Source organism: Mustela lutreola, chromosome 8 (genome assembly GCF_030435805.1).
Source record: "Mustela lutreola isolate mMusLut2 chromosome 8, mMusLut2.pri, whole genome shotgun sequence".
In the NCBI taxonomy this organism is placed as follows: domain Eukaryota; kingdom Metazoa; phylum Chordata; class Mammalia; order Carnivora; family Mustelidae; genus Mustela; species Mustela lutreola.
Window position 1 is genome coordinate 99,885,600 of NC_081297.1, and position 144,179 is coordinate 100,029,778.

The 144,179-nt window shown below is 38.8% G+C and overlaps 1 protein-coding gene and 1 pseudogene across 1 annotated transcript; one reads left to right on the plus strand and one right to left on the minus strand.

The window, feature by feature from the left end:
* Positions 1-27,631: 27,631 nt before the first annotated feature.
* WIF1 (WNT inhibitory factor 1) lies at positions 27,632-96,782 on the minus strand. The gene is made up of 10 exons (XM_059186235.1): positions 96,158-96,782; positions 95,506-95,645; positions 52,692-52,800; positions 44,264-44,404; positions 43,267-43,362; positions 42,187-42,282; positions 38,215-38,310; positions 32,119-32,214; positions 31,511-31,606; positions 27,632-28,512 (listed from the first exon to the last, which is right to left on the minus strand). The coding sequence occupies exons 1-10, from the start codon at positions 96,303-96,305 to the stop codon at positions 28,391-28,393; spliced, it is 1,140 nt and encodes a 379-aa protein (XP_059042218.1). The 5' UTR covers positions 96,306-96,782; the 3' UTR covers positions 27,632-28,390.
* LOC131839107 (prefoldin subunit 4-like) lies at positions 75,836-76,309 on the plus strand (annotated as a pseudogene).
* Positions 96,783-144,179: the final 47,397 nt, after the last annotated feature.

Here is a 144,179-nt window from a genome sequence, read left to right on the forward strand (position 1 = left end):
ACTGAGCCACCCAGGCATACGATTTTGTCCTTTCTAATAGATATGTAGTGGTATCTCATTGTGGTTTTAATTTTCATTTCCTTGATGGTATGTGATGTGGAACATGCTTATTTGCTTGCTATCTGTTTTTCTTTTTTAGTGAAGTGTCTGTTTCGTCCCATTTTTAAACTGGCTTGTTTGTTTTCTTACTGTTCAGTTTTAAGAGTTCTTTGTGTATTTTGGATAATAGTCCTTTATCAGGTGTGTCTTTTGCAAATATTTTCTCTTGTTCTATGGTTCATTTTCTCATCTTAACGTTATGTTTCACAGGGCACAAGTTTTTAATTTTATCCAGTTTACCAATTATTCCTTTCATGGATTATGTTTTGGGTGTTGTATCTAAAAAGTCAGCCACATACTCGAAATCATTTAGGTTTTCTCCTATGTTATCTTCTAGGAGTTTTATGGCTTACATTTAGGTCTATGATCCATTTTGAGATCATATTTTGTGAAGGGTATAGGATCCATGTCTAGATTCTTTTGTTTGTTTGGGTTTTTTTGGAATGTAGATATCTAGTTGTTTCAATGCCACTGTTGAAAAGATCATTTAAAAAAAAAAAAAAAAAGACTGCTCCATTGTATTGCCTTTGCTCATTTGTCTAAGACCATTTGTCCATATTTATATGCGTCTAGTTCTAGGCTTTCTATTGTGTTCCATTGACCTATGTGTTTATTTTCCCAGCAATACTACACTGTCTTGATTACTATAGCTTTACAGTAAGTCTTGATGTCAGGTAGTGTCAGTCCTTCAACTTCGTTCTCCTTCAATATTGTGTTGGCTATTCTGGATCTTTAGAATCAGTTTGTCAATATCCATAAGAATCATTTGCTGTGATTTTTATCGAAGTTGAATTGAATCTATAGCTCAAGTTAGGAAGAATTGACATTTGACAATATTGAGTCTTTCTATCCATGAACATGAAGTATCTCTTCCTTTATTTAGTTCTCTGACTTTGTTCATCAGGGTTTTGTAGTTTTCCTTATATAGATAAGTACATATTTTGTTAGATTTATACTTAAATATTTCATTTTGGGGGTGTGCTAATGTAAATGAAATTTTTAATTTCAATTACACTTGTTCATTTCTGGTATTTAGGAAAACAATTGACTTTTGTATGTTTACCTTTTTCCTGCAAACCTGCTATAATACTTACTAGTTCCAGTAGGATTTTTTGTTGATCCTTTTATAATTTCTACATAGATGGTCATATCATCTGTGAACGAAGGCAGCTTTATTTCTTCCTTCTCAGTCAGTATTTCTTTCATGTCCGTTTCTGATCTAATCGCAGTAGCTAGAACTCCCAGTACAATGTTGAGAAGATTGGTGGGAGGAGGACAGGAAGTATCTTTTCAAAGACCGATCAGACTCTAGTAATTATTAATGGAAGGGAAAAGAGACATATTTTTGAAGTTTCCTCTTAGCATAAGTATAAAGCACTTATTAAATTAAAGAAATTCTGCATGCCCATTTGAGCCCTGGGAAGAGGGAAAATTCATTTCTACGTAGAGAATAACGTTTTAAAAAACTTAATGCAATTTTCAGTTAAACTTGAAACCTTAGCTTTATGGGGCCATCATTATAGGATTCAGGCTTAAAGTCTGAAAAACAAATAAATATGAAAGAAACTGTAAAGATTGGAAAATGTCTTCCCAAGCTCTTTGGAGAACAGAACTATTTGAGAAGCATTCATGTTACCAACCAGAGTCTCCACCCCAGGAACCCAAGCCACAGCCCATCAAGCTCCTAAACACTGACCAGAGGGGCCTGGAGGAGCACTCCCAACACTGAGTTCTGGGCAGATTTCTCCCAGGAGTATGTTGTGATGACTTTAGAAAGAGGTCAAGTTGAATTCAGTGCCTCTTTTATCCAACTTCCAACAGACATTTAGAGTTTTTCATGGAAAAGTTTCTTGGAGGAATTTTGGGGTCACTGTGTTTCTAGAATTGTTTAAGTATTAAAAGTAATAGTGTAATGATGTGAACACTTCTCCATAAATGTGAATATGAAAAGAAGTCACTTGTCTATGTTTTATTTTTCTTTTCTTTTCTTTTTCTTTGAAGATTTTTTTTGTTTATTTGACAGAGAGAGACAGCAAGGGAGGGAATACAAGCAGGGGGAGTGGGAGAGGGAGAAGCAGACTCCCCACCAAGCAGCGAGCCTGACACAGGACTCAGTCCCAGGATCCTGGGATCATGACCTGAGCCAAAGGCAGATGCCTACTGACTGATCCACCCAGAAGGCCCCACTTGTCTAGGTTTTCTTTGTGTCAAATCAAATCTAACTCAGAGGTAATCCCCACACCCATGCTGTGACAGCAAGAAATTTATGCTCAGTGAAGAGGGCCCACATATCTTACCCAGGGTTGTAGAAAATTCTCATGTGGTTCTTAGAAAATAGAAAATGTGCTCCTAATATTCAGCCTGTCACTGCTACTGATAACCTTCACCATCCAGATCCTCCTGGTCCCTTGAGAAATGGGTGGTTCCTCGGCCACATAGTCCATTCTTTCTGGACTTGCTATTTCCTTGAAATCACCAAGGTGGGAGATCATTCTTATCACTAGTCAGGCCGGCTGGCTTACCTTTTAACTTTTCTTTCAACATAAACTTCCCTTGTGGCTCAGAGTTGTAAAGATCTGTCCATGTGCTTCGAATGGGTAGGAAAAATATGAAGACAATAAAATACAAATTAGAATCTCAGTAAATGATTCTGCCACAACAGGATGAAGATATGATCATTTCACTGTCTACATTATTACTGGCAAAGCAAGGGCTTTGAACTCAGACAGTTTGACCCCAGAACACATACGGAATGAATTTATCGCTTCATTCTTAAGAAAACCACTGATCCAGTCAACCAATGGTATTTATCATCTATCACACTGAAGGCACTATGCTGGAATACAGCTTTGAACAAAATAGATATGGGCCTTTCTTCATGACGCTTCATGAGAGACATAAGCAAATGCAGCAGGGTTGGGTTTATGCCTTACAACTCAGATGTGCCAAAAATTAAAGTAGTTTTCTTTATTCTTTTATGATGGGCCTCATTCCCATTGGTGGTGGGGGAAAATATTTAAAATTATCAATTCATAAAAGTAATTCATTAAAAAAAGTTCAAAATAGCCAATTTTGGTCTAATTCAGTGTCTTTTGTTGATTCTTTTGGAATTTCTACATAGATAATCATATCATCTGTGAAAAAAGGCAGTTTTATTTCTTTCTTCTCAATCAGTATTTCTTTTATATTCTTTTCTGATCTTATTGCAATAGCTAGAATTTCCAGTACAATGTTTTAAAAGATTGGGAGGAGACAGGAACTATCTTTTCTTTCTTTCTTTTTTTTTTTTTTAAAGAGATTTACAATTTTTTTTAAAAGATTTTATTTATTTACTTGACAGACAGAGATCACAAGTAGGCAGAGAGGCAGGCAGAGAGAGAGGAGAAAGCAGGCTCCCTGCTGAGCAGAGAGCCCGATGTGGGGCTCGATCCCAGGACCCTGGGATTATGACCCAAGCCGAAGGCAGAGGCTTTAACCCACTGAGCCACCCAGGCGCCACCAGGAACTATCTTTTCAAAGACTGATCAGACTCCAGTACTTTTGGGTACTTGTATTTTTTTTCCCCAAAGGTTTTCACACCTTCTTTTTCTCTTTCCTTGGGCACTCTCCTGACCTATACATGGAGAGCTGTACTAGAATCTCTTTGCCAGTGCCTCAAGGGAGTTCCTACAGCCACACAGTTTCAGCTCCAAGAAAGAGCTGGGGCCCTATAGCCTGACCTCTTTCTGTTATTCCCTTTCTTTCCCTCAAAATGTTCCCAGTAAAGGAGGAGCCTCTACTTCTTGTTGGATGCCTCTATGATTGTTTTTGATATGGTCTTCTTCTTCCTTGAGCCATTTACTTATACATTCATGACATATTTATGGGACACCTCTAAAACACCAGGTACTGATGTATATATTCAGGATATGTCCATGATTAAAACAAAGGCTCCTGTCTTTATGAAGTTTATATTCTCCCCATACATAGTGTGAGGAGGGGGGGGGGGAGAACTAATAGACATAGAAAAAACAATTATATAGTATATTAGAAGATCATAAATGTTACTGAAAAAGAGAAAGAAGGGCAAGTAGGATGGAGAGTGTAGGGCCGGAGGGCAGGGTGCAATCTTAAATAGAATGAATGGTCAGGGTTGACCCCAGTCAAAAAGAAGTATTGAGCCAAGGTTTGACAGAAATGTCTGAGTTGGCCCTTTGAACATCTGGGGTATGAGGGCTCTAAGCAGAGCCAAGAGCAACTGTCCTAAGGTGGGGGGTTTGTCTGCACATAGTGTGGAGATCTAGAGCCAATTGAGACAGGGCAAGGAATAATAGTGACTACATTAGGGAAGCTCATGAAAGTGGGGCAGGATCATGCAATTATCTGTAATTATTTATATAGCTCATTTTGCCATTATATTCTTAACTACTTTTGCAAAGAGATGTTTAATGCTTTTTTTTTTTTTTTTTTTTTTTTTTTTTTGCTGGCATTGGAGGCACTCAGTAACTACTGATTCATTTTTAAAAATTTAGAAAACTTTTGGGGATTATTTGAGTAAGGGTCTATGGTGACAAAGGTGATGAGCTAAATTCCATTCTATAGTTCTACATAGCTCTAAATTCTGGACAAGGGTTGTACTTTGTCTGAATTATGGTGAAATGTTTCTAGTTGGCATTCAGATTTATGCTTGTTCTGTCGGCAGAGCCTCAATGAGTTAGGTTGGAGCGAGAAGTTACTCATTTAACATTGAGCCCTGATTCAACAAGACACTGAGAAATCACATTCCAGGAGAGAAGAAGGTTAAAGGTGACAGCAGGTTAACAGTGGCACTCAGCTCAAAAGCACAAGGGCTTATGGGCAGCAGATGCTTCTTCCTGGAAAAGAGGGGCATTCTTACTTTATATTTACATATAGGAGACAGCTGTAAATGGTCATTCGAGGAAATTCATTGAGGGATTTGCATGGCCTACCTTGCTGAGATGGTTCAACTCAGTGATATGTATATTTACACACACACACACACACATACACACACGTTTCACGTCTTTGAAATTAAAGTTTGTAGAGCAAATCTAATAAAGGGAAATTAACAAGCACTATTCCTGCCCAGTCAGTTAATTTAATATGATGTCTGGCTCCTAAGCCTATTTTTTGTGAACTTCATGCAAACAAAATTTACTTGTTTTCTGAAGGGGATCTGCATAGGAAGCTGGTAGCTTAGCATCCAACAAGCTACTGTTCTGCATTTGAACAGCTCAGCTGAAGAAATGCAAGGAGCATGTTGGAAAAAGAGAGACTGCCCTTCAGTGTAGGTTAAGAAGTTACTGTCTGTCTTTGTACTGTATGTATACAAGTACAGTCTGTAAAATATCACATTCCTAGATTGTGGATTAATGAAATTCTGAAACCACTTACATATGACACACCTCTTGGGTAATCTCACATATGTTAAAATTATTACAGACATTTTCCTCTCACCACTATTACGATTTTTTTCTGCCGAGGGAGGAGGTGAAGAAAGGGAAAGAATTCATAAAATAAAGGTTAGTCTTCGACATGTGGCAAGTCCATCAGATACGTGATAAATCTTTTTCAAAGCTGCATTCTGTAAGGTGAGAGAGCCTGCTCTCCTTCACCATGGTCTGGCCTTCAGTAACTCAGTACTTCAGTATATAATTGAACTTCGTGCATCAGAAGGAAGTCCCAGAGGCCCCCAATAGGCAGTTTGTTTCTTGCTGAGCACATTTTAAGGTTGTGTTTTGAGTTGTTTGTCTCTTCCCTCCTTGAATGCCATGAAGTTCACTAAAGTAGAGTTGCTTTTATGTTTCCTTTCTCTTTCACATCCATTTCTGGCTGACTCTTCAATATTGTGGCCATTAGCATAAGCGTGCTTGGGTAACTGGGCAAGCAATTAGTCGAATCGGACAGATCTTCCTTCTTCAGCAAGTCTTTCCTGGTTTCTTTAAACACAGCTGGCCAGAAAAGACCATAAGAAGAAACCAGACAGTAAGTCACTTCTTTCTTTAAAAGAAATAAACTCAAAATCTTATTAGTAGTTGTCATTTTGTAGTTGAAGACAAGAAGCTTCGGGCACCAATGCTATAAGGATAATGTTGGCGTGTGTTAGTCTTCTGTCGCTCCCTGCCTCCACTGTAGCACATAACTAGGGGAAAAACATGTAGATTTCAAATCAACACATGGTTAGTGCAAGAAGCTTCTGGAAATCTCCATTGACATTCTGAGAAGCCAGCCCGAAGGGGAAGAACTCAGTGAGACACCTCTTTAAACATCTTGGAAACAAATGATAGATTAGTGCTGGGGCTGTAATTAGAGCCTGAGATGAGAATTCTTCTATCCTGGAAACTAAACAAACTGGAGGAAAGGAAAAAAAAATCCAAATATAATTTATAGACACAAAAGGAACAATTGAATTAGTAAGAATAGGCAAGAGCTCAAAGGTAAATTGGAGCATGAATTCTGTAGGCACAAGATCACATGAAATGTATTTTTAAAAGCTTTTCAAACTTCTGAATCCCATTGCTCTTGAAACGCAGTTGAAGAAATGGAAAAAGCATGGCTGGAAGCTCTAATGAAGCCAGGGGAGTAAAAATTCTTGGTTCTAGCAGGCTGAGCTCATCTCAGGGGTTGGGAATGAAGACAAAAGGGGTTGTGTTCCCACATCATCCCTGTGGAGTTCCTAAGCACCGTGGCCTCACCCCTCAGCTTTGTAGACACCATATGGGATCAATCTTGATGATGATGGTAAGTCCTTAGTGACTGTGATATTCTCCTAGCAGATCCTTCAGATTTGACCTGGGCTGGGTGAGGTGGGAGAGCAAAGAAAGAGGAGGGTAAGAAAAGGATCACGGGGGATGAAAGAGGGTAATGAATTTCAAACAAGCCACATGAAGACCAAAAGATAGAAGACTCCTCAGAAAAACTTCAACACTTCCTAAACAAGTTAGGGAAAGATCACTAAATGTGCTGCCCATAGTTTAAGGTAGTAAGCAAGAGGATTCCTTTATATGGTGCTTTTGAAGGCTGGAATAAGTTTCATTTTTGTTAAATGATACTATAATTTTTAACTTTTTAACTTGGAGCTTGCCACTTAAGCAGGACACCTAGGAGGAAGTTGGTTTGTGTGTTTTTCCAATTTACAAGAACAATCTCAACGGAAAGATCACTGTACTGGAACATTTCACATGTGGGTTCCTACTTTCCTGCCACTGGCTACCTGTGCAACCTTAAGCAGATCAACATCTCTGGGACTGCCTTCTATTCCCCCCCCCCTTTTTTTTATTATGTTATATTAGTCACCATATAGTACACCTTTAGTTTGATGTAGTGTTCCATGACTCATTGTTTGCGTGCATAACACCCAGTGCTCCATGCAATCCTGGCCCTCCTTCATACCCATCACCAGGCTCACCCATCCCCCCAACCCCTGGGGCTGCCTTCTAATCTATAAAATGAAGGCTTTGAGTTGGGTGAATTTTTAGGGCACTCTAAGTTCTGGAAACACCCTCAAATTGAATATTCTATAGATTTAAGTTTATCTTACTTCTCCCTGTGGACAGGATTCTTCACCATCCCTTCTGGCAACTTCCTCAAAATTCCCTTTAGAAGGAAAACTTCATGTAAAACATTTCCTATATAGTGAGAGTATAGAAGACACAACCCCAAAATATGTTGTTCCGGCATATTGATTATTTTGAGTTAAAGACACTTGAGAAAGAACAGATGCATGGAGGACATTCTTTCTTTTCTCTCTTGAAAGCAGGAGATGAGGTGCCCATATGGAAGCTGTCTCACCTACATAAGAAGAAAAGAAACATTCTTATCATCAGGGGTGAGGAGTCGAGGCCAAGAGAAATTTGTGCGCACAAACCTATTAAACTAATCTTTCCTTCCTAGTTCCCTCTCCATAATTAACTACCCAAGCCTAAGCCCCTTTGCCTAGTCATGTGCTCACAATTTAGTACTCCTTATCCAGCTTCATGTGGAAGTGTTTGACTCCAGCTGCTTCTTTGCTCCTTATTTTTGTGTGTGTGAGAACTCCAATGAACAAGTATTAAAAAAAATAATAATAATAACCAGAACTTGTATGCTTTTCCTCCTGTTAATCTCTCTCATGTCAGTTTAATTCTTAGGGCCAGCTGGAGACCCAAATGTAGAGGAGAAATTTTTCTTTCCCTACAACGGAAGTAGTTTCTCTAGTTTTTACTTGCTAAGTGCATGTGACGAACACTGCCACCTATAGGAGCGTTCTCCTCCTTCTTACCACTCTTCTGGGGGAAGAGTTGTCTTCCTTTCTCTCTGTTCTTCATATGATTGCAAATGATGAGACCAGATAGAAGCCTTAAAACAATAATGGGGTGAGGAAAAGACAGGAAGGAAAGGAAGAGAAAAGTGAAAAGAAAGAACAGGTCAGAGTGAGAGGAAAAAGAAAAGGATGTGAGGAAGCGATTGATGAGGAAGGAAAATTTGGCCTCCATGAGGAATGGTCACTGTCTCTGGGAGGCCCTCAGAATGAGAGGGGTTTAACAGCCCTGTAATTGCTTAAGATTTCTTTAAAAACTAGAGATACTTTAATTGGCTTAGCTGAGAATATACATCTCCTTCCTCTTGAGCTCTATGGGGTTTTCTGTTAAACCAGTAAAAGAGCACTTGAATTTAACAGCCCCTGGGAAGAGATGGGATCTTCTGACATAGAAGTGAGCAGCCCCAAGGGGGCAGCACCACCAAGGGAAATTAGGGAGGTATTCTTTAAGGCCTCCTATTAAAGAAGCAAGAGCTGGGTTCTTTTGGGGATGCCTGAGCATAGTGCAAGCCCATGAATCGAATTGCCATGGATAAAGCTCACTGTGTTTCTCCACTTATTTTGCCAATCCAAACTACTCATACATTCAGGATTGCATGAGATGGATGCTTGATATATCCTGCCATGTTGCATCTGGTCTAAGAAAAGGGACCCCCTGCTGGCAACCAAATTCAGCAGTTCTGCTCAACCTCTTTCATATGGGAACTATCATCCAGGTCCATACCAGGCAAGACTCAAGTTGTCACCATTAATCAGCAACTCCCAGCACTATGGAGAAGCAGAATCAAGTTGCTGTGCAAGGGGATAATGTTAGCACTGGATCATCCTGGTCCCCAGGAGGAGAAATTCATTCTGGAAGAACCAGGACTTAGGTGTCCTCCTTGAAATCTCCTTTAAAAGTGAGGATCTGACAACAAAACTGGCTTGCTAAAAGTCAGGAGGTCAGGGAGGAGTGGTAGTGTTTGGAAAGAGCAACAAGGCTTTTAGGTGCTGGAAATGTTCTCTTTCTTGATTTGGGTGCTCATTACGCAGATGTGTTTGGTTCATGAAAATTCATGGAGCAGTACAATTATTATTTGCGTGCTTTGTGTGTATATGTTATTGTTCAATTTAGAAAATGTGGTCTTTAGAAAGTCCCCTAAGTTGTACTCTCCTTGAAGAGAAAGATTGGGTTTTTATTCTCAGCTCTGCCCCCTTCTTTGAGCACAATGTCTGGCTCAAATGAACTACTTGATATATATTTGTTCAATGAAAAAAAAAAAAAAAAGAATGGCTTTCTCCTGGTGTCCCAGCACCAACCATTGACCGTTCTTCAGAAGTTCTGACTTCTGACCAGTGAGCCACTGTATACACACAGCTTACAGATGGCAGGTCATGTGCTCAGATGGCAGCAACAGTTCTGTGCTACTGGGCAAGGGAACTCAACGAAAAGGTGCCTGGCCTTTTGTATTTTAAGTTCTTTTCAGCATAGGATGGATTTTTAAGCCTGGAAAAGCCATGCTTATCATAAATGTGAATCATCTGGGACAAGAATTCCACGGTGGAGTGAAAGCCAGACTTCACAGGTCTAGATCCAGTTGCTCTTGGAAGAACCCGCAGAACTGCCCCAGAAGGTTCTGTCTTACCCACTGTGGGCAGAAGAGCCAGGAACCCTGATATTTGCTGGAGAGCCTTGCTGTCAGGTATCTCGTTGTCATCACAGGACATATTTATCCTGATATTTAAAAAATGCTTAAAATTTCTTTAAAGCAATCACAAACTTACAGAAAGTTTGCAACAATGGTATAAAAACGTGTTTTCTGAACTGGTTGAGAGTAAGCTTCCAACCAGATACACATGCTCTCTAAATGTTTGAATGCATATTACACATAACCAACAAGAACTTCGCCCTCTGTGGCCACCGTACAATCATGTCGCCAGGAAATGAACAGATATGTCACTACTGTCTCCATTTCAGTCTCCCCTACAGTTTCACCAACTGCCTCAATAAATAATCTTCATGGCAAAGAGATCCGGTTCAGAAGGATGCACACCATTTCGTTATCATGCCTCTTTGGTTTCCTTATCCAGCAGCAAATTTTCAGTCTTTACGTTGATTTTCATGACTTTCATGACTTTCACACATTAGAAGATTATAGGTTGGTTGTTTAGTTGACTGTCCCTGTTGGCTATTTTGTTATGGTTAGATTTTGGTTATTTCTTTTTGGCAGAGAAATCGTAGAAGTGAGGCTGTGTCCTCTCATGGCATCCTCTCAGATGCACGGGACTTTAATGTGCCCGATGACTGGTAATGTTCACTTTGATGACGTGATTCAGGTGATGTGCGCTTGGTTTCCCCACCACGTAGTTACTCATAGATTTTCTGGGGGCGGTTATCTGAAACTATGTAAATACCCCTTTCATCATCAAACTTTCAATTTATTCATTTATGAAGACTGTAAGGACTCATGGTTTCCTTCCTAAGTATTTAGCCAGCAATGCTGCATTAGATGCTCTAATTTAATTGTTCCTCAATTTGGTCAGCAGACGCCCTTCAAGTTGGGAATCTGTGTCCTTTCCCATGTCTCCATCATTCTTCGAGTGCTGTGTTTCCCAGTGTAAGATGCTCCAGGCTTGTGTTATTCTTTCCTGCTCCAGCTGGGGGATGAACCATTTTTCCAAGGAGTAACACACATACATACACACATGCCCACCGCACTCACATGTGCAATCTTTATCTCCACAGTTAGCTTTCATGTGGAAAACCAGGAGTTCACCTCCATGCCTCTGATTCTCATTCAACACCAGCATCATGGGGTTTGCATTTGTAGATTCCTTCTCTGACGATGAGAGACTTGGCTCCCATTATCCTTAATATGGTTGCTTGTTTGATCTTGCTCCCTGAACATAACTGATATCTCTTCTCTGCCTCTATGTCCTCTGTGTGGCCTCACACTTGGCTGGGGCTCTGCACCCTCTGCTGGGTCACTTGTCTGTGTGGCTTCCCCTCACCCAGCTTGGGTTCTGATATCCTCACCAAACACCTTGCATTGGGCACCCTCCTCATCTGCTTTGTCTCTAACCATCAATGCTGCCCCCCACTTCCTGTGGGCTCAGACACTCGGAGCTGGCCTGCCCCCACATGTGAATACCCTCCTTACCTGACACCCCCATGTGGCCGCGCGCGAGAGCATGTGTGTGTGGGGGGGGGTGGCTCCCTTCTCCTCCCACCTGAACCCTGACACTCTGCTTCTGGCCCTGCAGCTTCTGACCTTCTCCCACCGCCAGTGTGGAAAGCCCATGTGGTCTGCCCCACCTAATGGCTTGTGAGTGAATTCTTCAGGAAAGAAAGTAAAGAGAAAGGAGGGGGAGGGGCGAAGGCAGAAGAGCTTTCCCCCACCTTTTGGCCCAGAAAAATGCATTTGGCATAGTTGTTTTAAACACTTATCATATTCTACTATTTAGATGGTTCACTTCCATCTTTTGACTTCTGAGAAAGAGATATCCTTTCAGACCAGTAAGAAGAAATAGCGGATTCTTTTTATCATAGCTTTCAGGAAAGTATTTACCCTAAGTCTTATTACTGATTCCAGTAACCGTAGCCAATCCATCTTGGTTGAGGAGGATCGAAGATGCTGGTAACGGCTTTAGTAAGGAAAGGACTCTACCTTTAATTTGTAGTTCTCAGTTAGTTCTTCAGAAGGACCCTGGTCATACCCAAGAACTGGGCTACACTGTTGCTGTGGAGAGGGTTGGGATGAGGAAGGGGCGGGATTCATTCAATTTCATCCAACCCCAGAGGGGTTGGCCTGGCAGGCCTTCCAGTGGCACTGCCTTCCCATCACACTCCCACAGCACTCCTGCTTTTTCCAGAGTCCTTCATTTTTTCCTACCTCAGAAAGATCCTACCCACCTGAAGGCAGTCCTCAGGAGTTTGGGGGCCAGGTTTGGGGCCTCTTTTCTTATTTGAGTTGCTTCATCAGGGATTCTAGCACAAATCATCAGTTGCAATGCTCTTATCAACATTTCTTCCACAAGTGGCCCTGCTCGAAGCTACTCATTCTTTTGCTAGAACAACTTCCTCGCCTTGCCTCCTTCTGCCTAGAAAAGTCTTCCATTTTGTAGAGCTCCTGGGACCTCTTTTCTGCTTGCTAGATGGGATGCTGCCAATTCATGAATCATTGGGTAAAGCCAATTTGATCTTCAAATTTACTCAGTTGAGTTTTCTTTCTCTCTTCTTTTTTTTTAAACACAACCTTGGGAGTGTAAGACCTGTTATCTCAAACCAGTGAAATACAAGAACTTCATGCTGAGCGTGGATTGTAACTAGAGGGAAAGGCTGGTTTCATAAAAACAAAACAATGACAGTAAAACCCACAACACTGGGTTGATTTTCAGAGTGTGTTGTGGCAGTACCATAAGAACGATCCCATTGTCATCTTGTCCACCTAACTTGTTTGGAATTAACTTGAGGCCATTTCTTGTCCAAGGAAGCATAACCACCTCTCCCCTCCCTGGCTCCGGTCTCTTCGTTGTATTTTCATAGCACTCTCTGTTCCGTAGAAGGGTAACAAATGACCCACTTTTCTTCTGCAATACTTCTTCTTCTTCTTTTCTTTTTAAGATTATTTATTTGAGAGACAGAGCAGGAGCAGGGGGAGAGGGAGAAGCAGACTCCCCACTGAGCAGGGAGCCTGTCCTGGGGCTTGATTGCAGGATCATGACCTGAGCCAAAAGGCTGACACTTAACAGACTGAGCCACCCAGGTGCCCTCGATTCACTTGTTAATACAGGGAACTGACTCACCTTTGAACTTAGCACCTGATTAATTAATGAGCAACAGCTTAGCTCTGCAGCTGCCTTTGCTCGGTAAGACTGTTTGGATTTGAAAATGCCCTTGTATAAGGATGTGCTCCAGATTTGCAGGAAAGGGTGACCATGGACTCTTCCTTTTCGGAAGGGAAAGCCTGTTTTGTGGGAATCCCACTTCGAGTTCTCTTAAGGATTCTTTTCTTGTTCATCACTCCATATGCCTCATAGACCAAATTACCACATTTCTTCTGATGGCTCAACATGTTCTTGGCTACAGAAGGATGAAATCCTGCTACAAATTGAGCCTTGTAGGAACTTAAAAGGAGATGCATCTCAGGAGAAACCTGTCCTCCAGCATACCTTAAGTGAGACACAGGCATTTGAAAACAGCAGACCCAGACTCCAAAATGAAATTAACAAGAAGGAGCTAGAGGGAGGGGGTGGGAAAAACGGGTGCTGCCTCAGATTCAAAAGAGCAGTCAATTGAGTCCAATAAGGGTGCTAATGAGCTGTTTTACATGATTCTGGGGAACTCACCCCGCACCCATAATTTTCTTTCAAGGTATCATTAAAATCAAATGATCCCTTATTTTGGGTATCCATTTACACTGTAATTATTTTGGTCTTTTGTAGTGACTTTAGTGGTTAAATTAGGCAATTCTTCCTGCCTGGTAGATAGTGTAATGACTTTTTAATCATGTGTTTTTTTACCAGCCAAATTGTTTCCATAATCCCATTAGAAATTCTTCTGTAGTGATTCCAGTGGATTTATTGAACTACTGGTGACAGCCACACTGATGAACTACAGGCTGCCTGCTGCTGCTAAAGTCGACCGACATCACTTCTTTTGGGGATCACCTGATCACATTTCTTATTGATTTTTCTGTTGTGAATATTAGGATTTATTTTTATTAGGAATAATCTGTGCATAGCAAGATAATATACTTAGAAAAATAAAATAAACAGTCTTGAACCTACCACCCAGCTCAAGAAATAATGCATCCTGGATTCTTTTGAAACCCTAATGAGCACCTCCCTGATCCCCTTGCTCGCCACCTTCACAAAGAAACCAGTGTTTTTTATGTGTCCCCAAATGGCATATTATTTAATTTTGTCTCTTTTGAAAATGGAGTCATACTGTATGTTGTCTTCTGTACTTTCACATTGTGTTTTAAATTTACTGATGTTTGATTTCTGCAGCTATGGTTCATTTGTTTTTATTGCTGAATAGTATTCCCTTTTGTGTATATACCATTTATTTATCCAGTGTCCTGTCAATCGGCAGTGGGATTGTTTCTAAATCTTTGGTATTATAAGCAACATTGCTACATTCTTTTTTTTTTTTCTTAAGTTTAAAAAAATTTTTTTATAATTTTTTATTTTTTTTAAATTAACATATAATGTATTATTAGTCCCAGGGATACAGGTCTGTGAATCGCCGGGCTTACACACTTCACAGCACTCACCATAGCACATACCTTCCCCAAAGTCCATCACCCAATGATCCTCTCCCTACCCCTCCATTCCCCCAGCAACCCTCAATTTGTTTTGTGATATTAAGAGTCTTTTATGGTTTGTCTCCCTCCCAATCCCATCTTGTTTCAATTATTCCTTTCCTACCCTCCAAGCCCCCCACATTGCCTCTCAGCTTCCTCATATCAGGGAGATCATATGATAATTGTCTTTCTCTGATTGACTTATTTCACTCAGCATAATACCCTCTAGTTCCATCCATGTCATTGCAAATGGCAAGATTTCATTTCTTTTGATGACTGTGTAGTATTCCATTGTGTATATATACCACATCTTTATCCAGTCATCTGTCGATGGACATCTAGGTTCTTTCCATAGTTTGGTTATTGTGGACATTGCTGCTATAAACATTCAGGTGCACGTGCCCCTTCCAATCACTACATTTGTATCTTTAGGGTAAATACCCAGTAGTGCGATTGCTGGGGTCATAGGGTAGCTCTATTTTCAACTTTTTGAGGAACCTCCATGCTGTTTTCCAGAGTGGTTGCACCAGTTTGCATTCCCACCAACAGTGTAGGAGGGTTCCACTTTCTCTGAATCCTCGCCAGCATCTGTCATTTCCTGACTTGTTAATTTTAGCCATTCTTACTGGTGTGTGGTGGTATCTTATTATGGTTTTGATTTGTATTTCCCTGATGCTGAGTGATGTGGAGCACTTTTTCATGTGTCTGTTGGCCATCTGGATGTCTTCTTTGCAGATATGTCTGTTCATGTCCTCTGCCCATTTCTTGATTGGATTATGTGTTCTTTGGGTATTGAGCTTGAAAGTTCTTTATAGATTTTGGATACTAGCCCTTTATCTGATATGTCATTTGTGAATATCTTCTCCCATTCTGTCAGCTGTCTTTAGGTTTTGTTGACTGTTTCCTTTGCTGTGCAAAAGCTTTTTATCTTGATGAAATACCAATAGTTTATTTTTGTCCTTGCTTCCCTTGCCTTTGGTGATGTTCCTAGGAAGAAGTTGTTGCGGCTGAGGTTGAAGAGGTTGTTGCCTGTGTTCTCCTCAAGGATTTTGATGGATTCCTTTCTCACATTGAGGTCCTTCATCCGATTGGAGTCTATTTTTGTGTGTGGTGTAAGGAAATGGTCCAGTGTCATTTTTCTGCATGTGGATGTCCAATTTTCCCAACACCATTTATTGAAGAGACTATCTTTTTTCCACTGGACATTCTTTCCTGCTTTGTCAAAGATTAGTTGACCATAGAGTTGAGGGTCTATTTCTGGGCTCTCTATTCTGTTCCACTGATCTTGTCTTTTTTTTGTGCCAGTACCATACTGTCTTGATGATGACAGCTTTATAATAGAGCTTGAAGTCTGGATTTGTGTTGCCACCCACTTTGGCTTTCTTTTTCAACATTCCTCTGGCTATTTGAGGTCTTTTCTGGTTCCATATAAATTTTAGGATTATTTGTTCCATTTCTTTGAAAAAAATGGATGAGATTTTGAAAGGGATTGCACAAAACGTGTAGATTGCTTTAGGTAGCATAGACATTTTCACAATATTTATTCTTCCAATCCAGGAGCATGGAACATTTTTCCATTTCTTTGTGTCTTCCTCAATTTCTTTCATGAGTACTTTATAGTTTTCTGAGTACAGGTTCTTTGTCTCTTTGGTTAGGTTTATTCCTAGGTATCTTCTGGTTTTGGGTGCAATTGTAAATGGGATTGAATCCTTAATTTCTCTTTCTTCTGTCTTGTTGTTGGTGTATAGAAATGCAACTGATTTCTGTGCATTGGTTTGCTATCCTGACACTTTACTGAATTCCTGTACAAATTCTAGCAGATCTGGAGTGGAGTCTTTTGGGTTTTCCACATAAAGTATCATACCATCTGCAAAGAGTGATAATTTGACTTCTTCTCTGCTGATTTGGATGCCTTTAATTTCTTTTCGTTGCTACAAACATTCTTGCTCATGATTCCTGAAGAATTATACAAAGTCTCCCTAGGGAATGGAATTGCTGCGTCTTAGAGGCTGGGTAGGTTCAACTTTTCAAGATAATGTGAAATCCCTTTCCAACTTGGTAGTGTCAGTGTATATTCCCACCAACAGTGGATGGTCATTCCTGTGGATTTTGTGGCTTCACATTTTTTCCAACACTTCCATTGTATTGGATTGATTGAATGATGATATTTTGGGTAAAATTTCATTTACCTTTCAAATGATTATTGCATATGTCCTTTTCCTCTTTTTTTTTCTTTTTATTTAAAGAGTGATAATACCCATGATCATCATTTCTTGGGTTCTATCTTGTTTATGTGGGTCCTTGGACACTGGATGCTATCCCCTCATCCACCTGATGAAGTAGTTAACTGTCATCTTTGGGGTCCTGGAGATATTATCATCAGAGTATATGTTACAAACTGTATTTCCCCAAGTGATAGCCATCACACATTTATAACATGGGACTTGAGAACCAAGATTAATCTGTAAAATCCTGTCATACTGCAGTTTGACAGTAGATATCTAATTTCTGAAGTCTGTCCTAAGGTCTTTCAGATATAGATATAGATATAGATATAGATATAGATATAATATAGATAGAGATATAGATATAAAATCACCAATAATCACCAATCACCAGTTTTGTGAAAGAAAAATTTCTTTCTCAGTTAAGTGCCTGGTTGATTTCCAAATATATGGAAAATCACCATTTTTAAGGAATGTTTGCAACAATGTGAATGGTTCATCAGAAGCCTGGAGCTTCCTGTCAACCTTTTTGAGAGAAAGCCCATAGGAAATATTATGGGATGGACCCAAAGGGACATGGATCATCATTCTGTTTTGGGAGGTTCCAGTGTGATTGTCTCCCAGAACACCTTTCTTCTGAGGGAGGAGGTCCCAGCAAGCTTAGCTCAGAGCTATGTGTGTGGAAGGAGTGGGGGGGGGGGGTTGACATGTTTTGAGGCTACCCATCTTGGGCCAAACTAAGGCTCAGGAAGTCCATTGGGCCACAAGACCCTGGTGCCTTTAGGCACCAGGCCAAGGCAGGGTGAGCAGGAGGTCCATGAAAGAGGTAGAGAAGAGGATGGCACTGTGGACTTCAGAGGCTGGACTCAAACCCAACCTTTCCCATGGCAATCCTGGGCAGGTCTTCTCCATGATCTGCGAGCCCGAGATCATGCTTTGTCTGATGATTTGCTCTATCAGTAGAATTCTCAACCTTTCCATCATTCACTTTACCTTTAGCATATGTAGTCTTGTGCTATTATTTACTTAAAAAATAATTTTACTATATGCATAGTTTGAAAGTCACTGATTTTAAGCATATAATTCAATGATTTTTAGTGAGTTTGCTGAGTTGTGCAACCATCACCAAAATCTGGTTTTGAAACAGTTGCATTATCCAGTGATGTTTATCCTCAGGGAATCTTTGCTTCCCCCACCCCACCGCCAGGCTCAGACAACTACTAGTCTGCTTTCTACCTCTATAGATTTTCCTTTCCTGGATATTTTGTGTAAATGGAGTCATATAAAATGTGATCTTTTGAATCTGGCTTCTTTCACTTAGCATGAACTTCCTCTGTGTTGTAGTGTGTATCAGTATTTCATTCCTTTTTATGGTTGGATAGTTTTCCATTCTTTGGTTATACCATCCTGTATTTGTCATTCACTAGTTGGTGGACTTTGGCTGTTTCCACTTTTTGGCTAATAAGAATAGTGCTGCTCTGAAATTCATGTGTAAGTCTTTGTGTGGACATAGGCTTTCTCTTGGGTATATACAGAGGAACGGAATTGCTGCATCCTATGGTAAGAATACCTAGCTATTTAAGAAACTGCCAAAGTGTTTCTGCATTAGTGCCTGATTTTACATTCCATGCGATTGACTTCTTTGTATGAGTTCTTTCTCTGTAAACTGTAGACTTTTTGCAGACAGCAATCCTGCTTGTAGCCCCTTGTAACTCCAACTGTCAGCATAGAATAGGGTTGTGGTCATTAATGATAATGGTGGTAGTGGGCTGAGTGGTGGCTCTGAAGATATTATCCATGTCATAATCTCTGGAACCTGTGAATATGGCCTTATATGGCAAAAGAGGTTAGGAGGAGCTCCTCTTGAGAGGAGGAGCTCATCCTGGAATAAGCAGGTGGGTCCTAAATGGTGTCACAAGTACCATTAAAAGTAGAGAGGAAGATTGCATGCAGATACCCAGAGGAGAAGACTATGTGAATGCACAGAAGAGAGAGAAGTGGCCACAAGCCAAGGAATGCTGACAGCTACCAAAATCTGGAAGAGGCAAAAAAAGAAACTCTTCCCGAGAGCTTCCATAAAGTGTCTGACAACAGACCTGGCCTGACAACACCTCATTTCCACTTGGTGACACTGAGTTTGGACTTCTGGCCTCTGGAGCTATGAGAATAAATTTCTATTAAGCCGTGAAATTTATGATAATTTGTTACAGCAGCCACAGGAAACTAATACGATTGCTTAAAATGGTGGCTAAATAGAGCAAGAGTAGAAGCCCAAACACGGCATATTGGGGGGGGGGGGGTCATAAACATACGCCTGGATCCAGAAGGTAGAGAGGTTTCCAATTCCTTTTGAGTAAACCTTTTTATGAATAAAGTGCATTCACAGACTCATTCAGTCGTTCATTTTCAACCACTGACGTTTTAGGAGCTCTACTTGACCGCCCTTATTCTATGTGACCATGTTTTTCTTTCCATCTGGGAAGGAATTACATATCAGCCATTTTTGGATGTATTTTATTTTCTCTTGTACCCAAACCAATGTTACTGCCCATAATCACAGAGTAGATTTTGGAACCAGATTGCCTGTGTTCAAGTACTGGCTTGGCCGCTAGTCAGTTGTGTGGCTCTGGGCATGTCCCTTAGCCTTTTTTGTGCATGGGATCCCTTATTCAAATAATGGAAATAATAATTGTACAAACCTTGTAACCTTTTTGTAAGGATTAAACAGTAAAGGTTTAACAACATTTCTCTCTTTGTTAAGATTTTATTTATTTATTTGACACAGAGAGATAGAGAAAATGAGAGAGCGAACACAAGGAGGGGGAGTAGGAGAGGGGGAAGCAGACTTCTCAGTGAGTAGGGAGCGCCATGCGGGTCTTGATCCCAGCACTCTGGGATCATGACCTGAGCCCAAGGCAGACACTTAATGACTGAGCCACCCAGGTGCCCTGACAACCACCTCTCTTGATGTGTAACATTTGCTAATCTCTGTTGTAAATGCTCCTTCCAGGGACAACTTGAAGCCATCAAAGTAGCATCACTGAATATGGGGTTGGAAAGAGATGCACAGTAACGTACCAGGACATAATATTTCCTCTAACACAGTTACGATGGCTTGAAATAACCTCAAAAATGTATATAATAGTAAAATGTAGTAAAATAATCAGGAAGAGATTAATTTTGAACATTTGTTAACCTTGTTTTTAAAAATAATTTATTTAATTATTTCATCATGACTGTGTTTAACACCTGGCTCATAAATTTCCAAAAATTTAACAACCAACACCTTCTCATGAGCTGGTATAAACTGACTACAGCTTATTTAAATTAATGTATATAAGGAACTTGGGACACAGCCCAGCACACAGCAGATAGTATATAAGTGTTAGCCGATTTCTACTGCTCCCACTATTATTTTGACTACTTGAGCTCTATACATGCTGAAATTAGGCATTTTTCTTCATTACCCTACAAAAGCCCTAGCACTGACCCAGGATCCTCTCCTATCCCCAGGGATGACTAATTATTGTTAGAAGAGACCCAAATTTAAGAGCCTGGGCACCCAAGAACAGCACTGAATTGGTAGCAAAACGGAGGACATGATGGTTTCTCCATCTCTTTATCAGAATGTCTGATGCATTCAAAGCAGTTTGGGCTCGGGAGCCAAGTGGTAGGAGTAAAGGAAAGGCCCAGAAGGGGATGAGGAGGGCAACATCTAGCTTTCGCATCATTTTAGGGATCTTGGGTAGGAGATACCAGTCAGCCAGTGGCAGAGTTGAAGCTTGGGTCTCTCCGTTCCAGCCTGCTATTCTTCCTGGTGCGCCTTGCTCCCTGTTAGTCTTTAGACAGTGACCTTTTGTTCTCTGCCTGACATCTCTACCTCTGATTTAAAGTTGAGTAATATTTAAGAAGACATGGAGATCAAGAATTTATGAATCACCATAAACACAGCCCAAAAGCATGTGACTTGAAGAAGTGCTTTAGCTAGGTAGTTCACACGGGCTCCCCTTGTGTGGGATGTTGCTCAAGTAACTAGAAAATTAATTTATTATAATGATCCCTTTATCCTTTGTTGGTGAAACTAATCCCATGAAGTTGTATACTTTTTCTTAAATTTATTTTTATTTTTTAATTTTTTAAAAGATTTTATTTATTTATTTGACAGACAGAAATCACAAGTAGGCAGAAGGCAGGCACAGAGAAAGGGGGAGGCAGGCTTCTTGCCGAGCAGAGAGCCCGATGCGTGGCTTGATCCCAAGACCGTGGGATCATGACCTAAGCCGAAGGCAGAGGCTTTAACCCACTGAGCCACCCAGGTGCCCCAGAGTTGTAAACTTTTATCTGAAGTTTTAAAGGACTTTTAACCATAACCGAAATATTTTTCTAATACTCCTTTAAATGAGTGAAGCTGCAATCTAACAGATCAATTTATTCTGGAATACACAGGGTAAAAATACACAAATTACATAAAACCAGCTGATTTACAAGTTAACCTGGAAGTTCTTTGCATTGTAAGTTTTAAGTTTTAGTTTTCCTTGAATTAGCTCCAAATAGAATAACATTAAAAATTCTGAAGAAAATAAAAGAACATAGTAAGTGCTCAACTTCAGACTCAATACTATCTATTCTGGGACTGTGCACCACAAAGTGTGCTGTGTAAAATTTTATTCCCTAGGAAATGCTTTAGGGAAGAAAGCTCTCTCTGATCAAGTAAGTTTGGGGAAGGCTACATATTCATCCGCTCTTGGAAATGCACGAGGCAGGCTAATGTGGTAAAGGCTCTGAGCAGTGATACTAGAAAGACAACTCCCTGATTTCCTGGAACTCCCCCATCTCAGAGACTTACCTGGCCTCAGAATCTTGTTTTCACATATGTCACGTTAACTTCTTGAACAACTGAGAACAATTTTGGAACCCCCACACTGGGTTATTGTTAGCATTAATAAATTGGTTTGTGATCTTCAGGAAACCCTGGCCTCAGTTTCTCCTTTGAACTCATAACCCACTGACAGAGACGCCGTGAACCAAAATTTCCCCAGAAAGCTTCTCTAAAAACTTTGGAATGCTGCTTCTGTGTTTGGCCAAGGTTCATCACCAGAAAGCCACCTTCTTGGTTCTTCTGTGAGAACTCCATTCTGTAACAACTCTCAGTAAAGCACTTCCACAGGATGCCCACATAGACGCGGACGCTGGGTGAGAGGCCAGGGAAGCTAGAACTTGCTTCAATTTCAACCTGATGCTTTGTTTCAAAGGTCCTGCTTTTTTCTTCTTCTGAAGGCACAACTGCTAGTAATTTCCTTTAGCTCATTTGTAGCCACTTACACGGAGACAAGTTGTCATGGAATTACCTATGTCCACATTATCATTTCAAGGCTGACTTAAATGTGAAGCCAGGATGACTGGAGCCTTAAGGCTCATCTCGGTTTATTCCTCTGCTGCCTTTCCAGTCTGGGTTCAGTTTAGAAACCAGGTAGTACGTAATCTAAAACAAGCCAGGGCAGAATGTCCACATGACTGAAGAGCAGAGTAGCTTTAAAACTCCAGTAGGTTACTTGGGAGTTTAGCTCTTGTGACACAAGCCGAGGATTCATTAATCAACATGACACCCAATGGACTAGGGGCCCAGAACTTCGCTTCGGCTCCTTCCCAGAGTGTTTTAGGCTTAAAGAGGAGCAAATACCCATCTTTACAAAGTAGAAAATCATCACAAATTAGTTTTGGGTGTTTCCTTGAAGTGAGGGCTTTTCGGGATATTTGTCTTTGGGGTTTCTGGAGAGTGTCAGAAGGCTCTTCACCAAATCAAGCCTCCCTGGGAGGAGATGAACTTCATTTCTAAAACAAAGCTTTCGATCCCAATTCCAGCCAGATTTCTGCCTTCGGTCTTCTAATAAAGAACAGCAGTTATAACTTGGAAAAACCCAAGATTATCGTTTTGGTTAAAGGAGATGGTTCACAAAATTCTGAAAAATATCTTTCCCTTGTGAGCTCTAACTGCAAGCTACAAATCTTTCCTAACTGGGAAATGAGGTTCAAAGAACTTGACTAGACTGAAGTATAATTTGCCCCATATTTTCTTCCCTATTTTTGTGTTTGTGGTATGAATGCAGTAGTGAGGCAGTAAATGGTTACTGACTTAACTGGTCTGATGGTGAATGAGTCTTCCACTCTCAAGGCTTGGGTTTTGAAGTTGAGAGAGGAACAGGCACGGAAGAGCTTATCTGGCCAGTGCCTTAGGAGAGGAAGATGTTTTGCATTTTAGCTAGACTTCCTTGTCCACGGACCTAAGAACTTGCACCTGGTCAGGGCCAGCTTCATGGATGTGTGAACTGTGCTGTTGCACAGGGCCCTTGCTTGGAGAAAGATCCCAGGCTTAATGCCCTGTGGTCATCATGGTGATATTCTTAATGCTTTTTGAACAAGGGGCCCCATATTTTCATCTTGCATTGGGCCCCTCTAATGAGACAGCTAGTCTCTGTGTGGATTATTGATGACAAAGGCTCTCCACTTTCCTCTTGCTCTTCTCTCTCCCGCCTATAGCCCCTGACTCAGCCTCAAGACCATGCTCAGTGTCATGGTCAATGGAGTGGGAAGCTGATACTCACTCTGTTGTGAGTCAACTTTCAGTGGTCCTCCTGTGCATCATATGGATTATTTGTCATCTCAGAGTGGCATTCTCTTTGTCTGGACTTTGGAGAAATGCCAGGTAATTCCAACAGCTGTGCCAGCCAAACATGATCAGAAAGGGAATTGTGTTACCTAGGAAAAGCTTTGTAATACCAAAGCTTAATAAAAACTATTTTTCATGTGTAATTTCTAGATTCTTATTAACAATAAACCAGTAAATAGGTGCAAAATCAATTTCCACTGGAGTTTATATTAGAATTTTTAAAAAAGTCTTACTGAACACCTGAATACTGTTTTATGATATCCGTTTCCTGTAGATTGTTTCTATTTTTTTTATGTTGAGCCATCTGGAGGACATTTATTCAATAGGCTTATGAAACTGTTATATTTGCACCACTTGCATAAACTGCCTAAAAATTATGATGATGAAACCCCTGTCTTTGGATAGCCCTTTGTTTTCTCTCCTTTTCTTTCCTTTTTATTGCCTCAGGAAATTCTTCTGAAATGGCCATGTTTCTCATTTAACTAATTTAAAAATTGCTCACCTCACTGTGTTCTCTCTTCTTCCCTTACTTTGGTAGAAATGCTGTTATGAAACTGCACTTTACTGTGATGATTTGTGCCTTCTTGAAGAGCATGGAAAGAAATAGTTCTACCTGTGGCTACTCAGTCTATATGACTGAGTCATGTGTCATGCGTGACCCTCTGACCTCCTTGTGAGAACCCACAGGAGACATTGCTCCCCACTTTCGGTTTTGGTGGAAGGGCTAGCTCTTCTGGGGGCGTTGCCAAGCCCAGCAAGCTAGAATTGTATTCTAAGGGTCACTGGACAGGGAATGAGATGGGAAAAAAAATCTTGTTACCAAAGTTTCTTTTAGGAGGGGTACTATATATGGTTGCAGGGAATACTCTGAGAAGCCACTTGGGGAGGAGCTAAGAATTTCCAGGAGCATGATCAAGTAAACAGTACACTCTGTAAACTTCCCTCTGAGCATCTTGGCTGGATTGAACTGGAGAGTTTTGTTTGCTGGGTGGGGCATGGAATTTTAGGACCGGAGACAAACTGCCTGGGATACTGGATGAGAAGCTGAACCCTGTCAGGAACCCTTTTTTTTTTTTTTTTAAAACCTCTTTAAGCAGCTCCTTGTAAATAAATGTGGTAAAGGTTTTTCTTTTAAAAGATATTTTCTTTTTTTATTTTTAATTTTATTTTTATATTTGACAGAGAGAGAGACAATGAGAGAGGGAATACAAACAGGGCAGTGGAAGAGGGAGAAGCAGTTTCCCCACTGAGCAGGGCTTGATCTCAGGACTCTGGGATCATGACCGGAGCTGAAGGCAGCTGCTTAACCAACTGAGCCACCCAGGCACCCCACATATGGAAGAGATATTTTAAAGACCATTGGCTTTAAAGCAGTTTTCCTACAGACCTTCCTATCCTAATTCAGCCCTAATATAAGTGTCTTATGTAGCTTAACTTATCCTGAGCAACTAGTTAGTTTTTGTGTTTACGGTTTTGGGACTCATAACCAGCCCCAATTTCCTCCTGGAGGCGGCTGGAGCAGGGCCCAATTTTATCTTGCCAGACTGTGTACATCTTCTCAGACCACCTTAACTCCTCACTCTTTTAACTTTTAAAGTATTGTTTAGAGGTATTTTATATAAATAATCTCCTGTCTTTCAGAGGAGGTGGGGGGAGGAGCGAGGGAGAGGGAGAGAAAATCCCAAGCAGGCTCCAGGCTCAGCCCAGAGTCCAATGCAGGGCTCAGTCTCATGACCCTGAGATCATGACCTGAGCTGAAATCACCCCTCCTCCTCTTTCTCTTCCTTCTCTTCTTCTTCCTCTCCCTTCTTCTCTTTTGTGGTTACTTCAGAAGAGTAACAGCAATTATTTCATATCCCATATCATTGGTATTTGTTGTGATTCTACACAACCTGACAAAGTAACCAGAGGGCGTATTTTGGATGAAGATTCATAATGCACACAGGGGAAGGAGATCAATTTGCCAAATAAATAAGTAAATAAATAAACTAAAGGCTATACCCTGTTATAACAAATAAACATAGACACAGAAAAGCAGCAAATGGGTGCTCAGTCATTAAGTGTATACATTCAGCTTAGGTCATGATGTCAGGGTCCTGGGATCAGGCCCTGCTTGGAGCCACTGCATCAGGCTCTCTACTCTGGAGGGAGACTCCTTCTCCCTCTCCCTCTGCCCTCCCAACCCTTGCTCATGCATTCTCTCTCTCTCTCTCTTTCAAATAAGTCAATAAAATCTTTAAAACAAAATAAAGACACAATAAAACACAAGTGAATTGTATTGCACTTCACCAGATAAAGCCATTATGTATATTTATATTAAAAGCAATTCAATATAGAATTAGTACTATTCACTTATAGTAAAACTGATAATCAACAAATTATCAGACTAACATCCTAATAACAGTACTTCTAGTGCCTATCAGACATTTCCACCAAGATGTCCCAAAGGCACATTAAGCTCAATATATTCAGTACCAAACTCAGCATCTCTGGAAACCCTCACCACTGCCCATACTTCTTCCTCCTTAGTCACTTACATCACCATTTGGATTCCTCTCTAGAACCCTGCATTCACCCAGTGACCCAGTCCCTTGCTTATGATTGAAATCCTTCTTGACTGCAGACTCTGATTCTAAAGCCATTTCAGCTTCCTCTCACTCCTCTTAGCCTGAGTTCTCCTATGCGTGTGTACCCCCGGGTGTGCATAAAACTATCTTCTGGATAAATGGAGAAAATGCTAGAGCTTCTACTTATATTTTTATCTCTTCAACATATCTGGTTTTTTAAAAGCATACCGGTTAAATATGTAAATAAATAATAGTCACATGTAGGAGTATGTGCTCAGAAATTTCTAATGAAATACGATTGGTTTGGAGTCAGAATGGTTTGGAGATGACCCATGTAGACTATCGTGGTTTGTCACACTGCCTTCAGTCTAACTTCCCCGCCATTTTATTACTCATCCACGAGGTAAAAAGTGCTTGGAATAAACTAAGTACTGTGTAAGTATTAGCTATTAGTAGTAGCATCCTAGCCCCAAACTTAACTTTCTGTCACCGTCTTAAACCCTCATTATCAAGCATCTGGATTTTTACTTCAAAGTCTTAAATCAGTTGTTTTTCATACTGGGATTCCCATTGTGAGCTTCTTGGCTCTTGGCCTGCTCCTCCAAGTCTGTGTGAACAGAAGCTGGCACTCTAGGCTCTGGCTAGTTAGAGGAGGAAGACTGCCGTGGCCCTGCACCATGAAAAGACATGTTCACTCTGCGTCCAGCTTTTCCCTTGATCACTTCCCATGACACGTCACATTCCTGGACCACACAAGTCGTTAGGCCACTGCCCAGCAAAAGAAGAACATATAGGCTTTGGATTGTCTATAACATAAAGTCCACATTTCCTTGGCAGGATGAGGAGACTAAAATATATTGGACAGTACCTGCTTGGGATTTGTAGAGTTTTGTGTTCTACTGCATTTGCTGAGAAAAAAGGAGGGGGAACCACCTTGTGCCAATTCTCCAGAATCAGGTGACATGAATTCAAACCCATCCCACTTGAGTGTGATCTTGGATAAATTGCTATGTATCTTCCTACCTCAGTTTTCTTATATGTAAAAGGACAAAATGATACCTGCCTCAACTGATTGTAAGATAACACACTATCATGTTCTTGGGAACCAATAGGTTTTTCATAAATGGTAGCTCTTGTCATTTGCAACATTCTGACACTTTAAGAAAGTCTTAGAAAGTCTCCCTCTGAAGGGTTATTTAACACATTCTAGTGAAGAGACAACGTCTAAAAACCAATGCCAACTAAATGAGAGCTGACAAACATGGGAAGGTCTCGGGCAGGGCTCAGAGTGTAGCTGGAGGAGAGGGCTGGGAGGGACAGGTGGGCCTGGGGAGCCCGACTGGGTCAGAGAATAGAATCTCTTCTGTTTTTTATGATTCTGCAGAGTTTCCTTCGTAACCAACTTTATTTCCACTCACTGCAACTCATTGACACGGACTTTATTTCCATAAGATTGCACATGCACAGACCACTCCATACAACCCTCAGAAAACTAAAGCAGCACCTTTATTTTATACAAACAGTATAAAATATTCGTTATGTAAGAGCTGTGTTTTTACAATATATTATATTGCTTCAAGCCAATGCCAAAAGTCCATACGTTATAGTCCCTATTTTATTTTGTTTACAATATATTATATTGTTAAATGCCACTGCCACCATGTTCTCTCTCTCTCTCTCTCTCTTTCTTTCTTTCTTTCTTTCTCTTTCTTTCAATACTGAATTCTCTGGAATCATGGTAAGGTCAAAATTTGGTCAAAATATGGTGTATTGAGAGTTTAAGAACAAGAGGAACTTTAAAAATGTGACAAATGTCTAAACCCATGACAGTAAAATTAGAAATGTTGTAACTTCAACACGGTTAACTGCTCCATCCAAACCCTTGATTTATGCATTTCTGTTCCATGTCCAGTGTTCCCCAGGCCCTCGACACCATGAGTACATTGTAATTTTGGAAATTATTCGCCAGCTACACAACTGAAAAGACACAATTTTAACCTGATCAACTGACATAACATCTAATCTGTCCCAAAGCACTGAAACAAGAAATCTATACCATCCCGCTACAGACATACTTAGAAAACTTAAAAGGAAGAGTAAATATCAGCTCAGTGATTTATAATGAAGCTAATAAAATTCAGGCCAGTATTCTTAACTGTAATGAACATTATTTGAACATTCAACACATGAAAGGTTAACAAAGGCTATGAACTTAGTGTAACTTAAAACGTTTCAGATGTCGGAGTTCACCAGATGTAATTGGATTCAGGTGGATCCTGCCGCTCCTCAGCCTTTTTAAGTGAAGGCGTGTGCTGCCCCAGCCGGGTGCCTGCTGGCCTCAGGGCATGCATGAGGCGGGCTCCGTACCCTGTAAAATTATTCACAGCTTAAAAGAAAAGAAACTACAAAAACAGGCTCTTCAGATTCATTACTAACCATTCAAATGAAATCCATTTTCCCTTTTCAACCCAGAGTAGACCACAGCCACCACAAAAAGCCACCTGAATGAAGAGATGTTACAGGTTCAAGGTCTCTGCTAAAAAAGGAACCTATTTTAGGAATGCCATCAAATCTGGCTTCCATCAAAGCTCTGACTCCCTATAGATTTTGGCTATGCAGAAACTCTTGATGCAAAGTTTGGATGGATGGGGTCGAATGAAGGATTTTCTCCACCCAAGGTCTGGTAAGGATCTGGCACTGAGGTCCCCAAAGCAGGGATGTTCCTGCAGAGGATCTGATCATTTTCACTGCATTGCAAATCCAGCCTCGATTATATTGCTCTGGAACACTCCCCACTCTTCATCTCTTCATAGTGATCGCACAATCAAGTGTGGCGACTGCACTTACACAAAATGGGAATTTTGCAAGAACTAAGGACCTCCACCCTGCATTTTAGAGAAGGGTTATGATTTGAACAGACTCCTTATCCATGGGGATTTGTCAGTTTCAGTCATGGTGGGCATCTATCCATTTCCAGCTTAGTTGTAAGTGGACCGTAATACTAAGTTCCATAGCTTCAGACCTCCCTTTCTCCTACTTGCCAACTTCTAGAGGTGCTTGAGGCACTGACTCCTTTCTCCTGATTTCCTAAAAGGGATCCAAGGGGACAATCACATTTTTAAAAATCTGCCTCCATCTTCCTGTGCATTAAAGTAGAGTTTGGCATTCCATTTGTTCCCTGTGGTTTTTAAATGCAAGCATGCCACTAAGTAACTACTGAGAACAGAATACTTTGTTCCCGAATGTGTTTCTCTGAATTGTCAGTATGTAGGCTGGTAGCTCAAGGAACAGCCAGAACATGAGCCAACAATGCACTGGAGTAAATCCTTACCCTGCTGTTCTCCCCGCCACCCACGAAGCCCGAACCTCCCTGCTGGCGAGGGTGAGCCTCAGCCAGGAAGTCTGTCTCCAATGTCCTCCTCCCCACTAACACGTCTGGGTGCCTGAGACCTCCCAAAGTGTCACCTCTCTGGGAGTCTGCTCTCTCCAGCACTCCATGCCTCCGACCTTCCTTGTCACCTCCCAATGGTCAAAATAAATCTCTTTCTTTCTGCCTGATTCTCTAAGCTCATGTACAAAATGGCTGGGTGGCCTCTCCTGGACACCACATTTGCATTTTAATCAGGCGCTGGGGCATCATCTTGAGGCAATGCCGTGAGTTGAGGGTACATCGATGACAAAACTCTCAGCAGCAGGTCGAGGAGTGGGGGGTGCATGGGGGCTGGCAGTCCTGTCCGAATTGCTCATCGATGCTACTCGAGGGCCCCTGACTTGCCTTCTTTTTGGTGATGTGACTAGTTTATCAGCAGGAACTACTCTCTTGCCATCACTCTTGGTCACCAGGTCCCAAATGTGGGTCCTAGAGGAGCTTTGCAACTGATTGATGCCTGGGATGTATAGTGTGACCTCAGCCCATCCCTAGGCTGGAGGATGTCTCAAAAGTTACTTGCATCCCGAGTTAAAGGTGGCATAAAAGATTTGGTTTACTCTTTCCCCAAGTATCTCTTGAAATGGTTAGTTTTCTGCAGTTCTTTTAGTCCAAAAAAAGCTTCCCCTAAGTGTGTCCCTGTAGGGATACATTTAGCCATTACTACCTGTGGAAAGAACCCTTTTCCAGAAGAGCCGAACTTCTGGTTAAGCTACACCCACCTGAAGCCAATTCAATCTACCATCCAGTCAATGTAGCACGTGACAAGACTCAAGTCAATGGCTTGGTGTAGCACAGACCAGACACCAACTTGCCTTAAAACCAACAAACAAAAAAGCATGTATACCTACATGTAAATGTATTAGATATACACCATAATAATATAATGTGAACATTATAAAATACACACAAAAATTAGAGATTTGAGATTGAGATATATATTTATATATAAACTTATATATAAATATAATAAAATAACAAAAAATATAAAACTATTGTCAAACCCGTCTTTTCCATCCACCTAGCTGATAACTTCCATACTCCCTGGGCTGCATAGACCACCCTTTGGAAACTGTGGCTCTAGAAAAATATCTGCTGTGAAGGTGATCTGTGCAATTTGTGTCCATTATTTTGGAAACTGACTGTGATAGGCACAAGCTGAACTTCTGCGCTTGAAGGTTATTGGATGACTGAAGCCTGCCTTCCTTCAAAGGCAAGGTGGACTGTGGGCCCAAGCTTAGGAGACGGAACGCTAGCCCCACCAGGTGGGGCATTTTCTGTCGTCTCACTGACAGGTCTCCAGTGCCTGGATTCTTGCTTGGAACAGAGAAGATCTCAATCAAAATGAAATGGTTGAATTGAATCAGTGTTGTTTTGTGCCGAAAACAGACCAGTGGTTTATCATCTCTACAGATAGCTCATTTTTGGTAGTCAGTAAATTTTAAAATATACAACTCCATACTCCCTAGACCTTTCCTTTCTTTCCTTCTTTTTTCTTTCTTTTGTTTTTCTGCCTCAAAAGAACTTATTTGAAACATATCACAACCAATAACATTTAGTAATCTTCAAGAGCAAAATTCTTCATGTTTTATATGCTCATGGGTAGATCTTAAAGATAAAATCAGAGCCAAATAGATGTATATATTTGGTTTAGACTCTCATACTTGTTATCTCTTTCATAGTTACCACACTCTATTACCAAAGCAACCTGAATTACTGCTTTAACTTAGAAAAGTGGAGCTATTTTACAGATGTGGTGATAATTTGCACAGCTGCATTGCCCTTAGACTCTAAAACTTAGGCTCAAAGGGTTAGAGAGTTGAGGGGGCCAGGGATGAGCCCTGGGGACAGGAGGCAAACATGGGAAGCAGGGCTGAGCTACGGGTCATCTATCAGCTGCCGGAGCCAAGATAGGCTCGAGGTGCACCCTCCCACTCACTTTTATTGCAGTGTCTTCCGTGCCAGCCTTCCTGACATTGGCACTTGCTGGGCTCATGACAGGTTCCGTGGGTACCGCAGCCAGGCTCACAGACCGCTAGAACCGGAGGAGATAGAAAGTGTTTCCTGAGCTTTCACTGTTCAAGAGAATTAGTTGCTTTTCCTGCAGTTCTTTAGAATGTATTAGTTTGGGCTTCATCCCCTTTTGTTGTTTTGTTGTTGTTGTTGATTTTTCTAAGCCAATCTCCAGCTCTAAGTCAGTCTGGGACTTTCTGAAAAAAGGCCCGAGAGAGATGGTAAACTAAGCTTGATGCTTCTGAGTCACAAAAGATGCTCAGTAGGACTCGGAAACTGCTGGAATGGAAGCTCATTTTCCTTAAGAAAACCCCCAATAGTTAAAAAGCTGAGTTGCTCATGTGTGAATGTGTCTGTGTTTTCACATGCATGGATTTCATACATTGTCTTTGTTCTAGAGAAAGGGAACAAAGATGTCCTTGAGACAGGTTGATGGTGATGCTTAGGCAACATGCAGGAGGCCCAGAAGTTGTGTAGGAGGAGATCCCCGAGCTCGAGCTGATTCTGCGGTACTTACTGATTCTGGGTACTTACGCTTGGAACAGAGGTCTCCTTGGTAACCTTTGGAGCACTTACATTTGCTTTTACCAATGCATTTACCTCCATTTCGACAGGGCTGCGGGCATTTGCCTGAAACAGAGAAGGATGCAGATAAGCCAGGAACTCAGTGCTTCATTCAGAGATATTCACGTTTTTCAAGGGAATTGCAGGGCTTTGAGAGGATAAATACTTTTAGATGGCACCGATTCCCATTTATTTCAGACCTGCTCTGGCTTTGATACCGTTGGAGTTTCATTCTTAGAACAAACGGGTTAGTATTTGCACTTGTGATTTCTAATGGATATCTGTTACGATAAATGTGTTGCCCACATGCTATGTGTATATAACTTTTTTGGTAAGCAGAATAAAATTCTGTTTTGCAAACACTTGTAATTTAAGATACAGTACAGGTTAAGATGTGAATAAACCACCAAGTGATCTCTCTGAGTTCTGACTTTGAATGTCACTCTTTCTAAAAGCAGACCTACACCTGTGCCCAGTGGTATCTTTCCTAGCCAAGGATTCTCCAGAGAGCAGGGCTTGCATGCAGAGAGTTTCTTTGTTAAAGTGATCCTAGGAAACCAGAATGGGGGGACAGGGAGAGGAAAGAATGGAAGGAAGGAAAGCCAACACAAACGTGTGGGGGGGGGGGTTGGTCATCACTTTAGGCAACCAGGCTCTATCCTGTGCGATTCTTCTGAGAGGCTGTGGACACTGCACCTTCAAGTTACTCTTAAGAAGAGAGAGGGGAGGATTTGTTCATTGGCACCTGTCTTCCATTGGTTGAGGGTCACCCTATGGAATGACTTCCTCACACCTCCAGTATGCCCCTATGTGAGTGCTGACTGATTTTGTAGGACTCATAGGAGTCTCTGGGTAGAAAGCAGAAGTGTGGAGCAACTAAGATGGGGTACCATGAGGTTATGCCACCCAAAACAGGTTTGCACAGCAGTGACTGGAGTGAAAAGCGGGTTGAGAGGAGATATGAAGTAGGGCACCAAAGAGGCCCCATACCACACCAATGCTTTTTTTTCTAGAATGTCTTAGAGCCTCAAAATACATCACTCTTTCTTTTATGTCGGTGCCAAATGAGAATTGCTAATGTTTTCACAGCTCTTTGGGTTACAGGATTTTAGAGCTGCAGTAGGGCCTTAGATGTAAAAATGATAAAATGATAGTCTTTTATTCCAGAAGCTATTTATTCTCCCTCTGCAATCTAGAATTTGCCATTCAAGGCTGGGTGATTTGAAGAAGTAGAAGAAAAAGGGTGGGTCACCCAGAGCTGACTGCATCCCGTGACTAGCATGATGGCATTCCAGAGAGAGCAAATACCCATTAGGTTTTGGGAGTGAAGGGATTTGGATTTTTTTTTATTGTTGTTCTTTTTCTTTTTTTTTTTACATTTCAGCAGAATACTCATTACAAAGGTCTCAATACATAAGGGGAAGAAATGAAATCTTTATCATAAAACACACTTTTATTCTCTAAGCTCTTCTTTTTATGGTCAAAAGAGCCTTCAAATGAAGTGAGCTACTATGTTTTACGAGCAAGCGCTATGTTTGATAAACATAAATTCCATATGCAAATTATTTTGCTGAAACACTTTACTTCTCTTTTCACTTATTCACAAGGACCTTCTCCAATGTATAAATTCAGCAAAGCAACATTTAGCCATTGTGCAGACAATAGAGACATAATATTGAGATGTTAGAGTCTCTCAAAAACCTGGAATGCCATTATACCTTTAAGTTTTTCTGATGCAGGGATGTTCTAGAAACAGGCATCAAATGACCTTAATAATAGAATACTACCTTTTCACTGACTATTAAATATTCAAAAGTGTCCTTTTTGCTAAGACAATGCTAGAATAGCATTTACTATTTGGTCAAGATCCCAAGTCTTACCTAAAGCAAAGGAATGCCTAACTCAATTTCCATTTGTATCAATGAAATATCTGACCTCACCATATGTACCAAATTGGATCCTATCACAGTATTCTGCCATGCACTTGGGTTTTTCAAGTCAACAAGATGCGGGACAATAACCCTATGTCAGAAAAGATAGTACTTATTGTGAAATACTTGGTGACACCAATTTCCCCACATTCAATGAGAGGTGAACTTGGTAGCCAGGGATATCACAGAGAATGACTGGTAGAGAGAACCTTTTCATTGCTTCCATGGGTCTCTTATTTTCTTTATCAGAGGGAAGTGAGAATGTTTGGGTTCACCACTGCCAGGAATAAGGACGTTCTCTCTTGGTTATCACACAGCAGAAATGTGACTACAGGTGACTGTCCCAAGGCCATTCCAAATCAAATCTTACGGAGCCAAAGCCTCATGAAGGTGTGACTGCTTTAAAAATCAGAATCCTCTAAGTGTCTTTAATGTTGACTCCCTTTTCCTGAAAATATTTTGCAATAAATTTTATCCACTGGACAGTGGAAAAGTAAGCCAACTTGAAAGATTACACATTTTTACCCAGAACAGACTAAACATTGCCTGAAGACAAACAAATTTTACTAAGTTTATATGTTAGCATTTTACTATAACCAGTGAGTGCGGGGGGTCCGGGGAGAACAATGAGTTAGGGATTGACAAAATAAGGACATTAAACTTCCTCTGCCCATTGGATTGTAGGATAACTTAAATGTGTGACTCTGCTTCACATAGAAAACCAACAAAAATGATTTATAACAGTGCCAACAACTATCATCTCTGGGTCTTAGGATTATAGGTGATTTTTAATTGTTTTATTCGGTATTCTAAATTTTTTTATAAAGAATACTTTATACGGAGGACTATTTTTTTTAGTCCCATAGATTTCATTTTATTTTTTATTTTTTTAATTATATTTAGTTAGCCAACATATAATACATCATTAGTTTTTCATGTAGTGTTCAACAATTTATTAGTTGTGTATAACACCCACTGCACATCACAACAGGTACCTTCCTTAATACTCTTCAGCAGGCTACCCCATCACCCCACCCTCCTCCCTTCTGTAACCCTCAGTTTGTTTCCTGAATTCCAGAGTCTCTCACGGTTTTTCTCCTTCTCTGATTTCTTGCCCTTCATTTTTCCCTCCCTTTCCCTGTGGTCCTCCATACTATTCTTATGTCCCCCATATGACTGAAACCATATGTTAATTGTCTTTCTCTGCTTGACTTATTTCACTTAGCATAATCCCCTCCAGTTTCATACATGTCAATGCAAATGGGGGGTATTCATCCTTTCTGATGGCTAAGTAATATTCCATGGTATAGATGAACCACATCTTTATCCAGTCATCTGTTGAAGGGCATCTCAACTCCTCCCATAGTTTGGCTCTTGTGAACACTGCTGCTATGAACATTGGGATGCATGTTCCCCTTCTTTTCACTACGTTAGAGAGGACTTTTGTAAAAATAAGAATTCATTATGTTATTTTAAAACTTCATTTATAATACAGCATAAATAACCCATGTAAACTTTTTAACTGAAAGTTCACTGAAGATCCTTGGGATAGCTAGCTATGAACCTTAAGTAACGGGATAAACGTATACTCCCTACTTCCAGGTATTTCTAACCTTGATGTTATTTGTTAACTGGCAAGAGTTCTTAAATTAAGTCAAACTGAAGTTTGGGAAGGTATCAGTCCTAATAGATGCCAGGGGAAATGAAAATATAAGTAACATCAGAATATATACCTCATGAAAAAAATAGACAATAACAAGTATTGGCAAGGATGTGGAGAAACTGGAACCTTCATACATTGCTGGTAGGAATGTAAAATAGTACAGTGGCTTTGGAAAACAGTTTTGCAGTTCCTCATAAAATTGAACATGGAGTTCACATGTGGCCTAGCAATTCCACCCCTAGGAATATACCCGAGAGCACTGAAAACATATTTCCACACAAAAACTTGTACATGAATGTTCACAGCAGCTTTATTCACAATCACCCCAAACGTGGAAACAACCAAATGTCTGTAAACTGATGAATGGATAAACAAAAGATGGTTTGTATATCCACACAATGGAATATTATTCAGCAATTAAAAGGAAGTAATCATACATGCCACAACATGGATAAATCTCAAAAACATCATGCTAAGTGAAAGAAGTCAGACACAAAGGAAAAATGTTATATGATTCTATTTATATGAAATGTTCAGAATAGGCAAATCTGAAGAGATAGAATGTAGACTAGTAGTTTCTACTACTTTGGGGAAAGGGGAATAGGGAGTGCCTGCTCCCATGAGTACAGGGTGTCTTCTGACATCCTTTGACATGTCTAATGCCATGTTCTGGAATGAGACAGAAATGGTACTGTTCTTCATGAATATATACTGAATTGCATATTTTAAAATGGTGAATTTTTGGTATGTGAATTACATCTCAATTTTAAAATAAGAATTCATAATTCAATTTTTTGTCTCTACTATACTAGAGGCACTTTTCAACTCAAGATCCATTTCCGTATTTTCTTAGTACTGTGGTTCTTGTAATAGAAACAAGACATTTCCTAGAGGGATTTGAGAATAACTTGTGATAGGGATAATCAGGAGCCTTCAAAGGCCTACATTTTTAGTGTAGTAAGGGAAAAAAGGAATAGAAATCATTGTCTCTGCCAATGGAAAGTTGTAAACCCAAGGACATACTTACATGTAGAGAAATGAATCCAAGAACAAAGATTCATGAATATGATTTAGCTAAGTAAGTGAAGTCTGAGAGTAAGTGTGGGGAGAAAATTGAGGGGAATTAGTTCAGAGATATCTTTATCAGGGTAATTAATAAGAACAGAAACCATATCCTGACAATTAATTACATGTTCTATGGAAACTTCAGAGGTATTTCACTTGAACTCTATCAAAAATGGTTACTTCATCTACTACTCATTAAAGTACAAATAAATTAGAGGTTGAAAGATAAAATTATTGTTAATATTACTTAATTTTGAGCCCACTGCAACCCACTTCAGAAAGTATGGTGATACTAAACACAGCAGTATTTTACAGATAAAATATGGCTGGAAATGAAAATGCTATATTCCAGAACTTCCAAAAAGGCAGCAACAGGGCACCCTTAGGAGACAGGCTCATGTTCTTTTTCTCCTTCCTGAATGAAGCACTGGTGTTATCCATTTTCTGGATCATAAAGCAATCTAGGATGCGGTTGACTCATTGCTGAATTTAATAGGAAGATTCAGCGATCTGCTGAGGGTTACATGGCTGGTAGGAGGCAGAGCCAGGATAAGCAGTTTGAGATCCTGATTCTGAAAACAATGACTATCTACCACATTCCACCCTTAAGTTTTTCTTTCTTTCTATGGAAGCATGACCAAAATATCATGAAGGCACAATGAAGACCTAACTGCATTGATTTGAAGTTCACAGCTCAATTATTTTTTTACCTGAATAAACATTCATGTGACACTTCATCATTCAAGATATAGAGCATTTTTCGTACCCCATAAAGTTCCTCGGTGCCCCCAACAACCAACCTGGTTTCTACTATCATCCATTAATTTTGCCTGTTCTTCAACTTCATAAAAATAGAATCGTGCAGTATGCACTTTTCCCTTTACTTAACAGCTGTGTGGTTCATTTTTGTACTGTGTGCTGTTAGTTTGTTCTATTTTTTTTAAATTGTTGTGCACCCTTTCTCCCCTTTCCTTGAATCTATCCTTTCCTCTTAGATGGGTTACTGGCTCTAATTTAGGGAAGAAATTCTATGCCTGCAGGTAGGTAAAAAATCCACCTGTCCCAAAACTCTGGTCTACATTTCTAGGCTGAAGCGAGGGGCTCTGCACAATGAGAAGGGGACAAACTCACTAATAAGAAACAACACAACATGCCAAATAATACAAACCCAGATATGACTGAGTCAGAGTGTGGGCTCAGAGTCATCTGGCGCCCACTGCCCCACCTTTAGGAAAAATGAAGATGGTATATCTAGTGAAAAGAAACCACTGACCTGAGACCTTGGATAAGCTATTCATTGTCTCTGGGCTTCAGTTTCCTCACTGAAAAAATGATGGGGGTAGGTGGAGTACTGAGGCTCCCCTCCACCCCCCAGAAACAAAGAGAATGCAGAAAGTCAATACTCACTTATTTCACACTGTTCTCCCTCTAGTCCTGGAGGGCAAATACACTTTCCAGGGTAGAAACAGGTCCCTCCGTTAAAGCAGGTGGTTGAGCAGTTTGCTATTAGAATGGATAACATGGGTAATTGCATTAGAGAGTAGGTTAAACCTTAAAAAAAAAAATCCAACTTCACTTAAAGTGAGGTGATATTTCTGAGACATCTGCCTCCTGCCCATTTACTTAGTCAAGTAAGCCACTTTGCAAATGCAAAAATTGTAACCAACTGCTTGATCATTGACAGATTTCAACAACATAATAGAATAGCACATACATTATATACTATTCTCTCCCTGGAGGCTTCTATTTTAGAGAAAAAAAAAAGGCAAGATGTATAAAAAAAAGTTATGTTTTTATTTTCTTGTAACTATGCCCTTAAGAAAGGAACACTATAAACACCCTAAAATATTTTTTGACGTTAAAAGAAGAGTAAAAAGGAGAAGACTTATTTTAGAATAGATAAAAGGGAGAAAGGCCATAAATACTAGGAGCTGGCAAAGGAGAAAGCAACTTTTTTTTTTTTCCCCCCAGAACAAGAACAGAGATTCATCTTATGTAATAGGGATTTTAAAAAATAGACTTTTATGACATTTGGAAGAAGGAGTCCTGCTGTTTGGGAAAGGACAGACTGTCAATCCTCCTCAGATCCCACAGGAATGGGAGTGTGCAGCAGCTACTTGGACAGATTATTGTGGTGGTCCAATTAACTAGATTTTCCAGGCAATAATCATACTGTTTGTAATTCATCCTAAACCCTGTCTTTGTGTCAACTTCTGGAATTTCACTGCCTACACCTAAAATAAAGGGAGGACAAAAATGGGGACAAGGGTAGAGTAAGTATCTAAAAATAGACAGGTTGGCTCCTTCTAGAAAAGAGATGAAAATGAGAGCTTGGATTCTCAGCAATTCCAGTTATAGGGCCTATTTGTTCTTGTTCTATATAAAATGGGCCAAAGTTGGCTACAGATGAACAAATGCTGAAGTAAGCTTCCAGTAGGAAAATCAGAGAGGAGATCCAAAATTTATATGTATGCTTTCTTTGTGGAAAAGCAGTCCAACCTGCATGTTCTGCAAGTATCGTGCTTCTTAAATGATAGAGCTTTTTGTTCAAACCACAAGGATCTGCCCTCTTAAGGCAATGCTGTACTTGCTTTGGCAAACACAGCCTCCCAATGCAGAAGGGAACAGCAGCATTTGGGTATAGAATTTAGGATTTAGGAGAACCAGCTCTTTGGGCTTCCTCCTTGCTAACTGCTCCTAGTATTGTTACGGCAGGACAGTTGTTTTTACAAGTGTGATTCTGTCTCCCCACCTGTCTCTGTGTCTCCTGGGGAATGAAGAAGAGACAAGAAAACATCAGATCAGGGTCTGCTTGGCCAGAGCCTTCTGGGCACTACCCCTTCTAAAGAATAGAATGGGATGAACCTGGGAGCTGAACTGTAAGTCTCAGAATGATGACAAAGCTATTTAAAGAATGTGGCCATGCTCTTAGTATTGGTACAATTCTTTACAAGCTTCTCTACATTTCTGTTGTGCAATGATTCTGGACTAGGAAAATGTACAGAGGCACCAGGTAACTTTCACTGGGGCTGAGGGCATGCCGAGCCAGGGCTTAACTTTTCATTTCCTAAAGCTGGCAACAGAAGTCCCAAGAGCCACCAAAAGTTAATCTTTAATGTTGCTTCAAATATGTTATGCTCAGCTCTAGTTCTGTGCCAGTAATTAAGCCATTTTTCAGAAGCTCTATACTCCCTCCTGGATGATAAATGCATCTTTTTGTTGAGGTAATAAAAGCCATTATTTTTTAATATTCCCAGATCTCCAATGAGACCAAGTGGAATTTCAACAGACTTTCCAAAAGAATAATAATAAAAAGTTACTGGAGTCTAAGAAGTAGGGAAAAGTTTTCATCTGAAATGTAAAATATTACAAAGTGTAAAACATACTGGAATCCACATATTTTCCTTCAACAGTGACCACACAGTGTTTGTGACTCCATAGCATTAGAAAAACATTGCAGTTGGCACTCCATTGTTCAGACGACACCAATGACGGTCACATCTCAGTAAGCAGCCCTCACAAACAATCTCTTTGAACCTCTTCATACCTGAGTTCTTCATCCAAACCTCTGAGGGATTTGCTGTTTCCTAACAAGTTTTGTGATAATCTGAGCTTAATTCTACGTTACGAATCGCCCAATTTTGGAAGAGCGGAGATGTTGAGTGCTAAATTTTGACAAATAAATTTTGACAAATAAAAAGAAACTTTTTTTACTCACTGGCTCTTCTTATCTTGTCCTTAGTGCTTAACCTTTATGAATCCAAACTTAAGTTAAATCCAATACTCTAGTTTTATATCACTTAAAAATAAATGGTAGAGATGGTCACAAAGATTATCTCCCCAGCTTGGGGCTGGGGAGCCAGGGGCAGTGGCTTAATTCCTAATCTAGAGATCAGAGGGGCACCTAAGTGGCTCAGGTCATGATCCCATGGTCCCAGGATGGAGCCCTGCATTGAGCTCCCTGCTCAGCAGGGAGTCTGCTTCTCCCTCTCCCTCCATTTGTGCTCTATCTCTCTCTCTCAAATAAATAAAAATCTTAAAAAAAAAAAAAAGTTTAGAGACGGGAAAAGGTTGACCCACAAGGAGATAAAGTCATCAGCCCAGATGCAGAGTCACTTGAGGAGGAATGGGAACCCCAGCAGGTAGCCTGAATGACAACACAGTACCCCAGAGGGTGTGAGTTTGGGCCAAGCTACTGGAGTTCTGTAAACTTCATTTCGCTTCTCTGAGAATGAAGCAGATACAACTTTACATATCTCAAAAGGCTGTTGAGTGTAAAATCAGAAAAAGTTGTGAAGTACTTTATGTATCATGGAAGAGCAGACCCCTGTGAATTATTCTCTGACTCATGCTGAGGGATTCTTCCAGGAGCTCTTCCTTCTTTTTAAAAAAGTGGTTCATTTCAATCTTAATTGGTGTTGACTGCATGATCACTGAAGAGACACTTCTCAAAACTAACATAGCTTTTCATTTCATAGCATGTATTTATTTAAAAAAAAACAAGGCTCTACTCACGCAATGAGAGTTTTTGACACAAGGATAATGTCAATAAATAAATACACTTTGCATGATATTATTTAAGTTTTTACCCCCATGAAAGATGTGAATCAGGCAAAACAAATTGGTATCTTGTAAAGCCTATAGACTGTTCAATATTTTAGAGGCAAGTTTGAACCCACTTTCTGAGAGTAAGCCTGGCGAAAGTGCTGCGTCACAGGAAGGCGGAAGACCATCTCTCCCGGCTGTCCTCTGTGAGCAGATCATTGAATTGGCAGTCAGTCGGGAAAGGTGGAGCAGGTTGTTTCATTTCAGTCTTAGAAGCTCACCCATAAAACAGAATGAAGACATACCCAAACCTCACGTGGTGCACAAAACTCCATGTTCCCCTCCCGTCAAGTTGTCAGTGGGAGACAGCTGCCCAGTCTGCACCTGGGACAGTCACCTAGGTAGGACCATGAGGCACATTCCTGTCCATGGAACAGAATAGGTGTGGAAGTTTTGGAAATCACTTCTTGGGATTTTTTTTTTTTTTTTTTTTTTTTAAATCAGTGTCTACTCCAGTCTCCTTCTCTGCTCACTGACTGGTTCCTGAAAGTTCCAGATCTCTAGGTGGAAGGTGCCAGGATCCTCGAATCATAGCATGGAGGGCAGCCCCACTCACTGTAGGGATTCCTGCACTGGAGCATTCTGTGAGTACAAGCAAACTTCTAGTGTGTTGAACTACACCAAAATTTGGGGTTAAAGTTATTATAGCAGCCAACGAAGTTTTACACCCTAATAATAGAGCTATTATGGAGAGTGATGGTATATCAAATATACTTCTTTTAACTAAACATTTATAAAGTAAAAAGAACCTTGTTCTTAGAAAGAAACCGTTACCTTTATCACAATTGACTCCATAGAAACCAGGTGGGCAGATGCAGAACCCAGGAGTGACACAAAGCCCGCCATTCATACACCGTGGTGTGCAAAGGGCTGAGAGAGAGAGAGAGAGAGTGCTCTGATTAAGGCCACGTAGGGTTTTGGGGAAGGACCATTTCGGAAACATCGATAATACAATAGCTCTACATTTTTTGATCTTTGTGGTAGACTCTAAGGTCTTTAGAGATACAGGTGTGCTTTTATGCTTTTATTATTTATGAATTGTAAATGAGGTGTTTTTTTTTAAATGAGGTGTTTTTAAACTAATTTCATAGGTGAGAATTTTAGAATTGTTCCATTTCGGTGGCTGATGAAAATTTGCCTAGAATCATTACTTTGATTAAGACATGGGTTTCTTAAGATTTTAAATATTTTTCTGTGCCCTATTTCCTACATCTTCTAATTCCAAAATATAGGCAAATGGGAAAAATTCTTATGTCTTAGTTTTACTCTCATCAAATAAGCTGTTGGTATTTAAGCATTCTGTGGTTAGTCCACATTTTCCTCTTAACTCTTTCATATAATAGTAATTTCACTGACATAGATATACTTACAATACAAATAATTTTTACCTTTTTTTTTTTTTTGGCCTCATAGTAACTACATAACTCAGGTGTAGACTTAGTTGTGAATCAAGTTACTTTGAATTGGAGTAGCTACTGTCAAATCAATCATAATAATTAGCTTCTAAAATCCAATTTAAGTGGAGGAGAAAAACTTCAAAACTTTCATAAGATTATGCCAAGGCATAGTGTGTATAATAGTGAATTAGGGATGGGGGTGGGTCGTGGCCATGAAGAATGCAGACATTGTGCTAACATTCTCTGTCCCGTCGCCAGATATTGGATTTAACAGAAAACCACTCTTAGAAGTACTCTCCAACTGCTCTTCTGTGGCTCTTTAAGATTTTACCAATTTTATGGTAGGACCAGCAAAATAATTTCAAAGATTGTGTTAAGAAAGCTTATGTGGGGCTCTTGTGTGACATCAGTTTCATTAGGAAGCAAGGGAGGGTAGCTGGCTCTCTCCGTTCTTTACCTTTCTCACAGTGAGGGCCATAGAATCCATCAGGACACTGGCAGATGCGTCTTTCATTGCAAAAACCTCCATTTCGGCACCCTCCTGGGCATTCAGCTTCACCAAAGAGAAACATGGTTATATGGACACCTCTGAAATTGTGTTGGGTGAATTACAGCAAGCATGAAGAGGTTAGCGGTGACCTTTACCTGCAGTGCCCTGATTATCCTAATTTACTGAATACTGGTAAGTTCTACCTATATTCTCTCTCTGTACCTCTTGTGCTTCACTAAATCCTCAACAAAGCCAGATTTTGCATCTCTTAAATCTACTTCCAGCAGTAGGGGGGCTCAAGGAAGAAGGCAAAGCAAGCTTTATTCTGCCTTCACCCCCACCTATCAATCTACTGGACTTTCTTAAATTCACACTGAAATAAATGATATGGCCCACAACGTTTACTTTCAGAGGGTGGAATGGCCTTTTGGTTCATCTTTAGAGCACTGAAGGCCTCTAGAGCTTAAATTCTGTGCTGGAAAACCTTGCATCAAGATGGGGGGAAAAATCTAGGCCTTCATGCTTAAATGGGCATCAGGGTGAGATGCCTTTGCCTGGCAGACATTGTTGTTGTGACGGTGGTACCCTGTTCTCTGGGGAGGTCGGCAGCACCAAGCTTGTGGTGGGGGTGGGAGTGGTATTGCCTTAACAGGTAGTAGTTGCTGGTAATGCCTGGCAACCTTGCTATGAAGTTGGGGACTCCCAAAGATTGTGTTGGAGGAGGGGAAGGAGAGAGGTAGAAGAGATGGCTTTTGAAGGGGTATTGGTAGTTAAAATTGTGAGTGGTGTCATAGCAGAGAAAAGCTCTTAATACCATACTGGACTCCGCAGTAACCAGCCCCTCTACACATTGGTGTGGTTATAATTATACCAAAAAATTATCTGTCTGTCTATTATCTATCTTTTTACCCATATCACACCCAAAAGCCTTCTGAGCCTTCTCTTGATGGGGATTACTGATTACCTTGTTGACATGTTTTAAAGAAGATAGCATTTTGAGGCGTCTGCAGGATGGTGTTGCCTTCAGAATTCATTACAATCACATTCACTTCAAATGCTGCCACTCCATCTTGTTTTCCAAGACATGGGAAACCAACTTGAACAACTAAGGAAAAAATAAGTATAGAGAAAGAGTTTATCTAGTTGATTCCAGTTGCATAGAAATCTTGGTAAGAGAGACAACGCAAAGCAAAAATGGTCACATTGCATTTTTTGATAGTCTTATATCTCCACCAGAGTAGAGACTGTATTTTGACCATATGGGTGTTTTCCACAGAACTTACATATCATGCTGGGCGGAGAAAGAATGAATGACTCATTAGTTTGTGCTCTGCTAATATGGAATCTGGGATTTTTTTTTTTTTTTCCTAGTCTGGGCTTGTACTATCTTGAAAAAAAAAAAAAGATTTTCTTTAAAAATTAAAGGTGCAAATAGGCAACACAGATTGATTAATTAGGGAAAGAAACCTTGTGGATACCTTCACCAGCCTCCATATAATCCAAAAACAGCTAAAAAACAGTATTCCAGAATCTATTAAATAAAGACCCATAGACACTAGTTTATTTTTACTTTGTGTGCCTGAAAGTTTCACAATATTTTCTTTGGAAATATTCTACAACTCAGACTAGACTCTACTTGTTGGAATGAGTTTGTGAAGCTAATATTTTCTCAGCTATTTGTTACTATTAAGGAGTGTTCATATCTTGGGGATCTAGAAGGGAGTTTGGTTGAATAAAATAAGCTTATATCTAACCGTTTAGGTTCCTAAAAACAAGCTATTTTTATGTGTGTGTGAGTGTAATGATCACTCGGGGTATGTAGATGTTGACTTAGCAAAGAGTGACAACTAATGATGATGGTGTACTGGGAGAGCAAGAAGGCCACCAACTCTGGAATGCCCACAAGTCAGTGGGTGGAAAATGGATCAAGTCATTGGCTAAGAGAGAGATTATGTAAATTTATTCTTCTTCTGTTTTTAAAAGTAGGCTCCATGTTCATGTGGACCTGAGTTCAAGACCTGAGCTGAGATCAAGAGTCAAGATGCCTAGTCAACTTAGTCCTCGATTATGTAAATTTCTAAAATCCACCAGATTATCGTTAACATATCCACTGGGGAATACTGATCTAACTGATCCAATAGGCTCTAGTTCTTTCTTATAAATAGGAAGAAATTTTGCTAATAAGTAGATATTTGAAATTTTGCTTCATTTTGTTTGTATATAGCAGGTTATTCTTACCAAGCTTGGGGAAGTCGTACCAAGCCAAGAAAAATCCTTTCCCTTTAGAGTTTCCATAAACCTTTCCCCTAAGCTCATAAGACGGAATGATTTGGAAATTGGTTTGCTCTTCCATAGGGTGTTGCACGCAAGCTGGTCATATAATCTTTTCAATGCGCTTAACAACCAAAAACCCCTCTCAAAGCTTTGACATTGTCAGTATTTATTACTGTGCCATTCTCAAAATAATAGGTCTTTCCAGTTCTCCTGAATCTTGAGATCCAAGCGTTGCAACTAATCAATTAAACAGTAAAAAGGAAATACATTTTAACAGAAATAAAAAGAGAGAGAAAACCAAAATTGTGCCAGAAGTTTCAAAGTAAAATTGTCCCTGCTGAAAGCCTTGCTTTAATGAAATCTTAGACACAAAAATGCCAATTTACAAAACACAAAAATCCATTGTAGGGATTTCCATTTCAAAAAGAAGCAAGAGTTGACAAATTTCTCTTCCAATGCATTTTCACTTGGTTCAGTTATAAAATTTTCGAACTATTGTTTTCCAGGTGCATCTATTTTTCTGGACCTTACTTAGCCTGAACTTCACAGCCCACTTAATTCTTTAAAAAAGGCACTTCATGGGGCGTGTGGGTGTCATAGTCGGTTGAGCATCCAGCTCTTGGTTTCTGCTTAAGTCATAGTCTCAGGATTGTGGGATCAAGCCCCATGTCTGGCTCTGCACTCGGTATAAAGCCTGCTTAAGATTCTCTCCCTCCCTCTCCCTCTGCCCCACTCTTTTACCTTTCCCTCTCTCTCTCTCTCCCTCTCTAAAACAAAAACAAAAATAATTTATCAAAGCATTCACTCATACAGCATATTTATGCCTAATTCTGTCAAATGCAAAAGAAAAGTCTTTTGTATTTTTGAATGAAAAACTTTAGACTATCTTGGCAGATAACTAAAGATGTAGCATCATTATTTTCTTAGTAAACCATAGGTAAGCTATCTCTAAGAGTTATTGTACTAATCTAAAATTATGTTCAATTCATATTAATATTCATATGAGATATTTTCCTTCTTCATCTTTTAAAGATCTAACAATCTAGGTTTATTTATTTATTTTTTTTTTTAAAGATTTTATTAATTTATTTGACAGAGAGAAAGATCACAAGTAGGTGGAGAGTCAGGCAGAGAGAGAGGAGGAAGCAGGCTCCCGCTGAGCAAAGAGCCCGATGCGGGGCTCGATCCCAGGACACTGAGATCATGACCTGAGCCGAAGGCAGCGGCTTAATCCACTGAGCCACCCAGGCGCCCACAATCTAGGTTTAAAACTGTGCTCATTTTCCTTACATATTTATAATCACAACTTAGCAAATTCAACTTCAATTAAAAATGAAAACATCACAATTACCCTCAGCCCAGGTGGAAAAGTTTTACCAACAAATACCTATTTCTTTAGAAACAAGAGGTATGTCAGCATAATTATGGTCTGAATCTCAATACAGAATGATTTGAAAGGAACTAGGAAATAAAGTTTAAAAGTTAGGAGGCACATAGTTTATGAGTTTCAATGAATTAACTTTTAAAATAAAAGTAGAAATTAATAAAAGATATGTAAATAACACTAATTACATTTGCTTATTTTTCCGTTTTAAAACTTGAAATAGAAATTTTATTTTTTTGTGTGTGTGTGTAAATTCTACCCGTCCTCCTTTCTGCTTATATATTTTATTTATAAGACTATTCAAGTAATACAAATTATAATTATAGTTTTTAAAATGTTTCCAAAAAATTTGCTTAAAAAAAAAAAAAACACCAAAACACCTGAGGTGCCTGGGTGGCTCAATCAGTTGAGTGCCTGACTCTTGATTTCAGCTTGGGTCATGGTCTTGGGGTTGTGAGATCAGGCCCAACACTGGGTTCTTTACTTAGCAGGGAGTTTGCTTGAGATTGTCTTTCCCTCTCCCTGTGCCACTCCCCCCTCAAATAAAAACACAACAACAACAAAAAAAACCCCACACCTGACTTTTAGTTGTAATTGACTTTTGTGCAACTTGTGCTCTACCCAAACTAGATTTCTTTCTGTTCCTCAGCAGGTGGTATATGGCGGCACTGTCCTGACCGCACACCCACCCTGCTGCTTGGAATATTCTTTCTCTTCCTTTTTGTCCAGTGTCCTCCTACTCATCTTTCAAGATCAAAATGAAACATTTCTGTCACTTTCTCTGTAGTCTACCCTAACACCCCCTGCCTAAATCATTTCACTTATGTATTTCACCAATACTCTATACATGATTTCTTATAATGATTTAATTATGATTCTGTATCCTTCGCTAAGGATGAGATTTTCAACAGCAAAGACCATACCTTGTTCTTTTTTGTCATTTCAGCACCTAACCTATCGTCCGTCACAGACTAGGCATTGACAGACACATAGACAAACCTTGTGGGAGACACACCCACATACCCTCATACACACCAGCACACGTCCCCATTAAGTAGACAAATTCCCCATAGACCGGAGGGATGGGGGATACAGAGAGTAAGACATGAAGAGTGTGCATGCCGAAAAACACACCCACAAAGAAAAAGATCTCGAAGAAAAAGCACAGTCGCCCTACTTTCAGGGAATAACAGACACGTGATAGTTACGTTGTGTTTTTGCAACAATAAGCATCTGAGGAGAGGGCCGCTTTCACCGAGAGCCAGATGAAATTAGTCCAGATGTCGTGAATTCCAGGACAGTCTCGATTGTATAACTGAAGCTGAGGTAAATTAAAACAACTCAGAAAAACGGAAGCAGATTGAATGTAACTCCCGTGGCATTCAAGTGCACACAGATGTGAAGCTGACTGCAACAAACTGACTCGTACACAGCCAATGTATTCCTATTCCACACAGAGAGGAGGGTCTCCAGGCACGAGAGCCACTACCCTGAGGAAGGACAGGATGAGAGCGAGAGCGCACGCGCGGCACCACGTGACCACAAATCGCTGGACGACCGTCATACGCTCATCGGTTCCCCCAAGCTGTGCTCACCGCCATTCGTTCTCTCAGCCAATACTGAGCACCCTCCCTGCTGAGGTGTGGGTTCCCTGCAGCATTAGCACCTACTGAAAAATGTCTAGACATGGAATTCCTGAAATCTTTGGTTGAAAAAGAAGCCGGCTGTCTTGGGTTCATGGTATGACAGAAGCTGTGTTCAAAGAGGTAAAGCCTTGGCTTGATGGAAACTGTTTTTTGTTCTCCAGTTTTACTGAAGCAGCCTGCAGTTTGTATTTCCTGTTTTTATTTTCTTCAGATGCCAGAAGGCAGGCCCTTTGTAACTGTTAAAGATCAAGAATGTTCTTGTTCGTGCAATGTTTAGGCATCGAGGAGTCTGGGGGGATGAAAGAACGACTTAGCAGCGTGAGGGTATAAAACAGACCAGTAGAATAATGAATACTACTTGTATGTTTAGGGCCAAAGACACACTGATTTGGTTACTTTTTAATAATTCAAGGTACCCTTACTGCTCCTACTGTGGGGACTGAGCTAATAAGACTAATGAATAACTGCCCTGCAACGAGCTAAAATTCCCATAAACTTCTTGCACCTGCATTTCTGCAAACAAGTCCCACATCTGCCTTCAAAACCCTATGTTCTGGGGTACGGGGGTTGGGGGGGGGTCGTATATGCAGTGTGTGTGTGTGTGTGTGTGTGTGTGTGTGATTAGAAATTGAAATTTTATCTCAGTATGGTGTGTTAAAATATTGGCACATCATATATTCAAAATTTGATTGTTTCAGTATCTGAAGAAATAGAATTTCAGTAAGCTTTTTTTTTTTTTTTTTTTTTTTTAACTAAGGTGAATAAGGCTGGGAAGATTTAGGTTACAAGCATTAAATTGGAAACTCAAAGATGCAAGATTTATTGGAAGTTCAGCAGGTGTAACTGAATAATTGATTTAATTATTTAATGGGCTACAATGAACTTGTGTTCCTTAACCAGAAAACAGCAAAGGAAAAACTTAAGAATATAAATTGGAAATTGAGAGATCTATTATGTATTTATTTTACTCCTGACTGCATCTAAAAAGAAAGAGCAAAAAATATGATTGAGAAAATTATCTTTGACTACAAAAAAACACTGTGTGACATGGCATGAGACTGAGTAATGGCCACACTCCAAGAATGTTCTTGTCTCCGTGATGTAGCAGTATGTGATTGCAGTAGCAATGCCCTCTGTGTAGATCAGTGATGCCCATGGATCTGCAAGGGGCATCCATAGCTGTGGGGCTATAAATCTCAGGTGAGTTTATCTCCAGAATCCAAGGCCTCATTCCTTCATAGGACCTTTCTAGAACCCCAAACCCATCAGGATTGGAAGCAAATACTCTGGAAGGGCTGACTCTTGGGTCATCCCTGCAGCCCAGGGATGACCCAAGGGAAACCCAAATTCACACTCTTGCTGTCTACACCCACATGGGGACCTATGCCAAGAAACTGAAAAAACTCTGCTTATTTAGTCCCCAGCTCTTTCTGTTCTGGGATGTAAAAATAAAGATCCACAGGCAGTAGTAGATGACCAAAACCTGAAAATGGACTTTATAAGACTATCTGATTTCTTAATTATTGCATAGATTTATAGGAGTGCTTATTGACATTTTCATTAGACATCAAAGTTATTCTAACATTCCTCTGGAAGAATAAGACTAATTTTTTTTTTTAGAAAGGACAGGGTTATGGTATCAGTTATTTAAAAATTTTATAAAACTAAAAATATTACAGTATTAGAACAAATAGTAAGCTATAAAACTCTATGTATGGAAGAACTTAATGTGAAATAAAAGGTATATCTTGAATCAATTCAACCTCTTATACAGGAAAAGCTGAATACTCAGGAAAATAATTCAGATGAGAGCCCTACCTCCTACTATTGTCAAAATAAATTTGATAAAATGCTAGAAGCATGTTCTAGTTATTACATAATTATCACATAATTGCTCTCTGAAGAAGAATTAATTTCTAAGCATAAAAGTAGTCAGGAATGGAGTGCCTAGGTAACTCAGTGGGTTAAGCCTGGACCTTTGGCTCAGGTCATGATCCCAGTGTGGGATGGAGGGCCCCCTCCCCAGTTGGGCTCTCTGCTCAGCGGGGAGCCTGCTTCCTCCTCTCTCTCTGCCTACTTGTGATCTCTCTCTGTCAAATAAATAAAATTTTTTTTAAAAAGTAGGAAAAAATGACAAAGGGAAAGATAGTTTTGATCACATAGGACTTAGATTCTGCATATCCTTGCCTTCAAAAAAATAATAAACTGAAAAATATACCAGAAAGTATAAACAGTAATATAAAAATAATAATATGTAATAATATAGAATATATAATTTATTACAAGTCAATAAATTATTTTATATTTTCAATATAAAAATAAGCATGGCTAACTGACATTTTACATTATATAGATAGAGGAAAATGTCTTCTACCTCGGTTGGAACAAAAAAAATCAAATTAAAAGAACACTAAGAGGGACGCCTAGATGGCTCAGTGGGTTAAGCCATTGCCTTCGGCTCAGGTCATGATCCCAGGGTCCTGGGATCGAGTCCCGCATTGGGCTCTCTGCTCAGCAGGGAGCCTGCTTCCTCCTCTCTCTCTCTCTGCCTGCCTCTCTGCCTACTTGTGATCTCTCTCTGTCAAATAAATAAATAAATTCTTTAAAAAAAGAAAAAAAAAAGAACACTAAGAAACCTCTTTCCACTTTCTAAGTCAGCAAAAGAGTTCCCATGATTAATAACCCACGTTGATGATGTTATGGTGAGCTAGGCCCTCTCCCACACTGCTAGCCAGGATACAAATGGGCACAACCTTTGTGGAAAGTAATTTGGCATTTTGGCAATTTTTTCTAAAAGCCTTTGGAAATGCTCATAGTTCATGTCCTTTGACACAATAATTGTACTTCTAAGAATCTACTTTAATAAAATAATGAGATGAGCTCTAAGATTTTGATACAAACATTAATCCAGTAAGTATTTTATGAAGTCCTGTTCTGTGTTGGGCTCTGTGCTGGCAGTCATGATGAATAATGGGCTTTCTACTCACTGACCATCTATTACTTTAAAAACGATGTTTATTGTGATATTCCTAGTATGAAAACCCTGAAAACAATCCAAGTAACACACAATGAGGGAATGAGTAAACTAATTATGAGTATGTTCATAAAATGGATAATAAGGACATCAAAAACAACTTTTGGAAAAATCTAAAATGACACTGGAAAATTATTTTGTTGAAGTGTTAAAAGCCCCCCCCCCCAAAAAAAAAACCAACTATAGTGCAAAATCAAATATATATTCTATTATCACAACTATGGAAAAATTTATATTTCTAGATGAGAAAGAAACACACATGTATTTGACCATGTTAACATAAGTGATCTCTGTACTTCTCTGAAAGTCATGAAATCTGGTCTCAGCTTCACTGCTTATTACTCATATATGACTTTGGGAAGTCAGTGAAGCCTCAGAAGGCTTAGTTTTCTAATTTGTACAATGGGGTGGTAATTCTGGCCTTGACTCCCTCCCAGAACTCAAATTGGAGAAGGCCTGAGCTGCTGTTTTACATGCTGAACATCTCCAATTTTTTAGTATATGTGCTGCCGAAGCGAGCACTACATGCTGAACATCTCTAAACAAATACCCTATACTGTGTTTTCTCAGCAGAGAAGGTAGATTAGCTCTGATATGTTAACACATTTCTCCCACTTTTCCATTGTCTCTTTGCTCCTTCAAATTCTTATTTAATACAATACTCATTTGGGTAAAGTTTTTCTCAATGTATCCCATTTCCCCCCAATCACTTGCTTTGCATCTTTGCCACATTTATGTGCACTACATTAATTCATAATAATTATTGGCTGGATATATCTCATGTAATGACTTTCTTTTTTTAATCTGGAATTGCTTATGAACCAGGACTATGTCAAGTCTTCAGCAAATTAGGAAACAGCCATTTTGTTACTCCCATTCTTACTTTCTGTCCAAAGGAGGTAGGGACATAATAATCGAGCTGCCCTAAAATCATCGGATCTCTTCAGGAAAACATTCCATGATTCCTCTGACGGGTGACTTCCAGGTCTTGAAATTATTTCCATCACCATTACAAGTGTAGACTCCACCCCCTCGCAAGGCAAAGACCACCCACCTGATGCCTTGTGGGGCACTGTTCCCAGCAGAGGGACATTGATGGTTGGGTCTGCCATGATGCCTTTATCCAGGGAGCGTAAGGACAGGAATTCATAGAAGTATTCTGCCTACAACAAAAGGCATTGACAATCAGTACCATGGGGACCATGGAGTGTGAGAAGGCATTTCTTAACTGGTCACTCCTCTGATAGGAGAGTGACATTTTTCACTACAGGAAATCTGGAATACATGACCTCTGAAAGTCTTTGTAGGCATAACTCACTCTTCTGGATTTTAGGACTCTAGAATTGGACTCTGGAGAGAAGGATGCCTTAAAAACATTAATGACATCTATCCAGTATATCCATAAGGTGGCTTTTTAGCTTAAACAATATTATTTAGTTACTGTCTCTTAAAAGGATTTAGGAAAAAAGCTCTTAAGGAAACAATTAGTATCAAAACAATCGGCAGCTAGTCCTTAGAAAATCCATCTCAGCTTCTTGGGTCATTCTTTAATTCTTTAATTCATTCTTTAATTCAAATTTGAGGTGAGTCTTTTGATCAGAATTTGGAAAGCTGTAATACGTAAGGGATAATGAAAGCAGTAAGCTATTGGCAAAAGAAGATATGAAAGTCCAAAACTAATGACTTTGTTGTGAATATTTATTTTTCAGTATCCTTCCCTTTGGCACGTTTACATTTAAGGTCTCAATTTAATTATGGAGAGAAAAGCCTAAAAGTGTAAAAACCACCATTGCAATATAACATCCTGTAAAATTTTACATTGTAAACATTTTTCATTTTCCCACTAAGTCTAGTAGAGAAAATGGTACCTGTTATTTGAATAACCACAAAATACTGAAAATGGTGAAGTATAATCTCCCTGGAGAGCTCTGATGCTTAAGTGATTCTCAGCTGGGTTATTCAAAGGATTTATGATGGAATCATGTTCTTGCTTGGGAATAAAGAGCAATCAATAAATAGTGCAGATGCCAAAATGAGAGGTGAGCTGAGTGGCTCTGCAGTTAACTGTAGAGATATGCAGAATTTGGATGGGTTAATTAACTAAATTATGAATTACATAAACATGGGCTAAAGTGACATTTTAAAAAGGAATATGACCTTTCCTATAGTCAGTATCAAATTTATTTCCCAGTATGGAGGATATTAAGAGATACCTGGTAGACATTCACACCATTTTTTGGCCTTACATCATAGTGTCAATGTGTTAGGGATTAAGGACTCCATGGGAGGATGATAATGCAAAGGGGTGATCTCAGCCGCTGTGGGGACACTGGCTCTTTGGGCTGTGGCAGTGTTCTAGATGACCATCATGTAGATGAGCAACAAAATGTCATCAATTAATTTTACTAAATTCATCATTAGAAAGGCCCTGAGGATAAAGAGTTTTAAGACTGTCATTTCCTACCCTGTTTGAGGGAAGGCAGAGAATTACAAGAAGTTTGATGAAAGAAAGGAGTGTCATCAGGAACAGTATTTCAATTTGGAATGGATTCCTTTAACATTATTTCTGACCCCGCAATAAAGTCAGCAACTATTAAAAGTGGGCTCTTTAGTGTTCTGTGAATCTGGGTGTTTTAAATGACCTCCACCAGCTGCACTTACCTCTGTGCCTCACTAGATCATGCTTATCACTTAACATTTTATTCTAAAACATATTTTAGTTGGCATTATGAAAGGCTTTAGTGTTGTATGCCCTTACAATTAATAACTTCGGGTAATTTGTATTACTAAGTACAGTAATAACTAGCAAACAATAACACAACAAACACCTGTGTAATGCATACCCTGTCCCAAGACTTATTTTGAACACTTGTATTAACAGTACATATAATGATGGAAAAGAGCTGAGTGAATAGAGCATAAGCATGCCGAAAATACATTTCAGTGGCTAGATTGCTTCAAATACCACAAGTTGTCATTTGCTGTTCCATAATTATATCTTCAAACTTTGTCACATTATAAGTGAAATTTATATGGATGATATACTTAAAAAGGGCATTAATAAAAAAATACCATTAAATATAAGTTAAAATGTTTTTGAAACATTTTAATGTTTCATATTAAAGCAGTGATTGTGTAGGGTTGTTGCTAACTGATTTTTCCTTTCTTTTATAGTGAAATAAATGCATTTATTTAAAAACAGACATTAATTATATACCTTGCTTCAGTTCTGTGTGGCTGATGAAAATCACTGGCTCTATTTGTATAATTCTCATGATCTGGACATAGATGAAATATTCTTGGACCTCTATTTGGTGAGACTCTGCTCACATAACAATTTGATTTAAATCTCTTTGTCTTCTTGAAAGTGTGCTTTTTTTCTTTTTTTGAAGATTTTATTTATTTAGAGAGACATTGTGAGTGGCAGGGAGGGGCAGAAGGAGAGAGAGAATTCGAGAAAACTCTGTGCTGAGCGCAAACCTGACATGGGGCTTGATCCAAGACCCTGCGATCATGACCTGAACCAAAATCAACAGTCAGTCACTCAACCAACTGAGCCATTCATGTGCCCCTCCTTGAAAGTGTGCTTTAAGAAAATAACATGTACTAATAAAGTAGCTTCTGAGTGTGTCTCTCAAGAACTTTTGATGATGTTCCAAGAATGTGGAACTGAAAGAATTTCACTCAGGGTCCAGAAACAACGCCATAGAGCCTCTGGGTCTCCTGTTGTTGCTTTTGACTATGGCCATATGAAGTAGGCTGGCAAGGTCAGAATCCATTATATTTGATGTTAGAGTTTGTAATTAGCATTGGCATGACTGCATAGCATGATGCAGCTAGGCTTAATGGATTTGTCCAGACAGCCAGTATTCTTATCAATAACAAATTTCACAGTAGAGGTTTTAGGGTGTGCATTTGATTTCTCTGAGAATCAGTAAATATCAGTTTTTCTACTGCAATTCTAAGACTGTATTCTAAGACAGGAACTGGTCAAAACAGTTTCTTGCTTGATTTTATCAGCAATAGACAGTTTCCAGAGAAAACCTTTGAAGGTTTTGTTCTTCTTTTTGAAGATGATAATGTTGTTGTAATTTCTGAAATTACTTCATTCTTTCCTTTATAGTTGGTATATATATTTTAAGGGGGTTTGTCCATCTACTGTTTTCATTGCCTTCTTAAAAATTCCAATTTGAAAACTACTTAAAAACTGACCAACTCTGATGGACATTGGGGAGGGTATGTACTTTGGTGAGCGCTGTGAATTGTGTAACACTGATCAGCCAGACACCTGTACCCTTGAAACAAATAATACAGTATATGTTAATTAAAAAAAAAAAGAAATTGGCCAACACTTTATCTCTGATCTTGACACTGACCTCTTTCATTGTTTCATTTTGTCATTATCAACAGATCTACCAAAACCACCCATGCCATATAAATATTTCTACACATCAGTTAGATCACCATGTAGTAGAGATGACCTATGTTCTTCATTTAACCTAAGTATTAACTTCTGTGGCTTAAATAAGTCCCTCAAAGTCAAAGAAAAATGGCTGGTAAAATAAATGATAGATTTATAATGTCATAGTTTAAGTTCTAGACAGGACTTTCTGTTTTTAGTTTATTTGTAATATCATAAACAGTCCTAGTCTCAAACCTCTCCACTGGAAATACTTATGTAGGGGCAAATAAAACCTAAATTCTATGCCAAAGAGAACAACAAGCTTGCTTTAAAGTTTGGGAACAAACTTCACAGGTTGTAGATTTATTACTTAGATAAAAGGAACTCAGAGCATGAACTGTAATAGGGAGGTGGCATATTGGAGAGTCTGAAACCTCTATTAGGAAAAGTACATTTAGTTTTATTAAATGACACTAGTGGAAACTCAGGTAGAGGTAAGTAGTGTGCTTATTTGAGAAGCACATGAAAAGACTGCCTTGTATTCAAACAAAGAATGGGTCTATTCAGGAGAATAATTCACTTCTAAATTAAGTTGTTGAAAAACCTTGCTGGCCTGGCTCGCCATGCAGTAAATTTTCTTTTCATGGAGAAGAATAAAAGACACCCAAATATTATCAAGAGAGGAATGAGTGCTGGAGGCCATTTAACTTGCTTCCAAGCAACTTGGCTGAATGTTAAGGTTGTTCTTTCCAGAAAAGATGAAGACATCATTTAAACAGCAAAATGGGACAACCCAGAAGGCCTTTACTCTGGCACTATTTCTTGGGTAGACGCAGAGAAAGGAAGCAGAGAACTGCATAACCATGGGGAGGAACAGAAAGAATCCAGTATTTCTTTTCTATCTTTGAAGTTCTGGGTTTGTGGTGCATACTTAATCTAATATATTAGCATGATAATTACAAGAGCCTCTGAGTTAAGAAATAAAGGTTCTTCATAAAACCACAGCTCTCAAACCTCTTTTAACTTCATGTATCATGATGCTGACCTAAGTGTTCATGAAGAGAACTGGAACAATAAAGGTATTTGATGTGTTCTGAAGAAAATTTCAGGCAATTCACAGATACAAAGCATACAGATGCCATAAAGCTGGAAAATTTACAAAGAATTTTTGTTGAGTGTTTACTAAACACTCCAGTCACTCTTCATCATCATTCTCACAAGAACCTAGTATTATAGCATGCATGTTGTGTTCAGATTAGCCAGGCATTCAGTACGAGCATTATTAGTGGTATCTGAAATAGCTCCTACACTGTATGTGAAGAGCAGAAAGAAATTCACTGAAGCAAGAAAGGAATAGAGTTCAATGCTAAAGTCCCAAACAAAATGAATCAGCACACCCAATGCTTAAAATAATCTGACGCCTGAATGTCTAGACCAAAAATTGCCGGATTTCACATTCTTCTCACATCTCACATCACAAGATGAAGGGCATTCATCTTGTCACCTCCCTGCAAAATTTCATCCTTCAAACTCACAACTCATTATCCTTGGATGCTGGGACACTCTGCTGATTGTTCCCCCATGTTTTGATTTTCCTGCACTTCCTTGTTAACCCTCCTCCTCTCAGTTCCTGATTGTGAAAAATCGCTAAGACTCAGGCCTCAGCTCTTCCCTCTGTATTCTATCATAAAACTCAGGCACTTGCACAGATGAAACTGTTTCCTTTTGGGTCAATAATGCTCACTCAACAAGAACCATTCCCACTGCTTCATGGCTAAGCTCATGTACACAGAGCTTCCTTCATTACCTTTCCAAACCAGATGCTGCACATGAGGTCTTTGTATCTGTCAACAGTATTATCATTTTTCCAATAACAAAAGTACTGAACCTCTGAGTCATTGTTGTTTCCTGCCTCTACTTCGTCTCCTGATAGCTGGACAGACACCAAGAATTTTCTCCCTTCTCCTTGTATAATCTTTTGATTCTTCTCTGCCTTTCATTCCCACTGCTTCCACCCTAAGCCAGCCCTTATTTCCTCATACTGGTATTATCGTAACATTTTCTGAAATATCTTTCTAGCCTTCCTCTTTAAAATCTCTGCCATGAGGTGAGCCAATATATCTAGTGGAAACATCAGTTTTGTCATTTCACAATGCTTTTCTTTCAGCCCCTTTCTCTAGGAAAAAGGCCCTTAGCCTGATAAGTGTCCTCCACAGTCTGGTTCCAAATTTCCTTTATTTCAGACTGCTACCCAACAGGGATCCTCTTCCGGAGCTCACCTGGCCTGCTCTGAACACCCCATAACCGTACCTATATTCCAGTGTTTTCACCTACACTGGCTGGCAACAGGACTCAAACCAGTGTGGCCCTTAGACAAATACTGTCCCATATTATTATTAAACTTTTCCCATGTGTAGATCATGTATTGTCATGTACAGATTGGAACTTCTATGGTTAAAGATGGGATTATATTTATCCCCATCCCCCCACAACTATGCTACTGGAGATTCACTCAGCATTGGGTACAGCCAGGTATTTAATAAATATTCACTGAATGAATGAATGACCGATTGAGAAGCATCCAGAGGCGTAAGACCAGTGCATTCCAGAATATTCTATTCACATTGTTATGGTGAAATGGCACTAGCCTATGGTTTTACTGACTGGGCATTAGCTTATCTGTTTTGGCAATTCCTTAATTACTTTTATGGGTCAAAAGGTTCTCTTTTACTTTGCTGGGTGGCCAGTCACCATAGCATGTATAGAGAATAGAGAATATTTTTGGAAAAAGAGCAAGGAAACAAACACTGACATTTGATATCCAGTTGATCTTTGTGTAGTTTGTTACTGTTTTATGCTTATTTAGGGACAAAACCTTGGCAGTGAGGCTCCAAGAATAGATATAAGCAGATAATGTAGATAAGGTCCAGTTCTGAAACATGATGTTGTCTAATGCTCTTCTGGTTCATAGTTCCAGAAGTAAGTAACATATATATAATTTAAATTACATATAATTTCTATAATTTCAAGTTTATAAATTTTGTAAAACTGTATGTAAATTTGTATAAATCTTGTCTTCTGCAAATTACAATATGAAATTACAGTGTCACTGGGAAAGGTGAAATATCACCAAAGACTTCTTTCATGACTTCTTTTGAAACTGGCTCTAAGGAGAACTTGTTTCAGAAACAAAATTAAAAAGCTCCTTTTCATGAAGAGTAGTTATTTAATTGTGAAACTGGCCTTGGCTTAATGGATGATGAAATGAACACTACTTAAAGAGAGAACACTTCTTAAAGAGAGAATCTCGATCGGCCTCATCCTTCTGTTCCAGTAATTGGTTTTATCCACACTGCCACTGACCACAGTTAGCGGGCTGTGTTGAGGGAATAAAGCTATTGGAATATAGTGGTAATATTAAAACTTCAAGTCCAAGTAAACACATCCGGGACCATGAAAGTTTTGTAAACTAAAACTGGCAGGAGATCACACAGTTTGGCTTCACATGCATCTGAAATATCTAAGACATTTTCCATCTTTTTCCTCCTACGGTTTGGAATCACCATTGCTCATGCAAACCAGAAACAGACCTGGCTATCTGACAAATCACTGGCTAGTCATTCTCTTTTAAGATTCCTAAAGATAGAAAAGCAATGTAATAGAGCACTATATTGCTGTTTTGTGTTAGATAAAACCAAAAGCCAGGGTTTTTTATTTTTTTGAGGGCGAGTAACAAGGAAGTAGAAAAGCCAAACACTGGGGAATGGAAAAGAGGTTTTTCTTTTTTATTTCTTTTAAAGATGGGAGGAAAAGGGTATCAGAATCGAGATAAAGTAGGCTTTAAAAATAGAGCCCCCCTTCAGCATACTGCTTTCACCAGACTGCCAAAATTTTCCATGGGAAGGGCAAGATAGGCAGGAGAGAGGCTTTTGAAAACTTCATTCCTGCTTATTCCTTGAGGCTTCTGGGGCAAGGGCCTCCTCCGTACAGTAATCCTGCCCTAATTCAAGCATCTGCAAAGTTATGGGTCAATGGCAACCCCAAAACTGGGCACGAAGAAAGACAGTATTGGGCAATACGGAGGAGTTGTAAGGAAACGTTTTGAGGAAAGAAAACTTTGTTCTAACGGGCATAGCTAGCACTCTGTGCACCAGGAAAAGTCCAAATGGGAGGCGTGGGAAAAGAAACCTCGGGAGCACAGCCACACCTTTCTCTTAGAGAGTAGGATGGTATTAATTGGAGAACGCAGAAGGGCTAAGAAGGCAGTGGTATGAATGCAGGTGTTCTAGAGGCGATGAGAGCAGATTTCAGCTCTCGAAAAAGGAAAAGGAATACTTTCTCTGTTTTTTTTTCTTCTTATCTCAAGATTTATATTTGAATATTGCTCTTTTTTTCTTTTTAAATTGTGTTATTCACCATACAGTACTACATCATTTGTTTTTGATGTAGTGTTCCAAGATTCATTGTTTGCATATAACACCTGGTGCTCCATGCAATATGTGCCCTCCTCAATACCCATCACCGGGCTAACTTTTCTTAAAGCTTCAGAAGCAGTCATTGGGTATTCCTGTACTCCGGGCGGGGGAGAAGAGAATGGGCTAAGAGCTCTGTCTTGGATAATCATTTCACAACTGAGCAATTACCCTCACACCTCCTGTATTGATTTCCTGTGCATTTATTCCTCATCAGTATCTCATTCCCTTCATCTCCCTTTCATGCAGTTCACATGGTGGTGTATTTCAGCACATCACATTTTTTAGGACAGAATGACCTTTATAAAATGTCCAAATAAATCTGTGTAGCACATATAAATAGCTCCAAAGAGGCAAGACTAATGTCCCATTTCTTTCAGAGTTCTTTATAATGCATAGTCTCCTTTCCATTGATTTAAAAGAAAGTTTGAAAATTTTTAACTAACTTAGAATTATCAGTAGATTCTCAATGATGGCTTTCAAAATATTTAACATTAGGTCATGTTTTTCCTAGGCTTAGCTTCAGATAGTTTTCTAACATTCTTTAATATATTTTTATTGAATCCACATGGACAGTATTAACTTACTTCTTGATAAAAAAAAAAAAAAAACCAACAGGGAAAAAAACCACTGTCCTTCTTGACTTTGTGTTTTGAAAAAAAATACATTAAGCTATTTGGTAAATATGAAATATGTCTTAATTTGCCTTCTTTATTCATATAATCACAATTTCATGTATCAAAATACTATGTTACAAGATATCATCCAATGACCAGTTGTTCTTTTCCTATCTAAGAGTTAAACAGAAAAGTCTGTGATTTCATAGTTACAGATTTTCGAAGTCTAAAAATTTAGGGAACTAGTGTTACTAGCAGAAGATTCAAGTAGCAGTCATCAGTATAAATTTGCTTTTACTTCAGAAAAAGTGATTACCTAGAACATACAGTGTCATCAGCCCTTTTACTCTTGTAAATTCCTCTAGGTATTTGCTATTTTAAAACTGTTATTCATACACACATTATTCATCCTCTTTAAGACAACAAGAAACTGAGGCAGAACTGAAGCAATTTCCCTGGAGGACACTGAAGATGAAAATCCAAAATCTGAGGACTGGCTAAATCTACTGCCCAACTTGAATTGCCCTCTAGTACCCCTGAGCAATTCTTTTTTTTATTTGATTTTATTTGTTTGTTTGTTTGTTTGAGAGGGAGAAGTGTTGGGGGAGGAACAAAGAGAGAGAGAGAGAATCTCAAGCACAGTCTCACAACCCTGAAATCATGACATGAGCTGAAATCAAGAGTTGGGTGCTTAACTGACTGATCCACCCAAACACCTCCCTGAGCAATTCTTTTAAACATCCCTACTCTCTCCCTTCTCCTACACACAACAATTCCATAGTTTCCTCAAAGTCCTCTGCTCTAGCCCTGATATCGATACTCAACTGATGACAATACCCTATTCACAAACAAAACAGAGATTGCTAGGTATGAATTTCTTTGAACTTTCCCTCCATCCACCTACAAATAGCCCACATTCACATTCAATCTGCTTCCTTCCCATATCCTCTGAGATTGGCGCTAATAGTAATGTCATCTCCCTCATGTATATTAATATGATTAAAAGGTTAAAAACCAAACCCTGTCTCTACCTGGCTACCTTTCTTCTTACCTGTCATTACAGTGCTTCCAGAAGGTCTATACTCATGGTTCAGTGTTCTTGCTCATCAGTCTTCAGCTCACTAGTAAGGCTTTTGCCCTCATCATTTTAAAAAAGATTTTATTTATTTATTTGAAAAAGAGAGAGAGAGCGAACGCATGATGGAGGAAAGGGCAGAGGGAGAGGGAGAAGACTCCTGTTGAGTAGCGAGCCCGACGTGGGGCTTGGTCCCAGAACCCTGGGATCATGACGTGAACCGAAGGCAGACTTTTGACTGACTGGGCCATGCAGGCACCCCTGTACTTATCACTATAAAATCTTCATAAAAAGTCACAAATAGCCTCCAAATTGTAAAATCCAATGAGCACTTTCCATCCATCCATATTCTCCAAAATTTTTTATTATAATAAAAAAAATTTTTTTTTGCTCTGTCTATAGCAACAGTCTTTGTTAGTTCCTCTTCTCCTTCTCCCATCAGTCTTTCCCTAATGAACTTCTCATGCTTCTCTTTCTATGATGGCACCTTAAGAAGAGTTCTGAATGTGGGCCCATGCACCCTTAAAGAATCCATAACTTTTGTGTCCATATATATGTGACTATTTTTCTGGGGAGAGCAGACCCTAGATTTCATCACATTCTTAAAAGAACCCAGGACTCAAAACATAATGGTAAGAGCCACTGCCTTAAATACTGATGTTTCCAGGAAACAACTGCTGCTCTCCTCTTCTTGCTTCTCTGTCTTCTTGAGGGATTTTATCCATTTCTGTGACTTCAATTTATACCAACATTTCAAAGACCTCCAAATTTTTATCTCCAGTTTTCACGTTTCTTCTGAGCTTTAGATTCATATTGGCAGCTGTCTATCAGACATCTCTCCTTGGACTTAATATGTTTGGACCAAACTCATTACCTTCCTGATAAACCTATTCACTTAGACTTCTTTACATAGCACTATGATCCTGATTACTCAAGATATAAACTCGGCAGTCCTTCTAGACCCCCAACTTTTCTCTCACCAGCCACCTCCACAAACTCTCACTGATTTCTCAAATCTATTCCCTTTCTTTTCCTTCCCACTGTTATTACCAAAATTCAGATATTTCTCACACATACTCCTGTAATTGTCCCCTAACCTGTCTCCCTAGTAATTCCTGCGGTCCAGATTTATAACTTCAAGGCTAAATATCATTCAGTTTTCTTCCTAAATGCCACCTGGACTATACCACCGCTCCCACTTAAAAGTCTTAACTGTTTCTAATCACGGGGAAGAGTTTAGATACAGCTTTACAGCTGGTTCTGCCCACGGGGCTCCTTTCATGTCTTCCCTCACATCTTCGCTCCAGGTCTACCAAGCTTTGAGTTCATTGAACTACCATGCTTTCTCATGAACCTTGCTCCTGACTCTATGCCTGGATTGAACTCTACTCCCTGCTCTTGTCCACTAAGGAGACTTTGACTTACCTGTCTAGGCACAGACATAAAACTTTCCCAACCCAGATCCTTCTTTCCTACTTCTTTCCTACTTTCCCCCATATCTGTATTATTGTACTTCCAGTAACAGTCTATTTATTTGTCTTCCCCATTAAACTCTCCTCTATGGAAGGAACTTTGCCTATTCTTATTTGAATCCCCAGTGACTGGCAGTTTTTATGGCACAAAAGCTGTTTATAAAAAATAAATACAAGTTCTGAGTCAAATTAGTCATACCCTAAAAAAAAGGGGTAAATCACATCTTACTGAAATTGTCTTATTTGTTTAGCTTTAAAACAAATTAGAAATGTCTTTTTGAACTATTATTTTAGAGGGAATTTAGAGGATAGAAGGACGAGTAAGACTATACCGCAAACATATAATCAGTGAAATCCAGGATATGGGAAACTATGGGCCAAACACCCAGTCTCCTCAACAAAAATCTGAAGGAAGGGGAAAAAAAGAGAGAGATGGGAGGGAAACCTAGAGGTTAAAAGAGAACTAAGGTTTATCAACTCGCCATCATGTGTGCACCTACCTTGAATTCTCACTCAAATAAACAAACTTTAAAAATGGTTGACCTTTATGAGCCATAGTTGGAAATTTAAACAGTAACTAGACATTTGATTATGTTAGAAAACTATTTTTAATGGTTTTGAGGTTCTTTTTTTTTTTTAAGATTTTATTTATTTATTTGACAGACAGAGATCACAAGCAGGCAGAGAGGCAGGCAGAGAGAGAGAGAGGGAAGCAGGCTCCCCGCTGAGCAGAGAGCCCGATCCCAGGACCCTGAGATCATGACCTGAGCTGAAGGCAGCGGCTTAACCCACTGAGCCACCCAGGCGCCCTTGAGGTTCTTTTTTTAAAAAGGTTTTTAAAATCTTTCATAGATAAATACTAAAATATCTGTAGATGAAACGACATGTTACCTGAGATTATTTCAAAATAGTATGGGAGGGAGCCATGGGTAGGGAGTGTAGATAAGACATGGCTGGCCATGAATTAATGATTCTTAGATCTAGGTGATAGATAAATGGATGTTTATTTTTCTGTTCTGTCAATATTTGTACATGTTTGAAATTTTCCATAAGAAAAGTCTTTACAAAAAAGAAAAAAAAAAGCTTCATATGGGCATCTGTGTTGAATGAATGAGGTTTGATTCATGGAGAATAATGCATCACAAGTGATAGGGTAATGCTTCCCCCTTGGGCTGGAGTCTCATTAACGGCAGCTCCCTACTCACTCTGGTCCTACTACACCCACTTCCTTGCTGCTTCCCTAACGTGCTAGGTACACTCCCATTGGAGGGACCTGGCATGAACTATGCCTTCTGCTGGGGTGCTTTTCCCCAAGATAACCACATAGCTTATCCCCTTATTAATTTTATTCCTCTCTAGTACAGTAGCATCTACTGGCTGTCTTCTCTGAAACAGCACCCCTCACCATGTATATTTTTATTTTCTGCTTTATTTTTCCACTAGCACTTATCACCCCTTGACATACGTTCATTTAAATATTTAAAAACTTCTGTGTCTCTCTTCTGCACTACAGGGAAAGTAAGCTCCACAAGGGCCATCACTCTGCATTCTTTGCTGGGCTCCAGTACCTAGAGTAGTGCCAGCACATTGAAAGTGCTCAAGGGGCACCTGGGTGGCTCAGTGAGTTAAGCCTCTGCCATCAGCTCAGGTCATGATCTCAGGGTCTTGGGATTGAGCTCCACATTGGTCTCCCTGCTCAGCAGGAAGCCTGCTTCTCCCTCTCCAACTTCCCCTGCTTGTGTTCCCTCTCTAGCTATGTCTCTGTCAAATAAAATCTTAAAAAAAAAAAAGTGCTCAGTAACTATTTATTGGATGGGTCAAAGAAGGAATGAATAAGGAAAGGTCAGCAATGGTGTCCTTTCTTTATCCTTGTTTATGTTTTAATTTTGGAAAAGTTTTTGTTATGAATTAATTAGAGTTAATTGACTTCAAAACCTTGCCATGATCAGAGCTGTTGGCTGAAATTGATCTGTAGCATAAAAGGCAAGATCTAAGAGAATCAAACATGCTTTTGGAAACATAAGCACAGTATAATTTTTGTTGTTGTTGTTGTTTAGAGAATAGGTGTGTATGTGTGCTGGGGTTGGGGATATGGGCTGGGAAAGGAGCAGAGAGAGAGAGGGGAAAAGAGAGAGAATCTCAAGCAGTCTTTACGCCGCAGTGTGGAGCCCAAAGTGGGGCTCAATCTCAGGACCTTGAGCTCTTGACCTGACCTGAAACCAGGAGTTAGACACTTAACTGACTGAGTCCCCTTGCCTTTTTTTTTTTTTTAGCACAGTTAATTTAATCACAATTTTTCTGATCACATGATTTCTTTCTATTCACATGTTAATACAAGAAATTGGTGGTGTGAGATTAAACACTGAACTTATTTTTTAATCATTTTTAAAAATTTTATTATCATGTTATTTATTTTTTATATTTTAAATTTTATTTCCTTTCATAAGTTTAGACAAATAGTATTATTATCAGAGTTTCTCAAAACCAGAGACTACGACTTCTTCCGCTATCCCCACCTGGCCTAACACTGTACTAGACAATACAGGTAATAAAGCCTACGGACTTAAACCAGTACTTTTTTCAAAAAACACCTACTCTCCATTGTTGTCTTTATCAGAAAAGTTTTTATGTCAATACAAGTAAGTAAATATGAGTGTTAGAAAACTTGTAGATAACTGAACAAATGTGTGAAGGAAGAGCACACCAGCAGAAAGAACAGTGGTCCCAAGTCTCTCAGGTGGGAAGGTACTTGGCACATTTGGTAAAGAGCTAGGAGACCAGTGGTGGCAGGCCCAGAGCGGGCAGGGCACTGTGGTGACCAGCGTTCAACATCACCCCGTCACAGGTAAAAGGGTCAGGTGCGTCCAGTGGAGGAATGCAGGAAAGTGCTCATAATGACAAGATCAGCTGTAAACATCCTCTGGTGCCAGAGGAAACACTGTAGGTGACACCAACGCCCTCTTACCTTTTGTCTCTGGTTTCCCTGGCCCCCACCTGCAGCCCAGCCTTCCAGACTTAGAGGAGCTGGAGGAGTCTATGAGAAGAGTCAACCACCGAACCTTCCAGGATGCTGCTAAGGGAGGGGAGGAATTTTAACTGTGAGTGAGGATTGAAATTTTAACTACTACAGAAGAGCGGATATTTTAATTACTGAAATGAGAATAATCTTAGCACAAAAGTAATCCAAGGACATTTTATTATCTTTGGCTAATGAGAGAAAGTCCAGGATCTGTCTGAGGAGTCATCCAAAGGCCCAGGGAGAAAGTAACCTACACCACAGGTTTGTAGGGGCTGATGTGAGAAATAGGAAAGTTGGCCCTATGTCATGACACAGGGCAGTGTCTTGCTTATTTGGTATAATAAGCCTTTGGGTCCTTACATAAGGATCTTAGGAGGCAAAGAGCTGGCAGCATATTTCCATTTGTAACCTCATGGTCTTTCTATCTTGCCCATTTAAAACATGCCAGAATATTAGCACAAAAATGAGCTATCCTTTATTTCTTTTTAATTATTATGTTACATATTAGCTTTCTCATATTTAAGAATTATTTCCTGTATAAATTCTTCAGTACTTTCAGTTCCCCTTCCTGGATGTAAACCTAGTTGATGATCATGATTCTCTCCCAAGAGCACAGTGAATGACAGTACTTTGCAGTTAAAATAAACGGGTATGAGACAGACACCATAGTTAGTCAAGCTGATTCACTAAAGAAAAAAAAAAAAGACACATTAAAGCTGAATCAACTGTCATCTTTCAGTGATGACTGTTGATCTGATGTGATGAAAGAAAGTTCATGCACATAGATGGGTTGATTTGGCTCCTGGATGGTCTGGAACATCGTTAACTCATACAGACTGATTCTGGCCCCGGTTCAAACTTCTCAGCCTTTGTTCTTAGGGCTCAGAAGATGGCTTTGAAGTTCAGGATAAAGTTCTTCTAACACACCATTACCAATGAATAACCTTTTGATTATGATCTCATGAAAGTATAATCAATAACTTATATAAGTTAAAACCATGGCAAACAGTGATGGTCCTGTAATTGGACCTTTATGAATTCCATATGTTACAAACTCTGCATTAGCTAGCAGTCTTGCATAATACATATATTTCTTCCCCACACAAAGCTGTTGAATTTTCTTAAAAGGCTATGAAACTTTTCACAGCTACTGTCAGCCTTGAACTCTTCAGGCCCCCGAGCTCGGTTGTGGGTACGTAACAGGCAGGATTTTTGGAAAGCTTAAAAGGATAAATAAGTATTTCTCCCAAATCCAATAGACACTCATTTGTGCAAAGCAATTTAATCAGAGCCAGTAACTTTTTACTTAATTGGACAGTTTGTGTGCTTTAAAAAATATTTCAGGGGGAAAAAGACCTCCAGCAAATGATGGTTAAAAACATAAGTAGAAAATGTGTTCACTTAGCAAAGTCATGTTCTCACGTAATGTTCTCAAATAACTAGGACCTGGCTAGGAAACCATTAGGCTGTTATCTACATTATTTAAGACTGATATTTACTTCTCTCTCTCATTAAGCTATATTACACATTACTAAATTTAAAATGTACGTGTTTAACTTAACTGGCTTCACTTTGGGAGGAAGGACACTAAACATGCAAGAAGGGATTTGGGAAGAAAAGTACCTAACCCAACCCATGGTCACAGTAGTTAAAAACAAAATAAAAAACAAAACAACAACAACAACAAAAAACCAACAGAGTTTTCCGATAGATTGAAGGGGACAAAGAAGAGGTTTGAGTTGAAGGAACATTTAGTGACAGACTGAAAGACATCCAAGGAAAGATGAATCCTATCCTTTTAGACCAAACATCAGATCTTTAAAGAGAGAGGAGTATATAAAGCCCAAACCAATAATTACAGGTGGGGGAAGAGGCATCAAAAGGGTTATTTTTGCATCTTAGCCCTCTCCTTCCCAACTACTATTAGCCGCCTGAGTGTTACTTTATTCGGTTTTGTTACCTGTTACCATGAACTCGTTTTTCTTTTGGAACATATTTGAAAATTGCCGAAGCAGAGTTGCGGGTGTGGGGTGTGTGCAAAATGGCCCAAGGTAATTGGGAAATACAGGCTTCCAGTAATGGAATGGATAAGTCACAGGAATAAAGGGTACAGCATAAAGAAACATAATCGATAGCATTTTATTGGTGTTCTATGGTTCCACTTCTGGGGAACACAGTGTAACATACACACTTGTTGAATCACTATGTTGCTTACCTGAAACTAATGTTACACTGCGTGTTGCCAAAGCTAATTTCTAGCAGATTTATACACTTTCAGATTCCTCAGTCCAACATAGCACCATTAAAGTAATCTTTGTGACTCTACTGTCACTATATATACTTCTCTACCTGTAAATATGTTACCAGCTTTCCAATTAAAATTTGAATTACTGACTCACAACACATTCATTAAAAATGATATTTGGCTCCATTTCTCCTCTATTTGATTATTTGTAATTCCTAAATGCAGAGACTGTAACTATTTGCCATTCCATTTTCTTTTCTTTCTTTTTTTTTTTTTTAAAGATTTTATTTACTTGACACAGAGAGAGATTGCAAGTAGGCAGAGAGAAAGGGGGAAGCAGGCTCCCTGCTGAGCAGAGAGTCCTATGCAGGGCTCAATCCCAGGACCCTGAGATCATGACCCAAGCTGAACGCAGAGACTTAACCCACTGAGCCACCCAGGTGCCTCTGCCAATCCATTTTCAATTGCCCAACTTTATTTATACAAGTATTTTCAAAGTCTTGCGTGTGTGCATGCGCACACACACACACACACACACACACACGTATACACACATGGATGATCAAAGAAAACCAGTACACCAAAGGGGAGAAGGATCAAGCTTTTAACATCTTTGGTTTGACGTTTTTTTAAGAAAATACCACTAAGCTGGTTTTTGTCCACTTTCTGTCCAGTTGTGACAAAAGACAACAGGCTACACAAAAAGGAAAAGAAATAGATCAATAGGAAAACCAGATGTACACAAATCAGCAAGGCCAAATATGACCTAAATCATAATTTGTGTGAATTTGTGGAAAATAAAATATATTGAGAAATAAGTTTCCTGTATTCATTTTTTCTGGTCCCCCCCCCCCCCCAAGAAAGAGGAAAGGATGGCTCTGGAAATGATTGACCTTTCAGCATCAGTATCTGTTTTCATGGTTCTCGCAACTAGAAGAGTAACCTAGATACCAACATAGTCATAAGAAATCAACAACTAAATTTATGTTCTTCCTCAAAAGAGAGGACAGGAAGCAACAGAGAGTCTACCTCTATGTCAAAATCACTATTGATTGCTTCCCACAATCGGGAAATCCAGCCTTTACTCTTCTATGAGATAGCTAAACAATCGATTTAAGAGTTTAAGAGTGTATGTTACACCCAAAACATAACCTACATCAGCCTGGTACATATTAGGTGTACATATTGGGTGGTGTTTCATTCAAATTCGTCTTGGAAACCAATCTATCCAATATTCACCTTCATGACTTTTTTTTTTTTTTTCACCTTCATGACTTTTATAAACAAAATGTGAAGGTGCTCACAAAAGTTGTAGAGTTACTTAAATTAAGTGGGCCTTAGTACTCTGGAAGACAGAAGAATCTAAGTATTCTTAATTAAAATATGACAACACTAAAACCAGAATTAAATTTGCAGGGACAAAAGGTCAACCACTGAGGCATAATGGAACAATTGAGACTAGGGAAACCAGATCTGGAAATCATAGTTTACCACAAACTGAAGATGAGTTAGCAATTTTCTGCCATATGGAAAAGGTCAACTTGATTATGAAACTTACTGTGTGTAAAATTCTTCCTTCATGTCAGGCATTAGCCGTACTGCTAGTATCTATTTATAGAACAAACTGGTGGCTGCTGGACAGGATGGGGGTGGTTCCACAGGTGAAACAGGTGAAGGGGATTAAGAAGCACAAACCTCCAGTTATAAAATAAGTAAGTCATGAAAACGAAAAGCACAGTAGAGGGAATATGGCCAGTGAGATTATAATAATGTTGTGTGGTGACAGATGGTGACTCTACTTACTGTGGTGAGCGCTGAGTAATGTAGAGAATTGTCTTATCACTTTGTCATACACTCAAAATGAAAATAACATTGTATGTTAATTATCCTTCAATTTAAAAAAAAAGAATCGGGAATTAAAAAAATACTGGTATCTATTTTAAATGATATGAATGAATCAGAAGGATTTAGAAAAACATCAGAAGTTTATTGAACCATAAGAAACTCTTAACTATAGGAGACCAACTGAGGGTTGCTGGAGGGGAGGCTGGTTGGGGGATGGGGTCACTGGCTGATGGGCATTAAGGAGGGCATGGAGGTAATTAGCACTGGGTGTTATATACAACTGAAGAATCACTGACCTCTACCTCTGAAATAATAATGCATTATATGTTAATTAATTGAATTTAAATAAAAATTTTAAAAAGTTTATTGAAACCATTTAAAAAGTCTTATGAAAGAGTGTTGTGAAAATTAAGTATTCCAAGATCTATAAAGAACTTCTCAAACTCAACACCCAAAAAACATAAGTCAAAAAATGGGCAGAAGACATGAGCAGACACTTCTCCAAAGACATACAAATGGCTAACAGACACATGAAAAAGTGTTCATCCTCATTAGCCATTAGGGAAATTCAAATCAAAAGCACATTGAGATACCACCTTACATCAGTTAGAATGGCAAAAATTGACAAGGTAAGAAACAGCAAATGTTGGAGAAGTTGTGGAGAAAGGGGAACCCACTTACACTGTTGGTAGGAATGCAAATTGATGCAGCCACTTTGTAAAACAGTTTGGAGGTTCCTCAAAAAATTAAAAATAGAGGGGCACCTGGGTGGCTCAGTGGTTTAAGCTGCTGCCTTCGGTTCAGGGCATGATCTCAGGGTCCTGGGATCGAGTCCCACATCGGGCTCTCTACTCGGCAGGGAGCCTGCTTCCCTCTCACTCTCTCTGCCTGCCTCTCTGCCTACCTGTGATCTCTGTCAAATAAATAAATAAAATCTTTAAAAAGAAATTAAAAATAGAGCTAACTTATGAGCCAGCAATTTTACTACTGGGTATTCACCCCAAAGATACAGATGTAGTTAAAAGAAGGGCCATATGCACCCCAATGTTCACAGTAGCAATGTCCACAATAGCCAAACTGTGGAAAGAGACAAGATGCCCTTCTACAGATGAATGGATAAAGAAGATATGGTCCATATACACAATGGAATATTACTCAGCCATCAGAAAGGATGAATACCCAACTTTTGCTTCAACAAGGATGGTACTGGAGGAGATTATGCATAAGTCAAACAGAGAAAGTCAATTATCATATGGTGTCACTTATTTATGGAACATAAGGAATAGCATGGAGGACATCAGGAAAAGGGAAAAATGAAGGTGGAGAAATCAGAGTGGGAGAAAAACCGTGAGAAACTGTGGACTCCAGGAAACAAACTGAGGGTTTTAGATGGGAGGGGATGTGGGGAGGGATGGGTGAGCCTGGTGATGGGTATTAAGGAGGGCACAGATTGCATGGAGCACTGGGTGTGATATGAAAACAATGAATCATGGAACACTACATCAAAAACTAATGATGTATGATCTCCCTGATATGAGGAAGTGGAGATGCAACATGGGGAGTTAAGGGGGTAGGAGAAGAATAGATGAAACAAGATGGGATTGGGAGGGAGACAAACCATAAGTGACTCTTAATCTCATAAAACAAATTGAGGGTTGCTGGGGGGTGGGGGGGTTGAGAGAAGGGGGGTGGGGTTATGGACATTGGGGAGGGTATGTGCTATGGTGAGTGCTGTGAAGTATGTAAACCTGGCGATTCATATACCTGTACCCCGGGGGATAAAAATATATTATACAGTTTATAAAAAATAAAAAAAATTTAAAAATTTTAAAAATGGGAAAAAAAGAAAAAGAAAAAAACTAATGATATACTTTATGGTGACTAACATAACACAATAAAAAGAAAAAAATTTAAAAAGTATTCAGATTGATTACTTTTCCAAGTTCATTGTTGTCTATAGTTCTTCCTGTTTGTTGTTGTTATTTGCATATCATTCTGGAAAACCACTCCTACTTTGATGTAAATGAATTTTTGGTTCTTGTTCTCAAGTCCTAAAAAGTATAACAAAAAGAAACTACTAGATTTCATTGTAGAAAGGGAGATTATGGATGGAGAAAAAGTGTGGGCCATCAAAATGATGAAGCCCTGGATAGCTAAAGATGGTAGAGTTCTTACAGAAGGTAGTTAGAGATCTGACCCATATATTTCCTGTGAAGGCCTGAGATCTCTTCCTGCTCTGCTTATCTGTTGATCTTAAGAGACTCTTGTATTCACTAGCAGTTTCCCTGGCAGCTTTCACTCCTCAATCCTCCTGCTCTGGGCTGGGACATTGTCTACTTCTTTTCTACTTTTTCCCCTGCTGAGCTTTATCATTTGTTCACGCTACTCTGTACTACTCTTCTTGATCGTTCCAAAATTTCTTTGTTCCAGAAAATCAAATCCTTCCTTACACTTATTTCTAAATTATCTTCCTCCCAGAAAATAAATATTTCCATACTACTCTTTCCATCAGACTTTTTTCAAGTATCATCTTGACATTTTTTTCTTTTCATCTTTAGTGCTGTTCCCCAATTTCCTCCAATTTTCTTCAGTTTGCCATATTTCTTTGGGTGATCTTTGAGGAAATTGAGATAACAGAAGTTCTAGTACCATGGAGAAAAATCATGTTTCTTAAATGGAAGAAGAAAGAAGAGGAAGAGGGGTTGTAATGATAGTATTGGAAAAGGGGAAAGAACTCATCTCCAAGAAAGAGCCAATGAATTAAGAGAAGGACAACAGAACAAAAGGGTCAACACCCTTTGGGCTAATATCATGTTGTTCTTCCTCCATAGGCAGTAGATGGAAGACAAAAGCCAACCTACAAGCCCAGGTTTTTAGAAACAGGTTAGCATAGGGTCAGGTCAAATTTTCAGAGTCATGTAAAAACAATGCTCTTTTAAAAGATATACATTATCTGACAATAAACGCTTTGCAAATCTCATAAAAAATTTTGTGTATATATTTCTTTTGATACTGTTGGAATTTCTGTAATAAGGGACCTCAGAGAGGTTTGTGAACAGGTCAGTCTTTTCACAAAGTCCCTCTAATGGGGAAATTAACACTTTAGAGTTGGAGAAAGTCTAGGAGATCATTTGGGGAAACTGAAGGCCAGGGAGGTTAAATTATATTTCCAAGGCCTGTCCTTTCCATGATACTTCCCTACCACTGTCTCTGTTACACTGTTCCAATTAAAGAGAAAAAGAACCCAACAGTGATATTAGTCTGAGTTCTGGGGCACTACTATTGTTAAATACCTACACATCCCGGGCCCTGGTGCTTGGTGGAATGTGTCATGGGCAGAACCACTCAGTGTCCTATCCCTATTGCCTCATCCTGCTATTCAGAGCAGTGACCAGCTCATCCAGCTCTGCCTCAAAATTTCACATCAATGTGCATGTGCTTGTGTGTGTGTGTGTTTACTGGACTGTCCAACCTAAAAACAGATCAACAGACTTCCTTATTCTTTATTCCAGGAGAAAAGTTATGAGCAATTCTTTCCTTACACATTTTGTGGGACTGTTGCATTGTGATGTGGTGATGTTACCTTCTCACGGGATTAAGTTGAAGACTGAAACAAAGTGGAAAGCTCTGCTCTGGCTGTCAGAAGATACACATTCTTTTGCCAGCTCTGTTGCTAACTCTGGTCCTCGGAAAGTCCGTTACCACCTCTGGTCCTCGGTTTTCTAATCTGAAAACTATGGAGGTTGAAGGAACCTTTAAGATTCCCTTCCCCTCGAAGAATCTGTGATTCTGAGTGGAGGCAACACTTGGCAAGTCTTTTCCAGGGTTTAGCACAAATCCTTCCAGAGTGCCTCCTGAGCACTGGCAATGAACAGAGTTCATTCTGCATACATAACTGATAGAGAACTGGGCTCAATAAAGAGTTAGCTCTTGGGGCACCTGGATGGTGCAGTGGGTTAAGGATCTGACCTTTGGTTTGGGCTTAGGTGGTGATTTCAGGGTCGTGATCTCTAAGTTGTGGAGAATTGAACTCCATGTCGGGCTCTGCACTAAATGGGGGGAGGCGTGTCTGTTTCAGATTCTCTCTCTCCCCCTCTCAGCCTCTCACCCATCTCTCCTTCTCTTTCTAAAATAAATAAATAAATCTTTTAAAAAGTCAGCTCTTAATGTTGAAGTCTCGGGATATTAGTTCTGTGATCTTATGACCTAGCATCTGATGACTCATCTTCCCAGAAACGTGCAAACCTGGAAATATGCTGCTCAGAGATCCTTGAAGGTACACTTTTGCCTTTATCAATTTCTGATGTTTTCAAAATGCAGAGGTACTATTTTGATGACCAATACATGAGGCGGCTTAGAGTAAGAATGCTTTCCCTCCATCAGACCTGTCCATTTCCCTTTTGTGTGCCATGGGCTCGCGGCAGGAGATTTTTCTCAAAGAAGTACACGAGGGCTCCAGTCTTTGAAGTGGCTACAGAAGATCTCTGCAGCACAGAAGCCAGCAGTTTATAAACAATAATTTCTGTCTACCTACCAGGACTTTTTTCCTTCCCTGAACCACTTTATTCCATGGAGAGTAAATTTAGAACAAGTTAACAGACACTTCAAAATGCATAATATTTACTCATGTCAGACTTCTGGTTCAGATGAAACCAGCTCTTTGGATGTCTGAGTACTTTTCTTTAAAGAATCCTCTATATCAACTCTTGCTCCTTTTTCCACTTGGATATACAGCTCTGGGAGCTCGGACCAGCAACTTAATTTGTTTTCTCTTTTATGGAACACCTTAAGCATATTTATTTGCTCAGAGTTCCCTTATTTTGATAAATGTGGTAAACATGCCATTCATTCTCTTAGAAAGTGCTATCTTCTAGCTGCTGATGACGACAGCTCTTTAGGTTTTAAAGGTGATCTACTTGCTGATCCTTCCCTATTCTGTCCCTTTGAAAATTGAGAAAATTATATCGCAGAGTGTTGGGAGAATAAATTCCTTCATATGTAAGAAATTTGTTTCAAGAGTATGTGTGCAGAAATAAATGTTCCGAGTCCAGTCCCAAGATGGCAGCCACCATGAAGAAGGCGGCTGCAGAAGATGTCAACGTTACTTTTGAAGATAAACAAAAGATAAACAAATTTGCACGGAACACGAGTAGAATCACAGAGCTGAAGGAGGAAATAGAAGTTAAAAAGAAACAACTCCAGAATTTGGAAGATGCTTGTGAGGACATCATGCTTGCAGATGATGATTGCTTAATGATACCTTATCAAATTGGTGATGTTTTCATTAGCCATTCTCAAGAATAAACACAGGAAATGTTAGAAGAAGCAAAAAAAAATTTGCAAGAAGAAATCGACGCCTTAGAAGCCAGAGTGGAATCAATTCAGCGAGTGTTAGCGGATCTGAAAGTTCAGTTATATGCAAAATTTGGGAGCAACATAAACCTTGAAGCTGATGACAGTTAAACATTTTTTAATACTTTATTTTTAATTTGTTTAATAAACTTGAATATTGTTTAAAATGAAAAAAAAAAGAAATAAATGTTCCAATCACTATTATTTCAAAACACTTCTGAATAAATATATATCTATATATGTACATGAAACACTCAGAAAAACTCATATATGTATTCATATTCGTTTAAAACTGATAGGAAATGGGTTTCCTTGCTATGTTAAAAAGGAGTGACTTATTTTAATCTTTGGGAATCACCCACTAGTTTTGTATTTGTACTTATAATTTGAAATTAATATATACCTGAAGAGTTCTGTGTTCACAATTAAAAATCACCCTTTGTAGTTTTTTACCTTTGACTAACCTTAACAACTCTCTCTCTCTCTCTGGAAAAGGAGAGCCACTTACTGATCCCTCACTGCCCCCTACAGTATGAAATTCCTACTGAGATAAACTCGTCACAACTTGAAAAATGCAGGCACAAATCAACAGCCACCAGTACCATTTGGAAAGCTTCATTTAGAGGTTTAGAAATAAGCCAGAGAAGAATACTAAAAAGGATATCCTTGCATAATTCTGTTGAAAGTATGTACTAACCATTACAAACCATTCAGCACTCATGGATATGCCACGTGTGGTACAATGATCAGGTGCTTTGACTCAGAAATTCCACTTGTGGAACTCAGTCCTAAGGAAGTAATCCTAATATGGAAAAAGTTTTATGCGTCGGGTTGCTCTTCACCGTGTTTTTTATAACAGTGAAAAATTACCTAGAGACAATCTAAGTAGGAGAATGTTTAAATAATCCACAGAATATTGTGTAGCCGATTAAAAAAAAATCATGTCTATAGAATATGGAATAACATGGGAAACTGGTCCACTATCCTTAAGCAAACAAAAAACAAAAAAGGGCACAAAAATCATTGCTTGAATGGAAAAACACTAGATGGAAAAACACCAAAATGTTAGCGTTTTCTTATGTGAGTTAACTGTACATGACTTCCCCTCTCCCAATCTTCCTTCTCTGTTTCTGTATTTTCCAAAGACTTTTAGAGGGTGTACTAGTTTATGATGGAAAAAAGTAATGAACTTAAAATAAAACTCTATGAGGATTCATAAAAAGAAATAGTTATACCCAGGAAATTAAGTACTGCAAACTCTAATGAAGTCCAGTTTATGTAACTGAGTAATGGGTTTTGCAAGTTATAATTACTACAAAGACAGTTCGCAGTTACCCTCAATTTGTAAGAGCAAGACAAAATCTCCGACTGGGTTCCTCAGTTCTTTGTAAAGAGCCAAGCAAAGAATAAACATTATGAATATCTAGAAAGGAACTACTATTTGAAGAAGGTCTTAAAAGGTAAATACTACCTAGTATTAATCATTAGTAATAATCATTAGTAAAAAGTAATAATCATTAGTAAAAAGATCTTAAAAGGTAAATATGAGTAATATGTATCAGTTATATTAATACAGCTGTCTGGTCTACCTGCCTCAGAGCTAAACTTCTAAAATCAGTTTATTAGTCAAATTGAAATCAAGCTAATAGGAAACCTGATAAAAGTTGCCTAAAATAGATTTTGGTAGATTTGACTGGCATTATTCAGGCCAAAAGTATTCTGAAAAGTTAATCCTGCTCAAAGTTGGTTTTATTTTTTGTTACAATGAATGGTACTGTCCAAGTTATTTTCCTTCTGTGATTTGAATTCAAACACAGAACCAAGAACAAGACTGGAATTATAATGACTAATAAATCACAGACATTTTAGAACTGAAAGGAACCCTTTATTTTACAGATGAGAAAGAAAATGAACCACTTTTCTGAGGTCCCACATGATGGTGTGGCAGCCGAGCAAGGAGCCGGGTCTCCTGAGGCCAGCTCAGTGTGATGCTCTGAGTTCAGAGGCTGGGACTCCCATCACTTAATGGTGGAATTTGGGCACCTGGCCAGCACACTCCCTAGCCTGGGATCCGGCTGATTACCTTTCTTTGGCTTCATGGCTCCCTCTTAGCACTAACAGCTCATTAATACAAAAGGAAGAAAAGACCCCACTTTTTTAGTGTCGACTATGTGTCAAGTACTTTGTACATATTATGCCACTGCGTTTTGCTGCCAGTGGAAGAAGAAAATTAATGATTTCCTTTTAGCACTTGAAGAAACCAAGGCCCCAAGCATTTAAGTTAGTCAAGATTTGGCCCGTGTTGCTGTTCACTTCTCTTTGATAGTCACTTCTCCTCCTGTTAGGCAGCTAAGACAGAGAAATCAGTGTATTAAAGATCTCCAGAAAGAATCAATAAGATAGATGTAGAGAGACAGACTAATAATAAATGGACAGATAAACAGAGAGAGAGATAAAGGAGGTAGATAGATACATAATAAGGAATTGGTTCATGTGATTATGTTGGGAAGACTGAGATCTGCAGCTGGCAAGTTAAAGACCGAGAAGAAGTAGTGGGATAAGTTCCAGTCTGAAAGCAGGCAGGCTCAAGACCCCAGGAGAGCCAGCGTTTAGCTTGCAGGCAGTCAGGCAGAAGGAGTTCACTCTTGCTCATGGGAAGGTCAGCCTTTTTGTTCCCTTCAGGCCTTCACCTGATCAGAGGAGGCCCATCCACACTGGGATGTACCACATACCTTCACTTTACCAATTCAAATGTTAATCTCATCCAAACAACACCCTCACAGATGTATCCAGAATAATGTCTGACCAAATGTCTGGACATCTGGTGGCCCAGTCAAGTGGACACGTAACATTAACCATCTTATATCCTGTTCTCTGGTGCAGTCAGGGCCTGGACTAGGGAGTGGTGATCAAGGTACACAGAGTGTAAATTTATGGAGGCGCTCACTCCTAGGTTCACACAGGCACCCGGAGTGTGTTGCTTGTCTCACTCACCCTAGTGCTGGCCCCATGCCCCTCTCAAAAGGGCAGTTTCAATCACCTCCCTTAACTTGAAGGGTTTTATATTAAGGGGGATACTTTCTACAATCATGTAAATACCAGTCTAGTAAAGTCTTGGCTATGCAGAGTTTCTCAAGGAATTGATGGCAATAAATATCTGAAATACCAAGTATGAAAACAGACAAAGGGTTATTATTTCTACACTTACCATGGCATGGAATGGTAATCCACTCATATTCTCCACTGAGAATGATTCCATATAATTAAAATAGTATTTATCAAATGGGCCTTTATTTATTTTTATCAAAAGGTAAAAGCATTTCTATAAAATCACAAATGCAAATCTTTTCATGCATTATAGAAGAATGCACAGCTATTAAATATCAGGTTTGAGTTATTTTACTTTGGGCTAAAGGCCATTCATTGCAAATTATCACAGTTATTCCTCATATTTAATTATCTACCCAGTCAGTAATGCATAACTTCTCAGTTATAAGGACTGATGAACTCAATGAGACAAATGAAAGCATGTTTCAGACTTTAAGTGCAATACAGAAAGGTGTCACTGTTATTAGCAGAATGATAGAAATCTCTTACCTTAATTCAAGAGAGCTGTACCAATTTACATAGTCTCCCTCACTGAGTAAATGTTCCCTTAAACCCTAGACAACATAGGACAGGCAATGATAACTCTCCAAATTCAAGCCTGCTGATACCCAAGAAATCAGATACATTTAATGACCAAACATTGGGAACCAGAGACAATCAGCCAGTCTGGAGTCAAATGGACTTTGTATTCATTCCATTTAGCTTCTAAGCGAGATCTTGACTTGGTTAATCTGGTATCTGCCTGGTAAGGTAGAACACTCTAAAAGAAGCTGCTTCATTAAAAATTGATTTGGGGGGTGCCTGGGTAGCTCAGTGGGTTAAAGCCTCTGCCTTCGGCTCGGGCCATGATCTCAGGGTCCTGGGATTGAGCCCCACATCGGGCTTTCTGCTCAGCAGGGAGCCTGCTTCCTCCTCTCTCTCTACCTGCCTCTCTGCCTACCTGTGATCTCTCTCTCTCTCTCTGTGTCAAATAAATTAATAAAAATAAAATCTTTGAAAAAAATTAATTTGTATCAACAGATCAGCCTACTCTTGTGTGACACAGAAGTGAAACAATATATATTTCCATATCCCTACTTTGGCATCCAACAGCCACGGTTCACACCCAGGCTCTACAGATGACTAAGGTATGATCCTGGAAAAGTTACCTAATTTCTCAGCACCTCAGCCTTCTCATATGTTTTATTTTTTAAAGATTTTATTTATTTATTTATTTGCCAGAGAGAGAGAGAGAGAGAGAAAGAGACAGTGAGAGAGGGAACACAAGCAGGGGCAATGGGAGAGGGAGAAGCAGGCTTCCCACTGATACCGATACGGGGCTCGATCCCAGGACCGTGGGACCATGACCTGAGCCAAAGGCAGACACTTAACTGACTGAGCCACCCAGGCGCCCCTTCTCATGTGTTTCGATGGAGATAAAAATAGTATCTTCAAGTCAAAGACTTGGTCCAAGAATGAAATTAGGTAATCCATATAAATTACTTAGAATAGGAGCTGGCTCATGGTAAATAGCTCATCAATGACAGTTCTTGTTATTAGGTTAAATCACATGATATTTAACCATTTTAACCTAGTACACATGACACTGTCAAGTGAGTGCACTTAATATTTACAAAAACCATGCTATTTCAGCCTCTTTTAAGAGTGTCAGCTCTTACCGGTCAGCATCTTATCTAGCTCATGTTCCACAGCACATGGTGTGTGTGCCATAGACTCTCTAAAGAATAAAGATCTGATTCAGGAAAAAATATTTGTTTTAAAGAGCTCAGGTTGCAGTTTCCTCATGGATTCTGGAGTCAGATTACCTGAGTTTAAATCCTGGCCCCACTACCCACTAGTTGTGTGACCGTAGGCAAGTTACATTACCTTTTTGTGACCCAGTTGCCATTTCTGTAAAGTGGGAATATTTGTAGCGCTTATCTCGTAGGTTGTTGAGTTAAACTAGATAGTGAGGAAAAGTGATCATTAGCACAATGGCTGGCACATAGAATACCATATTAAGTGTTAGTTATTTCCCTTTTTCTCTTCCCCTCTTCCCTTTTCTTCTTCTCTAGTTTACCACACAGTTTTATACACTAAAAGATGATTTCACAATTCTAGAAGTAATCTCTTATTCTAGCAATGAACTCTCTTCTCATCAGAATATAAAGAGCAGAGTACCAGGAAATGCCGTCTGTGATACTTTCATACTTTTGCTACATATTTAGGAATCAAGGTTGAAGAAATGCAAAGTGGCTCATGGCGGGGGGGAGCTGAGAAATTGGGGTGTGTGGGCACATGGGTTGCAGGAAATTAATGTTGGTGTCTAGTGGAGGTCAAGGGCCTTAAATCATGCTCTTTTCAGTGCCAGGTGGCAATGTTTAATGTCAAATTGAGGAAGGGGGTAGTTTCTCTATTTTGGCACAGGACATCAAGTTACTCTGAGAATGTGAGGCCTATGGAGATTACAGTCCTCTGTGGCCCCTTGAATCTTTATAGCCCAGGGAACATGGAAAGGCTGAATCTAGAACTGACAGGTGGGTCTCACCTGAGCCACACTGTAGCAGCAGGGGTCAAGATATCTCCCTCTAGGAGGGAATGTGCAGATTCCTTCTAAGAACTCATTGAAATAGCTGATCTTCACTAGGGAAGAAGCAGGGGTAAATCAACCAGAGACCCTACATTCCCAATGGAGAGGACAAGTCAACAAACTTCAGGGTATAAATGCAAGGCAGGACTCCCCAAATGGGAGCTCATAGACTTAGAGTTTCAGGATATTCAAGTTACAGTGGGAAGGTAGGTTGTAAACCATTATGAAGAAAACTTTCATTGATAAAAACAATTAAAAGTATTCAGGAACATCTGCCCTATTAAGTTCCATGCCACCAAGCATGTTCAACTAGGGGTTGAGAGACCATGATTCAGGGATGCTTCAGAAAAAGTTGGGCTTGATGGGGTAGAGGAGCTCTGGGATCTCTTCTAACACTGTTATTCTGCTGACACCTAAAGATACAGCCAGCGAAGGCAAAGAAAACACTGTATGAATATGGAGAGATATTCAAAGCTTGACTCCAGCCTGAAATCGAGCAATTGTTTAAAAGGAGGAAATAGAATATATATGTAAAATGAAATCATTCACATTTGAAGTTATTTAGGATGAGTTCTCAAATCTATGCTGTCTTAATGCTTTCAGTGACATGGAATTTGAAACAGGTTTTTTTCCTAACTAACTCAATATATAAATGGTCCATTGAAATGAGTTGTGTCAGATCATAGTATCCCACAAATTGGTCTCTGTTAGACAGACAGCACCCCCACAGGCTTAAGAACTGTTGAGGGGTAAAATTCCACATAGAAATAACTTTTAAGTTCTTTATAGATTCTGGACACTAGTCCTTTATCTGATATGTCGTTTGCAAATATCTTCTCCCATTCTGTCAGTTGTCTTTTGATTTTGTTAACTGTTTCCTTTGCTGTGCAAAAGCTTTTGATCTTGGGGATAAAAATATATGTATATAAAAAATATATGATTATAAAAAATAAAAAATTAAAAAAAAAAAAAAGAAAGAAATAACTTTTACATTGCCACCTGCTGGCTACTGCTGTAAGTGACAGCAATATAAATACAATTTCAAAGTCTTAATCAAGTTCCAACTGGAAACAGGAATATTGGTTGAAGTTACAAGTGACAGGAATCAAACAGTTTCACTGAGTCCTCAAAAGGTAGATATCAGAGTAATTTTACAAGTTTATTGGGGATCCATCTGGGTATTGCCTTAAGTAGGAGATAATCTATGTGGACTTGACTTCAGATGTGAATCACCCCCCTGGGGAATACACCCATGACTAATACTGAACAGCCCTTGTAAACAAGACATACAAACAAACCCTATGGCATGGGTTTATTCAGGACTATCTTCAGCCCACATTGACCATTTCCTCAAGAGTAGTTCTAGATGCTTAATTCTGGAGGGATGATGTTCTCTGTCACCTAGTGGTATAGTGACATTTGTCCTGTTCATTTCCAAAACAATAGTAATAATAGTGGCAAGAAGGAGGCAGAATACATGAGGTCAAACTATCTCAAGTACATGAAAGCCATGAAGGTAAGCATATATAGCAAGTGTGCATATATTAGTTTTATAGGTTTCAGGCTATACCCTGAAGAACACCAGGAACCGGGGCGCCTGGGTGGCTCAGTGGGTTAAGCCGCTGCCTTCGGCTCAGGTCATGATCTCAGGGTCCTGGGATCGAGGCCCACATCGGGCTCTCTGCTCAGCAGGGAGCTTGCTTCCTCCTTTCTCTCTGCCTGCCTCTCTGCCTACTTGTGATCTCTGTCTGTCAAATAAATAAATAAAATCTTTAAAAAAAAAAAAAAAAAAAAAAAAAAAAAGAACACCAGGAACCCTATGTGGGTTAATTCATACCTCTCCCATCAGAGTTATGCACCTTTTTCATTCTATAATTATAACACACTTAATATTGCACTGTTGTTGTTTTGTTCATCTCTGTTGTGACACTAGGCTGAGGCCAAGCTTGATCTCCTTGACGGTAATCTTCATATACTTCATATACTATTTACATATATATATATATATATATATGTTTTAGCACTCAGCATGAGCTTTGGCATTAGCTAAGTCCTCAGCTATTTACTGAGTTCAGGTCAAAATAAGGAAGGAAGGAATGGAGGTCCAGAAGAAGTCCCCCAGATCTCCAAAATCAGTCTTTCTTTCTTTTTTTTTTTTTTAAAGATTTTATTTATTTATTTGACAGAGAGAAATTACAAGTACACTGAGAGGCAGGCAGAGAGAGAGAGAGAGAAGGAAGCAGGCTCCCTGCTGAGCAGAGAGCCCGATGTGGGACTCGATCCCAGGACCCTGAGATCATGACCCGAGCCGAAGGCAGCGGCTTAACCCACTGAGCCACCCAGGCGCCCCCAAAATCAGTCTTTCTATTCTACATCTCATATCTTCGTTCTAGACTCAAGTTTTCAAATTCATCCCAGACTCTGCCATCTGGATGTTCAGCAGAAAATTCGTGTTCAAGAATTTCCAAGTGGACTGCACTGCTTTTGTACCTCAAACAGTTCTGCTCTTGCTCCTGTAATTACTTTCTCAGTTAAGACATAACTATCCAAGCATCTGTCCATCTATCCCAGGAGTCATCCTCTAGTCCCTCATTTCCAAAACACCCTCGTTTCAGTTATACTGACAGATAGCTCTGGAATCTGCTCCTTACCCCCCTCTCCTCACTGCTCACTTTCTTTCACACTCTTGTCACCTAGGAATGTCTTAAATAACTTCCTAATTGGGTCCTAGTCCTCAGCCAGGAACCCCAGCATCTGCCATTCCTCTGCTACCAAAATTATCTTTCCACCAAAGTCTGCTTTCATGCAGACATGACATTACCATCTACGTTATTATGCTCCCTATTTTCTGTAAGACAAGTCAACTATGGCATACAGAAATCATAATCTTCCCAAGCTTTGGGGACTGATAATCCTTCTCCAAATACACACTGATTTGTAATCTTGTGTACTTTCCTCTAGGTCATTCAGTATACATAGGACGCCTCGTCCAGCCCCACCTGCCGAGGTCACTCTCTGCCTACTGAACACTTTTCATGACCCAGGTTAGATGTTACCTCTTCTGTGATATCTTCTTTGGAATGTAAGTAATTGTAAATTTACCTGATCAATGGCAAAACCCTCTGGCTTTATGCTTCCACAGTACTTCTCTTAGGGCATTTCATGAGGGTCACCTAGCCCACATGAAGGTTCTGTGCAAATTAGGTAGAAATGTCCCCTCTGGACAGAGGTAGCTCTGTGGCACACTATCAGACTTCACAAGTGAAGTGAGCTGGATTTCAGCTCGGGCAGGTTGAACTTGCCACTTTGGTCGGGTTACCTTATGCAACAACAAAAAATCCCATCCAACCATACATGTAGGCCCTGAGAACTCAACCCAATTATTGCCTTCTATGCCAGTCTTTACCACCAGCTGGCAGATTCCTAGAAAGCGGTTAGATCAATTAGAATTTGTATTCTCAGAACCTAACACAAAGTAAGCTTTGATAAATGTTCTTTAAATTGTTGTTTTCTGAGTGAGAAGACATTCTAGAAGTTTGTCACAGAGAGGTCTCTGAAGTATAAAGCCATATATACTGCATGGTCTTGGGCAAAAAATTTGACTTCCTTGTGCCCTGGTTTCCTCATTTTATAAACTGGGGATCATACTAGTGCTTCACTCATGCCTTCTGTGAACATCTGATGGGAGACTACTGGCAAAGTGATGGGCCAAGAGTATGTGTTACACAAGTATTGACAATTATCATCAATGTTGAATAAATAAAAGAGTATTCTGAGATGAACCTCTTTAAATTTGACAATAAATAAGACAAATTTGGAGGAAGAATCTTTCTAAATCTGTCTAAAAGAAAAAAAAAAAAAAACAGAGACAGTTACCACAATTTGAATGAAGGTATTACCATTAATGTTAAAGGATTGAAGATATTTTACTTAAGAGATAGAATCATAATATTTTAGAATTTGGAAGGCACTTAGAGGTAATCCAAACTGCTTCTCTTATAGATAAAATAACTGGGTTAACTGACCTTTCCATCGGTTCTACTATTTCTCCCTCTGGCTCTTCCCAAACATCCAGCCTCTTCTCCTCACAAACACACACATGGTGTCCCCAGCCCCAGCCCCCAATATTTTCGGTTGCATACATTCAGCGCCTGTCTAGGGCACCATTAGCCTCTCCTAGAATGCGCTTTCACAGCTCCTTTGCCTCTGTCTGGAATAGCCCTCCTCCCTACACCTGACTCCTCTGTCTCAGCTGATTACACAGCTTCAAGTCCCAGTTCAATTGTTGTATCTTCTCTGGCAAAGTCTTCGCCTCCTTCCTCAGCCAAAGTTAGCTGTTGCCTCCTTCTGTGTTCCCATTCTGTTCATACCTCTGTTTAGCACTTATCAGAGCAAGGGCTCTGAATCCCAGCTGTCCAGGTTTGAATTCCAGCTCTGCCACTTACTACCTATGTTTCTCTTGCTCCTCTCTGTCTCAGTTGTTTTATCTATTGAATGGGAATAATAATGGGATCTACCTTATATATTAATTTATTCAACTAATAGTTTTCAACTGCTTATCACGTGTCAGGAACTGTTGTAGGACCTGGAGTACTTACATGGTGAATAAGATGAAGTCTTTGTTCTCATGAGCTTACATTGAATGGGAGGGTTGAACAATTATAATCAAATATAATTAGGTTCAATCATTATTCTAAGGACCATAAAAATATACAGTAGAGAAGTAGACTCAAGAGTAATGAGGGTGGTGGTGTTTGTTTTACAGAGGAGAGGCAGGGGAAAGTATGTTAGAGGAGGTGAAATTTGATTGCACATGGGGGAAATGAGTGAGCAAGCCACACAGATATCTAGCAGCAGTGAATTCTAGGCTGAGACAACTTCATGTGCAAAGGCCCTGGGGCAGGAAGGATGAGTTTGGGGGTAGGGGGTAAAGGCTAACAGGGCTACTGCCAAGTTAATGAAGCAGATAGTGGAGGAAACGTGATGCTCTTTATTCCTAGCACCAAGATTTTTGGATTTTTATCTCCTAAATATTGCCCCAATCTATTTTCCTTTTCCTTCATCCCTGATCTTGTATCCTATTATCTTTGATTTCTCTCCTTGCAGTCAAGCACCCTCAAAGTTATTTTCTATCCCATGACACAACGATCTAAATACATAATCTGATGCTACTGTCCTCTGCTTAATACTTTTTCATGAACTGACTCCACATTGTCTGTAGAGTAAATCCCAGATGCATTACCATGCTGAACAAAGTCCTCTAGGACTTAGTCCCTGCCCACCTCTTTACTTCCTACTTGCACATACACACCAGTCACACCAAAGTATTGGCTCCCAGATAATGACTTTCTGGTCTCTATACTTGCCTTAACCTGTTTCCTTTTCCTAAAAACCCATCCACTCTTCCATATTTTTTCTTGGCTAACTCAATAGTCAGACTCAGCTCTGGAGTTACTTCTCCTCTGTGCTCTCACTATATCCTGGGAATGTCCTAGTGTTGCTATAGTACCACTTCCCAGCAATTATTAGGATGATCTGTTTGTCTATGTCTGCCTCTCTGGTTAGCTTCTAGTTTTCTCAAGGGCAAAGAATTGGTCCTTAATCATATTTTGCTTCCCCAGGATGTGAGTTGTATTCTGTCCGAGAGCCTCAGAGCAAGAACTGTGTTCATGCCCTTCCTCATATTATCAGCTAAGAAGTCAATCCTGAATCTGTCCCATTTCAGGCTCACACAGATGTATCTGCTCTATGAGACTGAAAAGGTAAATGCATTGCAAAGGATGCTGACAATTTTCAAGATTCTTTAATCACACTCATTTATAAAATTCAAAAAGAAGACAAAATCCACATGTTTGTCTGAGAAAAAAGAGCAGAAATTGTCCTATGACTTTTAAAAAGATTTATTTTATTTGTTTATTTGAGAGAAAGTGTGTGCATGCATGTGTGTGTGTGTGTGTCTATGTGTGTGTGTGTGCGTGTATGTGTGTGTGCGTGTGCACATGCACACATTTGCTGGAGGGGAGAGCAAGGGCAGAGAGAGGCTCTCAAGCAGGCTTCCCACTTAGCATGGAGCCACACACAGGGCTCAATTCCGCGATCCTGAGATCATGACCTGAGATGATATCAAGAGTTGGATGCCTAACAGACTGAGCCACCTGGGAGCCCCTGACTTTTGTCGGGGACCGCCTCTGGCCGGGAAAGTCCCCGCCATTACAAGATGGTGCTTGGCTCACTGCCAGCCAACGAACGTTCTGGTGAAGCCCGCCTAAAGGAGGACATAGTCATTGGTTGTTTCAAATTTAATCAGCATAGTAACAGGACTTTCATTGGCTCTCCCCATTGCTTGGCCCCTTATTGGTCACCCTGCTGCATATAAGCTAAGGAAGTTAACGAAATAAACGGATGAAGCATTAACACCATACCAGGCTGACTGTCGTTCTTGCGGGCCGAGGGCAACAGACTTTAGAGTTTTAACTATAAGTTTTAAAAGAAAGTCAAATAGTTGAAGAAGCAGGCTTATTTTAAATAAATCTATGTCCAGTGTCCACTTCTCATCATTTAAATGGAAGCATCGCCTGCCAGATATAATTTCTATACCATTATTATACTTTTCTTGATACTTAGAAAGGTATGGGAGTAGAATACAGATGCTAAATCAATTCTTTCACAAATCAACATATTATTGTCCTTTTTAAGCTTCTTTTTACATTAAATTCAAAGTTCTAGTTCTATTAGAAAATTAAATTGATTTTCTAAAAAGTTCTATGCACTTGCAAAATGCCATTTTTTTTTATAGTTCTGTGCTTTATTTGCCAAAAATAATTTAACCTGGAGCTAAGACTAATCATCACAAAATTTTCCAAAAGTTTAATAAGAAAAAAGAGCTAACTGATGATTGTAGAAAAGCCACTGTCCACCCAACACATAAACCAAAGATTTACTTAGTATATCCCTGGGACAAACCCGCAAAATGTTGTCTATTGTTTTCACAACAGAGAAGAAAGAAATCTCCCTGAATTGTTTCTACCTTCTTCTCCTCCTCCATAATCATTCTCCATTATTTGATCTTGATGTCCCCTTCACTGAATTTCCATTACCTCTCAGGGGGGATCCGAGACCCCTCATGATCACCTAGAACATGCCTTCTCCTTTAAGACCTCCATGCACTTGAACATCCTGAACTCTCCACTTGGAAGGTGTTTTGCCTTTCCTGTTGGTCTGATGAAAGCTTCCTCATCCTTCAGGAATCAATTCAGACATCGCCTGCTCAGTAAGCTCAGTGAAGAGCTCCTGCCCTTCTTTCCTCCAGGCAGGGAAAAGAGTGGCCTTCTTTGTGTTCTCAACCAATCCTATACTTTCTAACCTCATTTGGATGAGCATGATAGGTATTTGCTTCCTAGACTATCAGCTTCCTGAGGGCTGGGATCATGTATTCTTCTTTGCAAGTCAGTGTCTATGTTTGTTGATTGACCAAGTGCTTGAGGCAGAGAAACACTGCAGGGGAGAATGACTCCCCATCCAGGAAGGGTTCACAGCAACGTAACCAAGTTACTCCCAGGCTGGCAAATGGGAAAGTTGGTTAACCTATTACAGCAAAAGAAGTCCTGACTTGCCAATGTCTCCTCTAGAGATCCAGCTACAGGATGAAGAACATTTTCACTAAACTCTTAATCCCCAAACTTTTCCTCTCACAACACATCAGGGACATTGAAGGGAAATGAGTTTAATCCAAAGCAAAATGCTTTACTGAATATCATTCCTTTCCACTTCACCACGACAATTTAAAAGATTTTTGTTTCTGCAAGGATTCTAAAGTCTAGAACAAATGTAGAGGATAGTGATGAAGGTCTTGTTTACATGCCTTTATACCACCGTGTAAGGAAGACCTAGCAGAGTTTACATTTGTGCCATGTAAATCGCTATAGAACCAGATGTGGCTTACAAGGTACCTTGTAACTCATCTCCTCTAAGCAATAAAGGCTTTTTTTTTTTTTTTTTCTGGCAAAAGTTTGAGAAACTTACTGCTGTTTTCTATCAGCACATACAACAGATGGCTGGCACATGCCTGCTTTGCTAAATGAAATGGGCTCTCTGCAGATTTACTCTTTGATCCCTAGTGGCATGTCCACAACACCACAATGCAAAATACCACAGCCTAGCAGAATCTAAACATTAAAAGTTTAAAGCTGTGTTTTTGATATGAGTACCTTCTGAAAAAAATCATGCTCACAGTATGTAAACATATTCACATTCCCACTTTGAAACCATGGACCAGGGATCAAAAACTGAGGCATTTCCTCCACTGGGTGACAAAAAACACCACCACAAAGGTATGATGGCAAACCCCAGGAGCAGGAAAGTATCCAACCACTTGGATTGTAACTATCAAAACGATCATAACTGCATTAGGGGAAAAAATGTGGACAGTACACATTAAGGGACTTTATACTAATAATCAGTGTTACCATAACTTATGGAATTAGAAGAAGATAGTTAAGGTATTTGGCAGTCCTTTGAAGAGGGAGAGGAAGTGTTTGAGTTAAAATTCACTTCTCTGTTGCCTTTCTTTCATTTTTGTCAAGGGGAGAAAAGGAAAGAAACATGTTCATACAAGTCTCCCTTCCTCAACCAGTCCAATGGGAAATTTGAGACCACAAACTATGGCTAGTTTAATGGGACCAGTGTGACACTGTATCAAACACTATATTGCAAAAACAAGCTATCTAGAGCTTCAGGGGCATTTAAATGACAGAATTAGATTATCTAGTTCACATTACGGAAAGATGTCAGGAGAAAGATTCCACTTTTTAAAAAAAAAATCGCAAAAATATGAGTCAATTCTCAGGAAAATGATTTGTTTTTGACTTTTCTTTTGCCAACAGTACCTTCCTCTGTTTAAAGCTAAATTTGGATGCTGCCGGCTGAAATCATTCACAAAGACACCACTATCCAGGTAAAGTTCTTGAGTTTTCCTTATACTTGATCTTGTGTTATTATTGTTCTTGCTTCTGGCAGTTTGAAATAATTTGAGAAGTTTTTTAATTGATAGGGAGCTACGAAGGGTTATGAACACATTTCTACTCCTTATATATTGATAAATATTGCACTCACTGTGCTTTATCTTCAGCATTTGCAGTATTTTGTTTTCTATGGTGATACATAACACATTTCTACAGCTTAACTCAATAATCAATTCTTCTAAGATATACATGTGACCCCCTACCTCCCAGGACAGCAGACAAAATTCTCCTCTTTCCTTCCTGTATCCACAATAACACTTTACAGTTTTGTTTTTAAACATCCTGCAATTGAGAAAAATGAGGCTCTATCACTGACTTCTAGTGGTTGTAAGACTTGTGACCATCATACATGATAACAAGCTTACTTTAAGATTTGGACCTGTTGTTACAGGTGCTTAGAATTGCTTGGTAACCCATGTGGTAGGCTGGAAGTTAATACTGGCTGGCTATCTTCACCCAGAGAATTTCTATTCCATACACCCCCAACTTCACCCCAACCCTTGCCAACCATCTCAGAAATCCAGGCATTTGGTCACAAGGAGGTTGGAAAACTGGTACAAATGGCTCAGCAGAAATCCATCACCATGGCTTTAAAAAAAAAAAAAGCCAACATAAAAAGATGCCCAATTAACTGGGTACTAGATTCATAGTATCTCAGCATCTATATGCAGGTGATAGAATATATTACAGTTACTAAAATCAAGTCTAAATGATCTTTATAAATAAACATATATACATATGATCTATAGGAACAAAAATTTTTGGCCTTGAACCAAATTGGTTCATATGGAAATCAGCAGCGGTGTCCTAATATTAGAATTCAGATTTGTCTAACAAAACTTCTCATTAAAGTTTTATTTGAAAGTCATTAGTTTTAGAAAGGGTTATTTTCCAAATAAAATGTTTAATTAGTGCATCATTTAGAAAACCAAAATGGTCACTCATGGACCCTATCTGTCCCAAGTTTAGAGAAAAATTAGAATAAGGAATGCCTCATTGAAAAATATCAACTATTAAAAGTTATATACAGCAATAAAGAGTATTTTCCCTTAATTACTAAAAATCTTTTAAGCCTAAACCTCTTTAATAGAAATTCTTCTCTGATCTAAAGGCATGTCAGAAAATGAGTATTTTAAATGGGAGATAAAGTAGAGACAGGGTTTTCCATGGAAAATAAGGATTTCAGTGAAAGAGGTCAGGTCATCTAGTTTCAGATAGGAAAGCCTTCCTAGGCAGATTTTTAGGGATCTTGAAAGAAACTGGTGAGAATCAGATAAGCATTAGTGAATTATTTGGGCTCCATAGTTATGATCCAGTCATGATCATTGTTTTACCATTTGGTTGAGTCATGTATGGTATAAAAATGATATCAGATAATAAATACAAGTAAACTATTTTTAATGTGGAATGTCATGCAAGTTTAAACTCTAAAGTATAGCTTTTTGCACATATTTAATGTAAAATAGTTTTTGAAATTATAAATCAATACACACTACTCATTGTGGAAAAAATAAAAATGTAATATACACAGATGTAACTAATATTGACAACTTGGAGAATCAGAGGTTACAGGCTGAAGATACAGGGTATCAAGTGCAATATTTACCAATATGTAAGGAACATTAATGTGTTCATAACCCTTCCTAGTTCCCTATCATTTAAAAACCTCTAACACATCAGCTGTTTATTCCTATGTTTGCCTTTGTATTTTGTAATGGAATCAAGCAGAAGATACTGTGATAGGCTGTTAACCTAATCTGTCATGAATATGTTTCTATGGTATTGAGTAGATGTCTAGAATATTCTTTGTTTTTTTTTTTTTTAATGTCTGGAATACTCTTCTTAATGCTTCATTGTATTCTCCTGCCACTGTCACTGGACTTCTAAATTCTACCTATTTTTACTTTTATAAATAGCACAATATGAGGAAGAGTCTTACACATAAAATTTTTATTAATATCCATAATGATTTCCTTAGGATGAATCTCTGGAAGAAAAATTTTCCAGTCAAAAGATGTCTAGCAAGCTTTTTGCTATCAGAATCAAATAGCCTTGCAAAAAGCCTAACGGGGGCATCAGCCACATATAATAAGCAGGCCCCATTCTCAATAACATATAGACTCAAAACACTCAAAACACTCTTAAAACCCTGGCCAACTTGATGTGGGGAAATGAATTGCACTGTAATTTTTATTTGCATTTGTTTGAAGTAGAACATAAAAGTTCTTTCAAATGGCCCCACGAATACTTTATACTAATAATTTATTGGAAAGAGATAACACCTACCGCCTCTAGGTCTTCAAACTTAATGTCAGTTTAACTTTCTCCACGTGCTGCCAAAACACTTTTATATTAAGTTTAAGATTTTGTTAATCAGTTGTGTGTTTTTGCTTGTGTTGAAATCCTAAATGTTTGATATTATTTGGATGAAATAACTAGATAATGGAATGAACTTTTCATTTTCCATGTAGTTGTTTTGATGTGGTTTGGCTTTAGCCAGAGATGCCTTTCAAAATACTTAATTGGCATTGAAGTGATTATTTTTCTCATCTTCAAAATTTCCATGCATTTCAAACATTATGCTGCTGGATTTACATAACTTTATTGGGTAAAATAAATAAAATTTAAATAATACTTTTAAATGTCCCAATATTTGGCAATATCGTGTAGATCCTGCCCGCCTCACTTACCCTCCCAGCTAATTAAAACAGACCCCAGAGTTCATGTTAGTAACCTGTGGTAACCTAACCAGAGCAGACTGAACGTAAAAAGCAAGATAACTGAGGTGTTAACATTGCCCTGTGTATTGAAATAATCCACAGAGGCAATCAATACCTAAACAAGAGAGAAATAGATGCTAGAAGCTTCATCTCCAAGCCAGTTCCAATATCTTCTCTAATCCGTTACAAGGGACATTCCTGAGATCAATTTCATACTCAACAATATTTCAGTGCTTGCAAACACGTACAATGCTATAAAGCGACAGGGTAGATGACATGGTATTTAAGGCTTTGTTTCATATTCCATTCACCAAAAGACAAATGCATATGAGAAATAAATAAATAAGAACTGTTGACATTTTCTGTTTCTCCTACAGTTACCAAAACTTTTCAGTCAGGAAAGGGTGTAAGTTAAGCTATCGTCTAATGGTTCTCATAAATTCATAAAAGTGTAGGTAAAGAAAATATACTTTTCAAAACTACAGAATTAATATTGATTTCATCTGCCAAGTGATTAAACACAGATAGATTCAGGTGAAAAGAAAGGAGATGGCAAAAGGTCATTCATGTTTTATTACCGATTTCGCACTATTCCAAAATCAATTGTCCATAAAGTATGAAGAGACAATTATTGGAAGAAAAGGAATAATCTTTAGAGCAATAGAAGCCTCAATGAACTTATCTACCAAATGGGGGTATTAGAATAAATGACTTTTCTGTTATGAACCTCAGTGGATCCAAAACATCTATTTCTTTTTTTACAACATGGAAATGTTTGGTTTATTTTGGGGGAAAAAAAGAGTTTTGATGCTAGAAGCTTCATCTAAGATTTGGTTTATTTTGGGGGGAAAAAAAAGAGAGAGAGAACAGACCTGAGGGGAAAAACACATTTAAAATGGTCATGGTCACACCCAAAATATAACAGATATTTAGAGGGACCCAAAGTGGCTTCTCAATTCAAAATAATTACTTTTTATAAAGTGTTTTCTGGATCACATTCTTCATGAAAATAGCCATTTAAGTAAATTTAGAATTAAAAAAAGCCCCCAAAATGTGAATTTAATTATAATTACAATGATTTCCATAGTGGACACATTTTACCAACTCATGAGCAAAAGAAGTTATTACTTACTATTTGTCCCCTAGAGTAATTCTCCAACTGCACAAAAGAAATTAAATTCACATCATATTTATCCTTCTTTTCTTTCCAAAATTAGAGCTCATTTATGCATTACTGGGACTGTACAAAAGGTAACATACAAAGGATGGTAATGTATTAAGAAATAAAAGAAATATTTCTTCATAAAAATATATTGCAGTTTTCTTTTTGCATACGAAAGTATTTTAAATCGTACTTAAAAAATCAATAGCCTGCAATATTTTACAAATGTTCTTACAGACACTTTTGAGGCTGTAAACTTCAACCAGAAATATGTAGCATTTACATTGTTCCAGTGAATAGCATTCAAAATTTTTTTTCAAATCACAATGTCAAAAATATTCACAGAGTTTAAAATTTGTCGTAAAGTACAAATAATGTCAAAAATGATTGGCATATACTACAGCAAAGAGTCTTTTAGATGTTATGTGTTTTTTCTATATGTTTTACATATTTTATTCTAGCATAGATATTATGTTAAATTTTAATGTCAATAATCATAGAAAGAAGTGACGTTGGTATTTGTGTCTAGCAGACTGAAGACATGGAGTCATATCAAAATAGCAAGCTTAGGAACACTGCTTACTTTTTTCCTTTGGGAATCTTTATGTGACATGTTTAAATAAGCGGGAGTTAATTCTTTATTTGCTTTGTAGATCACATGAGAAATCACTCTTAATGGTTGTAAAAATGTATCAGTCTACACACTACAGAGTATTATTTCTACCTTCCATCAGGCAGTGGAGATATTAAAAGGTAATTTTCTGCGCCCTTCCTGATTATCAGTACTTACCTGCCCCGCAGCTTGCCAAGTAAAATTCATGGAATGGATATTGACAGGAATAGCTGGCATTCTTTGTTGTGCTTTTCTGAAATCATGTGTAAAAGGGGCCATTTTCCCTTCGGAAACAATCAAGATATCTTCTTCAAATCCTGGTTTAAAACAAAACAAAACAAAACAAAACAAAGCAAAACAAAACAAAACCATCAAACTGGGCAGACTTAAAAGAATCCAAACCAGAAAACGCACGCAAAAAGAACACTAAAGAGTTGGTATGGGCCACGTCTATACACAAAGCACCTGTCTAGGTGCCCACTAATTTTCCTCGCTATGTGATAAGAACTGTGCCAACAGACACATGGTTTCAGGAAACGGAGTGGACATACAGTCATCGGGTGCTACTAAATGCGGGGTCCACCCCAAAACACAGGGTTGTAGAAACTAGCAACAGCATGATCAGAACAACTACATCAGCTGAGGTCTCTGGAGACAGAAGTTCATACGCTTTCAGATGGAAAAGAGCTGATTAAAAGGTGGAAGGGAGCAACCTTCCTTGGAAATTAAGTTTTAAAAACACACTTAAATGCATGCATCTCCCCTTTCACAGAAGCGCTGGAGAGAGCGGAGACGCAGGTAGGGAAGGCAGCGGGCGCGGGAGCCTTACCTATGAGTACTCTCGCCTGGCGAGCATCGATCCACAGGTACAGGCTCTCCTCCCGCGGCTGCCCGACCTCCGCCCGCAGCACCAGCAGGCACGGGAGGATGCTCCACAGCCGGAGCGCCGCGGCGGGGAAGGCGCTTCTCGGGGCCATGCTCCTCCGGACCTCCCTCCCGGTGGCTCTCGCCGCTCGACCTGCTTTGCCTCACCTACCCAGCCTGCGGCCGCGAAGTCCTCCCTCAGCCGAAGCTGCGCCCGCTTAGACGGCCGGGCGTGCAGCCCCCTGGCTCCGGTGCGAGAGAGCCCGCGAGAGCCTGCAGGGGAGGTGGGAGGGAAGAGCAGGCGCCGGCGGGGAGGCGAAGGGGGCGCGGGAGAGAGCGGGGACGGCGGAGACGCAGGACTGGCAAAGCGGGAGATGCCAGCACGCACGCCGACGCCAACAGCCCCGGGGTTAAATACGGCCCGAGAGGGAAGAGCGGGAAGGGAGGGCGCGAGCGAGGTGCGAGCGAGGAGTGACGCGGCTCAGTCGGCCGCCGCTGGGGGGCGCTGGGTGGAGGGGGGGCGCGCGCGCGCTGGCGGCGCGAGACCCTCGGAGGCCGCGTCCACGCCGCGGGGCGCGGGTGCGAGCGCGCGCGGAGGGGGCGCGTGGTGTAGGCGATTGCCAAGCCCGGCGAGGGGAGGGGCCCCTAGGACGTCCCTCGCCTCTGCCGCCCACTTAGCGAGGCGTGGCCTGGGGGGAACCCGGAGAACTAACACGCCTGGCGTGAATGAGCGCTGAGGACAGTGACGATAATGCTGATGACGACGACGGCAACGACTAACATCCCCATGCCGGTGCCGAGGCAAGGCGCGTATTCCTTCACTTCTCCCTTTCCGCGCCTCTCGTTTCTCTCTGAGCAGCTCAGCGCTGATACTTGGCGCATTCCCATCCGTGTAAAACCCGACCTGCGGTCCTGGGGTGCCCTTGATGTCAGGCGCTGGGCTTGGCTCGGCGCGCAGGGCTTCCATTCCGCTCAGACAGCGAAGAGGGTGCTTTCACAGCTCGAGGAGGCTCTTCTCCCTGCTCACCCGGCGGCGCCAGGAAGGGTTCCCCTGGACGCTGGATGACAGGCGTACCTGACGCTGTCGGGGGAGGGAGGGTAGGACCCTTTAATATTTGCTGAGGTTTCCAGAAACTTGGAGGCACACGCGGTGGTACTGAAATCACAGGCGCTTGGGGGCAGGACCAAGGTTCTGGCCTTGTCTATGGGAAGAGTAGTTGGCTGGCAGTGTGGGCTGTAGTCTAACAGGGCCACCCGACCTCAGCAAAAGGGACTTAACTTGCCCCCTGCTTAATCCCTTGGCTATGCAAAGAAAATGGAAGCAAAAGGTAAAAAAACAAAAACAAAAGCAATACTTAGAAAGATTTCAGACTCAGAAAAAGGTTGTTTACTTCTCTTTGTTCTTTAGCACCCAGATGCTGCAACAAAATGTCCAAGGATCAAGTGTCCAGGGTGTGGTGTTTCACTTAGTCTTTTGTAGAGTGGTGGACACCTCAAGAGGGGAAAACAAACAGAAAAAAAAAAAAAAAAAAAAAAAAAACAGAAGAAAAGCCGAATTTGTGCATGCATTAAGTTAAATACCTGTTAGGTCATGAGCAGTTACTAAAAAGAACAGAATATTTCCAATTATGAAGTATTTTCAACTTTACAACTGTTGATCTTTACAAGTAATTAGACAAGATGTCTAATTATGACTGATTTGAACTTACAGCATCAAACTTTATAAGTACTTTAAAGTGCTTTCTTGGGGCGCCTGGGTAGCTCAGTGGGTTAAGCCTCTGCCTTCGGCTCAGGTCATGATCTTAGGGTCCTGGGGTTGAGCTCGCATAGGTCTCTCTGCTCAGGGGGAGCCTGCTCCCCGCCCCCCCCCCCCCACTTGTGATCTCTCTGTGTCAAAAAAATAAAATAAAAATTAAAGTGCTTTCTTAATCCTCAATTCTTTTAAATAGGTACTGTTATTATTTCCATTTTACTGTTGGGAAGCACGGTTCCCAAAAGCCCAGCAAGTTGCTTGTGTTACCCAACTGGCAGGGGGGCAGAATCAGGGTTCAAACCTAAGCACCCTGATTTAAGAGTCCATTCTTTTAGTCACTACACTTCGTACTGATAAGTAAATCATAATTAGGTCCCAAGCCTCACAGAGATTCTTTCTTTAAAATAAATATATTTACCTCTTTTCAAACATTTTATTAATTTTGAATTCATTTCAGTAACTATTCTTTATATAGTGTATTCACATACATTAGGCAACCTTTAGAGCCCTTCAACATTTCAATGCCAATTGTCTCCCAATTAAAGATAATTTCAAAACACAATAGACATTTACTTTGATTCCCTAAAGTGTGGTCTTTATTGAAACTTTTTTCTCTTAGTCATGCTCAAACCCCTATGGCTCTTGGTGCAAGGACGCCCTCTACAGGCTGTTATAATCAAATACTAAGTAAGAAATAACTCCTAAAATGCACTTTGGGATAGAGAAAAAGAGGGGCTAAATTCTCTCCTCATTCAACTTCCTCTGGGTAAGGTCCCCTCTATTCACTTCTCCTTAGCAGTGGACACTTACAAAAAGTTAGATCAATTATAGTTAGAAAACCATACTATTTTTAAAAATCTTGAACTCTTTGGATTTTAAAGGGAAGGAAAGAACATACGGTATATGCCAGTCAGCTATTTCCAAGAGTAAGAGGGCGTATCTTTTTTGGGAGGGAAGGGCTACCGAAGACCTAATTCAGGCTTGTTTCTCTGTTGTTAAGGAGCAAAGTGGCTTTTTCATTTAGAATGCGGTCATGTTTCCAGTTTCTGTATTAAAGGTAAGAATATTTATTTGCAAATGATAAAAATTTGGAAATAATGTGCCAGGTGGTATTACAAATCAACCTCATTCAGTATGAAAATTCTACCATTTATTGGCTGGCTCAGTGGGTAGAATTTACAGTTGAGAGACCTCCCATTATCTCATCTAGGTGGTCAAGGTCAACATCAACTAGGATAGGTCATACTGATAATACGTGTACCCTTGGTATGTTTTGAGAATGGCACTTTATCTCTGTGGCCTTCTCCTGAAAACCCATAACTTCTGTTTAATAGTGAGAAAAATATCAGAAAAACCAAGCTGAAAAATATCAGAAAAACCAAGGATATTTTGAAAAATACCTGAACGATAATCCTTGAAACTGTCAAGGTCATCAAAAACAAGGAAAATCTGTGAAATTGCTCCAGTCAAAAGGAGACTAAGGACACATGAAAACTAAATGTAATGTGGAATCCCAGATGGGATCCTGGAACAGAAAAAGGATATCAGATAAAATTAAAGAAATCTGAATAAATTAATACTAATGTATCAATACTGGCTCCTTAATTGTAACAATTTACTGTACTAGTATTAGGGGAATGTGGGTATGAGGGTAGACAAGAGCTCTCTATCTTTGCCATTTTTCTGTAAATCTAAAACTATTCTAAAAAATAAAAGTTTATTTTGAAAAGAAAAGGTGAAGACCTAAGTACATCCCAAAAGATTTGGCTAGCTGACATTGAAAATCAGAAGATTTCTCATAAAATTTGGATTTCTAGCTTCTCCAGACTTTTCCAGGCTTCTCAAGACTTCTTCAAGGAAAATTTAGAGATCTGACAATATTCCTCCCTTACAAGGGGACGTGTGTGAGTGGTGGTGTTGAGTCGTGGCTGCCATTCAAACGGGCCTCCGCTTCTGACAGTTCTAACACTCTTCTGTTGAACCTGCTTCACCCATTTACTTGACTTGCTGGGCTTCTATAGGATTCTGAGTTTGCTACTTTTGGACTAGAGGAGAGGCCATGGGATGGAGGGGGAAGGTGCCTGAGGGGTCTAAAATCAGCACTCATCCTAGAAGCGCTGTTGTGTGGGAATAGGGGCAAAGCCTGCTATAGAGAAGGATCTTGTCAGTACCCAGCCACCCACTTGCCAGACAAGTGGACTTTCTGCTGCCCACTCTGCCCCGTTGCCTCAACCAGAGCTTCAGGTGTTGGCACTAAGACTGGGGCGTATCAGCTGCATCTTGAGCTGTGTTTGGAGGAGGGGAGCAGGCACACCTATAGCACCCTGATATGGAAAGGGAACCACAGATAGTAAGTGAATAGAACAAGTGGCCAAGCATTATTTTTATTAGCAGTTCTGTTTAAAAAAAAAAAAAAAGTTTATATGTATATATTTATATCTTTTTATGTCTTTAATATGATGCACAGAAAATGTCTAAAAGGTTACATACTAAACTACTCCCAGGGGTTGTTGATAGGGATTGGAAATGGGTCTGGGGCATGATTTTTCACTTGATGCACACATTTCCCGATTTCAAAAAAAATGAGCAAATGCTCTTGTGATTAAAAGCATTTTTAAGCAGGGAGAAAGGTCTTTTCTTCCTAGCTTCAGTCAGTTTCTCCTAAAGTAGGCAGCTGTCACCACCCTGGGCCAACACTTCTTGCTATGCTGCTCGCATACTTTATCACTTCAGAACTGTTCATCACAACACATGACAGCTCATTACTGAGGCACAGCACAGCCTGAGCATTCCTCAGAGTTCCATGCAACACTCTTGCTCTTCTTCCCTCACATAAAAGCATTGCTAAGCAACCCAGCATATCTCATCTTCCACAAACCGTATCCATTATTTCCTGTTCATATAGGCTCTTTCATCTCTGTGACATTTAACAGCCATTATTTTGTTTGTGATCAGGGAAAAGAGGAAAACAATTTTATTGCCCAATATTAGAGGAATGAGAAACAAATTAGAACACTTTCATAGCATGAAATATTATTGAAGCATTAAAATTGATGTTGTGACATAGATATTCAATCACGAAACTGCCATCACAATCAAGATAACGTACATTATCCATCACTCTAAAAGTTTAACCACATCATACACTTTAAATATGTGCCGTTTATTATGTTAACTAAATTTCATTAAATCTGCTTAAAATTTTTTAAATAAATAAAAATAATTGGTGTTTCACCAGGATACAGAAGGCACCAACAATAAGAGAAAAAAATTGATAAATTGAACCATATTAAAATTAAGAATTTCTTTTATCAAAAGATAGCATGGAGAGTGAAAAGACAAGCCACAGAGTAGAGAAGATACTTGGATGTATAGGATTCTTATCCAGAATACATACAGAATGTCTGCAAATCCATAAGAAAAAGAAAAAACAATCCAGTAGAAAATGGGCAAAAGAGGGGAACAGGTACTTCACAAAAGCACATACTTACATGCCCAATTAACATATGAAAAACAGCCCAACATCACTAGCCATCAGAGAAATGTGAATTAAAACCACAGTGGGAAACCAATTCACACCCCTCAGAATGCTTAAAATGAAAAGAGAAAGACTATGTAAAGTTGATGAGGATATAAACACATTGCTGGGAAAAGTATAAATTGATACAATCATTTTGAACACTTTATTTTTTTTTTTTTTAGGATTTTTATTTATTTGACAGAGACACAGTGAGAGGAAATACAAGCGGGGGGAGTGGGAAAAGTGGAAGCAGGCTTTCCACTGAGCAGGGAGCCGATGCGGGGATTGATCTCTGGCCGCTGGAATGATACAATCATTTTGGAAAACCATTTGAAAATACTACAAAAGCTCAACTTAGCAATACCACTCCTAGAGATAAGCCTAGCCAAAAAGAAAAAATAGAAAAAATAAAGGAGGGGGTATATATGGGGTATATATGTGTCCAAAGACTGTAACAGCACTATTTATCTTGGTCCCCAAATGGAAATAACTCAAATACCAATTGGCAGTGGAATGAGTTAATAAATGAAATACTACACAGCAGTGAGAATATACAAATACAATTACACACAGCATGGATGAATCTTGCAGACATCATCTTGTGCTAAATAATCCAAAAGGGTACATACCGGATGATGCCATCTACTAAAAATTCAAAAATAGGAAAAACTAATGCATGATATTAGAAGTCAAGATAGTGAAAAAATTGCCTTTGGAAGGTGGTAATGATGGGAAGGGGATGTAAAAGGGGCTTTGAGATGCTGATTATATTTTTGTTTCTTGATCCAGATGTTAGATACATGGGAATGTTTATTTGGTGAAAACTCATTAAGTTGCACACTTACGATTTTGCACTTTTTAATGTATGTTATGTTTTATAAGCTATTAATTAAAAATTGTTATACTATATAAAAAAACAATATCATAAAAGATCTAGTAGAACACATAGATGAATGTGTTTATAAGCTTAGAATGGGGAAGACCTTTTTATAAGCAAGATACTTGAAAAGTATAAAAGAAAAGATATACAAATTTGATTTTTAAAAGTATTTTTTTAAAGTATTTTAAATAGTTATGTCAAGGTTCCTGAGTTTTCTTTCCCCTGGACAACCGAACATGGTACATTTTCTTTCCACTCATGGGAATAATTAAAATCAAACAATGCCAGATTGTGTGACTGGCTTCCTTCAGGTAAAATACCAAATAGCATTTGTACTAACCTTGAAAAATACTCATTTGTGAATTTTTTTTTTAAGATTTTATTTATTTAGGAGAGAAAGTAAGAAAGAGAAAAAAGCATTAGTAGGGGGAAGGGCAAAAAGGAGGGGTAGAGGGAGAGGGAAAAGAGGACTCCCCTGCCGAGCAGGGAGCCCAACGCAGAACTCGATCCCAGAACCCTGGGATCATGACATGAACCAAAGGCAGACACTTAATGCAGCCGTCTACAAAGGCAGCCGTCTAAATGCCCACTTGTGGATTTTTAAAAAGACACATCTAAAATTTCAAAGGAGATTAGCTAATTGCAAATGTAAGCCCTGTTGAGGGAATAAAAACTGGGCATAGTTATCACAAAACTAAAAGTTATTTTTGGGTAAACAATTCTCAATTTTGTCACTTTCCAGTTGACCAGGATCTCAGAGCCTATTCAAAACTAAACACACTCAGAACTGGGATTAATCAAAATGGTAATTTATTACCCTCTAGTATGTGGAATATATTTCTGGAGTCTAGAATACAAAAGTTAATGGTCTAAGATGTCCCTTTCCTAGCACGAAGCTACCTGAAAAACTCTATTGGCAATCAATAGGTTGGTGAATGTTGATGTCAATGTTGAAAGTACTGGATGGTATGAGAGATACCTTATCTTGGGCAGTGAATCTCAACTGCTACCCAGTAGGAGGCATTTTAGAAATTTGTGGGGGTATTTCTGGTTGTTACAATGACTATTGGATACTTTGGGCTCCTAGAGGGTTTAGGCCAGGGACAGTGCATTTTCTGTTATGCAGGAGACGGGCACATATGAATTGTTCCACAGTCTACACATCTTTGAATTACCCCACTGGAGATTCATGTAGACGAAAACCTTATAAGTATGAATATAATATAATGAAAACCTTTATAATTATCTAAAGCTAGGAATCTAGTTCTACTTTACATATAAACATACAGTTTTGTTTTGTTTTGTTTTTAAGAAGGCTCCACACAGGACTTGACCTCACAACCTTGACATTGAGACCTGAGTTGATATGAAGAGTCAGACACTTAACCAATTGAGCCCCACAGGTACCCCTACATATAAAGACACAGTTTTAAATACACAATGAATTTTCCAAAAATGCAACCATTAGGAACAGTAACAGTCTGTGAAAAGTAAAATTGTGCTTTGTTTTGTTTGGATCTTTATCAAGAATTATTCACATTTTGGAAAAATCACATCACACCTCTGCTTTTTTCATTCTCCTGTACTTTGTATACATAATAGCTTCTGATTTTCTTACCTCCCATAAAACCAAACTCTTTCATAAAGTAGATGCAAGCATCTGATTACTTCACTAGGTCTAGAATAGTTATGCTCAACTATTTCCATTTTAAATTCATGTTATGTTAGAATTAATCTTTTTGCTTTGTTCATATATGTTAGAACATTATATTTATTATTTGGAATTATATGTGTCAGAGTAGATAATATTATCTTGTATTCTATTTGAGGATAATAAGGGGGAAGTAACAGAATATCTATTATAAAAAGTCAGCTCTGGGTCAGTCTATAAAAACTATCTACTGTGTGATCTCGTTTATGTGACATTCTAGAAGATCACTATAAACAGGGAACACATCAATGGTTGCCAGACTCTAGGGGTTCCCAGGAAGGCTTAAAGACAAAGACAAAGGGGATACATGAAGGAATTTATTTTGAGGGGCAATGGTAACTGTTCAGAATCTTTTTTTTTTCTTCTTTTGAGAGAAAGAGAGAGAGAAAACCACTCACATTCTTAGAGCCCTTGGTGCAGGGTAGGTGCAGAGGGAGATGGAGAGAGAGAATTTCAAGCAGGATTCATGTCCAATGTGGAGCCCAAGGCAGGGCTCAACCTCAGGATGCTGAAATCATGACCAGAGCTGAAATTAAGAGTCAGATGCTTAACTGACTGAGCCACCAGGCATCCCAACTATCCTGAATCTTGACTGTGGTAATGATTACATGGCTGTTTGTGTTTGTCAAAATTTATAGAAATGTATGCCCCCAGAAGTGAGTTTTGCTATATGTAAATTGTAAAATGTTTAAAAATGGGGAGGGGGGAGAAGAAAACACAAATAAAACACAGAAAATAAAACAATCAAAATGGTAACATTGATTTCCAGTGTTGACAATGATTGAAATAAGCCACAAAAATCCCTGATGACATTCATGCCTCCAAAGTACAGTTCCTACCTCTTGTGAGTGAGCTGTTCCTTCACATTCTCATTCTCAGATATGTGGAGAGAAAAAAAATTCTTTTTTATAGTATTCATGGCAATGCACAAATTGCATCTCAACCAAAGCCTGCAAGTTATTGGCAGTTAAGATTAAAACCTAAACACTTTAAGGGTGCTTGGGTGGCTCAGTGGGTTAAAGCCTCTGCCTTCGGCTCAGGTCATGAACTCAGGGTCCTGCAATCGAGCCCCATATCAGGCTCTCTGATCAGCAGGAAGCCTGCTTCCTCCCTCTCTCTCTGCCTACCTCTCTGCCTACTTGTGATCTCTGTCTGTCAACTAAATAAATAAAATCATTAAAAAACAAAACAAAACAAAAACCTAGCCACTTTATTCTGGTGACCATTTACTACACCACATCGCCTCAGTAGCATAAAGTTAAAAAGGAAGAATACTGTGAATGCTTAAGCTTTTCCATTCATAGCCAGAATTATACCTCTAAAGTAAAATAAAATATCAGTATTTACATTATACTACCACCTGACTTTACTAAGAAAGCAAAAATAAAATAAATTATTTTCTTAATAACATCACCACTTACATTCCTAGAAGAAAAGTGTACTGTAATGTCACTCCTGTTGACAGAAAATGCAAGTCTCTTGTGTTTTTTATAAGGTGTTTACAATAGGTCAGTGTTTTGGCTAGGGTGTTAAAGGTTTTTTTGCCGTTTATAGTATTTATTCTGCAGCCTTCTGAAACTGCTTGGGGAAATTTTAACATGTAGAAATGTTTAGCTCACTTATTGTATATGATTAAAATGGTCAAGGGAGGAACATTACCTAATAAATGTCTTAATTTGGATTATATCCAAATAATAGATGTCAAAATGATGCATTATTAGCTCTTCAAAAAGTTTCTTGCCTACCATCTATTCAACCAATTAAGCTACATGAATCAGTAACAAGAATATAATAACATTTAATCATTAATTGATGCCTTTTCTAAGACTCTGTCATTCAAATTCAGTATGATTGCTTTAAAGAAGAACCAAATAATTGTCACTTAATAAATTTACTTCATGATAACACTGGAATTGACTGTGAATTCAGATGATTCAAAAATTTTAAAAATGTACTTTATCGACTGTAAACTGAAGCATGGATTTAAAGGCAAGACAAAGTTATTGGTGTCCACACTGTACGTGCTACCATCTGTGACACGTAATCAACCTTCAAGTGATACTACCATTTCATTCACTCATGATTAGATTTGCAATTATCCCCCCCACCATCAGTTTGTTTATTTATTTATTTATTTATTAACATATGCTGTATTATTTGTTTCAGGGTACAGGTCTATGATTAATCAGTCTTACACAATTCACAGCATTCATCATAGCACATACCCTCCCCAATGCCCATCACCCAGCCACCCCATCCCTCCGACCTCCCTCCACTCTAGCAACCCTCAGTTTCCTGAGGTTGAGAGTCTCTTATGGTTTGTCTCCCTCTCTGGTTTTGTGTTGTTTCATTTTTCCCTCCCTTCCCCTATGATCTTCTGTCTTGCTTCTCAAATTCCTCATATCAGTGAGATCATGTAATTGTCTTTCTCTGATTGATTTATTTTGCTTAGCATAATACCCTCTAGTTCTATCCACATCATTGCAAATGGCAAGATTTCAGGGTTTGATTTGTTTTTTTGATGGCTGATATATATATATAGATATCTATATATATATCACATCTTTTTTATCCATTCATCTGTTGTTGGATGTCTAAGCTCTTTTCATAGTTTGGCTATTGTCCTCCACCATCAGTTTAAAGTTGGTAGTTTTTAGAACATATCTAGGAGGGATGGAAGTGGAGGTAGAAGAATAGATGAAATAAAAGTGGCTGTGAGAAGATAGGAATTGAAACAGAAACTTCCTCTGCAAGCTACAATGGTGTAACTCATACTGGATTGATCCTCCCAGTGCATATAAGTAGAAAACTGGACAAAATCAAGAAATATCTGTTTTAAGATATTGAACAACAGGAAGTGCAAGTACAAAAACCCTTAAAAAAGGAAACAAATTAAGGCTAAGTTTAAATTTAAAGTTGAAGTTAAATTTAACTGAAGCTCAGTGATCACTCTGGGTTTTTTATGAAGGCACTTTCATGACTATGGAGCAGGGAAAGGAAATCCAAGTAAAGCTAGAAAGTTCTAAAAAAGCAGATATTGGTTGCACTGAAGCCGATGGGATTTGTGAAGCAAAGGGCTTAGAAGAGAGAATATATGTGTGTGTATATATATGTAGGTATATATATATATATATATTAGAAGTACTACCTGAAGGTTAACCATGGCCACAGATGTTAGAATGTGCAGTGTGGGCATCAATACATTCATCTTGCGTTCATCTCCATGGTTCAGCTTATAGCCAATAAAATACATTTAAAAAAAATTTTTTTAATCATTTGAATTCACACTCAGTTGCAATGTTCAGATATATGTGTATCTTCATAGGAGTCCCCGGAATCTGTTGTGAATACGAAACTGAAATTTCATGGGGGACAATTATTTTATAAGGCTGATTATAAGGGAGTTCAGCTATAAGCTGAAAATTTTCCAGAGCTCACCCAGAGTAAGAAGATATTTGAATTCCAACCACAAAAATGAAGAGACCTCACTGAACACCTGAAGCACTTGGTAGAGAATGTTATTCCTTTAATGATTGGGTTAAACTAGCTCTAAAGAGTACATTAGATTCACCCTAACAAAGCTAAAAAACAGGATTCAAAAGGCTAAAGCTAATCTATAAGTAAGTTAACTCCCTTCAAAACACTATCTTACACTCTTCAAAGAAAAATATAAAAATCTGGCATTCAAAACCTAGAATTTATAATGTCCAGCATCTAATAAAAATTTACTAGGCATATGAAGAAGGAAGAAAAGGTAATACACAAACTATAAGGCAAATGAGTCAAAAGAAAAAGACCAAGAAATGACAGAATTGATGGAAATCATGGATAAAAACTTTCATGCACCTATTTTAAATATGCTCAAACATTCAAAGAAAAACATGAATATAATGAAGAGATAGATGGGAGTTATAAAAAGGATACAATTGAAACTTGCACACTTGCACACATAAAGAATCTGAAATAAAAAATTAACTAAATGAACTTATGGGCAGATAGTTTATTATAGAAGAAAAGATCAGTAAACTTGAAGACAGAATTAGAAACTGAAACATTGAGAAGAAAAAAAAAACTGAAAAAAATATAGCCTCATTGATTTGTGGAACAGTATTAAGCAGACTTACATGTATGTAACTGGAGTTCCAAACAGAAGGAGGAAGAGGAGGAGAAAACAATATTTGAAAAAAGAATGTTTGAAATATTTCCAATTAGATGAAAACTATAAACTCATAGATCCAAGAGCCTCAACAAGCCCCAGGCAAGATAAACACAAAGAAAACTACACAAAGCACCATCTCAATCAAATTGCTGAAAACAGGTGATAAAGAGAAAAATCCTTAAAGCAGGCAGAGAGTAAAGAATACATTATTTACAGAGGAATAGCTTAAGACTTTTCTTTAGGAGCAATTCAAGCTAGAAAAAATGGATTTTACAGTGCCAAAAGAAAAAAAATTACAATATAGAATTCTATATTGATTGAAAACATCTTTCAATAACTTAAAATGAAATGAAAACTTCTTAAACAAAATCTGAATAATTTGTCACTAGAAGATGTGCATTATAAAAAAATATGAGAGGGGCGCACGGGTGGCTCAGTGGTAAAAGCCTCTGCCTTCAGCTCAGGTCATGATCTCAGGGTCCTGGGATTGAGTCCCGCATCGGGCTCTCTGCTCAGGGGGGAGCTTGCTTTCCCTTCTCTCTCTGCCTGCCTCTCTGCCTACTTGTGATCTCTGTCTGTTAAATAAATAAATAAAATCTTTAAAAATAAATAAATAATTAATTAGTTAAAAATATGAGAGGAAGATTATACCAGATGAAAATCAGAAGCACTAAATATATGGATAAATATAAAATAATCTTATCTCTTTTTAAATTCTCCTTAAAAACAATTCACTCTTTAAAGCCAAAATAACAATGCATGGTGAAGATTATAATATGTAAAAGTAAAACATCACAGAAATAGCATAAAGAATGAGAGGGAGGAAACAGAAGTATGTATGAAAGGTTCTTCATTATATGTAAATTGGTAAAATGCTATTTGAAAGTAGACTGTGGTAAGTTGAAGAAGAATGTTGTAAAACCTAGAAAAAACACTAAAACATAAAATAAAGAGGTATACTTATTAAACTAATAATTGGGATAAAGTAGAATACTAAAAAGTAATCTAAAAGAGGAGAAAGAGATTCTGGAATTAATAGTGTCTAAATATTTTATTTAAATAGCAGAGATTGGGGGTGCCTGGGTGGTTTAGTCGTTGGGCATCTGCCTTTGGCTCAGGTCATGATCCCCGCCGAGTCCTGGGATCAAGCCCCACATCTGGCTCTATGCTCACTGGGAAGCCTGTAGACACAGGTCTCCCTACCCACTCCCCCTGCTTGTGTTCCCTGTCTTGCTGTCTCTCTGTCAAATAAATAAACAAAATCTTAAAAAAAAATTAGAGATTGTAAGATTGAATTTAAAGAAGGAAGACTCAAGAAAGCCACCAACACCCCCCCCCAAAAAAAGTTTAAATATGAAGACTCAGGGAGGTTAAAAGTAAAAAGATGGATAAAAATACATACCAAGGAAACACTGTTCATAAGAAAGATGGAGATGCTTTATTAATATCAGAGAAAATTGACTTCAGGACAAAAAATATTAGGAGAGAAAACTGTTGAAACTGGGTGGTAGATATATGACAGTCCATTATACTATTATCTCTACTTATGTATATGCTTGACATTTTTTATAACAAAACATTAAAAGTTGAAAAAGGAGAAATATGTTAATACAAACATTTTTTCCGTGTAGATTAAATATACCCATCATTTATTTCAGTTACCCATTTGAAACAAAAATAGCTTTTGCTGTGAATTTGCATTATTTGCCTCATGCTAAACAGATCTTCTCTTTTCTTTTTCTATTATTCTAATTTCTCTTATAATGAATATAACACTACATTTTTGGAATAATGATACCTAGCAGTATTATGAAAGGTTAATAATTCCCCTGATGAAAGTGGATATTAGGTTCTGGAAAGCTGTGGGTGGATTTCAGTTTTATAGGGTTCCCAGAATTACTGTATATTTGAAACATTGAACTGCCCTTCAAATTTATAGCTAGGTTTTCCAAATACTCCAAAACAAAAAAGAATGTTTTCATTATGAACAGGATATTTTTCTTTTCTTTTCTTTCTTCTTTTTTTTTTTTTTTCAAAAAGGGAAGCAATCTGAAAACTGTTAGATTGAAATGTCATGTATTTTACATAACAAAACATTTCACAAAAGAATGACTACAAATGGCATGATCCCAGTATAGAAAATATGATGTCATTTAACTTCCATCTTCTCTGTTATTTACCACCCATTTAAGACTTTCATACAGTTTATCACAGATAGGTTTTATTTCCTATCTCACACAAGGTTTTGTAGATAATTCATATTATCTCATCACTATTCTCATCTTTAGAAGTCAGAAAAACATGTCTATGCATATTCTTCTCTAATTCACTAGATAACATTCAATAAATTTCCATTGGACACTGAAAGATAATATTAAACAGAATTTTACCAACTATACCACCTTAAACATATAGCATTTTTTTGGTTATAATCTTAATATCCTATATTTTTATGAAACCACACAAAACCTTACATGTGGTAAGACTCTAATGTTTATTCGGCAACTATTATAAAAGCCAGCTACCTTCATGAACACTAAGATAGTTTTGTTTGTTTTATTTTATAAGTAAAATTTATGACTATAAGTTTGTGATGATGCCAAGAGAGATTTTATTTTAGCCCTATATCTGATATGTCATTTGTGAATATTTTCTCCCATTCTGTCAGTGTCTTTTGGTTTTGTTGACTATTTTTTTTGCTGTGCAAAAGCTTTTTATCTTGATGAAGTCCCAATAGTTCATTTTTGCCCTTGCTTCCCTTGCCTTTGGCGTTGTTCCTAGGAAGAAGTTGTTGCAGTTGAGGTTGAAGAGGTAGCTGTGTTCTCCTCAAGCTGTGTTCATTCTTCTGTGTCAGGCTCTCCAATTTTTCCATTGCTGGGTCTTTGTTCCCCACTATACAATTACTCATGAGTACAGACATATCAGATTTCAGAGAAGTCTTGGGGAAGGAAAGGAGATTTACATCACAGAAATGCAAAGGTAGATTTAAATATTGAATACCCCTTTCCCTAAAAGCTCTTTGTTTGTTCTCCCTATATTTCCCCCTGGCTAGTTTTCTCCATAGGCCCCAGGCTCCTGCCATGTTCTCTCATTCCTTTTTCCTCTCTTCTCTTTCCCATATTCTTTCTTATCCCTAGTTTTTATTTATTTCTCCAAGCACAGCTTTGCTAAAATTTCCCCTTTCAATAAGTGCTCTTAGTTCCTATTTGCACTTCCAACTCATTAAGATAATTTCCTAGACAAAATCAGCTCATCCCACTGTAGGAACAACCATGGTGCCAGCTATAGAAATCAGGATTCTCTATTAAAAAAATTTTTTTTTACAATGAAGTGAAAGAAAGAGGTTCAGTGATTTGTCCCAGACAAAATATCTAGTCATTAGAATTCAAACATAGATCATCTGAAATACCTGTGTTTCTTAATGTGTTGATGATATAAGAATCCTCAGTTAGGCCGAGATTGGTGTTGACATTTCACAGAGGAAGACACTTCACGAGCTCACAGGAGTGGTGCCTTGTTCACCCTTGCTTATGTGTGCAGATCTGTCCAGGACTCCGGTCTTTCTGTTATAGAAATTAAATACCTTATATGGAGAAACTTGTTAAGTTTAGTGTATATAATTACTTAATTAACTAATCTAACCAATATTCTATTTTGAGGAACTGTAAGTTTAGGGAGATCTATAATTACAGTTAACAACTCTATGGCATTTACAAGGGACAGGCGCTCTTCTATGCATTTTATATCTGTTAGAGCCCATAACTCATATAATCTTTGTGATGACCCCAATAATAATAATTATTATTATTATCTCCCCTTTATAGTCAAGGTCACACAGCTAGTAATTGCAAACCAAGTAGCCTGGCTCCAAAGTACTTACTTTTAATCACTTTACAATATAAGGAAACCATCCCTACTCTACATTCTGACTTTGCCCACACATTTTAGGATTGACTGTATGTCGAGCTATTCTAAGTGCTTTACATATGTTGTCCCATTTAAACCTTACAATGTCCTGGTGAGATGTGTACTCTCATTCATATTTTGCAGATATAGAAACCTAAGCTCATAAAAATTAGATTACTCATATAAGGTCATGGAACAAATAAGTGGTCGAGCCAAGACTTGAACCCATGTCTCACTCATTATACCATATTCTTTTTTAGAATGTATTGTACATATATAAATACATATACAATACAGTTAGCTTATATGGTAAGAAAAAGGATAAACACATGAACTTCTGATTTTAATTAATTAATTAATGTATAATGTATTATTATATGTTAATATAATATGTAATATATATTAACATATAATGTAGTATTTATTTCAGGGGTACAGGTCTGTGATTCAAAGTCTTACACAAGTCACAGCACTCACCATAGCACATACCCTCCCCAATGTTCATCACCCAGGCACCCCATCCCTCTGAACCCCCTCCAGCAACCCGGCAGTTTGTTTCCTAAGATTAAGAGTCTCTTGGTTTGTCTTCCTCTCTGGTTTCATCTTATTTTATTTTTCTATCCCTTCCCCTATGATCCTCTGTCTTGCTTCTCAAATTCCTCATATCAATGAGATCATATGATACTTGTCTTTCTCTGATTGACTTATTTCACTTAGCATAATACCTTCTAGTTCCATCTGTGTCATTGTAAATGGCAAGATTTCAGGGTTTTTTTGATGGCTGCATAGGATTCCATTATATATATATATTATATATATATATATGTCATCTATATATATATATATATATATATGACTTCTTATTTATCCATTCATCTGTTGATGGACATCTAGGCTCTTTCCATAGGTTGGCTATTGTGGACATTGCTGTTATAAACATTGGGGTGCACGTGCCCCTTCGGATCACTACATTTGTATCTTTGGGGTCAATACCCAGTAGTGCAATTGCTGGGTCATAGGGTAGCTCTATTTTTAGCTTTTTGAGGACACTCCATACTGTTTTCTGGAGTAGCTGCACCAGCTCACATTGCACCAACAGTGTAGGAGGGTTCTTCTTTCTCCACATCCTCACCAACACCTTTCATTTCCTGACTTATTAATTTTATCCATTCTGACTGCTGTGAGGTGGTATCTCACTGTGGTTTTGACTTGTATCTCCCTGATGCTGAGTGATGTTGAGGACTTTTGCACATGTCTGTTGGTCATTTGGATGTCTTCTTTGCAGAACTATTTGTTCATGTTTTCTGCCCATTTCTCGTTTCATTTGTTCTCTGGGTGTTGAGTTTGATAAGTTCTTTATAGATTTTGGATACTAGCCCTATATCTGATATGTCATTTGTGAATATTTTCTCCCATTCTGTCAGTGTCTTTTGGTTTTGTTGACTTTTTTTTTTTTTTTTTTTGCTGTGCAAAAGCTTTTTATCTTGATGCAGTCCCAATAGTTCATTTTTGCCCTTGCTTCCCTTGCCTTTGGTGGTGTTCCTAGGAAGAAGTTGTTGCAGTTGAGGTCAAAGAGGTAGCTGTGTTCTCCTCAAGCTGTGTTCATTCTTCTGTGTCAAGCTCTCCAATTTTTCCAACAGCATTTTTTGAAGAGACTTTTTTCCATTGGACATTCTTTCCTGCTTGGTTGAAGATTAATTGACCATAGAGTTGAAAGTCCATTTCTGGGCTCTCTATTCTCTTCCATTGATCTATGTGCTTGTTTTGTGCCAGTACCATAGTATCTTGATGCTTCCAGCTTTGTAACAGAGCTTGAAGTCCAGAATTGTGAGGCCACCAGCTTTGTTGTTCTTTTTCAACATTCCTCTGACTATTTGGGGTCTCTTCTGGTTCCATATACATTTTAAGATTATTTGTTCCATTTCTTTGAAGATAGTTGATGGTGTTTTGATAGGGATTGCATGAAATGTGTAGATTGCCTTGTGAACATTTTCACAATATTTGTTCATCCAATCCATGAGCATGGAAAGTTTTTCCATTTCTTTGTGTCTTCCTCAATTTCTTTCATGAGTGCTTCGTGGTTTTCTGAGTACAGATTCTTTGCCTCTTTGGTTAGGTTTATTCCTAGGTATCTTATGGTTTTGGGTGCAATTGTAAATGGGATTGACTCCTTAATTTCTCTTTCTTCTGTCTTGTTGTTGGTGTATAGAAATGCAACTGATTTCTGTGCATTGATTTGATACCCTGACACTTCATTGAATTTCTGTATGAGTTCTAGCTATTTTGGGGTGGAGTCTTTTGGGTTTTCCACATAAAGTACTGTATCATCTGCAGAGAGTGAGAGTTGACTTCTTCTTGGCTGATTCAGATGCCTTTTATTTCTTTTTGTTTTCTGATTGCTGAGACTAGGACTTCTAGTATTACGTTGAATACCAGTGGTGATAATGGACAGCCCTGCTGTGTTCTTGACCCTAGGGGAAAAGCTCTCAGTTTTTCTCCATTGAGAATGATATTTGCTGTTGGTTTTCATAGATGGTTTTTATGATACTGAGGTATGTACCCTCTGTCCCTACACTGTAGAGAGTTTTGATCAAGAAAGGATGCTGCACTTTGTCAAATCCTTTTTCTGCTTCTATTGAGAGTATCATATGGTTCTTGTTCTTTCTTTTATTAATGTATTGTATCACATTGATTGTTTTATTTGTAGATGTTGAACCAACCTTGCATCTTGGGAATAAATCCTACTTGGTCATGGCGAATAATCCTTTTAATATACCATTGGATCCTATTGGCTAGTATCTTGGTGAGAATTTTTGCATCCATGTTCATTAGGGATATGGGTTTGTAATTCTCTTTTTTGATGGGGTCTTTGTTTGGTTTTGGGATCAAGGTAATGCTGGCCTCATAAAATGAGTTTGGTTTTCCTTCCATTTCTATTTTTTGGAACAGTTTCAGGAGAATAGGTATTAATTCTTCTTTAAATGTTTGGTTGAATTCCCCTGGGAAGCCATCTGGCCCTGGGCTCTTGTTTGTTTGGAGATTTTTTATTACTGCTTCAATTTCCTTACTGATTATTGGTCTGTGAGGTTTTCTATTTCTTTCTGGTCAGTTTTGAAAGTTTATATTTCTAGGAATGCATCCATTTCTTCCAGATTGTCAAATTTGTTGGCATATAGTTGCTCATAGTATGGGTTCTTATAAATGTATTTCCTTCATCTTGGTTGTATTCTCTCCTCTTTCATTCATGATTTTATTAATTTGGGTTCTTTTCTTTTTCATAAGACTGGTCAGGGGTTTATCAATCATATTAATTCTTTCAAAGAACCAGCTACTAGTTTTGCTGATCCGTTCTACTGTTCTTTTGGTCTCTATTTCATTGATTTCTGCTCTGATTTTTATTATCTCTTCTCCTGCTCAGTTTAGGTTTTATTTGCTGTTCTTTCTCCAGCTCTTTTAGGTGTGGGATAAGGTTGTGTATTTGAGACCTTTTTTATTTCTTGAGAAAGGCTTGTGTTGCTATATACTTCCCTTTTAGGACCACCTTTGCTGCATCCCAAAGATTTTGAATAGTTGTGTTTTTATTTTCATTTGTTTCCATGAATTTTTTCAATTCTTCTTTAATTTCCTCATTGACCCATTCATTCTTTAGTAGGATTCTCTTTAGCCTCCATGTATTTGAGTGTTTTCTGACTTCCCCCTTGTGATTGAGTTCAAGCTTCAAAGCACTGTGATCTGAAAATATGCAGAGAATGATCCCAATCTTTTGGTACCAGTTGAGACCTGATTCGTGACCCAGGATGTGATCTATTCTGGAGAATGTTCCATGTGCACTAGAGAAGAATGTGTATTCTATTGCTTTGGGATAGAATGTTCTGAAATTTATGATGTCCATCTGGTCCTTTCTTTCCTTGTTTATATTTTGCTTAGATGATCTGTCCAGTTCATTGAGGGAGGTGTTAAAATCCCCTACTATTATTGTATTGTTGTCAATGTGTTTCTTTGATTTTGTCATTAATTTTATATATGGTTTATATATATATAATATATATACTTTATATATATATATATATATTATACATATATTTTATGTATGGTTTATATACTTGGCTGCTCCCATGTTAGGGGCATAGATATTTAAAATTGTTAGATCTTCTTGTTGGACAGATCCTTTAAGTATGATATAGTGTCCTTCCTCATCTCTTATTATAATCTTTGGTTAAAAATCTAATTTGTCTGATATAAGGATTGCCACCCCAGCTTTCTTTTGATGTCCATTAGCATGGTCTTCCACCCCCTCACTTTAAATCTGGAGGTGTCTTTGGGTCTAAAATGAGTCTCTTGCAAACACCATATTAATGGGTCTTTTTTTTTTTTAAATCCATTCTGATGCCCTGTGTGTTTTGATTGGGGGCATTTAGCCATTTACATTCAGGGTAAGTGTTGAAAGATATGAATTTAGTGCCACTGTGTTGCCTGTAAGGTTACTGTTACTGTATATTGTCTCTGTTCCTTTCTAGTCTACTACTTTTAGGTTCTTTCTTTGCTTAGAGGACCCCTTTCAATATTTCCTGTAGGGCTGGTTTGCAGATTCTTTAGTTTTTGTTTGTCCTGGAAGCTTTTTATTTCTTCTTCTATTTTCAGTGACAGCCTGGCTGGATATAGTATTCTTGGATGCATATTTTTCTTCCTTAGTGCTCTGAAGATATCATGCTAGTCCTTTCCTGCCTGCCACATCTCTTTGGATAAGTCTGCTGCCAGTCTAATATTTCTACTATTGTAGGTTGCAGAACTCTTGCCCCCAAGCTTTCAGGATTTACTCTTTGTCTCTGACCCATGAAAGTTTTATTATTAGATGACAAGGTGTTAACATATTTTTGTTGATTTGGGCGGTAGGGCTCTCTGTACCTCCTATATTTTGATACCTGTTTCTTTCCCCAAATTAGGATAGTTCTTTGTTATAATTTGCTCTAATATACCTTCTGCTCTCCTCTCTCTTCCTTCTTCTTCTGGGATCTCAGTTATTTAATATTGTTTCATCTTATGGTATCACTTACTCTCAAATTCTCCCCTCATGATCCAGTAGTTGTTTATCTTTCTTTTTCTCAGCTTCTTTTTTTTTTTTAAGATTTTTATTTATTTATTTGACAGAGAGAAATCACAAGTAGACGGAGAGGCAGGCAGAGAGAGAGAGAGAGAGAGAGAGGGAAGCAGGCTCCCCGCTGAGCAAAGAGCCTGACGCGGGACTTGATCCCAGGACCCTGAGATCATGACCTGAGCCGAAGGCAGCGGCTTAACCCACTGAGCCACCCAGGCACCCCTCTCAGCTTCTTTTTTTATTCTCCATCCTTTTGTCTTCTATATCATTAATTCTCTCTTCTGCCTCATTTATCCTAGCAGTAAGAAACTCCATTATTTATTGTACCTCATTAATAGCCTTTTTTATTTCAACTTAGTTAGATTTTAGTTCTTTTATTTCTTCAGAAAGGGATTCTCTATTATCTTCTATGTTTTCCAAGCCCAGCTAGTATCTTTATAATCATCATTCTGAACTCTAGTTCTGACATCTTAGTATTGTCCGTATGAATTAGGTCTCTGCAATTGGTACTGCCTCTTGTTCTTTTTTTTTTTTTGAGGTGAGTTTTTCTGCTTTGTCATTTTTTTTCCAGAGAAGAATAGATGAATGAGAAAACAAAATAATAAATGGATAACAACAACCCCAGAAAAATATACACTAAATGAATTGGAAGAGATCCACAACAGGGGGTGGGGAGGGAAAGAAGGGGGAAAAAAAAGAATATGATCAGGCTGCTTAATAGAACAGAGCCACACACTAGATTTTGGGTGTATTTTGGTCTGTTAGAAGAAACTGACTCCCAAAATTTTAAAGAAAGAAAAACATTAATATATACAAAGATAAGGGTAAATACAATTAAGGGATGGAATATGACTATAAAGATGAAAATTTTAAAAAGACTTTTAAAAAGGAATTGATAAGCAGTTGGTTAGAAAAAGAAAGAAAAAACTTTTTTTTAAAGGGAGAGAATGTGATCAGGTGGGAGATTAGATTTAGGGTATATATTGGTCTGTTAGAAGAAAAAACTATATCCCAAAGTTTTAAAGAAAGAATAACTTATATATATACATAAAATGGGGTTAAATACAATGAAGGGATAGAATATGACTATAAAAATGAAAATTAAAAAAGATTTTAAAAAAATGTATTCATAAGATGTTGGTTAAACTAGGAAAGAGGAAATTTTTTTTTTAAAAAAGAGGAAAAGGAAAAAAAAGAAAGAAAATTTAAAAATGTAACTTTGAAAGACTAAACAATCAAGGGGGAAAAAGTCATGAATTCTATGTGCTGCATTCCCCTAGCTCTGGAGTTCCACAGTTCTCATTGCTTGGTGAACTAGGTCTTGGCTGGATGTTCTTACTGATCTCATTGCTGTGATTCCAAATGTATTTGACTGAGGAGGAATTGCACCAGCCTTATGAGGGGCCAGGCTAAGTAATGTTCTCAGGTTTGCTCTCAGGAGCTTTAGTTCCTGTAGGCCTTCCATACAGCTTTGGAGTCTGGGAATGAAAGTGGCAACTTCCTAATCTCTGGCCCCATAGGAGCCGAGAGCTAAGGGCTCCACTCCTCAATGTGTCCTCAGAGAAAAGCAGTCAATCCCTCCTATCTCCCTGGTCTCTGGCCACACTCCAAGCCCACTGACTAGTGACTGAGCATTTGTATCTCTGGCACATAGTCCTGTTTGATTCCAGTCCCAGCTGATTCCTGCCATGCACTCCTTCTCCGTTCCTCCCAGAGGAAGAAGAAGGGGGTCTCTCCGGATCCTTGTTCAAAGAGCAGTGCCCCAACTATGCCGGAAATCATGTTTTAAGGTAACCCTGAGCTGAGAGCCCTCTGCTTGGCTCTGTCTCTGTAGCTAACTTCCCTGTTCCAATATCTGACATCTTCGCCACACTCAAACACCCCCAATCTTCCTGTTACCCCAAGGAATCTGAGACCATGCTGTCCCCATGAGGATTCCACCCCTCAACTCCCACACCCCATCTCCCACTTAGCCACTGGAACCAGGGCCCTCAGTGCAGCAGACTTCTAAAAGTTCTGATTTTGTGCTTCACTGCTCTATCACTTGCCCAGAGATGCCTGATGGAGGCTCCCTCTCCCCACTGCCTATCTTCCCATATATCGCCTCGGATTCACTTCTCTGCATGCCCTACCTTCCAGTAAATGGTCGCTTTCTGTTCCTAGAATTGCTGTTATTCTTCTCTTTGATGTCATGTTGAGTTTATAGGTGTTCAGAATAGTTTGATAATTATCTAGCTGAAATCCTGGGACTAGACAAAATTTAGGTCTCCTACTTCTCTGCCATCTTGCTTCTGCCTGATTTTATTTTTCATTGAGATTCTTTCCCTCTGCCCTCACACCACCCACCCCCCCCCCCCCACTCAGGCTCTCTCTAAATAAATTAATAAAAAAATAAAACCTTTAAACATAAAAGAAAGAGAATGATTAAATGGTCCTTGAACAAAAGGTATTGTCAACCTCAAAGGATGCCTGGAAAATACTTACTCTCTTGAAGGAGAGTAAGGACAATGTACCTGGTGGATTTCTACATTAGACGGTACTGAACAGGAGGCTAGGATAGTGTGGTAGGCACTGTGGTTGACAGAGTAATGACCCCCAAAGATGTCCATGTTCTACTCCTCAGATCCTATGGATATATTGCCTTATATGGCAGAAAGGGACTTTGTAGATATGATTAAGTTAAGGACCTTGAGATGGTGAGATTACCCCAGATTATCCAGGTGGGCCCAGTATGATCAAACAATTTGTTATAGCAGTGATAGGAAACTGATACAGAAGCCAAGTTATCAATCATCCTCACAGTCCAAAGAAATGGTTTTTTAAAGAGGACAAAACTGATGAAGCAAAAGAATATATCACAAAGAATAAGATTAATAAATTTAATGTTATAAAATGTCCACATATCCAAAATAAAAGATGGAGAACAAACTGAGGAAAATACCTGTGACAAATATGACAGAGAGAGAGAGAGAGGGGAAGTCATTTTAGCATTGAAAAAGAGTTCCTCCAAGTTAGGGGGGGAAAAAAAGGTAGCAACCTGATGGAAAAGTAAAAAAATGACATAAATAGATAATACCCAAGGAAGAATGCATATGACAATAAACATTTAAAAAAAAACCCATCTCGTTTTAAATGAGGAAGTTCAAATTAAAACAAAGCTGAGATGCCATTTTTAATTTATAAAACTCAGACAGAATTTTTTTTAAACTCATATTTAAAGTGAATAAGAATCCCACCAGATTGTCAGTCTGCTGTTAACAGTATTTATCCACAGATTCTTTATTAAAAAACCAATTTACTCATATACATGATAGGTATGAAAATGTTTACATTTTTTATCTAGTTGTTCTACATTTAGGGCTTGGGGTGGTTATTCTTCTACTTCTCCAAATCCTTACTAGAACTCTCTCTCCTACACTATGCCCTCTATGGATTATGTCCCTGGCTTCCTTGTTCTCTTGCTTTTGGTTGGGTTTAGTCAAGAAAGGCACTGAAGAAGAGAGGGCAGAAGGGAGATTTGGAAACAGTTACTCTCCACCCCACACTCTCTCCCTTCAGCTATGGTTTTATGAGTGGCTTTGTGCCTCCAAACTGGTGGTACTCAAATTTAAGTGCATCAGAATTACCTGGGGGCCTTGTTCATGTCTGATTCAGTAGGATAGGGTAGGCTCCGAGAAGTTGAATTTCTCATAGATTTCCAGGTGTTGTGGATCCTGCTGGTCCAAGGACCACACTTTGAAAGGGCACTGCTTTAAGGCCATAACCCCGTGTGGGACAGACCTGATTCCCCAGCAGAGGTTTCTCTTTTCTGGTGACACTGGGGCCAAGCCCTCCTCCTCAAATCTAGGCACGGTAAGGGCTTGTTTGCCAATCCCGAGCACTTAACCATTCCTTGTGGTTTCCTTGACCTTGCCCATACCTCTTGTAAACAGTCCCTTCATTAAAGTGTCTTTTTTTATTAATAATTTTATTAACATATAATGTATTATTTGCCCCAGGGGTACAGGTCTGTGAATCGTCAGGCTTACACACCTCATAGCACTCACCATAACACATACCCTCCCCAATGTCCATAAACCAACCACCCTCTCCATAACCTCCCTCCCCCCAGCAGCCCTCAGTTTGTTTTGTGAGATTAAGAGTCTCTTATGGGTTGTCTCCCTCCCAATCACATCTTGTATTATTTTTTTCCTTCCCTACCCCCAAATCCCCCACTCTGCTCCTGAATTTCCTCATATCAGGGAGATCATATGATATTTGTTTTTCTCTGAGTGACTTATTTCGCCAGCATAATAGCCTCTAGTTCCAGCCACATCATTGCAAATGGCAAGATTTCATTTCTTTTTATGGCTGTGTAGTATTCCATCATATATATATATACCACATCTTTTTTATCCATTCATCTGATGATGGACATTTAGGTTCTTTCCATAGTTTGGCTATTGTGGACATTGCTGATATAAACGTTTAGGTGCATATTCCCCTTCAGATCACTACATTTGTATCTTTAGGGTAAACACCCAGTAGTGCAATTGCTGGGTTGCAGGGTAGTTCTATTTTCAACTTTTTAAGGAACCTCCATGCTGTTTTCCAGGGTGGCTGCACCAGCTTACATTCCCACCAATAGTGTGGGATGGTTCCCTTTCTCTGCATCCTCGTCAACATCTGTCAATTCCTGACTCGTTAATTTTAGCCATTCTGATTGGTGTGGTGTGGTATCTCATTGTGATTTTGATTTGTATTTCCCTGATGCTGAGTGATGTGGAGCACTTTTTCATGTGTCTATTGGCCATTTGGATGCCATTTGCAGAAATGACTGTTCATGTCCTCTGCCCATTTCTTTCTTTCTTTCTTTCTTTCTTTCTTTTTTTTTTTTTTAGAGATTTTATTTATTTGACAGAGAGAGATCACAAGTAGGCAGAGAGGCAAGCAGAGAGAGAAAGAGGAGGAAGCAGGCTACCTGCCGAGCAGAGAGCCTGATGCAGGTCTCCATCCCAGAACCCTGAGATCATGACCTGAGTGGAAGGCAGAGGCTTAACCCACTGAGCCACCCAGGTGCCCCCCTTTGCCCATTTCTTGATTGGATTATGTGTTCTTTGGGTGTTGAGCTTGATAAGTTCTTTATAGATTTTGGATACTAGCTCTTTATCTGATAGGTCGTTTGTGAATATCTTCTCCGATTCTGTCAGTTGTCTTTTGGTTTTGTTGACTGTTTTCTTTGCTGTGCGAAAGCTTTTGATCTTGATGAAGTCCCAGTAGTTCATTTTTGCCCTTGCTTCCGTTGCCTTTGGTGATGCTCCTAGCAAGAAGTTGCTGCAGCTGAGGTGGAAGAGGTTGCTGCCTGTGATCTCCTCAAGGATGTTGATGGATTCCTTTCTCACACTGAAGTCCTTCATCCATTTGGAGTCTATTTTTGTGTGTGGTGTAAGGGAAATGGTCCAGTTTCATTTTTCATGTGACTGTCCAGTTTTCCCAACAACATTTGTTGAAGATACTGTCTTTTTTCTGTTGGACATTCTTTCTTGCTTTGTCGAAGATTAGTTGACCATAGAGTTGAGGATCTATTTCTGGGCTCTCTATTCTGTTCCATTGATCTATGTGTCTGTTTTTGTGCCAGTACCATACTGTCCTGATGATGACAGCTTTGTAATAGAGCTTGAAGTCTAGAATTGTGAGGCCACTAGCCTTGGCTTTCTTTTTCAATATTCCTCTGGCTATTTGGGGTCTCTTCTGGTTCCATATAAATTTTAGGATTTTTTGTTCCATTTCTTTGAAAAAATGGATGGTATTTTGATAGGTATTGCATGAAACGTGTAGATTGCCTTAGGTAGCATAGACATTTTCACATATTTGTTCATCCAATCCATGAGCATGGAAAATTTTTCCATTTCTTTGTGTTTTCCTCAATTTCTTTCATGAGTACTTCATGAGTACTTCATGGTTTTCTGAGTACAGATTCTTTGCCTCTTTGGTTAGGTTTATTTCTAGGTATATTATGGTTTTGGGTGCAATTATAAATGGGATTGACTCCTTAATTTCTCTTTCTTCTGTCTTGTTGTTGGTGTATAGAAATGCAACTGATTTCTGTACATTGATTTTATATCCTGACACTGTACTGAATTCCCGTGAGTTCTAGCAGTTTTGGAGTTGATTCTTTTGGGTTTTCCACATGAAGTATCATATCATCTGCAAAGAGTGAGAGTTGACTTCTTCTTTGCTGATTCGGATGCCTTTAATTTCTTTTTGTTGTCTGATTGCTAAGGCTAGGACTTCTAGTACTATGTTGAATAGCAGTGGTGATAATGGACATCCCTGCCGTGTTCCTGACCTTAGTGGAAAAGCTCTCAGTTTTTCCCCATTGAGAATGATATTCGCTGTGGGTTTTTCATAGATGGCTTTCATGTAATTGAGGTATGTTCCCTCTATCCCTACACTATAAAGGGTTTTGATCAAGAAAGGATGCTGTACTTTGTCAGCATCTATGGAGAGTGTCATATCATTCTTGTTCTTTCTTTTATTAATGTATTGTATCACATTGATTGATTTGTGGATGTTGAACCAAACTTGCAGCCCAGGAATAAATCCCACTTGGTTGTGGTGAATGATCCTTTTAATGTACAGTTGGATTCTATTGTCCAGTATTTTGGTGAGAATTTTTCCATCTGTGTTTATCAAAGATATTGGGCTGTTAATTCTCTTTTTTGATGGGAACTTTGTCTGGTTTTGGGATCAAGGTAATGCTGGCCTCATAAAGTGCATTTGGTTTTCCTTCCATTTCTATTTTTTGGAACAGTTTCGGGAGAGTAGGTATTAATTCTTCTTTAAATGTTTGGTATAATTTTCCTGGGAAGCTGTCTGGCCTTGGGTTCTTGTTTTTGGGAGATTTTTGATGACTGCTTAGATCTCCTTACTGGTTATGGGTCTTGTTCAGGTTTTCTATTTCTTCCTGATTCAGTTTTAGTAGTTTATATGTCTCTAGGAATGCATCCATTTCTTCCAGATTGTCAAATTTGCTGGTGTATAGTTGCTCATAGATTTTCTTATAATTGTTTTTATTTCTTTGGTGTTGGTTGTGATTTCTCCTCTTTCATTCATGATTTTATTTATCTGGGTCCTTTTTCTTTTCTTTTTGATCAATCTGGCCAGGGGTTTATCAATATTATTAATTCTTTCAAAGAACCAGCTCCTAGTTTCATTGATTTGTTCTACTGTTCTTTTGGTTTCTATTTCATTGATTTCTGCTTTGATCTTTATTATTTCTCTTTTCCTGCTGTGTTTAGGCTTTCTTTGCTGTTCTTCCTCCAGCTCCTTTAGGTGTAGGGTTCAGTTATGTACTTGAGAACTTTCTTGTTTCTTTCTTTCATTTGTTTTTTTAAAAGATTTTATTTATTTATTTGACAGACAGAGATCACAAGTAGGCAGAGAATCAGGCAGAGAGAGAGAGAGAGAGGAGGAAGCAGGCTCCCTGCTGAGCAGAGAGCCCAGTGCGGGGCTCAATCCCAGGACCCTGGGATCATGACCTGAGCCAAAGGCAGAGGCTTTAACCCACTGAACCACCCAGGCGCCTCAACTTTCTTGTTTCTTGAGAAAGCCCTGCATCACATATACTTTCCTCTCAGGACCGCCTTTGCTGTGTCCCACATATTTTGAACAGTTGTGTTTTCATTTTCATTTGTTTCCATGAATTTTTTCAATTCTTCTTTAATTTGGTTGACCCATTCAGTCTTTAGTAGGATGCTCTTTAGCCTTCATGTATTTGAGTTCTTTCCAACTTTCCTCTTGGGATTTAGTTTTAGCTTCAGAGCATTGTGGTCTGAAAATATACTGGGAATGATCCTGATTTTTTGGTATTGGTTGAGACCTGGTTTGTGACCCAGGATGTGATCTATTCTGGAGAATGTTTCATGTGCACTAGAGAAGAATGTGTATTCTGTTGCTTTGGGATGGAATGTTCTGATTATATCTGTGATGTCCATCCTGTCCATTGTGTCATTTAAAGCCTTTATTTCCTCGTTGATCTTTTGCTTGATGATCTGTCCATTTCAGTGAGGGGGGTGTTAAAGTCCCCTACTATTATTGTATTATTGTTGATGTGTTTCTTTGATTTTGTTATTAATTGGTTTATATAGTTGGCTGCTCCAATGTTAGGGGCAGAGATATTTAAAATTGTTAGATCTTCTTGTTGGATATACCCTTTAAGTATGATATATTATCCTTCCTCATCTCCTATTATGGATTTTGGCTTAAAATCTAATTTATCTGACAGAAGCTTTGCCACTCAGCTTTCTTTTTATGTCCATTAGCATGGTAAATTGTTTTCCACCCCCTCACTTTAAATCTGGAGGTGACTTTGGGTCTAAAATGAGCTCCTTGTAGACAGCATTTTGATGGGTTTTGCTTTTTTATCCATTCTGATCACCTCTGTCTTTTTATTGGGGCACTTAGCCCATTTACATTTAAGGTAACTATTCAAAGATATGAATTTAGTGCCATTGTGTTGCTTGTAAGGTGACTGTTACTGTATATTGTCTCTGTTCCTTTCTGGTCTACTACTTTTAGGCTCTCTCTTTGCTTAGAGGACCCCTTTCAATATTTCCTGTAGTGCTGGCTTGGTGTTTACAAATTCTTGTAGTTTTTCTTTATCCTGGAAGATTTTTATCTCTCTTTCTATTTTCAGTGATAGCCTAGCTGGATATAGTATTCCTGGCTGCATGTTTTTCTCATTTAGTGCTCTGAATATATCACTCCAGTCCTTTCGGACTTGCCAGGTCTCTGTGGATAAGTCTGCTGCCAATCTAATATTTATACCATTGTATGTTTCAGACTTCTTGTCTTGAGCTGCTTTCAGGATTTTCTCTTTGTCACTAAGACTTAATAAGTTTTACTATTAGATGTGGACCTATTCTTATTGATTTTAAGTGGGGTTCTCTGTGTCTCCTGGATTTGATGCTTGCTATATTAGGGAAATTCTCTACTATAATTTGCTCCAATATACTTTCTTCCCCCCTCTCTCTTTCTTCTTCTGGAATCCCAATTATTCTAATATTGTTTCATCTTATGGTATCACTTATCTTTCAAATCCTCCCCTCATGGTCCAGTAGTTGTTTATTTCTCTTTGACTCAGCTTCTTTATTCTACATCATTTGGTCTTCTATATCACTAATTCTCTCTTCTGCCTCATTTATCCTAGCAGTAAGAGCTTCCATTTTTGATTGCACCTGATTCATAGCTTTTTAAATTTCAGCTTGGTTAGATTTAGTTCTTTTATTTCTCCAGAAAGGGATTTTATTTCTCCAGACAGGGTTTCTCTAATATCTTCCATCCCTTTTTTGAGCCCAGCTAGCACCTTGAGAATCATCATTCTGAACTCTAGATCTGACATATTACCAATGTCCGTGTTGATTAGCTCCCTTGCTTTTGGTACTGCTTCTCTCTCTCTCTCTCTCTCTTTTTTTTTTTTGTGGTGAGTTTTTCCACCTTGTCATTTTATCCAGATAAGAATATATGAACAAGAGAATAAAATATTAAAAGGGTGGCAAAGATCCCTGAAAAATGTACACTAACCAAGTCAGAAGAGACCTCAAATTGGGAAGAGAAGAAAGGGAGCAAAAAGAAATATATATATATATATATATATTGGATTGTGAATAGAACAGAGCCACCCACTTGATTTTGGGTGTATTTTGATCTCTTAGAAGATACTACCTCCCAAAATTTTAAAGGACAAAAAACTAATATATATACACAAAAATAAGGGTAAACATGATGAAGGGATGGAATATGACTGTAAAGATGAAAATTTTTAAAAATTTATAAGAAAAGAATTGATAATATAAGTTGGTTGGAAAAGGAAAGAAAAAAAAATTTGGAAAGAATGTGCTTGGGCTAGAGACTAGAACAAAATCCCGTGCTAGACTTAGGGTATATTTTGATCTATTGGAAGAAATTGTATCCAAAAATTTTTTAGAACATAAAACCCTATATGTATACAAAAAATAAAGTTAAATACAATGAAGGATAAAATATGACTATAATAATGAAGGTTTAAAAAGACTTTTTTGGGGTGCCTGGGTGGCTCAGTGGGTTAAGCCGCTGCCTTCGGCTCAGGTCATGATCTCAGGGTCCTGGGATCGAGTCCTGCATCAGGCTCTCTGCTCAGCAGGGAGCCTGCTTCCCTCTCTCTCTCTGCCTGCCTCTCTGACTACTTGTGATTTCTCTCTGTCAAATAAATAAATAAAATCTTAAAAAAAAAAAGACTTTTTAAAGAAAGTTATTGTTAAGATAAGTAGTTAAACAACATTACAGAGGAAAGAGGAAAAGTTAAAGAAATTAGAATAAGAAAAAAATAAAATTAAAAAAATGTAATTAACTTTGCCAGACTAAGAAATCATGGGGAGAAAAGCCATGAATACCATGCTTTGCTTTCCCCTCCTCTGGAATTCCACTCTTCTCCTTGTTCACTGAGCTTAGTCTTGCTGATCTTCTGGGCAAGGGGCCTGTTGTAGTGATTTTCAAATGCCCTTGCCTGAGGCAGAATTGCACTGCCCTTGCCAGGTTCTGGGCTAAGTAATCTGCTCTAGTTTGTTCTCAGGAGCTTTTTTTTTTCCCCAGAAGGCTTTCTGTAGAGTTCTGGAGGATGGGAATGAAAATGACAGACACTGAATCTCTGGCCCTGAGGAGCAGAGAGCTCAGGGCTCCACCCCCCCAGAGCGCCCTTGGAGAAAAGCGGCCAATCCCTCCCATCTCCCTGTCTCTAGCCACCGTCAGTGCTCACCTAGCCTATGACTGAGTGTTTCTGTCTCTGGGCATGGCCCCATTTGGAGTCTCCAAATTCAGCAGATTCCTGAAGCATGTCCTCCAGAAGAGTAAGGTGAGTCTTTCCGATCTGCCACTCGCCTGACTGTGCCGTGGATCAAGGTTTAAGGTAACCCCAAGCTGAGAGCTCACTTCTCAGCTCTGTCTCTATAGCCGGGTTCCCTGCTCTGATACTGGCGAGCTCTGCTATACTCAGACACCCTGATCATTCTGTGACCTTACGGGACCTGAGATCACACTGTCCCCATGACGGCTCCACCCCCACTTAGCCTCTGAAGCAATGTACCTCAGTGGGGCAGACTTTTACAAGTTCGGATTTTGTGCTTCGCAGCTCCACCACTTGCTGGAAGCTGGACCCTTCCTCCGAAGTCTGTCTTCCCGTTGCTTCCAATTCACTTCTCCACACATCCGAACTTCCAGAAAGTGGCCAATTTACTGTTTCTAGAATTACTGCTCTTCTCTTTGATCTCCTGTTGAGTTTGTAGGTGTTTGGAATGGTTTACTAACTATCTAGCTGAACTCCTGCAACCTGGTATCATCTCAGTCTGCTACTCCACTGCCATCTTGCCTCCAACTATCATTAAACTGTCTTGCATGAACATTTTGAATATACCATCAGTTTCCTACTATAATACTGACTGATGTAAGGATTTATCCCTAGGGAAATTATCAAAGATGCAGACACAGACTCAGGTGCAAGAATGTTCTTTGCAGCATAATTTACAATAGCAACAACATTAGAAACAAGATGCATGCTCAACAACAGGGGAGAGATGGAATGTTAATTGGTTGTGAATGGCTAATTATATTGACTAACCGGGAATGTTTATGGCACAATGATTAAGTGAAAACAAGATGTAAAACCATATACGGAGGATGTTCCCAATTTTGTAAATATATATAGATGTTCTTGTTTAAGACTCAAATTGGGGTGAAACTGGGGGGAAAAAGAGTAGTTTATGTGACGATGACTACATAACATAGTTTATTAGAGGAGGATTTGATTTGCCTGTATATTCATATGAGTGGCAGTTTTAAACAAAGGTATAATTCCAATTTAAAGTTTCTTCCTTTATTTTCAGTTGGCCTTGGCATTAATATCACATTTAATATAAAATACATATAAACATTTATATTATACATAATTAATTTAGATTCTATTATATTTAATTAATGAAATAAAATATGCTTAAATAGAAATAGGAATTATATTCCAGAAATGGAATGAATTCTCCATGTGACAACTTCTTTTTATACGAGCCCTTTAACATATGGACTCAGACAAATTTAATCCACAAATCTTTACTGAGTGTCTGCCCTCAAGGACGTTACAGTCTAGGAGAGTACTTAGGACACAAAAAAAGAGGCAATGTTCTGTGGTAGAAAGAACACAACTTGGAATTAGGACACCAGAGTTTGGGTTTTGTCACAAGTGCAATTTAACAGTCCATGAAATCTTTTGCAGGGTATGTAGTAGAACGTAAATAATAAAGCTCAGTTTTGGAATCAGGGAATCATGAAAAGCTTTTCTATTAGAGTCTTAATGCTCTGTGGCATGCATAGCAAGTGTGTGTTTACCAACCTGGAGTTAGTCTGTCCTTTGAACTCTTCTCCACTTCAGAAAGGTCATACACATCTACATTCTTCTTACTACAGCTAAGAAATTAAAGAAGTTTGAGCATATTGGTTACATTGAGAATGAAACTTCAAAAATCAGAGCTGATGGTTAAAACAGAGGTGGCATCATTCTTAGTGATTGAAGTGAGCATGTTATTCCAGATTCTTAAACAAGGTAGGTTTCCAAAATGAGGACTGAGAGGGTTGCTTAGGAAGCTTATAAAAAGTACAGAGTAGAACATTTATAGGAGCCAGAGATAAAATGGTTTTTCAAAATATGCAACAGAAGGAAAGACAACCCAAATGGACTAATGGCTAATGGCTTGGACTAATGACACCAAGGTGATCATGACTGAGACCTTCAAGTAAAATCTGAATGTAGGATAAAACTGAGACGTTGAATTGAGCAATGAGCAGCTAAGATACAATGAAATTTCCCATTCTGAGATTCCCCTCTCTGATCACAGCACCCTGAAGGTCTAATGATCTCGTTCCTTTGATCCTACAGGACCTACTGTTTGTCCAAATAATAACTTCCATTTTTGCCTTTCTTTCAGAATATCCACCGGCTGCAACTTCATTTACCGTCCTACCCAATTCGACTCTACCGGCCTTGCCAGTAGTGCTCTTGTCTGGACACTGGACTGGACTCTTTCATCAGCATATGAAATTGTGCCATAGCCTGCCTGCCAGACTTTGAGCTTAGAAAATCCGTAAGGTCTGTTTTCTCTGCTCTGACTCTGAAGCTGCCAAATCCAGCTGCGGAATCACGGAACTAATCTCAACGTCTGTCTAAAATAGGCATAAAAGACATTATGAAAAATTGCTTTCAAATTCCTTCCTAATTAACCATAAAAATATGTTAAACAAGAAAAATCTTCAATGAACGTACCATAAAATGAAAGATAGAGTCAGATTCTGTTAAGAAATAGACTAATCCTACCCACCTATTTGTGAAGGAAGATTGAAATACAAGAGCCTTGTTCTTTCTCATTATTTGTTGCCACAAGACCAGGACTTACTAACTAAAGGCATTGAGGTTCCACTCATCTGAGCTTCACAGGCAATTTATTATCAGGTAGGGAAGCCACAGAATGCCATCCTTAGGTATCCTAGAACTCAGAAACCAGATTGTCTTCCTAAATAAGTGTTCCTAAAGGCCTGCTTCAGAACTCTAACATATTAATCAACATTAAAAAAAAAAAAAGATTTTATTTATTTATTTATGTATATATTTGAGAGAGGGAGAGAGTACAAGCATGGGAGTGGTAGGCAGAGGGAGAAGCATGCTCCGCGCTGAGCAGGGAGCCTGATGTGCGGCTTGATTCCAGGACCCTGAGATCAGGACTTGAACTGAAGGCAGATGCTTAACCGACCGAGCCACCCAGGCATCCCTTAATCAGGATTTTGATTCAATAAAAGATGAGTGGTGCTGACAACTGGATTGGAGAGATCAGTTAAGATAAGTTAAATCTACAGAATGAAATTGAATTTATACAAATAGTGTATATATTTGAAATAAAGTTACTTGAAACAGATTATTTATACTATTCAACACAAAGACAATGATACAGCCTATGATTATAGTCTAAATGAAAAAGGGAAGAACACATACACAAGAAAGGAGAAGGTTTACCGAAGGAAACCAAAGCCCTGTGTTTTACATCCTTCAGAAAGAGAAGTAATGTCCTTATGTTGCTCTCGATCTTAATAATGAGATGGTAAAAATCTAAACATGGTTTAACTGAAGCAGGATGATTTTTTTCTTAATTATTGCAGAGAATAAGCAAAAACTATTAGTCCATATCTAAAAAGAGGAAAGAGATTAAAATCCAAGAAGTATAAAATAAGTCATTTTATTTTTGTAAAAATTAAAATGGCCTTTTGCCTCTTTTTCAGCTTCATTTTTCTGAGAAAAACATCCAACATCTCCAGCCCTACTCTAACCATAGACTCCACATGGAGATAACAGCTTTTTGCATGATCTTACTGACCTGAACTGGATTAGCTGAAAGTGAACACCTGACCGAAGCAGGGTCAGTCCTGGACCACCTAGCCCTGTACGCTGACTCAGCATGTGGGCTGGCACATACTATGAACATTGTACTCCTCCTCTAGGGTTTATTCAACAGGAACTGCAGGAAAGGGTTTCTTTTCTCTTAGGAAATAAAGCTGGGAAGATGTGTGGAGGGGCAGGTGTGGACAAAAGTAGAGAGAAGGAAGGAGGTGAGGCAGAGCAAGAGACTCTTAGTAGTATCAAAGTTCTGGCTCACTGGGTCTCTGTTTAGCTGCTTTCTTTTTTTTTTTGGTGGCAGGAGCCAATGGATTTCTATTTTGCCTAAGCTAATTGAAGATGAATTTCTTCATCATGCAACCCAATGCACAAACACAAAAATTTTGATTATAAAGGTAAATGAGCTTATTTCTCTTAGTAAAAAGTCAAATAAAAATACTCGGATTGGAATGGGAAATGGGATACAGTCATTTTAAAGAACGCCTTCTGAAATAAAAGGGTGGAACTAAACAATTTGCAAATACTAACCCAGACATACATTTAAGACAAATACAATTCAAAGCTGAAATTATGAACCACTTTCATTCTTTTGAGTGGATTAATAGCACAAGCTATAGGAAAGTCAAAGTAGAGTGGATGTAGCAGCTCAAGAATGTCTTCGAGGAACTTTTATATTTCTGTTTCATCATTCCTGGCATGTGGCTCTCGTTTTGGTTGCAGGATGGATGCTTAAGCTTCAGTCATCAGTTCTGCATTCCAGGCAGAAAGAAGAAGGGAGAGAATGTATGGCATTAAATTAAGAAAGCAAAACTCCTTAGGAATCACTGGCAGACTTCTGTTTCAAGCTGTATTGGTAGGTAATATATCAAGGCCATCACTATTGCAAGAGAGGCTGAGGATTTATAAGCGGGGCCCATAGCCACTCCAAATCATAATTCTATTACAAAAACGGGGGTTAATGGGAATAGCATAGGCAACTTGTGGTGACTGGCCCACCAGTCAAAGGTAATATAAACCAGGCCACTCTCATACCTCTTTGGTAGTAACTACAAATTATTTGGTGAAATCCCATTGGAAAGTAATTTGGCAGTGAGTAGACTACAAAATCTTTATATTCTTTGATCCAGTTGTTAATTGGGAAATGTCTCTTCCACACTCGTGTGATTTTCATGAGAAATATTTTTCCTAAATCTCCCCCTTTGCAAAGCTCTTTTCACCAGCTTCCTCAGGGAAAAGAGAGTGAATTCTCTGCTCAGTGTGTTTAAGGTAGGAAATAGGTATCCATAGTTCAGTTGTCCTTTTTTTCCTCTTGGGGCCATCTCTTTACAGGAAACACACATTGAGGTTCGCTCCATCATGCCACAGGAGTTTCATAGCATTAGATCCATTTTGAGGACAGAGTTGGTTATTCAGATGTGCCTCTGATGGGTGGTAAGGATGCCGAATTCTGTGTCTCAGGCTGCCATGCACATCCCCCAAACCAGCCTTTATCAGTAATTAAGGGGATATTTAAAATTACCTTGGTTCTGTAGAGAAATGTTAGGATTTTGGTTGATTGCGCTGGTATCCTATGTTCAACTTCTCGAAGAACTACCAAAATGTTTTCCAAAGTGGCTTACCATTTTACATTCCCACCAGCAATGTATATGTGTATATATGGTACTCACCCTTATCAGATACAAAATTTGCAGATATTTTCTACCATTCCTTGGGGTGTCTTTTTACTTTCTTGACAGTATCCTTTAAAGCACAAAGGGTTTAAGTTTGATTAAGTCCAATCTTTAGATTTTTCTCTGTTGTCTGTGCTTTGGATGTCTTCTTCTCAAGGAACTCATTTCTTAATCCAAGGTGTTGACAGTTTATACCTTTGATTTTAAAAAGAGGCTTTTAGTTTTAGCACTTTAAGTCTTTGGCCCATTTCAAGTTAAATGTTTGGGTATGTTATGAAATTGAGATCCAGCCTCACTCTCCTGCCCGTGGATATTTAGTTGTGCCAGCACCGTTTGCTGAAGATTATTCTTTCCCTATTAAATGGTTTTGACACTCTCGTTGAAATCATTTGGCCATTGATGTTTAAGATTTATTTCTGGACACTGAATTCTATTTCATTAGCTTTCAGATGTATCCTTGTGGTCTTGATTACTGTCGCTTTGTAGTGAGTTTTGATATTGGGAAATGTGAGTCCTCAGCTTTGTTACTGCTTTTTAAATATTGTTTTGGCTGTTCCAGGTCCCTTGATTTTCCATGGGAATTTTAATGGCCATTTATCAATCCCCCCCCAAAAAAAAGATCTCTGGGATTTTGATAGTGATTGAGATGAATTGGTAGACCAATTTGTGAATTTTTGCCCGTAATTTCAGTTTTAATTTCTTCTTTAATCAAGAATTATTTTTAAAAGTGTTTGCCTATCTTTTACGTTGTAACTCTATTTTTGTTACATGATTAGAAAGTGTGACTTCGTGAGTTCTTTTGTTTGGATTTCATTGAAATCACCTTGTTTCTCTGATCCCAAAACCATTTATTTGATAATACCCCCTTGTCATTTGAAAAGAACACTCACCATAAATTCAGTATGTATGTAGGTAGATGCTTTCAAATCATGATATTTAAATCCTTGTTTATTTTTGTTTAGTGATATGTCTGTTTGTAAGAGGGTTTGCTGGGGCATCTTGGTGGCTTAGTCAGTTAAGCATCTGCCTTTGGCTCTAGTCATGATCCCAGAGTCCTGGGATTGGGTCCCATGTGGGGTTCTCTGTAGAGCGAAGATTTTGCTTCTCCTTCTTCCTCTGCTCTTCCCCTGGCTCATTCTCTCTCTCTTTCAAATAAATAAATAAAATCTTTAAAAATATGTAGGAGGTTTTGCTAATAGCTTTCACCATGATTGTGGATTTGTATCTATTCCTAAACTTTAAATTCCTATACTTTGAAGTTATGTTGTTAGATTATAAAGATTCATAACTGTTATACTTGCATAGTCACTGTCCTTTACTTTCCATTTTTTTCCTTCCAGTGACTAAAGAGCATACTATATCCCTTCGAAACTTTTTTTTTCTACTGAAGTATAATTATCATAGTGTTATGTTAGTTTCAGGTGTACGACATGATGATTCAACAGTTTTATACATTACTCAGTGCTCACCACAGTAAGTGTGGTCACCATCTGTCACCTATGTTTTTATAGTCCTAGTGACTATATTCCCTATGTTGTACTTCTATTTATTTTGTAACTGGAAGTTCATACCTCTTCATCCCCTTTATCTATTTTACCCATTCCTCCCCCACCACCTCTGCTCTGGCGGCCACCTCTTTGTTCTTTATATTTAACTCTGGTTTGTTGTTGTTGATCTCATTTGTTGTTCGTTCATTTGTTTTGTTTCTTAAATATCACATAGGAGTGAATGCATATGGTATTTTTCTTTTTCTGACTTATTTCACATAGCACTATATAACCTCTAGGTCCATCCTTATTGTGGCAAATGGCAAGATTTCATTTTCCTTATGGCTGAATAATATTCCACTGTATATATGCTCCTTCAAAACTTTTTAATACACGTTAAATTTCTGTTTTACTAATCAGCAACTAGAGTTAATAAGCATTCTCTGAAGAAGATATTGAACTTTGGTGCTCTTTTTAAAAAATCCTTTCCATGGCCCCCCTCTCACTACTTGACATCTTGAAATCAGCTGGAATTCTATTTCTAGAAAATTAATTTTTTAAAAGATTTTCTTTATTTATTTAACAGAGAGAGATCACAAGTAGGCAGAGAGGCAGGCAGAGAGAGAGAGGAGGAAGCAGGCTCCCCGCTGAGCAGAGAGCCCAATGCAGGGCTCAATCCCAGGACCCCGGGACCATGACCTGAGCTGAAGGCAGAGGTCTTAACCCACTGAGCCACCCAGGAGCCCTGAAAATTAATTTTATGTACTGTGCATCATTCATCATAAGAGTAAATTTCACAGATTCCTTTACTGTGATAATTAAATGAGGTAATGCATGGAAAGTATTTGACAGGACACTTGGCATATGTTAATCATTCAGTAGTGTTTGCAATGACGATGAGGATTATCAAGAGTATTACCATTTTCTGCAAGTTCCTTTTTGATGATCTTATGCTCAGCTTTCATTATCACTACTAACTGGATGATTTCCTAACCTATGCTACCTACCTCGCCACCATCCCTGGCTTATTTTATTTTCAATTTTTATTACAGATCACTACCTAAATATTCCACCAAGACACCCATCTCAATACATCCAAGTCAAACTTTCTTTTAATTCCCCAATTTCTGATAATGGAACAGGCATTCTCCCTGGTCTCTGATTTGGAAATCTTGGAGACATCTTTGCTGTTCCTCTTTGATTGCCCACATCCCCCGGCAGGATAGTTGAGCTCAGTGCCTGTATCATGTGGTTGCATGGTCAATGGTAGTTTTCTTCCTCTCCCTCCTTTAACTTCAATATCTTGCAAAGTACTGTAAGCACTTTAAAAAATTCTATTTACCTTCCTCTTAATGACCCCCTCCTCCCAATGTTTTACTTCCCATCCAGCATTGAGTTAGATGCCTAGTTTCCTTCCTTATTTTCTGATTTCTCCTCCCTTCTGCTATCCTTACTATCCAATCCCCTCAAAGATTGTGTCAATCATATATTTCTTATATACTACCTAACAAGCTCCTTGTTTTGACTATAAGTCTAAAGTCCCCAGTCTGTGACTGAAACCGATCTTACCTACAACAGCAACTACTCCCTTTCTGGACACTGAGGGTCAGTGAATATGGCACATGGGTTCCTCCCTGAAAACCCCAAACATTCTCTGAACTTAGTTTTGATTTTATCTTTGATAGTCTCTCTGCCTAGAAGCTTTCCTCAAACATACTCCGAGGTTATCAGGAAGCCGGAGGTGGGGCTCTATCCCAGGACCTTGATATCATGACCTGAGCCAAATCAAGAGTCAGCAGCTCAACTGACTGAGCCACCCAGGCTCCATGATCAAGGTTTCTAAACATCCTATGTCACATAAAACTTTGTTCAAATACAAAAATGCTATTTTCTATATATAAAGCTTTACTTGGAGAATGAACTAGCTAAACATGTCTCTGAATGGCACAAGAGAAGGCACATAGCATTGTTATGAGGGAAAACCTGAAGGAAACATGTACTTTGTAAGAAAACCTGGCCACAGAAACAGCTGTGACCTATGAATAGAGATCTTTCTGAATATTTGATCAAGTGCCAGAGGTTGCCTTTAAACACAGTTTATGATCAACACAACTTTAGAAAGAGTTGGCTTTCTATGTTGCTTTTGTTCACAGAGATAGTAACGACAACTTTCTACCACTACACTGTAGAGCCCGAGTAGATGCAAGAAAATAATGGGTTCTAAGTCTGGGAATGCAGATTGCAGCCTAATTCTGGAGGACTTTGAAGGCTGATATTGGGGTGTATGGAGTAAGCAGCTCATTGACAGGTTTTAATTGTTCTTGTTTCCTGTTGTTCCTTTTTGATCTTGGAGCAGCATCATAGAGATATGCTTCAGGAAAATTAATCACACAGCAGAGCAGCAGAGAGGGGCTTGACTGGGAAGGAGAACTTAGAACGACAGACTTAGCTGGTATACTTAGAATAGATTAGGAAGCGGTCAAATGAAGCAAAGTGGCAGAAGTGATAGAGGGGAGGGAAATGATGCTGATGTTGGGAGCTATTATAAAGGAATTAACAACTGAACTGTGAATGATTATGATGGTCAGGATAAGGACAAACCAAAAATAGCTCCTAAAGTTTTGAATCAGGAAGAGGAAAGAGACCATCACAGGATGGAGACTGGGGTTTGGTGTGGGAGGGAGAGAGCCTAGAGGACCTAGAAAGGTTACTCTTTTTCCTCCTGTGAAAATGTGTTTTTGTTTTACTTCTCCCATTTTTCCTTCCCAGTCTCTTATTTGTCCCTTTAAAAGCTAGTATTTTAGACAAGTCACTAATATCTGAGCAGTGCAGGTCAATTAGCTACCTCTTTTCATGCAACAAATGGAACAAAATTTAATAGGATTTATCATAGCCAGTGTTTTTATCAGTGTAGAAAAAAAAAAGATATGGTTATATGCTCCTAGAGAGGAGTATAAATTGGGAATTAGTTTTATGATCAGAGGTCCCTATACTATAGAGTTTGGCTTTTTACTTTTTTTTTTCTTTTTATTTTTTAAAGGTTTATTTATTTTAGAGGGAGACAGGGACTACAAGCAGGAGGGACAGACAGAGAAGGGGAGAGAATCTCAAGCAGATTCCCAGCTGAGTGCGGAGCCATACACGGGATTGGATCCCACTACCCTGAGATCAGGTCTTGAGTCAAAATTGAAGTCGATGGTGCAACTGATTGCACCACCCAGGTGCTCAAGCTTTTTAGACATTTTTTTCTAAGATTTTTTTTTTTAAAGATTTTATTTATTTATTTGACAGAGAGAGATACAGCAAGAGAGGGAACACAGCAGGGGGAGTGTGAAAGGGAGACGCTTAACTACTGAGCCATCCAGACGCCCTGGCTTTTTAGACTTTAAATCCAATTTATTGATATATAATTTACATATAATAAAATACTCCCTTTTAAGTGTATTATTAGGTGAGTTTTGACAAAAGTGTGCCTGTATAACTACTACCCCAATCAAAATAAAAATAATTTTTCATCATTTCCCCAAATTCACTCATGTCCCTTTACTATCATCCTCTGTTTACACCCTACCAAAGATACGCATTATTCTGCTTTCTGCCAGTAGGTATTAATTTTTCACATTTTTAACATTTCAAATATATGGAAACATACAGTATGCACTTTTTTGTGTCTAACTTTTTAACTAAAAAGCCAGGGGAAGCTCTCCTCTACTCTCCAGGTGAGAAGCTGCTCTATTTGTGAATTGCTTAATAAAATCAATTAGATTTTCACATAAAAAAACGGTTTTTAAATATCTCCAGATTGATGTGTATACTAGTCATTCATTTCTTATTATTATTAAGTAGTTCCAGTATGATTCCAATTTTAGTAGTTCCACTAAAACTTGTTTAGCTAGTTACCCATTGATAGATTCTGTTTCCAGTTTTTGCCTGTTAGGAATAAAGAGATTAACATTCATATTTAAGTCTCCATGTGGATATGTTTCATGTCCCTTGGGCAAGTACCTAGGAGTGGAATTGCTTGGTTATATGGTAAGGGTATGCCTAACATTTTAAGAAACTGCCAAATTGTTTTCCAAGGTAGGTGTACCATTCTACATTCCCACAAGCAATATATGAACATACTGCTGCTCGACATCCTTGCCAACACTTGGTTATGGAAACCCTTTCCAAATTTAGTCCTTCTAGTAAGTGCACAGTGGTATTTAATTGTATTTTAATCTACATTGCTCTAACAACTAGTGAGTTGAACATACTATTGTTTTTTTATTAGTCATTTGAAGAGTCATTTGAGAAGTATCTGTTCAAATTCTTTGCACATTTGAAAATTTGGTGGTTTGTTTTCTTATTGAATTATGAGTGAGATTCAAGTTCTTTATCAGATATATGTATTATGAATAATTTCTCCTAGCCTGTGGATTGCCTTTTCATTTTTGTTAAAGGTGATTTTCAAAGAGTGTAAGTTTTTAGTTTCAATAACATCTAATATATCAATTTTTTTTTTTTTAATGATCAGAACTTTAGGAGCTCAGCTTAAGAAAATGTATGCCTTGGGGACCTGGGTGGCTCATTTGGTTAAGCTTCTGACCGTTGGTTTTGGCTCAGGTCATGATCTTAGGGGTCATGAGACAGAGCCCCACATGGGGCCCCATGCTCAGCAGAGAGGCTGTTCAAGGGTTCTTTCCCTCTGCTCCTTCCCCCACTCACTCTTGCTTTTCTCTCTCTCTCTCTCAAATAAACAAATACATCTTAACACAAAAAAGAAAAGAAAAGAAAATGCAAGCCTCACCATCGGTTCACTATCTATTACCTACCTGGGATGCTTGAATGTTGCAGACTTGGGCTAGAATCTAGGCAAATTTTACAAACTCTCACAAATGTGACAGCCACTTTTGTTTGTAGTAATGGGTATCATTTCGTGGGTATATACTGTGCAATATGCAGGGTGCTAAATACTTCATTTAAAAATTTCTGTTTCTTCCTTACAAAAGCCTCACTGGAGAGGAAACGTGGATGAAGAGTTATAAAATAATTAGGTTAAAGGCTTAAATATTATCAGTGGCAGAACTAGAAGATACTTGACTCTAAAACCGTTTGAGTCTTAAAAACTGTCCTATCTCAGAAATCTTCATATCTGTTGAAGTCATGAAGTGGAAATCCTCTTAGGGCTGCTTTTGTCTGTTTCCTGATGGCAAACACAGTCATGGAACTGTGGGGTTTTCTGTAATATTCAGGCTCCACTTTTATGGCAGTTCCATCAGCTTCCCGACCTCTTGATTGTGGCTACAATGTTTTGTCTTTGTTTAATTGGCTTGGGTTTTAACCTTAACAGTTCTAGTGGCAAACTCCAGATTCCTCACCTTCCCGCTTATCGCACAAGAGGCAACTTCTCCTGGGAGGTCAGTTTCATGGAGTTCAGGGAGTCCTTCCAGGATCTCAGCTTATAAGCCAATCTTTCAGCCCTTCCAATGATTTTGTAACAATCTAATTCTCTTTATTATATCACTTTCTGCTTAAAATACTTCATGTGGCATCTCTTTCCAGCACAGAACCCCGCCTGGTACACATGGTCTGGACACACATTCAACAAAGGCTTGAGCAACTATTAATCGGAAATGGAAGAAAACAGGCAGTTCAGGGACAAGAAATCGAGTCCTTGGGGAGACAGGCATGTCAGACACTTTCTCCATCCCAAGCAAATAATGTGCTAGCTTGATTATCAGGGAACCAGGAAACCAATATCAGGACAGGCTGTGCTCCGACAGGGCATGTATTGAGCTAGTAAACTCTATCCTGGGCCTCTCAGACTCCTCTTGTTCCTTATGCCTACAGATCAAGACACTTGATCCCAATGTGCAGGGCGAGATTGTACTTTCAGCCCAAGATGAAGCTGTGTCAGCAATGACAGCTAGAGAGAGGAAGGGACAGGGGAATGAGCAGAACAGTTTAAAGCGCAAACGAACAATTTCAAGGTGAATAAAAGGCAGAGCTACTTCATAAAGCATTTAGTAGATATATGGTGCTCATAGCCTTGAGACAGAAAATAGAAGCATCGTTTTAAATGTGTCTCTTCGTTGACTATTAAGATCTGTGAGTACTCAGGCAAGTTGTCAAGTCAGCATTTGGCAACCAATTTAGGAATTCCCTCAATGTTACTCATTAATGGTTATCCAACTCTTGCTTGAACAGTTCGAGTGACAGAGTTCATTATTTCACGAACCTGGCTATTCAATTTCTCTAACCATCAGAATGTTATTTTTGTTGTTGAATACCAAGTCATCTCTCTGTAATTTTTTCTGTCTGAGTGTAAGCATATGGTCTCTTGCTACTTATCTCATTTTTAAAGTATCTCTGGTATCCACTCCCACTCAGGAAAGGCCCCGATTTTCTTTCAGGAAATTATATTTCATCCATGGTATATGGTTTCCAAAGAAGATCTGTGTGCCTGCCTCCCACTCTGGAAACAAAGGGAAAATCCCCCCTTTCCTTGCCTTCATAAGCACAGACATAGGTATATGTCCTAGGTTAGGCCAGGTGTACACTTTCTCTTCAGTTATTTAGTTCAGTTTTTTTTTTTTTTAAGATTTATTTATTTATTTATTTGACACAGACAGAGATCACAAGTAGGCAGAGAGGCAGGCAGAGAGAGAGGAGGAAGTAGGCTCCCTGCTGAGACGAGAGCCCAATGCAGGGCTCCATCCCAGGATCCTGAGATCATGACCTGAGCCTAAGACAGAGGCTTTAACCCACTGAACCACCAGGTGCCCCTTCAGTTATTTAGTCTTGAGGAAATGGGGCATAAATAAAAGGAGTGGGTAAAGGTCATAAAGCACAGAGGTAGTGTGTTGTTTGCACAATGAAGTCCTGAGACAGTGGCTATACTTTCTGCTTGCAAATCTATTTGTTTTACCTTTGTAATTGTTCATTTCAGAATCTGGTCCTCTAATTTCAAGTCTAGGTGCCTCAGTAGCCTTCTACTGGTTTAGTTATCTTAAAGTTTCTTTCTGATTTTGCAATTCAAATCTCCAAACAAAATCCTATATATGAATGGGTGAGCTTTTTCCCCTGAAGTGTCTAGTGTTTGCTTATGTTACTTAGGAGCAATTTGTTTGCAAGGACAGGACCCACTTCAGTCGACTCAAAAACTGAGATTTTCATTAAAAGAACATAAAGAAGGCTCAAGGTCCTAAGGATAGCAATTAGAACTGGATCTGCAGAAATGGAGCTAGGAAACAGGGAAATCAAGAGCTGTGAATAATAATTGAAAGAACAATTATTCTTTCAATCTCAGCAGCCAAGTGTTCTCCTTTATAGTAGTGGGTTCACTGCTGTTTTCTGGACATATGTTTTGGTCTCTATTCTTGCTGGGTTCCTGTGTAACCATCTCATATCAACCAATCATGACTTTTTTTTTTTTTTTTTTTTAGCTTAACCTACAATCAAGTAACTACAACTCTATGTCTCTTAGTTCTAATTGTCAAAAGAGAAATATTTGTTCCCCAACCTGCCAGTAGATTGGCTGGTTTGGGAGTAGGTATTCATCCTTAATCAAATCAGTTGGGGACAAGTTGGGGCAGGTTAATTGTATATCCTTCTGGGTGCAGTAGGTCAAGGTATAAGGTGCAGTTGGGAGTATCTGGCAAAATGACTGATTGGTCTGGAATGCTCTTGATGGGTGAATGATCCTCATAAGTCCAGACATTTTGAAAAATTGTAACCTGGGAATTGGAAGTTATTTTCTTCTTCTTCTTCTTTTTAAAGATTTTATTTATTTATTTGACACAGAGTCACAAGTAGGCAGAGAGGCAGGCAGAGAGAGAGGGGGGAAGCAGGCTCCCTGCTGAACAGAGAGCCTGATGCGGGGCTTAATCTCAGGACCCTGAGATCATGAACTGAGCTGAAGGCAGAGGCTCAATCCTCTGAGGCACCCAGGTGCCTCGTAAGTTATTTTCTTCTAAGACTCACCCAAGATTTCTGGGACACCTGGGTGACTCAGTCAGTTAAGCAGATAACTCTTGATTTTGGCTCAGGTCATGATCTCAGGGTCCTGGAACTGAACCCCACACTGGGCTCCATGCTCAGTATGGAGTCTGTTTGGGGATTCTCTCTCACTCCTTGGGGCTGTCCCCACCCAAATTGTGCACACTTTTTCTCTCTCTCAAATAAGTAAACAAATTAATCTTTTTTTTTAAATAAAAAAAGAATCATCCAAGATTTCCTACTCACTAAGAATAATCCTTCTCACCAAAGAATACCTGTTTGTTTGTAAGTTGTTATCCTAACTGTAGTCACTAGTTGTTGCCCCTGAGAGGCTGATAGAGACCCATTACCTCTCTTCAATGGCTCTCTGTGACATTCGAGGCTTTCTCCAAGTGATGTCCATGGACCACCTGCATTAGAATCTCCTGAAAGCTTAAAATGGAGACAGAGTCCTGAGATTCACTCTAGATCTACTGAATCGGAATTTGGGCAGGGGCAGGAGTGGAAAAGCTGTCCGTTCACATTTCCCACAAATTCTCTAGGTGATTCTCAAATACATTAATGTTTGAGAATCACTAAGCCAGACTATCCATTACTTGAGGACAGGGAACAGTATCTGTCTTTTTCAGGATTCTATCCATGATACATTGCCTGGCACCCGGAAGACTCAGTAATAAAGTAATAAAGTAATAAAGACTCAGTAAACTCTTACATCAAAACATAATACTGATTATATACAAATATATAACAACAGTGATGAGGTTTAACTTACAATTACTGGCTGCATCATAAACTCATGATTACGTTACAATACCAAATTATTTCTATCAATTACTAAAAAACACTCTTTCAAAAAATCATCCCATTAGTGTGATACTTTTAATAGCTAGAATTCTCCTTTGCTTTTATGTTAGACTTACTTTCAGCCCACACCCTAATTCTTCTTCTCTAAATGGCATAGGTATGGTTTTCATGTCCTATGAGTCCAATTTCAATTACTGTGAGATAGAAATATTTGCCCATATTTAGCCATGCTGTTCATTTTCCTATTAGTTACTTTCTGTTTCATACTTATCGAGTACAAAAAAGGATTGCTGGTGAATCAGAATGTGAGGCGGTCATGGTCATACAGATAATATGCAAGGAGTAACTCTGAGGCCTCAAGAAAGTAGTAGATCATAGTTTTTCTCTGTTCTCCTTTCATATTTTTATAAAAATATGTGTTTTTACACTATTGTAGAACAAATATAATGGCAGTTACATGCTTTATAATTTATATTGCTGATTTTGTGAACTTCTGGAAATTCTGCTATATTTCTGACAGTTATATAACTCCGTGATACTAAACCCCTGTGATACTATGCTATGAGCCAAAATGTT

Coding starts and splice junctions, on each gene's coding strand:
- WIF1 (XM_059186235.1), bottom strand. CDS start 96,305: ATGGCCCCGAGAAGCGCCTTCCCCGCCGCGGCGCTCCGGCTGTGGAGC. Junction 44,405..52,691: donor AGTGCCCCACAAGGCATCAG/GTGGGTGGTCTT, acceptor TTTTTTCCTTAG/TTGTTCAAGTTGGTTTCCCA. Junction 43,363..44,263: donor CTTTAAAACATGTCAACAAG/GTAATCAGTAAT, acceptor TCTTTGGTGAAG/CTGAATGCCCAGGAGGGTGC.